This window comes from Nothoprocta perdicaria, unplaced genomic scaffold (genome assembly GCF_003342845.1).
Source record: "Nothoprocta perdicaria isolate Ctin4 unplaced genomic scaffold, notPer1 scaffold_221, whole genome shotgun sequence".
Classification (NCBI taxonomy): Eukaryota; Metazoa; Chordata; class Aves; order Tinamiformes; family Tinamidae; genus Nothoprocta; species Nothoprocta perdicaria.
The window spans coordinates 677,965-822,143 of NW_020455423.1; the positions used below are offsets into that span (position 1 = coordinate 677,965).

The 144,179-nt window shown below is 42.9% G+C and overlaps 1 protein-coding gene across 3 annotated transcripts; it reads right to left on the reverse strand.

Annotated features, from left to right (window-relative positions):
• Nucleotides 1–14,601: 14,601 nt before the first annotated feature.
• HIVEP2 (human immunodeficiency virus type I enhancer binding protein 2) lies at nt 14,602–117,917 on the reverse strand. 3 transcript variants are annotated; one of them, XM_026039183.1, is made up of 10 exons: nt 117,827–117,917; nt 90,744–90,805; nt 67,720–67,817; nt 39,140–39,184; nt 32,403–38,031; nt 31,506–31,660; nt 26,187–26,362; nt 23,456–23,557; nt 21,977–22,887; nt 14,602–16,203 (listed from the first exon to the last, which is right to left on the reverse strand). In XM_026039183.1, the coding sequence occupies exons 5-10, from the start codon at nt 37,824–37,826 to the stop codon at nt 15,388–15,390; spliced, it is 7,584 nt and encodes a 2,527-aa protein (XP_025894968.1). In that variant the 5' UTR covers nt 37,827–38,031; nt 39,140–39,184; nt 67,720–67,817; nt 90,744–90,805; nt 117,827–117,917; the 3' UTR covers nt 14,602–15,387. The 3 variants fall into 3 exon arrangements, with proteins under 3 accessions (XP_025894968.1, XP_025894969.1, XP_025894970.1); XM_026039184.1 differs by lacking the exon at nt 90,744–90,805 and having other exon boundaries at nt 15,388–16,203; XM_026039185.1 differs by lacking the exons at nt 67,720–67,817; nt 90,744–90,805; nt 117,827–117,917 and adding an exon at nt 43,859–43,892 and having other exon boundaries at nt 15,388–16,203.
• Between the last annotated feature and the right edge of the window lie 26,262 nt (nt 117,918–144,179).

Genomic DNA, 144,179 nt, shown 5'->3' on the forward strand with positions numbered 1-144,179 from the left:
GACTACACAGAGATTATTGTTCAAGTCTCAAAAGTCCATTTTCCAGATTTCCACAGTTTCCCCAGATTAGAACAGTTGCACAGCTCTGTGCTACTTTCTTCCCTTGAGACTAGTAGGAGACTTCTTTTGGACATTGTTCTGCATTTCTGAACTCTTTCCAGTCATGTCATGTTTGAGCCAKCATTGGCTATTCATACAGTTCCCAGGTGTTACCGCATTTCAGTTCTCAGACTCTTGTTCTCATTTTAGTGTGCCTTGTGTCTCCCTCTTTTGCCCATTGTACTGGGGTGCATTTCCCTAAAGCAGGAGAGTGTGGCCTTCATTAAGCTTTGGGATTTTCTGCAGCAAACAGCCTCAACCTCACAAAACCTTACAAAAGTCTTTTCATGATCATTTTTTTTCACAGCAGCTAATTGTTCCATTTGCCTCAAGTTTCTGTATCGCTGCCAATTTCCATGAGTTTACCAAGCAAATTTAGTGCTTTTCCAAACCCTTCAAAATATCACATCCCAGATGTACATCTTCCTTTCCCTCATGTTTATTCAGCAGAAAGTTGCATTTGTCAAGCTCTTGAGGATCGGCTACCTCCTACCAGCTGGTGGTTTCTTTCATTGCCACTGGGCTGTTACAGCGGTACTCACCAGTGATACTGTATGCATTCCTAATGCCTACCCTCACCCTCTTCTCACTAGCTTTGCTCTTCCAAGTCTACGCCAGTATCTAATAGCTGGTCTAATATCCATTTATCCTGGAAATCCTTGCTAATACAAAGATGAGCTTTCTTGCTCTCTCTCTGAAGATAGGAAGGGTTAGATAAGGTCTAGCACTTTATTTGGATTTCCCATGATATCAACTATCTCAGTCCCTGGAGGAGATCAGGAGCGTCTTAGGCTTGTTTTTAATTGAGCATATCTAGTGTACACATCAGTCTCACAGTATCTGGAACTGCTGTTACAACATCTGGCTCATCACACCTTGTCAGCCACACAACAGATTGAATCAACTGCAATGTTGAGTCCCTAAGTGTATTCAGGCTTTGGAAATTGAGCAAGAGTCCAGACACTGAACCTGTATTGAAGTCAGTAAACAAATTCTTGGGGACCAAATCCTCCATCTAGTAGTGGCTTCTAAGGACGGAAGCCCTCAGTGCTTCTTCCTGCTGCCTCTTCCTGGGGTCTAGAAAGACTTTCAATTTCACTTTTCCAGAGCTTTAGGGTAGAAACAAACTTTTTGGTTTAAATATTAACTTTAAATATTAAATATATGCAAAAATGAGTACATGTATGCAGGTAAATTTTATCGGTTTGGACTTTTTTTGTGTGTCTGTTTTTGTTGTTGTTACTTTGAGGGTTTTTTGTTTGTTGATATTTTTAACTTTAATTGCAGTCCAAGAGCAAGAATCTCCACTGAACTGTCCCTGTCTCTAGCGCCCTGAGTCATTCCCCTCTTGGGCATCCTTAGTAATTGATATGTATTCAGCAGTACTGGGATTTCCCTGTCTTAAGGATTTCCTCCTGCAGGCTGTTCCTCAGCAGTATAAGCTGATTGAGGTTTAACATGATTCAAGAGGGTACATTCTCAGCCATCTGTCAGGTCAGTTTCTGATTCACCCAATCTGTTGACGGCAGTGCCCTTGCCAGGTGACAGCATTGCCAAAGTAACTTGTGAACCGGTTTGACTTGATGGGAGGCAGCTTATTGTTCAGAATGACTGCATTGCAATGGTATCACTAATTATCATTCCTGCCCCATGCCATATCCTCCTAGGAACGTTAGTTCAAGTCAGAGGGTGAAAGGTAGTAGGAATGCAAAGATCAGCCCTAAGATAAAATGGGATGTTCAGTCTAACACAAATATAGAGAATCCATAACCCAGAAACGATGGTTCTGTCTTAGACAGACACTCCAAATCATCACACAAGCCAGCTCCAGGAAGATGAAATATTACCCTGCTTACTCTCTTGTACATTCTAAGTGATAACCCCACTAGCTATGTGGTGCACTGCATATTAATACAAATTAATGCAGATGTATTACATTACATGCATGTAATGCAAATACAATGCGGAAAAGGATCCAACAAAATAAACATTCAGTGTCATGGAAGCAACTTATCTTCCTATTATATAAAGAAGCATTTGGTAAGGGAGGAATGAATTATTTCTGTTACTCATGACTGTGCTACTAAGGATATTATTTTAAATGTATGCATCTTCTTATCCAGAACAGAAAACCAGAACTTTCTAGTTAGTTGCAATTCATATGATATGTAAAATTTGAATTCTTTCCCTAGTTGACTGGAGTCTTAAACAAAATATTTTAAACAGAGACTTGGTTGTTCTCTTTGAGCAGTGGACTTCTCTGCCCATCCAGAACACCCAAAAATTATTTTACTCCAAATTAGGGGCTTTTGTTTAAATATTTGGGTCCCCTTCTTAGCAGCAGACAACCCCTCACCTAAGGCTCTTTATTGGCTTCCTCTTTAGGAATTGGTATTTGAGCCAGGATTTACCTTGGTCTCACCTACAGACCTGCTGTGATTTCATTGATTCCTCCTATGAAGGACTGCTATATGAATGGGAACTTGACTGGGTATAAGAAGATTTCCTTCCAGCATTTCTATTTTTTTGKTGTCTTGATTATCTTCCCCTTTTTGCTTGCACGTTAATGAGGCTAGAATCAGGCCTCTCAAAAAGTCATGAGCTTTGTTCTTTATTCAGAACCTTCTGCTGGTCTTGGTGTTTGCAGCTTGGAGTCTAGTTCCCCTGGGCCTCACTGAACCACCTGGCAGATTTGTGTGCTTGATGCGAGCAAACACTCCAGAGCTTGCAACTTCTCTTGTGCTTTACTCTCAGCTGTCAGTARACAGTCATTAAGATAGTGATGAAGGGAAAACCATGAAAAATTACACCACTGAGACAACAGGAAAGTGCTTCATGAATTTCCTTCCATTGACTTTAGCTAACCCAGCTTTCAGCCTACCAGCTTACAATAACTCGGGGAAAATGCTTTTTAACGCAAACAATAAAACCCAAGTCTGTCTAGTCAGGTAGCCAGAGATCTGTAAGCTTGTGCAGTTGCACTCTTCTTTCTCGTCTCTCAGCACTTAATTCATTTTTCAGTGTGGGTACTGAATTTTTCTAGTCTGTATAAGGCAGCAGATACTTTATGAGATTAGTTTTGCATCACTTTTCACCATTTTGGACTGTTCGTATATTGTTAGAAATTTTAAGTTCATTGTGGTACTGTGAGTTTTCAACAACAAGTGTTGCAGTAATAACCATCATAATTTTATATTTGGTGAGGTGAACACAAGTAGATTTTAAATGACCCTCTGAACATGAAGGGTCCTCTATATAAAGTAACACTATAAATAATAGTCTTGTTGAAGACTATATGGGATAGGCACACGTATGGGTTATGATCACTAAGTATGAACATATTTCATTCACAGAGGTACAAATCTAGTTTTCATTGTCAATAGCATTCTTTATACCCACTCGGGAACCTCAGAAAGTCAAAGCAAAATTCATTTCAAGGCAGCTTGTTTGATCTGGCTGCTAATCAAAACCATACAAAATTAAGAGCCAACTACAGTGTTGGCTTAAATCAGGATAGCTCTGTCAAAGGAATGAGAGTGACAACAGTTCGCACTAGCCAAGATGAGGAGAGCTCTGCAGGGCTGCACAGGAGCCAAGCCCTCCCAAGGCAGGGACATGCTCATGTCTCCTTCACGGGCCAGGAAGCCCAAGCAGCAAAGAAATTAGTCCTTTAACATAATGAAGAGGAATATCAAAGCAGGGAGCACAGACACGACCACTGGGTTTCCTGTGCTATAGAAATAGGGTTACCCATTACACTGCCACAAGTGTTGTGTTTGGAAGGATGCACTGTCTGAATCAAAATCTTGGCCAAAGAGGCAGACAAAATCTGTGACTAAAAGAGCTTGCAAGTTAAGGCATAGACCATACAAAGATTTAAAATATGTTTAATCAATGGGGCCAGTCTGGGTGTATAAAGTTAAGCACATTCTTCCAGCTTTGGAGGTCTAGATCCCCTGAAATTTCTCTCCGTGGGAGTTTTGTGCAGAGACATATTTTTTCCTTCCTCTCTGTCCTTTCTTCTTATGGAGCATTTGCACATACATGAAACCTCCCACAGCTCTTCCTGAGGTAAGAAACCTTCAGAAATTATGCTGCAGGACTCGGGTTTTTTTTTTTTTGCATGAGCAAGGCAAGCATGGTTAATGCACAAGGAGTAAGTCCTTTCCCTGCCAGAAACTGSAAGCTCCTTTTCTGACACTCCCAACTCTTTTTAGCAAGCACCAAGCATTAGTCACGAACATGAACTCCTTAACCCCCAGCCCAACTACAGCAGATTTAATACTGCATAGTTCAGCCCTTATTCATGTTAATAAGCACCTGCTAACTTGAGTAATCCCATTGATGTCACTGGAGTGAGCAAGTATTGCAAAAGCTAGCTGGTTTTGAGTAGCATTGTGTGTAACAGGATGGTTTTTTTTATATTTTTATATATATATATACAGGTGTAAATTTTACCCTTACAGACTACAGCACCCATCTAATCATCTGGCTGGGCTCTGTGTTCACAGTGTCTTATTCATTGCAGAGGCCTTGCAGTCCCGTAATTTCTGTCTGCCTTCCCAGGTGATTTCTGTGAATGCACAGCAGTAACCTTAATAATAGCTCTCTCCTTAGCTTCAGCTGGGCTTGACTTGTATTGCCTCTGAAATTACTAACAGACAATAGTTCTCTACTATTACAATCCCAGACCCCACCAGAAACCAGGTGTGAAAGAAGGAAATAACATTTCCAGACCAGATATAAAAACTGCATTCCCAAAACGCGGAGGATCACGTATGTGCAGCAGCAATGCAGAGCCCGGGAGGGCAATGTTTGCCCGTCGTTTGGCTTTTCACTGAGTCTACTCGGTGTAAGCACACCTCTGAGCCTGGAGCCAAACCAGTTCCCCCCTTCCGCAGAGCCAGGCTGCCCGTATGTGAGGATAGCGTTCAGCTGGGCAGTGGCCTAACCSCTGTAAGAGAGGCTGATGTGACTCCACGGCTGCACATTTTGGGTGGGCCAAGGCCCCACACCCTGAATACTGCTGCAATGCTCCCGAGGGAGGCATGTGGCTTGCGGAGCTACCACAGCTCTCCCATTCAGGCACAGCGCGAGGCTGCCTGATCAGGTAATCTCTTGGCTAACAGCCTTTTTCTAACTACAARCAAAGCGCAGCAAGAAAAGGGCAGCAGTTCAAGCTGTGCTCTAAACACAGAGCTTCCCAGACTCCGGGAAGCTGYGGTGCAGCCTCTGGAGCCAGGCATGGAGTAAAGCAAGAGATGGACGAGCTCTCAGAGGGCCTTTGCCTCCACCAAGCGGAGCTCCACCTCCAAGGAGATCTGCAATGGTGCCGCCACCTGACAGCCATTGCCTGCCCAAAGCTGCCCGCTGAAGAGGCCTGGCCACCTGGGTCACGGCACAGGCGGGGCCGGGGCCGAGGCTCGCAGCAGGTCACCCCGTTCCCCTTGCCGTGTGGGCTCACTGATGCTTGTTGTCTGGTATTCACAGCTACATGAAAGCCACTGATTTGTAGCGTGGCCCTTGGTTTGTGTTTGTGCCTACCTTGCTTGTGCGGGACAGACTGCATCACTCTTCAGGGATACGTGACCCTTTCTCTCTSCAGGCAGGGATATGTATAGAGTGGTCGCATGACTTACTATCTCCCTGGAGACAAGGGCTACCCAGCCTTTGTCCAGCAGGGAAACAGGGACACCCAGGGAATCTGTCCTGTCATAGTAAGAAGAGATTGTATGCAGGAGGAAGGGAGAGGGTCTTGCACACTTCATCACAGAATCACAGAATGGTTAAGGCTGGAAAGGACCCTAGAGATCATCTAGTCCAACCCCCCTGCTCAAGCAGAGACCCCCTAGAGCATGGGGCACAGGGCGGCATCCAGGCAGCTTTTGAAGACCTCCAGAGAAGGAGACTCGACAACCTCCCTGGGCAGTCTGTGCCAGTGCTCTGACACCCTCACTGTAAAGAAGTTCTTCCTCATATGAAGACAGAATTCATCTCTGATATCTTTATCTCATACCTCATGAGAGCTGGTTGGAGGAGCTAGGTGAGAGACTCAAAAGGAGTAAGGTAAAACATGGGCTCTGGCAGAGAGAAAATGAAGTGTAAGACTCAGCAGCCAAACTTAGAAATTTACGGGCCTCCATGTAAGCGCATGCATGTGCTTTGGGCACATAGCACAGCCATGGTTGCACAGGTACATAGTTATTTATGTGGTTGCAAGGAGCCCTTTGCATACAGGAACATGTGAGCCTGCAGGCAGAGAGCTGGCAGCCTTGCTAATGGTGCAGAAATGCCCCCAGCCTGCCCACACCCTGTGCGGTTCACCGCTTAGGTCCTCTCCTGTTTACTGGTTGCTTTGTTACCAGCAATCGAAGCTCTTGGCAGAGGGCAGTCCCAAATTGCTTTTCTCTCAGTGCCAGCCGTCATTTTCTTGGCATTTGGGTTGGCTTGAGTATACACCGGTGTAAGTATGCATGGAGGGTGTGGCTGTGAAGCATCCATAGGATTTCTTTCTATGCAAGGACACGGTGTTAACAGCCTGGTTTTATACAGGACCTTGAGAAGGTAAAAAAAAAAAGTCACTTGGTATAGCAGAAGTAGTCCCATAGTGTACACCTTTTACTCCAGTATGAATTTATGGAAGGCAACTTCATGGAGAATCATCAGACCTGGAATTCAAAGGTCATATAGATGCAGGTTGAGAAACCCCCTGGAACAAAAGGAGGAACAAGCTCAAAATTGTGTTTTAATGGGTCAAAAGAATGAAATAGCTTTTGTAAGGTATTAATTAGCTATATAAATAGAGAGACTGAGTGGACCTGTGCCATCTAAGGGCTTTGAAGCAGACAGTCCCTCCTGGAAAAAAATGTTCACTTATATGCACATGTAAATTTTTCACAATGAAGTGGAAACATCAGAAATAACAATGTCAGCATCTGCCTGAGGACAGTTGCTACCTTCTTATAAAATTTTTTTTTTTTTTTTTTTTTTTTTGCATCTGGTTCCATTTATGACTCATACTTCCCAAACAAGCCATATGTTGCTGCAGAAGGCCCTTAACTTTGCTTGATTTGTATTGAGCTGTACCCCTGGCAGTCAGCCAAGTAAATGTAATAAAACCACTTTTTCCATCAAAAATAAAAATGAAATCCCATTTGCAGTGAGATTTAATTAGCAGCCAGTAAGTCATTTAGGTGTTGAAAGCATGCACACTCATGTTTTGTTATAGCCTGATTTGCACCTTCAAACTCCATTGTAACAATTCATTCGTTATAATGCGGAAAGATTTCCTCTCTCCCCACATTCATTTCACTGCAGATTCTGTAGCATTTGAATTATGGTAAATTTTTGGAAAACGCTACACGCTCTGATCTTTTCTCTTTGGATGTCACATTTTGCATCACCTACTTAGAACATCGTGACATTGATGATTTTAACACCCTGAATATGAAGCTGACAACAGTAATTTCTGCTGAAATAGGCAATCTATCAAGAAACTTGTGTATAAAATCAGGAGTTGGCATTCCATTAAAACATGCAGAATACAGATGACTAAATCATTGTCACAGCTGACATTTCTGAAACTAAGGGGCCAAAGGAAAAAAAAAAAAGGAATCTACCAATTCCTACCTATTTAAAATAGTCATAGACTGTTTAATTTAATGAACTTCTCAGATAATGTGCATCTTCCCAGCACAGGTATGGCTCCCATCTCATAATCCGTGGGGAAGGGGTAGCATTTGGCACTGTCAATATTACTTTTCAGAAAAAAAAAAAAAAAACCAGCAAAGCCAGTCAACAGAGGATTTAGATTGTCCCCTTTCCTGGAAAATGAAGTTGCAGGAGCCAGGAAATTTTGCAGGCTCCAGGATCCTGAATTTCCAAATATTTCTCGGCAGTGTGTGGGGGCTGGTCCCCAGCCTTTCCTGGCCCTGGCTGGCCAAGTGCTGTGGTCCCTCTGCCCTGCTCTGCACCCCAGGCTACCCTGGGCAGCAGTCAGAGGAGCTCTGATAGTGCCAGCCAAGGCATCGCCACGCGGTAGTGGCTAGAGAGCAAACCCAGCCAAAGTGAAGGCTGCTTGAGGCAGCATTAAGGCTCCCTTGGATCTCTGCATGGAAATGCAGCGGGTTAGCACAGGGCAATGCTCTAGACAGCGGTTGATCCTTTGCTCTCGCAGTCTGGCAGCTGTCCAGCTCCGCAGAGAGCCAGCAAAACGGGTTCCAGGGATCCTGCRGAGCAGGGGCAGCACCAGAGGAGCATTATTCTCCTCTGCTTCTTCACAGTGCTGTAATAACTGATGGGGAGGGTGGTGGGRCTCAATTTACAGCCTTGCTCGACCCCCTCTGCTTCCCACCTCTGGCTCTCCATCATCTGGATCTGAACCCCTTCTGCTCACAGTAGGGCCATACAAAATACAGATGGAAAAARCTATTGGTTTTTTAGCTCATCTTCTGCCACAGGATAACTGCTCTCTGCCTCACACTGTGCCTTTCCCCTCACCCGAGCCGTCTCCTCCAGTGTTAAAAGCCTCYTCTCTACTGAGTGCCCAAACAAAATCTCTGAAAGATTTAAGATGATTCCAAGATATCTCTGTGTACCAGTCCCATATAACTGTGAAAATGTCATGAAGAAATGGAAAGGAAAAACTCTGACACAAAAATACTCAAAGTCTCCACTTTATCACTTTCCTTTTTCCTGGCAGTAAAGTGGAACAGGCCGTGAGCGTCTGACCCGTCTTTCATTCATGTGTTTTTTCTGGGTAAATATGGGTATTGTGGAGGGAAGAAAGGCTGTGGGAACAAATGGAAAGGAAGTGCCAGATGTCATTAAGTTAGTCATTAAACAAGTTTTAAGGGCCAGATTTTCAAATGTGTTTAGCATCCAGCAGTTTCCGTGGGGAACAATAGTCCTCTGAGCACTTCATCTAAGTCACTAATTGAAGCAGGTCAAGTCTTCCGAAAAACTGGAGTTTAAAATATTCACCATTTTGAACCAATCTTTTGGAGGTGATAAGTATCTACATACATGCTATGAAAAATAGTGTGGATTCTCCCCTAAGCCTTCATGCTTTGCTGTCTAGAAAATGCCACAGTTGAATGTATCCAGAGTATTCAGGACTATATCCTAAGCTTCGAGGGCATTTGAGGAGGATGCTCCTTCCTCAGCCAGGAGCTGAGCTCCTCCCCCAGTCCTCCCCTGCCCCGAGGAACATGGCAAAATGCCCATGGACATCAGTGTAAAGCAGCAAAGACCTCTGTGTCTCAGGGAGCAGATGGGAAGAAAAGAGGTTGAAACGGTTAAGTGCCAAGCATGGTGACATCCCTGTAACTTTAGCAGCAAGATTTCTCATCACCTCGTGGATACAAGCCTTCAGAGACTGAATCTCCTGCTGCTAAAATGAATGTGGAAACTCCATTAGTTTCTACGGCATGGTGTCAGCCTCTTCCCATATGCTGGCAGTAAAGAGGGAACGGAAATGCTTGTCTCCAGTACGGAGTCTGATTCGCCTTCAGTGGCTTTCTCCACCTTGCTGGGTGTTCGTGGCGCTGTGCGTGCGGCTGAGGATATTCACACTGTGCTTGGGAATAGCCCTGCCAGTTAATAGATGTCACTCAGCAGAAAAGAATGTGAAAAGGCAGTTTATGGAGGATTGATGTTTTTGATTAAGCCTGCTGCTGACCAAGCTCCTCTTATCAGCTTCAGAATGAATATTGATATAATGCAGAAAAACAGTGAAATTCAGTGGAGCAGAAATTTGTACTCTTTTTTGAAATATGTTTATTTTTTAATGCCAATGCAGCCTGCAGCCCAGGCTGTAAACAGCCAGTTTTATGCAGGTTATTTTTACATTTGCAGAGACCTCTGCAAGTGGTAACCGGTTCACTAAGTTCCCTGGCTACTTTAAAGCAGCAGTGCCCTGGTGTCACCGGTATTACCTTAAYGGTGGCTGGGCCACCTCTCTTTCTTAAAGCCTCTGGGCAAATGACCCCAAGGTGTTGTGTGGAGTTGATTGCGAGCCCAGAGAAGCAACAACCTTTAAACCTCCATTTGTCCTGTATGTGGATTTCCTTGGTTCATGGTCACTGTGGTTATCTGCTCCAAATTATAATCCAGCTGTGCCCTCACAGTAGTTCAGTTCAAGATTATTTTATGTAACAGGATAGAGGGTTTTCTTGTTGCTTAAATTCAGTCATGTCAAATGTACATCTATGAAGTCCTACACATATGAACAGTGTTTATAGGACATTTCTGTACTTGTGAATGAAAGAAACTCTTAAGAGGAATTTTCCTATTCAAGCACAATTATTTGGAAAAAAGCTTACAACAAATCATCTTATTATATCTCATGTAGGCATCACATGGAGCAAAAGCCAAGTATTCCACAGTGAAAGCTGTTTCCCACATTCCTGGCACTATCAGTGATTCCTGATCCAGTTAAAAGCAAGTATATTAAAGACTGTGCAAACACATGTGATGGATGCAACATACGCAAAGCCTCCAAGAATGATCTGAGAAGAAGTCAAACTATCCAACACTTTTAATCTTGATTTGAGCCTACAGTAAGCATATGTTCAGAACTCATATTTAGTGTATGTGATCTGTATACGGAAAAAGGGTACAGAGGCAGTAATAAACTCAATTAGTAAATATGATGCTGATTTTTTTCATGCAGGCAATTTAACTCAAAATCAGAGAGAAAGGTGGCTAGACTAAAATATATGGAGGGCTGCGCAAGTTTTGCATTGAATATCCTAGATTTACTTTAAGGGCATTCTTTAGAGAGTATTGATTGGGTTTTTCAGAAGAGTCTAAATGACTTAAAATGATAAATCCCATTGACTTGTTCCACTGTGCAACTGAATAAATGAATTGTGCTTGTTCTGCCTGAGTTATTTAGGGTAAAAAGGCAATAAAATATTTGGGAATTGCAGCACCTAACTTTGGGGGGCTTGATCCTCATTGCAAAGTCCCAAACTGTAATTCTGCCAGGCAGCCTCCCTCCACTGCACACAGGGTGCCTTGGTTATCCCAGAAAGGAGCTGAATACTAAGCGAGAAGCATATTTAAAATCTTGTCCTCCCAGTTAGACAGAAGGCTACATGAGCTGCATGAGCTCAGTATCTGTCCTCCAAAGCTGCTGTCACACTGATCTACTGACGGCGTTCCTGATGACAATCCACCTGCCAGGCAAGGCAAATCTCCATATACAACCTAAACAACCAGTTTTCTGGCAGAGAGCAGGTGACAGCCTTGCTGTGCAGGGATTTCTTGCATCACAAGAGCAGAACTTCAGCAGAAGTGACGAGACGCTTCTGCTCCTGGTAGGTGTGTGTGACACTGTCCTAGGAGGTTGGAGCTGCGGGTCTAGCAAGGGGAGGTTTTGATCACACTGGCTTTTAATAGCCAGGGAGAAGGTGATCTATGAGTTGGTGACAGCGCTATCCATGAGAACAATTCAGTACTAAGCCCTATTTCATGGTATGTTGGATATTTTCAAATACCAGCTCAGTGGGACAGGCACTCAGTGGGACAGGCACACAGAGGGGTAAGGCCAAGAAATGCGTAGTTTCTGTCTGGTTTTTTTTTTTTTTGTTTGTTTGTTTGTTTTATTTTGTTTTGTTTTTGTCCTGAGAAGGAAGCATATGAGGTTTGGAGTAGAGAAGTTCAGTGCATGCACAAATGCAAAATTTAAGGAAACAACATTGAATGAGGAGCTACCTTGTAAGTTTAGTTGCCCTGGGATTCATGGATTGAGATTTCTGGCGTTAAGGAGCTTGACTTCATCTTGGTCATGGCTTCTAATTATGTCTTTTACTGGTGCTGACTCTAACTCACTGCTGGCAATGTGTCCTACATAGGAAAAGTCCACAAAAAGGTATTTTATGTGCTGTGTAGTTGTTACCCTTAGTCAGAATCCAAAGCTTCGTAGCAGGATTGTGCAGGCAGTTATGTGAGACCAATATGTTCTTTATTTTGCTGATGCAAATAAATCCTGAAGTGGCTCTTGTGACAGTATTCTGTGGGGATGGAATAAAGCRAGCTTGCCAGAGCATCTCTATTTCCCTTGTGCTTTACAGAAAMGGCAAATAGATCTTCACTGAAAAATTACAATCTCCTGAACACGGTAATTATATTCCTGACTTAGATTGTCTATAGGATATTGCATATGAAAATCCTCATTAGGTTCTGAAGTTTTCTGGCATGCCCCATTGAATCTCTTATTTTCACTCCTTTGAATGAACCTTTACAGAAGGAATCTCAGCAATTGCTCTTCCTGGTTCCACCCCCCTGCCATGTCCCAAGGATGGAATGTGACAAAACTCCGTGGCCAACAGGGACAAGAGGCTGGCGCAGGGAACAGGCAGCCTGTCATTGCTGCCTGCAGCGGCGCCAGCCGTGCTTGTGAGCTTGGCCTTGGGGAACAAAGAGCCAAATTGCCACAGCCCCCTGAAATGCCCCTTAGACCTACACACACCCACAGTACCAGGTTGTTTTTGAGGAGCTCCCACGTCAGCATCCTGGGAAGCCCCTTGGTGTGAACGGGGCAGCCATTTTGCGTGGACACAGGCTGCCCAGCTGCACCACTGCAAACCTGCCTGTGCAGGGGAGAGCTCAGTGCTGCAGTGCCCTGTGGCAGCCTGGTGCTCTGTGTCAGGCCTAGAGCGCGTGCGTGCTTGTGAAGATGTTGTCTGAAGGGGTTGCCTTCCTGCTCTGCACCCGCCTTTAAAGAATGGAAAGATGGCTGTAATCAATGCCTAGGGCTTGAATGAGAGTGTGTCCTTTTTCTATTTTTTTTTAAGTAATATGTAAACATTAACTCATTTAAAAAAATACAATTAAAATTGTAAGTACCTGAAACTTCTTTAGGGTTGCTGCACTGTAACCCAAAAATATCACATGTAATTTCAGTGATACTTGCTCAATGATTATAAAAAAAAACCTGCCCCAGGGCTGAAAAGGTGGATGGTAAATTGCAGCTGCAAATTAATTAAAAAAAGCAAACAAGCCAGCAGTGACTCCCACAGTAAGGGGGCTGCTTACAAAGGGAATGTTAATAGAACATTTACCATTGGGGGTTTGCCTGGTTCTATTTTAATAAAATATCTGTGATTACCTGATTAGCTGATCACTGTGCAGAACATTGTGTTCTTAATACAGCCATGAAGCTGAGGAGGAGAAGTGAGAGGTTTTTATCAGATAGGGCTTATTTATTTTAAATATATAATTGACTCCTTTTTRTGGATGCAAGATCCAACAAGCCACTTGCCTCCAACTACATATACTGCTTCTCCTCTCTTCAGCCTCCGATGAGCCAGCTTTCTGGCATGTGTTATCTTGGCAAAGTTGCCATAATGATCTGGAATAAAGGTAAGAACACTGCAATGGAGATGAGAAACTAATGTTTAAGGCCAGTGAGTGGTCACAGTTCACCATGGTGTGATACTGGTCATATGCCACAGTGCCAGGATTATGACAACACACCAGCTGTGGTTCTGCCCCCACGTAGCATTATTGGAGAAATAAACCGGTTCATTTCAATAATATCTGATGAGGCCAAAATATGATCCCCATTTTAAGCTGCTGCTCACATTCCTAAGTGCACTAAAGCAGCACTTGGGAATAAAAGGTTCCACTGGTGTACAGGGATGCCAATAAACCTGGAAAATTCAAAGAACACATGGAAACTAAACACCTGATGCATGTAACTGTTTCTTTTTTATTATTTCTTTTTAAAGAACACTCCTTAAATGTACTGTAAGTCAATATACAAACTTGGTTTCACAGAATTATAATCCACTAAATAGCACAAAATATAATCCAGCTGGTCGGTTTCTTTCCTCTGCATGCGCGTGCGGGCGCGGGCAGGGCGGGCCCGCGGCGGGCGCTGGCGCCGCGCGCGCCGGCTGCTCCTGGCCGCGCTGCCGCGGAGCAGGCCCAGCGCCCCAGTCCCGTCCGGAGCCTCCGGAGCCRCGGCTCCTGCTCCGCCGGGACGGCCACGGCCACGGCTGGGAAGCCGCCCGGCCGCCAGGGTCGATCCGCCCGCCCCGCGGGGCAGGCGGCCTCCCTGGCAGGCCTCGCGGCGGCAGGGCCTGGCCGGTGGGGCAGGAGTGCCGGGAAACGTCCCGCTTCCCTGCAGGCCCCCGCGCCGGGCGCCGCTGCGTGGGCCCCGTGGCCGCTCGTGGGGCGCTGCGCGTCCAGCCCCATGTGCTGCCGTCCCGGTGTGGGGCTCGCGGCTTCCCAGCCTGGCTCCCGGAGAGCCCTGGCTCCGGAGCAGGCCGGCCTGCTCGCCTCGYGGTCAGGGCACAGCGCGGCTCGGCAGCACCAGCTCCCGGCTCCAAAYGGGCTGCACACAACGGTACCAGTGATGCACATATTTACACGGGGTGGAATGTCTTCCCATAGCTTTTAAAAGGAGTATATAGATCAACATGTTCACATATGACCAAATACTTTTAATATATTTATAACTGTTTTATAAAGCTTTGAAAAAACTCACAATAGCACATTGTCTTTAATGCTTTACGGTACTATCAGTTTAAAATCACAATCAGCACTTAAGTTATAGTCAATCCAGCAAACAAGAGACAAAAAAAATTACAAGAGTTAAGAACTGACTGATACATCCTTTATCTTTTTTTTTAACTAATGCATAAGTGCAGAATAAGATAAGATACTCTAGTTTAAATATCCTGTTTTACAATATACATTTTGTTCTAATTACGCAACAGTAAATCCCATGCTTCACATAGAAAAGCAATCCACAACATTAAGAAAAAAATTTACAATTTATGAAACAAAGTAAATAAATATTAGTATTACAGAATCAGAGCTGTACATAAAAGCTGTTCAGTTTTAATCATATAAAAATATGTTTTAGTGCAACCTCACATATATTGATGCTGTTTTGCTTTACATCATTTAGATCCAAGTGTCCAAAAAAGGAAAGAAATTACATTTATTACAAAGCAGATACACAAATTCTAAAATATGTACAAATTACTGCTAAAAAAATGCTTATAAGAATATAAGCAAAGTAAAGAAAAGGCACAAACATCTGTACAATTTAAAAGTACCAGACCCAATAAGAATTTCAAATTTAGTTTTGGTCAGGCTCATGATGACTTGTATTTTATCTAATTCTTTTGATATAACAAAAGTATATATAATAGCAAACTACTGTAACTTAGAACGGGCATGCTGTAAAGTTGAATACTTCTTCTATGTCTAGAAAAAAAAAAAAAAAAAAAGGGGGGAAATGTATGGGTAAAAGTCTCCATGCATCTCAGATCAATGTGGCTTGCTCTTCTCAGGTGCCGAATCGGTTCTTTCCTGTGTGCTGGATGGGCCTTCGTTCCTGCTGTGAAAGCCCACCGGCCTGACCTCGCCGAAGCTCTTGCTGTAAAAGGTGGAATGGGCTAACACAGTCTGTGATGTACCAAAACTGTCCTGTTCGCCACCGGGCAAGTCAGGATGGGTGGCTGAGGCGCAGGTCTGCCCTGGCTCAGATCCACTAAAGTGTTTCATGCTAAAATGTGCACTTTCTACAGGGGTCTGCTGAGGCTCGGGAGGCCTCTGTGGCGGCTCCGCGCCGTGCAGAACGGCTTCCTCTGTGGCGATGCGCAGGGAGGCTATGGCTTTTGTGCAAGTCTGAATGTTCTCCTCCTGCTCCCTCTCGGTGGCTATGACAGTGTCCTCTGAAGTGCTCTGTTTCAGCAGCAGCGGAGAGGAGGGGATGCTGGATGGGGCAGCGGGGTGCAAGCTGTGCGCAGAGGTACGTTTCTCGGGGTGCTTCGAAATACTGTACGACTCTTTTGTCAGGGCTTCTGCAGTTCCTCTTTGCTTCTCCTCGGAGCCCTCCCTCTGCAGGGCCAGAGTGGACGGAGAGTGTAAACCTGAAAGGGCCACAGGTACTGAATGGACCATCTGGATGCCTCCAATGGGCATCATGGGGATGGGCGCTCGGATCTGCTGCTGGGAGTGTAGTGGAAGATGGCTGAAGACGTAGTCGTTTGCACCTTCAGGGAACAGGCTAGACCCATGATGGTCCATAGCTCCTTTTTCTCCATACAGGTTGAAGTAAGGCCCCTGAGACAACCCCCTTCTCTGTAAGCAGAAAAACAAAAGAAATATCAGCCGTGCTACTCGGGAAAATTCTTGTGAAGCGTCCAAACCACCTATCTGCTTTCAAGCTATATGTGTAAAAAAACTTCTATTCATACAGCACCTATCAACCAGACAGATCCCAAAGCGTTTGGAAAACTCCACTAATTACTTCTCCAAACAACATCGGAGGTTTTGCTTAGCTCAGCCCTACAGGGCTCACRCCTCTGAGGAGAAATGCAGTAACTATTTAAGAGTGTTCAGCAACACAACGCAGCAATTTAGGTCAGGAAGTGAAGAATATTGTATTTCAACTGAAATGACAGAGGGAGTTTTTGGTAGATGGAGTTTCATTCCCCGGGAGAAATTTGGCCAGGATATCCATCTTTTGGCAAATGATGCAAACTGTGCTGGTATTGTCAGCCCGCACCGGGCATCGAGTCTTTCTTGCTGGGAAATACACATCTTAATGCTCCCTTTCTGCCACCACTGGTTGGCAATACACGAAAATCTGTATATATTTCCTACCTGTTGAAAGATCCCACTGTGACGCCCCAGAGAAGGCACCTCCTCTTCTTGTCCCCCACGAGCTTTGCCTATCCACTCATTGACAAAACAGAACTAGCAGTTCCATGCAAGCTCAAAAGCCTTTGTGCAAAGAGGTCTCTGATTGTTACAGTCATTAAAAGAATGGAGTACCAGGACAGAGCACCACTCTGGCCTGTCTGTAGTGTCAACAACAAATAATAGCAAAAATACAGGCATTAACTGTGAGTGACAATGATGATCCTGTATTAGGGACACACGTCAACTCAGAAAGGCATTAAGAAAAATTAGAAATTTTATAACAGCTAATATGAAACAATCTATCTCACAATATTGACTTTTTCAGTGTCTTCCTGATAGTTCCTGCCCTGGAAGAATGAATAGCTCCATCTCTGCTRTTTTAAATATGCCTTTCACTTTGGGATTTCTCCTTTTTTTCATTCTTAACTTTTTAAAAATTTGTTTTCCATCTGATGAATAAGAATCACTTATTGCTGGCCAGAGATTTAACAATGATAGMAGTGCAGGATGACATTTTCATAATGGTGTGTGGGATTTGGCCACACAAATCTCTGGGGCTCCCACAGCAGAGCAAATGAACAAAGACGCTCAACTCTGCTCTGAAAACCGACCAGGCACCTACGAATTGCTCAAGACCTGCACTGCTGCCCACAGTGTCGGTGTGGCAGCCCCAGGACTGTGCTGCTAAATGCCAAGGCATTAAAGCAGCAGCATTTTATTGCTGAGAAGTCCTTGCTCTCAAGGCATTAACTGACCTCTTGATCCCATACTGGGGAATTGGTTTAGGGGCAATTAAAGACTCAGTTTCTGTGCTACCCAGGGGCTGAATTTCATAGTGTTCAGAYACTTTGTCCTGTTCAATATAAATCAATGTTAAGACAGGAAGGGTGACCTGTAATCATCAGACACAGAGAGATGAGATGTTATAAAAGAGGCTACGTTCAGAGAACAGCCTATGTTGGGATTTTTTCCTATGCAGAAGGTGAGACACTTAAGTTTCATAAAAGAGAAGCCACCAGGAGAAAGCACAGCGACAGCACATTATCTTGCTGAATGGGTAAAAGCTAATGAAATAACGGAGGTTGCCAAGGCTCAAGGCATCATTCACCGACCCTGCAGTCCTTGCTGCTGCTAACCTCACCTCAGCACAGTTGCTTGCTCCTCTTTTTTTTTTTTATATATAATTTTTTTCATCTTTGGTCTGTCAAGCTCTTTCTCAGTCCCCTTGTCCTCTTGACTGTTTCCTAACCCACGATGCATCTTATGGGTATCTTTGCGCCACTACTGCACCCACTGTGAACTTGGGCTCAGCAAATACAGCAAAGGCAAACAAAAATAAAAGGAGGAAAACGTAGAAGAATGAATGTAGTCACACACGAAGAATGAATGTAGTCACACACAAATCTATTTGAGAAAGATGCTGGCTTCATATTGTACCCCACCTCAGTTTCAGAAGGGAATAGGGCACAGAGGTGGCTGACACGATGGAAACTGCTGCACACGTGAAGATCGTCATGAGCATCAAACATATTTCATGAGCATATCTGTATTCCTATTAGGAATGCACTATGGCAGACCACATGTACACCCATGGATCTATTTACAGTTTACCTGAACATTACATGGGTTGGACATGCTGGATATGCTCCATACAGAAATGTATTTCATTCAAGATGCCAAAACATTAAATATTTGTGGAGATATTTCATATGAGTATGTCAAAGGACGTTAGGTCCTTTCAAGTGGATTTAGCGGTGCCTACTTCAGTATTTTGTAATATATTGAGACACTCTGGACCTCAAAATAAAGGAGGTACAGTAAAATAGCATCATAAGCAGGTTCTAGGCAAACTCTACATTGATGAAGTGTTTTTCCTGTTTCCTGTTCCCTCTTCCCTAGGGAGTTAGTCACTAGTCTCAGTAATTGCTTATGAAAACTCTGTCAGAGAGCTTGGGTCACAGTCCATGAGGGAGAGACCCAAACAAAACAAAACAACAAAAAACCAAACCTCTCTTTCCCCTAGAAATTAAAAGAGCTGCAGGGACAAATCTATACTACCAACAGCAATATATGTTCTCAATGTACTTGTAAGTAGTCCTGGGAAGTAAAGAAGAGGCAAACATCCTGATGCCCATTAGGAAGCAAAAGGCATTAGGAGTGGAAAAGAGCAGGGACAGAGTGAATTGGTTGATGCTGGATTTGATGTCCCCAATATATGTGTTGTGGGGTGGGGATGGCTACTTCAGACTAACCCTGTAGTCCCTCCTCATTGACTTTAATGCTGACTCCAGTAGTGCACTCCTGAAGCATGTTTTCTGGTTCACTTTCATCTGAAAGCAACCCAGGCCATTTACTCCAAAGCTGCTGCAATGTGAATTTGACAGCAACGACTTTCACTTACCAAGCACATTCCTCATCCAAACTAATGCTAATGCAGACGCACCCAGGCAGAACAAAACAGCGTTCCTGTCTCCCTTCTTTCAGGTGCAAAATGATAGGGGAGAAGAAGCAAAGCTCTTTGATAATGACACCTGTTCCTCAGCAAGGAAAGAAACCCATGGCACTGGCAGCAGAGAGGATCACGAATGTATTTATAGAGCACCAGAGGGATGTCTTTAAATTTAAAAACTTAAAAAGCCAAATGTGCACCAGTATCTACCAGAGCGTGGGTCTGCTTTGGAGACAGTATCTTGTTTCTTGCAAGCATGTACCTTGTTATCAACAGCCAAAGGAAAAAAAAAAAACATTTTTTCTTTGTCTTCATACAGATTTTAGATCTTAGATTTTTTTTTTCCGTGGTCTTTTCCAGTTCTTAAAGAAACAATTTATACTCTCTATATGGTGCTTTCGATGCTAGAGCACTTCACAAGCTGTCTGCACAGTACCAGCAAAGTGCATAGATATTCAAGGCCAAGAAACAAAAAGAGGAACCTGATCAACGTTGGCCAAAGAGGCTACAGCAAATATATCAACTTCAGTGGAGACCAACGGTGACTCTCCTCTTCTTTTGGTGCTTTCGGGCACCAGAAGCACAATACTCTTTTTCCTCCAAGGACTGGGAACCCAATGTGGGTCTCAAAGAGAAGCAAGATTGTAAACTGGCATCTGCATTCCAGATGTAGTTGCTACTTACATTGTGATTTGCTAGATTGCCTTTTCTGAAAGCGAAAAAAGAGTCTTCATTCCCTTTCCTTTTCTAACAGTTTTCATTTATAGCAAACTCAGGTGTTCCTTGTCATTCTACACACTGAATGTAACAATTTGTATGTAATTGAAACTTCTGTTTGGCTAAAGCATGTTTTCCAGAAAAGCATGATGAGGTGCAGGATCTATCCTTCCCTCCTTGCAGAAGTTTGTTGTGATCCTCCTCACTTTTTATTCCCTCATTTAGATTTGCCTGGGTGGTGCTTCCGTTGATGCTTGGGATCAGGTCCCGGTGACTGCCCAGTTGCAATGATGCCTACGCTTCTATCTAAAAACACGCAAGATGCCACTGATTTACTGACGTCCTTCATGGGACAAATGATCTTTTACATTGGGTTTTTAACTGCATGAAGCTTGATCCTACCTCTAAAATAAGCTAAGTGTTACAAGTCCATCTGGCAAGGTGGAGAGCACTTTCCAAAAGAAGGAACTAAGGGTGCTAAAAGAGCCCTTATAATGTGCTAAATGCTTTGCTGGAAGGTGTTCCTAACACAAGACAAATCTTACAGCAAGAACTGTCAGATGGCCAAGAGTGACTCTTACATAGCCTTTTGCCAGTAGCATCACTCATCCAAAATCTCAGTTAGAGGAGGCCAGTGGACATGTCTCACTTTGGGTGGTGGGGACAGGGCTTCTCTCTACAACGCCAGCTGTGGTRTCTCATAAAACTGATAGAAAGATGTTGTGACGGCTAAACTAGTGACTTTTTCCTTTCCTTGTGCTTCTTTTCTTTTTCAGTACAACTAGTACTGGATTTTTACCCTCTTTGCTAGGTAGGGATCATGTCATTTCCAGGAGCTCTCTGGTAAGGTGCCTTCCCAAGCCTCCCTCCCCCTGCCCAGTTGCTCAAATTCACCGAYAGCTCTGGAAATGCTACTTTTACCAACTCAGAGTTCAATTCTCCTCCTCTACAGAGAAGCACCACAATTATACGAAGAGCAAAAAAGACTGGAGATGGAAAAGAGGGCAGGAAGAGGGGAGGACAGCCCTCTCAGCGGGAAGGAAGGAAGGTAAGAGCCCTGTCAGGGTATTCTGTCTGAGAGGAAATCTGCTGGAACTCGCCCAGATTAGATCAAGAAACATGGGTTAATGAGGATGGCAGTGAGACAGCAGCAGCACTGAATGTAGCTAGGAGAGGCACACAAAATAAATAAATAAATAAATAAATAAATAAATAAATAAATAAATAAATAAATAAATGCATTAATTGCGAGGCAATTCCTTACTCTAAAGACTAAATTTATTTGAGGAGAGAGTGCTTTGTGAATGCTAGGGCTCGTGCAAAGTGCCAAGTCGGCAGTTTCTGGAAGCTTATTTGCAGACAGCAGCTGTGCAAGTTTTGCATATTTCCCCTTYCACTCAGACGGTTGTGTCCCTGCCCAAACAGCCAGTTTGATGGTGCTTTCTGTGGGGCAGACAGCTGTCTATTCCCATCACATGATAACATGATCCTTTATGCTCCAGTTGCAGATCCTGATCTAGATGGGCACCCTGCTTTTCAAAGGGGTTCTGTTTATTTTATTTTAGTGTTTTTATTCCATTAATGAGTACTTTGGTGATGCACTCTGTCCTGCAGGATCCGGGTCTTATGCTCTTCTCTGGGCTCGATCCACATCTGACAGGCTGGGAGGTAAAAGGTTTTACAGTGCAATAACAAGCCCACATGCCACACAAGCTTCCTGGGCCATTTCAAAATAAAGACAGGGGCAGTTAATGTAGAACAGCTTAATTTCATTGAAGATAATAGAGATTCTCTGATTTTCACCAAGTGAAGATTTGACCTTTATATTACATCTAACTGAATCAAAGTCCTGATCTGCTCCATATATATTCTAAATTTCGTGTATTCTTTCCAAGACGTCTTGCTGAGCTTCAAAACTTATGCGTTATTCTACAATGCTGTAAAGTCTTTATTTTTTTCTTAGGTAAAAAAAAAATACTACATGCAGATAAGGTAAGAGCAATAGCTTTGGTAACAGGAATGAAAATATTCTTTCATACTTACTGAATGCCCCAATGGAATAGGTTCTGACTGCAAATATTGACTCATGGACAATGCTGGATTGTGGTATAAGCCCCTCCTGGGAGAGGCTGCTCTGACTGAGGCCATGTATCTCCTCTCCCGCCTAGGAGACAAATCTCTTCTAACGGACGCATCTTTCCCTGGTGACATTGGTCTCCTCGGGGACAGGTGACGTCTTGGTGAAACGTCCCGCCTTGGTGATAACTCTCTCCTCAGAACAGCCTCCTTCCGCGGGGAAAGGTGTCGCATGGGTGAAATATCTCTTCGGGGTGACAGATGCCTTCTTGGTGACAAATCTCCTTTTGGCATTAAATACCTCTTTGGTGAATTATCTCTGTATGGTGAAGAATCGTAACTGGGTGACGACTGTCGACTGGAAGGTGAAAGATCCCTAGGAGACGAACTGGGGTCTAATGAAAGCGTGTAATCCTCATCCATGCTGCTAGGTATGTCTAACCTGTCCTTATCGGGCTCTGAATCAGTACTCTTATTCTGGAAAAACCTCTGATATTCTGTCATCTGTGAGTCTTCACATGAGTCGCTCGGTGTTACAAGCTGAGTAACCTGAATGCTAGGTAAGGTGACCAAGTAACTGATCAGGGAGGAGTGTCCCATGGAGAGAGAGCCTTCAGAGGAAGGCCCCTGCGATGCCCCAGCCGAGTTCACCGAGAGCGAGGAGAACCGTGGGGGCTGCGGGCTGGTGCTTCTTGATCTTGTTTTTGGTGTTGAGTCTCCCTGAGTATCATCAAAATCATCCTCATCTTCATCATCGTCATCATTATCATCGCCATCCTCACCATCTGACTCCTCCGCATCAGAAAACTGGTGCTCTGCTGACATGCCTGCCAAGTTGTTACTCTTCTCTGCCTCCTGATGCATGTCTTCCATGTTTTCTGAAATAACAACAGCAAGTCAACATGGTGAGCAAACAGAACATCTCTTAGGCCTCCTGCCCCATCCATTCTCTACCCAGAACATCTGTTGCTATCACTGGATGCTCTTCATGGCAAATGGCTGCATAAAGTCATTCTTGCACAGCCTGAAACTCTACTTTTTCAGAGCAATACTCTCAAGCCCTAAACTCAAATTCATTCCCGTGGGAAAGATAGTATACAATGCAAATTCACCCTACCCCACAATGGCCTTTAAACTTCTCTGAATGATGTCAACTTTAACATTTAAACAAAAGATTTGGAACTTTGTATGAGGCAGATGACAAATGATAGGTCATACTTTTATTTCTAGCTCCTACTCATGTATCGTAATAAAAACTGTGTAACTCAGACAAATGGATCTAATCTATTTTTTATATTTCCTGTTTGTTAAGAAGATGCTTCTTAATTAAAAAATGCCCTAAATATTCCTATTATATTATCCCATGCCAGACACTGTGCTAAAGTGCAGTGAGTCATTTGCGTACTCCAGGGGCCATTCCAACTAAATTAAATCATTCTGACATACCTGCTTCTTCAGTTTCAGCATCCTCTACAGATGTCATTGATACTCCAAGCTCCAGGCATTTTTTCATGTGTGCTTTAGACTTCATATGTTTTGTCAGATTTCCTATGGATCAGAGATGAATCTCATTAACTGACAACAGCAAAAAGCACTTTCCAAGCCAGATTTTGTATATCTTTACTCTCTTATCCTGCAGATGTTTTTGAGTTAAAAACAAACAAACAAACAAAACAGACAGGACTGACTCATCCAGTCCATTGCCCTTAGAACCTGTTTTAATGAGAGTGGGATTTCATATCTTCAAAAAAATGTCCAAATAAATTTAAATTAAGGATCTGAGAGGCATATAGGCATCTCTCCAGTTTTCCAATGACATTTAGGTGCCCCAGCAAGCTCAGAAACTTGCAGTTGAACATTGTCTGTCCTTGGGCTCAGCGTTCATCTGTGACACGTACAAGCAGCCTGGGCATTGAAGTAATTCCAGTGCACACCAACTGTTCAGAGCTCGCAGCCCCATATTCATGGTGCCCCTCTCAAGCTAAGTTGTTTCCCGTCGCTGCACATGTAAGCTCCAACAGTCAGTGATTTGAACCATTTTGAAGCAAATGTAACCCATAAAGAAGGCACTTAGAGGAGATTCCTCCATGCAAGTTTGCTGTCTAGCTGTAATCTCTGAGCTGAGAGTAACTGTATTTACAGCACTCACCTGGGATGTGGGAACCCCAGGTTCAGCTCCCTGCTCTGGAGTACGGGTGTGGTCCAGACACACCAGGGATTTGAAATCAGATCTCCATCTCTGAGGGAGCAATTTAACACTAGACTATTGACTTTCTGGAGTCTCGCTTATGGTCTGGTTTTTCACAGATAGAAAACGGAGTTGAGACTAGCCCCAAGAGACAATTCATGGCAAAGAATCTCAAGCACAAAGAGCACAAGCCAGAGAAACAAGAGTGTCACTCTAAGCCATTAGGCACTTGAGTCACATCTGCAGCACCCAGYGAGAAATGCCCGTTACAGGCAAGCTCAGCCTACTGCTTTGCGGCAGCTCCAGAACAGTGCTGTGTGGATGCACCTCGGCTGCTCTCAGGACTCAAATCAGTGTCTCCAGATTGCACATGTGCTACGTGCAGCCTGGGTGCAGGGACACTCTGCTGCTCTGCTAGGCAGTGCAGTTTGGCCTAGAAGCCCTCAAGGCTCCTGTCTTCGTAGCTGCTTCAGAGAACTCTTTTCTCAATCTCAGAAGAGGTCCTTACTAGGTGTGCCTGTGTCTTGTTCCATGCACTGCATGGAAAGTCTAACTCAGACACTGATGCCTCTGGATGGTTAAATGTTCAAGGTGAATGATGAAACCCAAGTACCTTTGAAGATCTGGCCCCTGCTGTCCTCAGCAAAACAGCAACCATAGTTATGAGGCTGACAACTGCCCATGAACAGTAACAGTAACACATCAGTTAAACTGTTCTTGGTACTTTGAAGGCCGTCTTAGCTCCTTCCTACTCATCGTCCTCTTGTGCAACAGCACACCACCGCCTCCCTGTTCCTTCTTCTCTGCCAGAAATGCCAGCCCAAGCTAGCTATTTCCCATTTATTTGCATGCCATTTCTTCTGCCCAGAATGACCTCTCTGAACACAGCTGCAAAACCACAACCTTCCTTTAAGTCTTCCTTCAAGTCCCATTTCTCCTGCAATGTCAAACGTAGACAGTGATCTGAGAACTGCTCACCAGATGGCCCTTTGGGATTACAACGAGCAACTCCTTGTCTTTGTCTCTACACCCCCATGACAATTCTCATCTTAAATTAGGTTGATGGGTCTACTACCATCCATCAGCTATTCCCATCTTTGGCAGATGATGCAGCGCTGGAGTCATGGAAACTATTACAATTCTCAATCCTCAAAACAGCCATGAAGCTGCACTGAGATCTCAGGAAAGATGTCCTCCAGCTTCCACCTTCCCCCTTCAAGCAAATTCACAGCACCGGGACTAGAATTCATTTCTCTTCTCTGTTAAAGGCAAGCTAATAAACTGAGAAGATAAGGCCCATCTGAGTTATACAGCAAAAAAAGTGCTACCAAAGAAAAGGATTTATTTTTCTTTTAAGGAAACAGTTGCAAGGCAAATCCTAATTCCACAGAATATCATTAACTGTGGCCTCAGGGTGACAAATGGAGGCTTTTTTCAGCGCTGGTAAATACATGTGAACACAAGCTATCAGATCTCTATTCATAATTAATGCCACAGTGGATGGAGTGGCCCTTCTGGGAGCCATCCATTATTTATAAACTTGAAACTGACCCACTGCAAAGCCCATGAAGACAAGCTTTCCTCTGCAGCTGATGCTCTGCCTCCACATTATGTCCTAAGAAGTGTGCTCTCCCTGTAGCATTTGAGTATTGTGGCAATTAAAGTTTGCACTATGAAACAATTTTAGCAGAAACTATTATTTGTGAGCGTGATTCTTATGCTATTACATGTTCTCTGCAGACAGACAGACCAGCCAAGAGCCTATAGTTCGTAATGAAGCTTTCCAAGGAGACTCAGTCTCATATGATCTCCAGATCAATTATATTTAAGAAAAAGAAATATCTCTCCGGGCGTCCTGCATCCATAAAAACAATTCTGCTTTGAGGATTTTATTCTCTCCATCATTGAAAAGAATGGTTAGGTTTTAGATGGCAAAATAGCTCTAGATTTGTTTGGGAAGGTCAAGAGTTTACAAAAAGAGTCAAGTACCTTTAGTTTTGAAGGCAAAATTGCACAACTTGCATACATAAGGCCGGACGTCGGTGTGAGTGCGGATATGTTTTTTGAGCATGCTTGGCTTTTTGCAACGAATTCCACATTCTTCACAAATGTACTTTCCTCGGCCCCGGCCTCTGACATAGACATAATCCTCATTTGATTTATACCTGTTGGAAGAGAGCAATCATGTAAATCATATGGCCAATAAATCAAACAGATGCATAAAGAACATTTCTAAATATCTCCTCATAATCCAGATCTTGTATATATCTCATCACAAAACTTCCACCGAAGTCCAGGGAAACTACTGAATTTTCAGGCTGAAGCTCACAAAATATTTACCTTTTAGGGAATGTAGTGTTTTGAATGTAGTTGCAAATGTTAGTTATTTTTTTACATTAGACCAAAGGGCTGGCTGCAATTTTGTCAAGATAAATAATCTGTCAAGAAACGGATTAGCTACTACTCACATAGACAAGTACAACTCCAAATATGATTCTGCAGGTTGGATTAATTTCATCTAACTGTAGACGTGCATGTCACTGAAAACAGAGGCTGTTTTGTGGCATGATTCATTCGACCTATTTTAGCATACTTATCCCTTGAGATCAGATAAATCATATCGTGGAAATGCCCATTTCTTCCCCATTAACACAAAGGGAATGCAGATGACTAGCAAGGATGTACACTTGGACACTACAAGTGCCTCAAGTTCCTTAAGATGGATTCATCCCCAAGGAATCATGTTGAGTTCACTTAGGTACACGCTGCTCTAGAAATTAAATAGGAAACTTCCTACTGCACACTTAGCAGAACACACTTAGAGGATTTTCTTTTTATTACAAGCGTAAGCGTTCCATGCTAATTTTGCTGATTACACAGTCTGTCGTTAGATAATAAATGAGACATGCAAATCCATGTAAAGCTGTGCATTTTCCTAATTGTCACAATAAAGTGTTAATATTAAAAMCTAAAAAACAGTAAGGGTCCAGAGGTTCTGACGTTTGAAGAGTATGGGGCATCCGAGACAAAGATGGATTTCAGCTTGAGTCACAGGAAATTAAACTGAGAGAGTGCAAGGACTGGGGAAGAATGCTCTCTCTGTCCTCTTTCCTCCACTGCCCTCTGCCACAGGGGCATGTATTACTTTTGGTGACCCTGAAGATGCACTTTGTGCGCTCACAAAGTATCATTAGCACTAACAGTCAGCACTTTAAATAAACATGGGTTGTCTGAAAGATCCTCTTCATCTCTGCAATGATAACTCTATAAGAAGCAAGTGGCAATTTGGGGGTTACAAAGATGAAATGTTTTTTCAATTTTTTATTTTTTTAATGATCACTTCTTCCATATGTTCAGCAATATCACTAGCTATTTAAATGCTGAGGCTAATATCTAAATAATATCTTGCAAATACTTAAAATACTGTCTCCTTCTCATGTCCAGCTCATTATCCACTAAAAAATTGGCTCCTTCTTTCAAATGCGAATGTCAAAATACATGTTTTTTTTTTTTTTTTTTTTTTTTTTTTTTTTTTTTTTTTTTTTTTGTTTTTTTTTTTTTTTTTTTTTTTTTTTTTAATCTCATTTCCAACGATGCTGGCCCTTTCCCCTTTCCTTCACTGTTCTGGCACTGTGGGCAAAACTGGTCCAGTCTGGTGTCATTTAGTACTCAGTCCTCCCTCCTGCAGTTTAGCTTACATAACATTAATACATTTAAGGAATTCTAATTTTTGTGTCTGCCCCAGTCCCAGGTTCTCCTCCAGTGTTCATCTTCTCATGTCAATGACTCCGAGCCGTCTCTCTCTCCACTGCTTCCTCAACCATCTCCAGGCTTTCTCCCACAGAGGAAAAAAAGTCCACTATCGCTTGACAGTCTGCCTTCTTATCTTCTATTCCTCCTCCTTCCAGCCTGACTTTGATGGGATGAAGCCTGTCAAATCACTCCTGATTGATACTGGTGAGATAAACACTGTGTTACAACATCTACTTTTCTGTTGTTTCATCTTTGATGTTCTTCTGACAGACCTCCTAATTCCATCTGCTTCTACCACCTTTTAAAGTTTATTGGGCAAAAAACAATTAGACAAGAACTGTCTCTTCACACTGTGAATGTCTTTGTCATTCACATACTCAGTTCTTTTTTGAAACAACTGATCATGACTCTCTAAGTACATTCCACCATGATAACTGTAAAAGAAATGACACATACTCATTTGACATTTAAGGAAGGCATGGCCCGAACACTGAAGTATTAAAAGATTGGCCCTAATAGCGAAGATCTTTCCTAGCCCCCAGGAATATTACGTCTTACTTGTGCCTCTCTTAGAGCTTTCAGGAATTTCACTTTTCCCACTATCCAACTTTCATAAAATGACTATGGTCACAGCTGCTCTGCGCTCAATTTGAACCAGCATTCTGGAGTTTAGAAGGCATTAACAAGCCTCAGAGTCATGCAATTTCTATCCAAAATGTTATTTTATTGAGGATTTTCAATTAGAGTCCATTACTGGCTGATATAAACAGCATAAGCTGCAAACTCTCGTTGTAAGCTGATAATGTCATTAAGCAAGAGGTCCGATGAGCTGGAATGTTTGCCCTCCGCTTTCCTTCCTTTCAGCTCACGTGAACAGTAACTAACTGCCCTGCCAGTAGTACTGTACTTAAAAGCACTACTTTTCTTTGAGGGATACTGCTTCATATCTCGCTGGGGCTCTGCAGTGGCGGGTGAAGGAAGGCAGGTTTTGTGATTCCAATCGTTGCATTCGAACCGAGGCGCCTGCCAGAGGTAACGACGTGGCTGCCAGTGTCCTCCTTGAGAGCCCCTTGTGCTGTGACGCCCACAAACTGCTCTTGGCRGGCTGTGGCCAGCAAGGCCTGGGGAGGTGTGCTGGGGCATCTGCCTTTCTGCTGAGCTCCATTCACTCTTGTACTGCACTTCCCACCGCCTCCCAGCCCTCTCTCCCTGCCTTCTGCCTCCTGCTGTGTGAGGCCTCCACTCCCTTGCCACAAAGGGGCTCTGCACAACTACAGAGACCCTTGCCCGTGGGGCTGACAGGCTTTCCCACCAGATGAAAAGCCCCCAAGGGCCCAATGGAGGATCATAAACCTTTCACAACTGCCATTTTTGAATTGYTTTCTCTGCGCTTACAAAACAAAAGTAATCAAGAGCCCTGAGCAAACCCACTCCTCAAGCCAAACAAAAACTAAATGAAAACACCCTGCTGAACCAAGGTCACTGCCACGCATGCTTGTCTGTCTAGGAAAGCATATGTGGAACAGGCACATGATAGACATTTCTTAGGTAGCTGAATGCACTACTTGAGTGTCTTCAGATGACAGGAAGATGAGATTGACAAGAACAGAACAGAATGATTCTGCATACAGCAAGGAGTAAACAAGCAAGAAAAACACATTAAAAAGTAGCTTCTAGAAATCATAAACCAAAACCTGAACAGAAGGACAAACTCAGTCAACATACATGAAGAACTTGGCTGTAGCACGAAAAAAATATCAGATCCACTTAAAAAAAACTGGTACACTATACTATGATTTTCTGACATTGTTCTGAAATACATCTATAAATAAATAGTGGACACATTAACACTGCATCATCCCATTCATTATAGCTTTGCAAGTTAGAAAGTCCTACTGGGAAATATGTTATTTAGAGACTCAGTTGTAAGATAGGAAAAGATTATTCATCTTCCCTTAATCCAGCAACTAATGTTCACATCAAGGTTCCTTAATTTTCGTTCTACACTAAGAATATCCAGATATAGATAAACATTACCAGGAGTCTTTTCTAGGTGACACATGAGCTATAACCTGTACACAAATAATTTCACTGACCTTATTAGTGTAAAGAGTATCTGCAGAGGGTGTAATTTGCACAGACTTTTTTTTTAAAGAAGGTGTTAGATGGTAGAGGCATTTTGCAGGGTGATCTATTACAGTTCACAGTGCTCTGAATCCTCCTTTGAGTTGCTTCTCAACACAGTTTTACTCTTCAGACCTCTCATCACACAGCTKACATCAGTGCAAACTATTTCAGCTRGGTGATCCAAATTCAGAAAGGATACACAGTGGGAGGCAGGCAAATTTCATACTTCAGAGTGTGAATGTGAGCAGGAACACCTAGAATTTTTTGTACATTTAGAGTCCTCCCTGACTCTGGGTCACTCTTGTAGCCAGATTGCTGGCTTGGGTACAAGGACGATGAACAACTATAGAGATCCTAAACCCAGGATCAAGGTGCCTGGGCTAGCAGACCTGCACCAATTGCCTAAATAACATCTTCAGTCTTTCAAGCAAGATGTAGGCTATGTCCTTTTATTGGTGCTGATTACAGAGAAATGCCAGTGTTAGCCTCATGGAAACTATYCAAGGGGAGGCAAAATACATAATGTTAATGAGGGATAATTAAGATGAGGGCAGAAGGAAAGGGCTGTATGAATTTACCACATCTCCCTCCTAACCCATTTAGTTCTCCTAAGAAAATATGGTTGTGAGAGCATTTGTGTTTGGTAACTCTGAAAAAAAGCATCTTGTTCAGCCACCTGAGTATTCCCTACTACCAACTGGMAAAATTAATCATATCACTCAGAATTCTGTAAATAAATAAAAGAATATCTTGTACTTTCGAGTGTACTGCAAGGAGCAATCAACTCTGCTTTCCATAACAGGCTCCATAAGCCTCAAAACAATGCTAATGGACATTTAGCATTGTTCTTTAGCATTGTTCCTTCTCTTTTCTCTTTGTCTTTTTTTTTTACCACATCAGTGATGGATGGCTACAGTAATATTAAACATTAGTTTATCAATCTTACATAGCAAATAGTTTTAAATACCACAAATTTCATTGCCATCTTACATTTTATCTAAAAATCCTATAATATAATATTGTAAGAGCAATATTCTATTCAAGTGAGTGGAGGTACACAGTCTAGAAAAGGGAATATGTCTTTATAGAAATCATTAACTACATGGAAATTATATAGAAAATATCAAAATGTCAACCATCTATCTTTTCTTTATGACCTAAATAAGGAAAGGAGCAATTTAGAGTGTAGGTTTCACACACACAGAAAATATAACTGTCCTAATAGCAAAGTAGAGTCACAAGTCAGTACACAGCTACCTGTTTGCTTGTTTTAAGATTGACATATACACAAAAAAAARARGAGGTCTGGGTGCTACAATGCATGGCAAGAAGGCAGGACATTGTTTACATTCTCACTCATTCATGTCCATTTTCAAATCTCTTCCAAATGACAGACTGAGCTTGGAATTTGCAGTTGCATTTTCTTACCCTCCTTCAAAGATTTTAATTCGGATCGGCTCAGTTTGTTTCGATGTAATGTCTTTATCTCCATGAATGTCTCCTTTTACTCTTTCTTTTATAATATTCCCCACAACYTTCTTTTCAAGCTTGCTGCCAAACAAGAAGAACGGCTCATGTTTCATCTATAGAACAAAGACAAGGAATGGTGTTACTGCTGGAACACACAATAAATGCACACTTCATTTCAAGTATTTGTAACAATCCAGGTCAAAGCAAACTTTCATTTTGGTGCAGTTCTACAAGATGAATTAATTTGTCCCATACAGTTTGATGGAGAATACGAAAGAGGGCAGCTTGGACATTTTTTATGAGAGTACTGATAGAACAGACAGCACTATATCTTTCCTCAGGAAAAAAAAATCATGGAAAATAGAGATGGAAAAGCCTTAGAAGGTCATTTGTTGCCATTATAGAATTTTCCCTGTCCTCATTATCTAATGCTGAGTCCACAAGGAAGATTTGCTGTGTAAAAGACATTAAAGGGCTCTGAGATCCTTATCCAATTTCAACTTAATCTTTACTTAGGAAACTCATGGATGTTTGTTTAAACTACTTGAACCAGGACATAGCAAAACAAAAGACAAAATAAAAGGAGATTATATATCAGCCTCTGACTGATTAGGCTCTGACTGATTCCTCTGATTCTGCGAATGTAAAGACAGAAAGAGCAGAAATATCAGAGTTTGCAGAAGGGCAAAATGATGCTCAAAATTGGCCACCAGAAGATATCAATGTCTTATTTCACAATGGAGCTTTTTAAAAAACAAACAGAAACAAACAAAGAAAAAATTTAGCTTCTGTTTCAAAACACTTTTTCAGTGAAAAACTGTATTACTTTTAKTATATTTAAAACCTCTTATTTACCTGAGCAAACTGCTTCCATGCACTTGATGATGTCAGTTTACCAGTTCCAGGTCTGTGCATAGCAGCCAGAGTGTAGATTTCTGTGGTGTTTTTTTGCTTGGACCTTAAAAGTGCTAAAGTTGTCTTTGTACTTAGCCCAGATGGGTTTGGATTGCAGGAACTAATACACCAAGAAGCATAAACAGAAGATTTGAGGGTTGGTTGCTGAATGTAATTGGGTTTTGTATAGTTTAAGAAACACCAGCTCACAGTAGTAGTAGTGCGCAGGCTTGGGAACTGAAGGATCTGCTGAAAATCTGCTACATTGGTTAAGAGAATGGTCGAGCCTGTTACTTTCCCACTGGTATGGGATGCCATCTGGACTAGCATCCCAAGAGGCAATTTTTGATGTTTCACCTGGTCTTCTGTCTGAATTTCTCCTGGTAGCAATGAAGACCTCTGTGGACTCATGCTCATATCTGAGGCTGTTTCATCCACATCCAATTCTTCTGGTGAGTCTCTTCCCTCAGAAGGCCCACTGGACTTTTGTCCCGGTGACGCAGAATCAAAACTGGAAAGCTTTTCCCTGCTCTGTGGGAAAGCATCAGCTGTTGGCATGCTGACAGGGGGGAAATCTTGAGATGATGAGGATGACAGCGGTGAAGAGGATGACACGGATGGCAAACTTTCCTTTGGCTCAGTAGCACAGCTCTGTCGTACTAGTTGAGGTTTTTGCATTCTTGGAAAATCTTTCTTTATATCCGAGTTAGTTAACTCAACTGCACTTAGCTCTTCAACTATCTGCCCATACATTTTTTCCTCCTTGACGCGTTTCTGCTGCTTGGTCTCCATGAAGAGCTCCAAGCTGCTGGCAGGGGAAAGCATTCGTTTGCTTCCTCCCAAAGTAGAAGCTGTGTCAGAACTGGAAGTCAAACACAAGGGAATTGAGGGTTCCAGTCCAAGCGGCAGTGTCTGMGGCACTTTCCACAATGGATATTTTTCCAGGCCTCCATGCTGACCTAACATCTGCGCTATGTTAAATCCAATTCCTTGCATGGTTGCATTTGTCACTAATGTTCTCTGAGAAACAGTTTCATCGACTTTACAAATGACAATTGCAGGACTGTTACTCTGGCCAAGGATCTGGGAAATGCTTGTGTACATGACACTACCATAAGATGGCACATGGGTTTGAATCCTGACAGGAACAACTGTTCCTGGCAAAGGCTGTATGGATCCGTCACTTTGGGAGTCAAAACCTGCCTGAAGATGCTGCTCAGAGGAGGTATCTGTTGCTTTAATGCTATGGTCAGGCTGGTACTTAGCAAGAGCATTTTTTGGATACTGCCCAGATGTTCCTGAGTAATGCTGGTACGCTTGCTCTTTCACCTGCACATAATCAGCTGGTTTCTTCCCGATATGCTCTGTAGCATGTTCCAGGTGGTAACTTGGAGGAATGTCTGTTTGGAAAGGTTGCTTGACATAAGATTTCTGCAGCTGCTGCATAAAATGATGCTGGAAGTGTCTCTGTAGAGGCTCTGTGCATGACTGCCACAAGATAGGCTGCTGAGATGGTGGTAACTGAACCATGCAGACAGCTGGATATGGGAACTGAAACAAGGTGTTATGAATAGGGGGAAATGGGACTTTTTCCTGATGTGCAAAAAGCTGCTGCTGCTCTGGTGGGTGCTTGTTAGGAATATAAGGTGCTTGCTGGATTAAGGGTGTCCTTAACATTTCCTGATTGTCTGCAAGAATAGCCTGTTGCTGGGCAAGGTGGGATGAGCTACTACTAAGCTGAGCACAAGAACCAACAACCTGTTTTCCAGAATCATCAGGAACAGGCTGCAGTACAGAGGAGGGGGAGTGATGCCAGGCAACTTGGGAGGACCGAAGCCCAGCTTGCACATGTTCCATCTGCTCCTGCTTGATACTTTGCTCTGTGCTCTGGTCACCCTGGGAAATCTCTGGAAAGCCACTAAAGGAAGCCTGGCGAACCAAGAAGCATTTCTTCCTTTCTCGTGATGGGGACAGTGCAGTAGAAGGTGTCCCAGCTGAAGAGGCGTGAGACAGGTTCCCGTAATCAAAGGATTTACTTCGTATCTCTGGGACTTCAGCAGCATGAGGACAGGGCATCTGCTCAGAAGAGCAGCGTCTCATTTCCCTCTGATGGTGGTGCCCAGGGACGGAAAGGGAGTAAGCACCAGCTGGAACAGTCAGAAACTCAGACTGTTTTCCAAACTCATCTTGTTTGGGAGGTGTGATGAACTTTATATTTTCTTCTCTTTCAAAGGACATTGAAAAACTTGAACTGTGTGACAAATTACTCTCTTGGCTAGGGCTGCGAGAGAGGCTGGTTCCTGTGGACTCAAAGCTGGATTCTCCGGAGGAGTGTTCCATGTCAGCAAGTCGTAAGCGCTTCTTTTTGGGTGGGAGCTTTTCAGCTGGCAGTTGAGAAAGCGTTTCACTTCTCTGGGGCCACTGGAATTCTTCAGTGGGTCTCTCCTGCTCTTTACTTTGCACTTCTTTATCTTTCTCAGGCTTATCCGGCTCCTCTGTAACACGAATTTCAGGTACCTGTATGTTGTGCTGGCGAACCAGCCTGGGCTGCATGTGATATGGCTGAGGTTGCTGGGATGGAGATGGCTTACTAATATTGTCAGCATTTTCTGCTTGTGGGGCTCGGTCTGGGCTCATTGGGGACTCACAAATCTCACTCTCACATGCTTCAGAGGGTGAATAGATCTTATCCTGTTGGCATGCAATATGTTCTGTAGATTCTGACCTTTCAAATGAGTTTGGCCTGCTCAAGGAATTTGTATGCTGAATGACAGAGATGACATTTCCAGGGGGCTTTCTGGTCAGTGGTTCTGCAGTCTTTTCTTGCTCAGCAGTTAAGGGTGAATCTTCCAAAGAGGCTGCGGGGCTGCCAGACTGCAGGTAGGGCCTACATATTTCAAAACGCTCCGCATGGCAATGGGCAGCAGCGTCCATGCCTTGAAGGGCAAACCCACTTCTTGGCACGTCCTGAATTTGGGATTTGGTATCAAAGTCCAAAGGCTGAATTCCCCCAGTGGTGCTCGTGGTACTGCTGCAAAGCATGGGACTGTCCTCCTCGTCTCCAACACTCTTTTCTTTCCTGCGCTTCCTGTTTTCGAAGGTTGTTCCGTAAATGGATGGCACTGCCTGTGACTGCCCGAGGGGATCAACAAAATACTCTCCCCCCTTGCTTACTCCCCCCAGGCCTGGCGAGTCCCTGTAGTTCTGCTTCTGAGCTTCAAATTCTTCCCATTTTCTGTAGTGCTTTCCACTGGCATCATATTCATAAAAGGCCTTGTCTCCTGCTTTCTTCTCTTTTAAGGACAGTCCTTTGTCACTGGCTGTTTGTCTGCTGGAAGAAACAATAATATTTTTCCCTGGTCTTCCGTGATAGTCTGAATCTGAGTGCCCCTCCTGCACAGAGGGCAGTTCAAAGGCAGCCTGTCTTCTCAACATCCGTTGGTGAGATATTCCCACTGTCCCAGGATAAAACACATCATCTGAGCCAGTCATCTTCTCATCAAATGAATGGCTTCCTCTCAGGGATGGGGGAATATTTAAGTTGTTTGCAGAGGAGGTTGGCATAGAGTTGCTTCTAATAAGAGGAGAAGAATCAACTGGGGGCTCTAGAAGGACGGGCACATCACCCTGCTGACTGCCTGGGTAAAGACTGGCTTCACTTTTGATGGACGAAGTGGTAGTCTGGGACTGTCTGGACTCTGTATTGCTGCCTGTATAGATTTGTGGCGATTTAATAGTGCTCAAATTGCTGGGGTCAGTGAGTTCTTCTTTATTTGGAGTCAGTTGAGAAATATGCTCCTCAAGCATCTTCATATCTAATCTGGTATTTAAAAGAGGTAGTGGCTCCGCTTTGCCCTTTCTACCCATTAAACTGTGTTCCTGATTTGTTGTGGCTACTGTTAGTGCTGTCCTTTGATTAATTCTATAGAACTTCCCAAAGATGATTTCTTCATAAGACTTTGCATTGGTATTTGGAGGGCTTATTTGCTGCTCAGCACTTTCTGAGCGGGAAAAGTAACCAGAATCAGTGCTGCCTTTACTGTGGGGGCTCAGAAGGTTTAAGGACTGCTCAGAATCTTGCCCTTTCTTCTCTGACAGTCTTAGTGCAAGTCGCTGTTTAACTGTATGAGAGTCATCAGACTTAGTACTTAGAGAAGGGGTTTGCAACATGTCAGAGCCAATATATGGCGAACTCTCACTGGGTAACTGAATTCCGCTTTTAGGGATAATCAGTATGGGTACTTTCATTGGCCCCACCAAGGATTCTTCCATGGAGGAGTGAAAACTGCTTCTGCTAGCAATGTCCAAGGGAAACTGTGGGACAGGGCTCAGTTTGTCAGTCCCTTCCACTAGGAGTGAGGTCTCCTCATCAGTGTCCGTGCTCTGTTCGCCATCCGAGTGTATTTCAGCTTCCACRTCAATGTAACTGGCATCCAGGTCCAATTTAGAGACTGCTGACTCTGTGAAAGGTACCAATCCTGCTTTAATCGCATGGGCATGTGACTTCCTGTGCTTGTAAAGGTTGCTCTTCGTCTTGAAAGAGAAACCACAAGGAACACAAGGGTACGGTCGCTCTCCAGTATGAGATCTAATATGCTTTTTAAGTACACTAGGTTTGGCACAAGCCCGATTACAGTAAGGACAAATGTACTTGCCAGGCTTTTTGGGTTTGTGCTCTTTTTTGTGAGCGTCTTCTGACTGTTCTAAAGATTTCTGTGAATATTGGCTGAATGCAGGGTTCAAACTTGAAATCTTCTTCCTAGAGAAACTTGAACTATGGCTATGCATATGAAAAGGAAATAAGTCCTCTGAGGCAACTGATTGCAAGTGGCTACTAAATTGCCATGGAGGGCCTTCCAAGCTCTGGTGTGGCTTTATGTTGTGCAAGAAGCCTTGTGGCAATGAATGCTGTGGGAAAGAAAGTGAATGTTGACATGAGTAAGGACTTGGACGATGCTGTGGATATTGCTTCTCCGTGACTTGCTGTGCAGCTTCATTTGATGATACTAGTTTCCCAGAACTAAAAAGTTGTGCTGATCCTGTGTTTCCAATTTGCTCGTGATCTATTTGTGGTTGCCTCTGTACTTCTTGATTGCCAAAAGTGCTCATCTTAATAACAGCCGAATGTTCTTGCCTCCATCTACTTGGTACTTTAGCAGTTTCTCCAGACCTTGAGGTAGCTTTTTGCCCTATAGCTGTGTCTCCAGAGTCCATTTTGTTACACAAGGTCTTAAGTGCTAGTTCACTTGAAAGCTGTGCAGACACATGGAGTGTGTCCAAAGCTGTGCTTTTTAAAGTATTGTTGCTCCCATTTTTCCAGAGCAGTTGCAAGTTCACAGACTTCTCTTTCTCTTTGGAACTGTCCACGCAGTAGTCTATAGGCATTAGATTTATGTCTATACATTAACGTGATTATTACACAGTTCTGTTCATGGCAGAAACTTTCCTAAACAGTTTATTATACATTTGCAAAGATTTATTAGAGCTTTCGAACATTTTTCATTGTTGTCTGAGATGCAGAATGACCCAGAGAGATTTGTGATCTACTAGAGCAAAGTTCTTTTCATCTCTTCCATGGTGACACAGCTATCTGTAAGAATAAAAAAAAGAACCCCCACACCAATTAATACAACTACGTGACATAGTATCAATGCAATCAGTTGCACTTTTATTAAAGTTTTTACTTAGAAAATAAAACATTGAGGTACCTCATGGAAGGTAGCCTCTACACTTCATGAAAGGCCATTTTGTGGAGACACTCAGGTTGGCTCTGGAGATTGCATACAAGTGTAATCACTGCTCCGCAGTAACAGAACTAAACATCAACCAGGATCTACAGTATCCAAAGTGAATAGTAATTGTGTAAGGCTTGCTGGGGACGGTTTAATGATAATTACCTCATCCAGTATTGCAAATCCACCATTCAGACATCGACCCTTGTCACCTGGGCTTCCTCTAAAGTCAGAGAAGGGTGATCACCACTTTCAGAGGAGAAATCTTTTCATATCATAGCGGATCCTTGAGACATCTGGAATGTCCAGGCACAGGATTCTGTGCACAGGGTTATCCGCTCTGGAGATGCCTCCTTCTCACTACTGGCTAGGCAGAAATCCCAGATAATTACCTTTCAATGGTGAGTTTCTACCCTAGAGCTTCTTACTGGTTTTACAAGACTATGTGAATCTTTTAGATTGCTTTTAAACAGACAAAAAGAAGACATTTAGAAAGCATTCTAAATGCAGTTACTGTTGGCACCTTTTCACACCTCCAACTACCAACCTCTACATTAAATTTTAGAGAAAATGCTTCACAAGAGTTACTACATATAGTAGAAATGAGCTGTAACTGTATTTACATAAAACAAGCATTTTAGATTTTAAACTGTGCTGAAACATATCCACTTTACAAGCTTAAGTGCAACAGGTTTCCACAATTCTATTTATTAAAAGGGAAAGCTCAGTGGTATGTTTTTTACAGTGAAATACAGTATTTGAATTCTGGATGAAACAGTGTGAATTTTAAAGACAGTCGTGATTTTACAACAACAAGGAAAAAGGTAAAAAACAGTGTTAGAGAGAGTGGGATATTTTACATTCCCAGGGTGGAAAGACTAACTTTGGTTTCACAAAACATCAGTAATATGCAGAAGAGGACAAAAGGAATATGAATATATTCCTTTTTTTCAGTAAAATACTTACCTGTATCTTCTAGACATCTAATAGGCATGTCTATCTTCAAATTTCCTGTAAGGAAAAAAAAAGTCATAAGAACATCTTGATATCAAGAAGACATGATGCCGAAGAGGGAGGGTTTTCTGTACTTCACAGTAGAGACCTGAAAATTTCATTTATCCATCCACTGGAAACAGCTCGTGCTGTGTCTTCGAGGTCAGAGCGGTCACATTTTGAAGAATATGAGCAGACATCTTTCAAAAGCCCTTAGGTTTCTGGTGTACAGACAGGTAACTGTAAGTCTAAACAAATGCAGTCTGGCCCTCCTGACTGTGTTTAAGTCAGCTGCCCAATGTCCCTCAGTGTTCCTACACCATTTCTAAACCTGGATCATCCCTGAATCTCATTGGCAAATCCCCTTTCAATACTTCTTTCCAGCTTTAAGCCTTTCAGGCCTCTTATTAAAGATTTCAAGGACCAGAATGAAATCGTGGTCAGAATACAGTTCACTACAAGAAGACGTAGTGAAAAGTAAGTTTCCAAAGCAGCAAACAACACTGGGACGTTGCTGAAGAACAAGAATGCTGAAGAATAAATGTCTCGCTTCTCAAATAAGAAGCCTACATCAAATAGGTATTTCAAAGACTTCTATACCTCCACTATTATTCAGAGCCATAACTTGCCACCTGTTTGACAATCCTCAGATTACATTAAAGATGGGTGTGAAGAACATATCTTAATAAGAGAGACTAAACAGATATCTAAAAAGTATCTTATTGGCAAAAATGGCAGCTTCTGACATTACCTCTTTTTAAAATGAGATTTTTTTTTCATTTTAAAAAGAAGGATCCTTCTTCAACTGGGGTAATAAGAACAGATTTATGACTTTTCTTAGGAGCGTTTATTTAGGACAAGGTTCAGAGCGCTTCCATTTCTATTTAAAAACAGATCTTTAGAAATATCTAAATAATCAGCTTCAGAATATGGGGCATAGGTTACCACAACAACTCTCAAATAGCAACTGCTAAAAACCCTTAGGCCTTCTCCACTAAATAAAACTACTAGATGATAAAAACACTTGTATGATACTAAAAAAGAGGAAAATTTATATAAAAAAAAGAAAAATAAATTCAATTCTTTATAATCACTTATTGGGATGTGTTACAAATACCTTTAATGAATAACACTTTCAGAAAACCAACGGACATCAGAAAGTCCTCATGACTTAACTAAAGCAGAATCACTATGACACCTGTTATCAACTATTTATTTAACAACACAAAAATGGGCAATGTTAGGACTACAATAGCTATTGAAGTGCTGATTCAGTCAGATATGGATAATGCTTTTTAAAAATTGTAACTAGAGAGAATTCCCACATAGTACAAAATAACAGCAAGCTATTATTTCTTTTTTTTCAAGCTTTCAAGGCTTTTCAAGCTAGAAAGAAAGGCATATTTTAGGCCTTTTATGTCATTCAGCTCTGATGGATTTCTAAATAATTCTCCTATCAGAGTCTCTAAAAGGAGAGAAAACCCAAGCAATCCAAGCAAAACTTTTCTTATCTTTTCCTAATTTGTTTTCTCAAATAAAATGTATTGCTATGAAAGTAAAAAGAAATGAAAGCATCATCTTCAGTAATTCATCATATATCGGAATAGGTTACTGTGGAGCAAACCTGCAATTCCTTATTAGGAAAGGGAAGGGGCAAACCATTGTTGGCAGCTGGGCTAAACTGAATCCCAGGTCATTCATGATGCTAATATACAAGCACTGAAGTATAGGAAAATGCACAGTTTTTGAGATGGAAACTGGGAGGGAAGAGAATGTTCCCAAATGAGAGAGCATAAAGTTACTAGTTTTCTGCAGAGGCAGTATTGAGAATAGTGAAGAAGAAACTTCTGGAAATAGGAGTATCCCTTCTGTATTCATTCTGCAGAGAACATCTAAAAAGGAAATCACATTGCCACATTGCTAGAAAGGAAATCTGTCAGTCAGGGAAATGCAGCTGAACTAGCTTTGTTTGAACAAAAGAGGATATTAATAAACTTTCAACAGTTTTCAGCTCTAAGATCTCTGAGATCTCTGTGCTCCAGAGTTCGAGTCTTTCTGTGGTCCTGCTATTTTGAGAACATTCTATATAATTTTTCACTCTACACTATGAAATAGGTATAGACTAATTACAGGGATTAGTGATGACTTAACTTTGGTCAGTGTCATTCTCCCAGAGTAAATAAATCTCTTTCCTGAATCAACATAATTATTTGTTTGGTTTGACCTGTCATCCATCCTGTCAAAGATGGCTTTAATATTATTTCCTTACATTTGCTTTTCCTAGTCCTAAGTATTACTTACCTAACTAGAGAAATCTAACGCTCTGCAAAGATAACTTGAATTCCTTTTTTTTTTCAGTCAAGTCTTCATTTCATCTTCCTGTACCCACAGACTAATTTAAACCAAGACTTACACTTTTCAACTGATGAATACTTCCCCTTTAGAAAACACCCTAACTATACTTTCATTGATGCTCTTCTTTAAAATATACTCCTCCATAGACAGAAACTACCTACACTTCAAGCACTACATATTTCAAACTAAGGAACAGATGATAAAAACACACTTTTTCTTTCAAATGTTTCACATAGGTCTGCTTCCTTAGAGTGATTGAGATGGGCCCACCTACACAGATGAGGAGCTGCCCAGCGAGTTAAACTGAGCACATCCCTCGACACCAGCTGCAAAGCCCTCTCTTGGACGTGGACCAAGCCAGGCTTCCCTGCAGCAGGGTCAACCCCTCGCCACATCCTCCAGCCACACTAGCTGCACCATCTTCTCATTCCCACCCGGTACATTTTCCTTCCGTGAAAACTTTGAACATGAGAAGATTACTGGGAAGCTGGGAACTGCACTTATGTCAGATGCACCTAGTAAATCACGACTTTAAAAACTTTCTAGAAAGGAGCATTATTCTTTCACTCTTTTTTTCCTAAGGTACCTTCATGAGCTGCAAGCAAGAGAACATATATCTGGTTGACTACAGAGCTCCAAGATCCTTCCTTCCCTTTTTCTTATTTTTCCAGATCATTAAAATGGTTACACTCAACAGCTTTAAAATAAAATTTGGCAAAATACATTTTTTACTACTTCTCAATTTGTAGCTCACATTACAGCTCTTCTAAGTGAACAAATTTGAAGCTTATGTCTTCCAGGCTATATCCTTTATTCAGAATAAATATTGACTCTAGAGTAAAGACTAAAGGTCAGATGGAGCCCTGCTTTAAATCTTTTCTGTTCAGCTTTGCCAGCACAAAGCTGGCCTAAAACCACAGTAAGTGGCCCCTGGAGAATTCTTATTCTATAGGGCAATCGTTAGTACAGACAAACGGTAGAGGCTTCTATAAAATCCTTAGGTTGACGCGCAGATCTCTGCCAAGATCCTTATTAGACAAGTCTAGTTTATGTCTGGGATAAGCCCAGCAGCCAATGAGCCTGAGAAGAGAGAGAAAGGCCACCTCTGAGCTCTGTCCCACCTGCAGCTGAGAATAAATCTGAGTTCCAGACTTGGCCTTTCAGGAAGAAGGATAGCACACCTTCGGCTCACACTCCCGTCCCACATTTTCCTTTAACCTTGCTAACGATGCTCCTCAAAAGAGCACCTTCCTTGACAGACTGACAGCCAACAGCAACAGACACGCAAATGCACGTGGACTTACAGCTTTTCCTGCTTAGGCAAAGCAAAGTTGAGCTACGTTTGCAGAAGAGTCTTCAGCTGGCACTAAGGGCCAGTTCTGAACTGAAGGATACAACCGGCATGAAGACAGACAAGCGTTTGCACATGGTGCTCTATGAGGCTGCACGTTCAGCCAAGGGCTGAGGATGCTTGTGGGCTGAGACAAGATGACAAAAGAGATTTGGTCTCCGGGGTGGACGATTTGGGCATTTTACACAAATGAAAGAAAAGGCACCCAACTGCAAGCTCCCTTGAGCTACTTGATCCCACCCTCGATAACCCCGTCTGGAGGTAAACCACTTTCCTTCTGTCTTTGATCTGAATTTATTGAAAAGGTAGGGAAGAAGAAACACTTCTCAATTCTCCTATATTTGTACTAAGGTTTCCCATTGTTGACCAAGGAGATTCTCTTCATATTTCCAACCATCTTGAGTTAGGGGTCCCTTCTGACTGTGGTTTTGTAGTTGGCTTTCTACCTGTCTATCTGAACACCTCTGGGAATGACTGCAAATTCCTGTGTCAACCACTGACACTTGGCAAAGTCTTGAGTTACTGCAGAACGCAAAGATGCCTGGGCCTTTGCTACAGTTCTGCAGGAGTTGTGAGCAATTCTTTTCCACGTGAAATCCTACAAAAAAGCAGCCTGTTTAAATCAAGTTAGTTATATTCATTTTTAATCTACCTCTTTCTGTCTTGTAATTTGAAGAAGCTGCTTCATATTTGAAGACACTACTACAACTTTTTATTTAATTCCAGCCCAGATGTTCCACCTGCCATCTGGATTTCAGTGTTTTATTGAATGGATTGCCATTCTCCAAAACTAGCCAGCGAATTACTGTTTTGAAAATACACTGAAAGGCTTAGAATATAAATTTGGGCAGCTGAACTAACCAGATATTTAATAAAAAGGTCATTTAAAAGTCCCTGCAAATATAAAAAAGAAATACTGCTCAGCAAGTATATATAGTACACTTGAGTTTACTTTTAAATTATCAAACAAATTGTACTAAACTTACTTGAGGAGAAACTACAGGCAGAATCTTTGTTCTTTACATGTTGGGTAAATGCTTGTGTTCACATGCTCCTTCCCTTCTCTGAATGCATTCCTGCTCATCTCTCTGTGCCAAAGATTAGGCATGCTGATACAGCAAGCTGGAAAATCTATATCCTTTTGGTGATGACTTTAAAGAAAATCCAGGTGTGAAACAGGAATCTTGCATTTGACTGCAGGGAGCTTTGAACAGATACAAAGTTTGATTTAAAAACACTGGAAGGAGATAGATTATTTCAACAACAAGTCAAGGCAAGGGCCAGATTCTGCCCTAAATTATCCTGGTACAAATCCAAAGCAATGAGTGGTAAATCCAAGAACATAATCCCAGACATATACCTCATAGTTGCAAACAAATCAGACCTTATTTAGCTCTAGGCTCTCACATCCTACATACTAAATATTTGAGGTTAACTATTATGAACTGGAAATAAACTAATCCAGCACCTCTAGGATGTCTACAGAGAAAATTCGAACACATACTGCAATAAATTTTCAATAATGTAGTTGTCACAAAACACAGATGCTTTTCTTTAAGAGAGGCTGGCTTGCATCAGACATACTCAGAGTAAGGCTACAGCAAAACATTCATATTTTGTTAAGTAATTTAGGACAATTTTAAATTTCCACTCTTTATAGAGGCATACCACCACCAACCTCCAAAAAAAAAATCCCTTAAAATCAAGTTGGGTATGTTTTAAGAAACCATACAAGAAGCCCACAGCAGAAAGGCTTTAACACTGACCTTTTCACTGGAATGACAAGTATTGCTCACTTAATGTACATCACTGTTTCCTGTTTCAGCATCATGCATAATGTACACATTACTACCGGATGGAAAAAATGTATAAAAAAAGCTTTTGCATTGCCTAAGTCCAACTAAACACAGACTTATTTCCACAGGATGACTATTAAAAAAAAAAAAAAGGGAGAGGGAGAAGCTACATAGCTGCATAGGAGCCAAATTCATTTTAAACACTTCCTTCATTGGTAAAAGTTCCCAAACTAACCACAGATCTCCTTGAACTGAACAAACAACTGCTATCAAAGAGATGCCAAAACAGCCTAGAGTGCGAACAATCTTGTCAGTCAATTAACAGCTAATTGATCTCTCTGATGGCACTGCTTTCCTTAAGAGAGCAGGTAAATATTGTGTTTGGGGTTGCCTAACCTTGCTGTGCAGCACACACCGGGTAAGGGCTCAGCCCCCCGGGTGCTATTAAAAATTCTGAAGAAAAAAAAAAATGCAGGCATTTTGCTCTATTTTTCTGTTTGCTTTTGCAACGTAGTCTGCAGTGAGGGACAGGTGTGAGAGGTGCTCCCATGCAGAGAACAGGCAGAAACGCACGCACATTGCTTAGGTCCTACTTAAACATTATTTTGATGGCTGAAGGGAGGTTTATATGCTGCATAATCTCACTGGTCCTGACCAGCATAAGAATGAAGTTCACTCAAGGGTGAATTCAGTAGTAACTAAACCATAGCTACCAAATGCTCTACAACAATATATAATAGCACCAGAATGGGTGCCGAGGTACAAACGGGCTCTTAACTCCTGGGCTGCTCTCTTCATCAGCAGAAACTCAACCCTGTCTCATTTACTTCTAAGCCAAGGTAATTAAAAACATTGGTCCTCTGCCAAACTGGGAAAGTGTGAAACAGCTTCTGACTACAATTTATATGATTTTTTTTTCACATCTGCAATATGGAAATGTAGCTGTAAGCCCTACAGTTAGTCCCACGCTACTGTCACGTGAAGGAAAGGGCATTACGTGAAAGACTAAATACCTGAAATGTCTGCAAAGCAAAGGCTCAAACACTATCCAATGATGCTGTGTGGTGCTGCATGATGACTGGGATCGCAATGAAGCTTTTGCACTTGCAGTAACAATTCAAAGAAGAGATTTAAGATTATTTTCTTACTTTCATATAATGAAATATGCCAATCAGAAAGGGAAATGTCACACATACATAGCACATATGAACTAAAATACCCATGAACTAAGTCATGAATTTAGTTGTAGCTGTGAAAGATAAATGTATGCAAACAGCCAAATGCCAGCCAGTGTGGACTTGGTAATTTTTAGAGTTGTAAAATAGTAAATACAATAAAAAGGGTAAAAAAGGTGTCATTATAGCACTTAAACCAATGCATTTATTAGCTGTAACATTTTTTTCTATCTGAAATGACATTTAAATTCTAAAATTTGTCTTTGTTTTTAATCAATAAATGCAAACTTGGGCAGCAATTGAAAAAAAAATGTATTCTGGTTGATGCTTCCTAAGTTACTATAAAGTTTAGTTTTCCTAAGTTTTCCCTGGAATAGTTTCAAAATTTGTATAAAAATAACATCATTTTTACGGAGAAAATAATTGTTACTCTGTTGAAAAATCTTAGGCAAAAACTACGCAAAGTACTAACATTTTCATTTTAGAGGGAAAATATTGCTATATTTTCTGAGAAGTGAGGCTTTTTCAGTTAAAAGTTATGCAATACCAATTATGCAACCACAGCATAATTTGAAAACAGCTATTCCTCCTTTCATACTATGTGTCAGAAGAAGCAACTTCTATTTCACACAAAAATAGCAGTGTAATTTGGATACTTTCTTGAATGAACAAATGCACTTTAAATCTGCCAGGATGTAGCTGGGGCAGATACACTTGCCCCAGTAAGAATGGCATAAGAGCACATTTACAAAATCTGATCCTGCATTTGTTTCTCATGCAAACCAATTATTGTACAACCTTAATTTGAAACCTGTTATTGTTTATGAAACTCCATGGTCATCACATATCAAACTAAAACCAGATGTATATCAAACACCCATAGGATTCCTATCAATTTTGTCCATTTTTTGTACCAAAAGTAAAATGAGTCTTTGTAGAACTTGTATTTCAGTCAATTCCGAATTCTTTGTTAAAGTGAGGGTGCCAGAGCCCTGGCACAGGCTGCCCAGGGAGGCTGTGGAGTCTCCTTCTCTGGAGATCTTCCAAACCCGCCCGGATGCTGCCCTGTGCCCCGTGCTCTGGGTGTCCCTGCTGGAGCAGGGGGTTGGACTAGGTGACCTCTGCGGTCCCTTCCAACCTCAACCATTCTGTGATTCTATGAAGTTCTGCTGAGATCAACTGTTGAGTCCCAAATTCCACTCATCACATGCATGTCATGACAGCCACTACTACACAGTCAAAATTTTGGCTTGACTGTAGACTTAATACAGGCATTTTACTGCAGCAAATCTAGGCCCTTAGCATTGCCTGAAGGTTATGCTGAGAGTGCCAACATAAGATCCATTATTTAGACTGCGCATTTAATGATGCTGCTTTGGTAATGGCCCTCAGGATGCTTAAGAAAAGAATAAATAACAACTGCTCAGTGCTTAAAAATAATAACTGCTTTTAAAATTCCTCTGGCAGTATTTGACAATACTTCCTTCTACTGTATGAAGTATTGGAAGTTAGTATGTACAATATCCAGTTGCATCTGAACACCTCATTAAAAAAACAAGTAAAACATGCATATACATTCTGCTATATATATAGTAATACATAATACTTATTCTTTGTGGTTAGATTTATTTCTACAAAACACAACTCAACTCTTTTTATTAATAAGAGCTTCACTTCCCTAAGCAAATATTGTTGAGAAGATGATGTTCCAACAAAAATGTTTACATCTGCAACATGTAGAACCTCCGTTACTCCATGATCATATTTGAGGGACAATCCAAGCTGCAGCTGAGTTACAGGCTCTCAACCACAGCAACACAAAAAGAAACAAAACTTTTATTGGGAAAGATGCTATTCAGGTTTCATAAGAACTTTATATCAGACAAGATTAGACAAGTGTGCCGCATTGCACGGTATTCTTAGAACAAACAGCACCTTAGTGTTTTATATAAGTATCCTTCATCACAATGACTGTTGAAAGTACTTCAAGGAAAACTGCAATACAAAAATATTAACTTGTACTTAATAAGTGGTATAACTGAATCCCAAATCTCTTACCTAGGAAATGTTTAAGTAAGAACAGCAAAAAAAAATTAATTTCTGCTGGCAGATGAGACCTCAACAGCATACAGATTTGGAGAGGGGACTTCCAGGACTGGTGGATTATCGAAAGAGAAAGCAACCATTCCTCAGCCCTAGGAGCCCCCCAGACAAAACTCCTACTGTGTTCTCCTTTCCCTGAATCACTCATGGGCCTTTCCACCAAAGTTATCTCTTCTCAACAGCCACAAGGAGAAGTGAAATGAGGAGCTTAAGGCTGGTCTGAAGGTCTCCTGGTGCTTACTCACCACACTTGGCTGTTACAAACAAAAGCAAATTTGGTCAACATCCCCTTTGCAGACAGGGAAGCTAAGACACAAGGCACATCACCTAAAGCAGTTACCCCACTTGCCAGTTCAGTTGAACTCTTCCCCCTACTCCTTTCTTCCTATCCCACTCACAGCACTTGAGGACACCCTGTTCACTAGGAGATGGTGAATCACTTCAAGCCGGCAGGCCCACACGGTTCCTCAAAAGACACAAAAGGTGTAAAAATAGCTGGTACTAATGAAGCAAGTACAGCGTCAGCAGCCAGATGAGCGTGGGTGATCAGATAAGGGTCTGTTGTTGCAAAGGGCAAATTATTAAGAGCATGCTTCTCTGCCTCCTTCTTTTGCTCTCGGCTTCTTTTCTGCTAAGCTTTGTTCTTCCCTCACCGAAATCAGCCCTCTGCAACACATGATAAATGACACGTGACAAGATTGACTTCCCCTGTAATTATAAGTTTCGTACCGGCTCAGGAAGTGGTGCCTAGCAAGGAGCAGAGGGTACAGTGGAGGTGTCATTGAAAAGAAATAAATAAATAAAGGCAGGCAAAAATAAAGCCTAAAAATAGCCAGGACTACCCACTGAGTATGACTCCCTGGGTATATTTAGCCAGGCAAACACCAACTTCATTTGTCTAAAACACAGACCTACCTTTATGCAAAGCAGCTTCCTGTTTCTCAGCCTAACTTGAGAACATAAGGGGGGAAAATTCAGATCTCCAAATCATTCCCTTTTCACTCAGATCATGCTAAATGTGAAAAGATAATGTAGAACTTACATGTGGGACATCTCCCAACCAAGAGATCGCTATGAAGACATCCTAATGCAGTCAGTCAAATGAGGAACATGGTTAAGAAACAAGAACACTTTTGAGCACTTTAAAACCTTGGAAACTATTTATTTTTGCTCCCTTCTAGCAGAGGGGCATTTCACACGGCTGCATGGTCCTAGTAAGCACACTCACTATGCAGCCTCCACAGGAGAGCTCGTGTCCTGGTCCTCTAGCAGCAAGGCCAAGGTATTCCCAGCTGCAGGAGTTCTGCAGCCTGGAGCATAGGGTTTCCTGACACCTGGGATTTGGCAGCGTCGCTGCGTTGCACAAGGGCTGGTCTCCGCTTCAGCCCCAGCTGCGCAGTCTGCTCCACTACTGCTGAGCAACTTTCAGCACGGCCAATACGTTTGGGGGGCCCTGTGGCATGCTGGAGTGCTGCAGGAAAAATTACTGGAGGAAAAATTATCTTTCAAGAGCAGAGGAAGGGGAAGACTGTTTTTTTTCTCATGTGGAACATTTTACTGACTAGTTTACACCACCCTACCAGCAAAAAGGAGCTTTAGGAAGGACATAAGTATAAACTACTCCCATTTCATTACACCTCCGCGGCTTAGTCAGCATAACGCAGCATGAGTACTGATGACCATGTGCCCAAGCGGTGCCATTTGGTGCCCTAGGAGCAATATTCAGCAGCGCTTCTAACTGCGGTATTTGAATTCCTAATTTCCAAAGGCCTGGTCTCACTGGAGTGAGTTAGTGTACGACCAACGTAGTTGGGGCCCCTCGGCCCCACAGCTGCTCGGGGGAGCGGAGATGAGAGGTTCCAGGGCCGCAGCACAGGCCGCTCGCCCGACGCCGGGAGCACGAGGGCATGAGGGCCTGCTGCGAGGCCCGGCTCCGCCGCGCACTGAGGGCCGGCCTGCCTGTCGTGGGGCTGCCTCCTTCACCCATCCCCTCCCTCCCGGTCCTGAAACCCTCACAGGTCCAACTGCAACAGATCTGCACAGGGAGGCAGCGCCCACAATCAGCAACCTCCTCTCCAGGGCATCTCTGCCCTGCCGAGCCGGGTGCGTTTGCCACCATCCAGCTGAAAGCTGTGAGAATTCGCTGAAGAATTTCTGCAAAAAATTCCCCATGACTGGAGGGTTATCCCTGGAAGTGACACCCGTGCCAGGTTTCTGGTATTCCATATGAGCTGTGCAAGGAAATGATCTTTTCCACAATTATGCCTTTTTTTTTTTTTTTTTTTTTTTTTTTTTTTTTTTTTAATAGTGTGACTCTTTTGGCTGATGCTTGCATGAGGATTTTGTTTCGTTATTATGCAGCCTTCCTGTGTGGCTCCAAATACCTCAGATCTGTCCTTCGGGAGCTGGGGTTGAACAAAAATGCTCAGGTTTATACCAAACCTTTCCTTTCATTTGCAGCAGGAAAAAAAGGCCCAGTAGAAAAACACTGCCAACCTCACATGCAAACTTCAATGAAAATGATTATTCTGGCTCTACATTTGTATTTTGTCCTTGTTTTAAAATTAAAAAAACTCTAATTCAAGTTAATAAGATTATATTTTTAACATAAGTCAAATAGAAAATTGAGAACCTTTTTTTTTCCCTTGATATTCTATGATTAATTCCAATGGATAAGACCACTCTTCGTTCAGCATCGTTTTTTTTCTTTTCATCCTATGCCTTAGCAGAAAATTTAATAGTAACTGATTTTTTATCAAAATAGATAAACATTGCAAAGCAAGATAAATCAGCTGATGTTGTTATTCTTCAGACAATTAAATTTTGATCTGAAATTAAGAGCAAATATTATATTAGAGGAAGTATGAATGCAAAAATAATTATGAATGTAAAAATAATTGTTAGTGTGCTTAAATAGTAAAGATCATACACCAGCAGTACATTTAGATAAAGTGAATATGAGACAGGGCCACATACCTAAAACCGCTGTGGGGCTCTTAACTTATAAGGCTAAAAGCACAGAACCTGATCCTGTCCCTCAACTGAGATTTGGAGCAAGTATTCTGTTTAAATAATAGTAATTTCTAGTCTTTTCAAGGCTTTACTGTGACAAGTCTGCTCCTTCCCCAGCTCAGCCTGACTTTTCACACATAGCCCTATTCAGGTGTTAACCGCCACATTATCTGATCCTGGTGGTTCCCTCCCTCACTTCTTCCCCCACTCAGACATTAACCATCAATAACAGTCCTGGTGGCTGCATCCTGACAGGGAGATAAGGCTAATAGCGCAGACACCAGCCAACAATCATTTCTGAAGTGAAAGAATGATTTTAAGTCAGTTATCTTATGCCATAAATACAGGGTCAGCCCCAGAGCCCCTTGAGCTCTCCTTGCATGGCAGCGGGCTGCACGCCAGGATATCCCCTTCAGCAGGGACGCCTCTCAAGGATACTCCTCAGGGCTGAGAGACCCCTTTCCACAACACACTTGTGCTAAATGACTAGTGCACTCGCTCTTTTTGAACTTGCAAACTTTACTGACATAACTGCATAAAATCCCTTAGCCATAAGCCATTGACCAGGTCTGGGACTAGGACTGTATCCAGTCGCACCCAGACTCCTCTCAGAAGGAGTCTGGAAAACAAGGGGGTCCAATCCGAACCCTATGAATCAATGGGAGGGTGTCCTTGATAATTCTGTGTATAACCTGTATCCCATGCTGTAAATAATATGTGACCTTGCCATAGAATCTCGTGAAACAATCATCCATATCAATAAAACCTATTATTGTTTCTTTCACACGTGGGAAGTGCATTGTGTCACTCACCCCAACCACCACTTGTTCCATGCTATTTACCTATTTGAAACTCAGGAAGTGAAAAATGTAGGAAAGAGAAAATGACCAAAAATAGCAGGAATAGATACTAGAAAAATATAGAATGACCCAGTTGCATTACCAGTAGTTCCCTGCTTGCAAAGGTGAAGGTTGGGCTCTGCACACCAGCCCCAGTGAAGGTAACGCATTCCGATTTTCAGGCCCCTCTTTAACCTCCGCTGCACCTCTACAGTGCTTTGACCTCAAGGCTTTCATTTCTTCTGCAAGAGACAGTTTCAACAGGGGCACAAATTCAATTTAGAACTAAGAAATTGCCTAATTTGAAAATAACTACTGGAAAAGAAACGCTGAATTTTCACTCAGATCAGCTCTCTGCTCTATTTGCTGTACATTAGCATGCAAGTGAGGAGACATGATCAAGTAGCCATGGATTAGGGATGAAAGAGGGAAATGGATTGTCACTTTTGACAGCAGTCTGGGCTTAATTTGAATTTATGAGATTGTGCAACCACATCCAGTGGAGTCCTAATGAAAGCCGTCTCTTTCCTATCAACCGGGGCTACCCAAAGCACCAGGAGGATCTGCTGGACTGGTACAGTCCCACTCGTATCAATTTCAAGTTTATGAAACTGTTTCAAGATAACATACAACGCTCAGTCAAGATACAGACAGAGAAATAATAAGCAGAAGTAAAATGAAACAGAGTGGATTTTTTTTTCTTTTCTGATAAGCTTCTCCTTGAGGCTTTCTTCATTAGCCAATGTTTGAACAAGGGGTGTTGGAAAGTTATTTTCTCTGAGAGCAAATAAGTCCCTAACTTTCGCCTACGCAAGCACGTGGTGTGGATGGGGTAGCAGACCAGACTCAATCACGACTTGAGCCGCAGGCCATTCCACGGTGGCAATTTCTATAAAATAAAAGGTTCTATAAATAATTTCTATAAAATTAAAGTGCACCACGTGTCAGCATACATGATTTCATACCTTGGGTAGGTGCACGTCGCCGAGGGCAAATGAAGGCAGTTGGCACAACTGACCCCAGCAGGGGGAGGCTGCAACTGGAGCCATCAGGAGGCAGTAAGAAGATATGATGTTAAGTAATAAGGGGCTCCTCTACCTTACATCTTCCTACATGCTGCCGCAGGTCGCTTTTCCTGCCACAGGCTTTTCCCTCCCACCCGCTGTGGTGTCACTTTCAGCAGCTCACGCTCCCCTCCCACCCACCAAGGGGTAACGCACACCATGGCGTGTGTCACCTCTCCAATCTGGCTCAGCATCTCTGAGGTACACGCACTAGGTGCAGTCTACAAAAGGTAAGGATTGATGTTTTATTGGCAATTACAGGAGGTAAGCAGCTTGGCTCCAAATGCTATTTATTTATTTATTTATTTATTTATTTGTTTGTTTGTTTGTTTGTTTATTTATTTATTTATTCTAAGGTCTTGTAGGATGTGGGAAGCCCATTGCCACAGGCCAGGCCTGTCCTGCGCACTGACATGCGTCCTCAGCGCTTGGTGAAAGGGCAGCCCCAATTAGGTGTCTTGTATTATTTACATTCTGCTTTTTCAACTGTTCATGACATATCCTGTTCTCAGTCCCTGTTTTCTCCAGCTTGTGTAACTCAGTACTGTCTGTGGAGATCTTGCTGTACCTGGGAAAGCTGAAGTGCCTGGAAATCTGGCTAAGAAAATGGAACGGCTTTCCGTTTTCAGACCTGAATACAGGGTGCAACGGTTAAGAAGTTAAACAGATCAATTTGAGTAGGATCCTCAAGTTAAAAGATGAGAAATATGAGATATCTGCCCTGCCTGCAGTAATAATTACAATGTATTATTAACAAAACTCAGGTTTCATCATTAACTTGAGTCGGATTTCAAGGCTGATCTCACCCTAATCATCCTCCAAATGGCATTCAGTGTTACCCCCTTCACTTACAGCTGAGCCAGTGTCAGAAAGGTAATGATTACACTGAAAATGGCACAGGTGAAAATGAGCTATAAATACCATGATGAAAAATGTGGAAAAAAATTACAGTCAGATTCTAAGCTTGCCTGGACCTGGAGCAATCTCACCGCTCAGATTTGATCCTGCCAGAAAGATGGAATATATGATTTCAAAACAGTTGAGAGAAAAAGGGCTTGCTGTCCGTGCTGTATAAATGTATGTCTGACTAAATCCTGGATGTATAAAGGATTGGTTCTCCTCCTCTCAAAGGTGTCAGTAAAGTCATGGCTCCTCTGTTGGATGTTAAAAGAGGAGAAAGGCCTCCTACATGTTTGCTATAATGAAGTAGCCAACTGTCTCAGCCATGACCCAAGTGCTGTAACAATAGATCTGTGTTTGATTTTGTTCCTCTACCAAGATCATCATCACAGCAAATCAAATCTTCAAAAGCATTTTCTCAGCCTCTAAGCGTGAGGTGAAAATGCCATTTTAAATTTATATTAGTGAGATCGGCTTGAGTAAAACAACCCCAATCACTTGGATGCAACTGTGCAATAAACACCTCTCTCACACCGGGGAGCCTAATTGCTTTGCTAGCACCAACAAAGAGCTGCTGCATTGTTAGAGCAGCTAAAGGAGGTGCTGGTTGTATCTTCCCAAGCTGGGAGTGTTGATTGCAAGACTGCTGTGGATGTTTGATCCAAAATTCAGCCTCTGATTTCTGATCTGCAGAACTTAAAGCAAAGAAGTCATCAGTCTGATTTTTCTTTCATTGCTTTCTTTGCAGCAGGCTGAGTCACGTTTCAGGATAACAATTTATTTTTCTCCCTGATCTGTTCAAGGATGCCAAGCAGTTAATTTTAAGATAGGATCTGGACGTGTATATTCTATATTAGCCTGCTTAGTAAAAACAGTGGCAAGGAGAGAACCGATCTGAACTGGTCTGTTTCAGATGACATCTAGAAGAGGCAACCCTGTAGCTTGATTGCACCATGACTTGGTAAGAAAGTGCAAAGGGCAATGGAGGGCCAGGAAAAGGCCACAGAGGGAAGGCCACGGCAAGGTCAAGGGCACCCACTGTTCCTGCTGGCTTCTCAAACTAGGTCTGGAGGGGAGAGAACAGGCAGGTCATGGAGGAAGCAGGTTCTGTCCTGTCAACCTGGGCACGATTGTGAATCACAGCGATGGGACCGTGGCAGCACTTCTCGATGAGACGTCCTGGGGCTCCCTGTGCCAGTTCCACCAGCTTCCAGGGCAGGGTCTGGCACTCCTTGCAGGCTGCACATGGGAAGCTCTTCCCCTTCTACTTGTATCAAATCACGGGGATAAAAAATCACCTTATCTTACATTGAAAAAACCCCATATATATCTGTGTTCTTTCACAACTGTCTTTAGACTGAATAAAATCTGAATGAAAAAAATCCAGTTTCATGCACATGCCTACCTCAGTAAGCCTATGAAGAGCTTATTCCCTTAAACTCCATGCATGAACACATCCACATACGTGCTCAGACGTGTCCAGTAAAGGACACTCTGCTTGAATGCCTGCCAGTGATGTTTGGCAGTCAGAGGGGCACCTCACTAGGTGTCTTCCATTCATCATTGAAAAGGTTCATTTACACCAATACATAAAAGACATTGTTTCAGAAGCTCATAAAATATAAACATGCATTCAAAAAATCAGACCTTTCCATCGACATGAAATATGTAAAGAAGAGCAACTTTTTTTTTTTTTTCAATGAAATCAGCTTGTGGGAAAGTCAATAGAAACATTCCACTGGTGAAATGAAAAGTGGATCAAACCAGGATAACATAATCCCCCAGGACAGTAGAAAACTCCACATGGGATACACTCAGGCAACCTCTCAAACACAGTGCTACTAAATGCTCGGAGGGTTAGGGGAGGTCAGCTCGTTGCATGGCCAGGCTCAAGCTCTGCTTTTAAATGAAGACTGTCATCGGTACTTGAAACCAAAACCTACTTTTCTGGCTGGACATGAATTAAATAACTACAGCTGGCTTCCAGAATCTCTTCCTTCTGCTAGCAATCTGATATAGTTTATATAATAAAACTACTAAAACTGTAAATTATTTTTAGATTCCATTTAAATTCCTAAAGCCATCTTCTCAGGCATTAAAGGAAGAATATGTCAAAAACTACAGGTCCCTATTGCTAAAATGCTGCCAGTTACAGGAATTTCATCTATGTTTCACCCTCAGCTTTGTTTTCTATTGCTGGAACAGCCCAGGTAATAGCAGCAATGACAAACAGCAAGGAAAGCCATATAGAAGCACAAATACAATTGGGACAGCATTGTTTAGGGACCTTCTGAGCCTCATTAGTGTTGAACCACCCAGGAACAGGTTTGGATTCATAGCAAATGAAACAGTAAGCCCATGGCTCCACTATAGAAAGCTTGTTCTCATCTCATAAAGAATCTGTATTGGCTGAAAATGAAGAACACAGAGTTGAAATGCCCACCATTCCAACACCTTCTATTTAATTCCTGGCTTTCTTCTCTCTTGTTCTACAGCGAACTGAGCTCATCTAAGACTACTTTTTTTTGTGTGATTTTCAGAAAGAGCTGTGGATGAGGACTGAGGACATCAACTCACAAGAAATTCAGGCTTTGTCTTCCCTGAGAGATGGTTACCTTGCCCGCTGGAGTGAATTCTGCATCCTAGTTTTAACTGGAGAGAAGGTGAAATCAGAGGAACCTACCTCTTGCTTACAACTACTCTTTCCTCTGTATCCCTCTGTTTTCCAGAAAAACGTTCTTCTCCCTGCTGGCGACCATTTATGCAGGCACAGGATCCACACTCTTTTCCACCGTGGCCCCAACATCTGCACGTTGCCTACCTCTGTATTGACAGCTTCCAATAAAAGTTTCCTTTAATAGTTGTCCTGACTCACAGGTGTGGGGGGAGGGAAGCTGCCCTCGTGCAGCATCAAGAGTCTGTGACGCATTTTGGGAGGCTGTGGTTTCAGGTCTGACAGAATTCAGTCTTGTTTTGCACTGAAAAAGTTGCAAGCTTCAACTTCCAAAATACCACCCTAGAGCTCCAGGGCGGTTGGAAGCCCGCTTTTTTATTTCTTTTTTAGTTGATCAACTTAGCAGTGTTCAGGACTTCAGCCGTGTCCTTAGCGAAGCGGCGACGCTCAAAAGCAGGGAAGAGTTTCTCAGAAACAGAGGCGCCCCGGCTCCCGGCTGGCTCCACCTCTCATCCACCCACTCCCAGTTTCAGACATTTCACATTCCAAAACTGGAAGTGTCTCTGCAACGTAAGGTCACGGTATTGCACAAGGCACTCAGCTCCTTCTAAGAGCTGCCGCGTCTTCAAAAGTACAGCCAGTGGAACAGCAAGAGAGTTGTTTACAGTGAATTTCTATCCGAGTGGGAGTGTTTTCTCCAAGACTCTTCTAACAAGGACGTGAAGTGTGTGACTCTTCCCTACACTGGGTAAAACTCTTACCGAGACAGCATTTATTTAATCCTTCCACATTAGCATTCCTTCCTCTTTAAGCTGTCTTTTTAAAAATTGAGAATTAATACTTATACTTCCCCTTATTATTTTGGTACTGGATAATTATAGGACATACTAAAGAGAACGATTTTTGACTGTCTTAAATTTAGAATTACTAAAGTTATTTGCAGTTCTTACATTGAAACAGTGAAACACAATCGATTGGTACCTATGTGGATTATATGAATTTTCTTTTGTTAATAAAGGGTCTGTTTATGATTACTCTTTCACTTTAAATGGTCTTTAAATTCCAAATGATATATATTTTTGATTGTAACCGAAGGAAACTTTATCTTTCAGTGTAACAAACTGAAAGAAAGACAAGCTTTATTTCTTTCCCCAAAAGGACAGTACACAAAGGTGTACACAGTACACAAGGGTGCTGGCATTTCATTGATATTATGCTCAGTTTTTCACCTATGATTAAACCTTACCTGTTTTCATGTGTATTTGGCCTCCCCTTGAGATATATTGATACTCTCTATAAACTATTGCTGACGTATTTAAATAAAGGATAAATGACCAGTCCATATGTGAGATCCATTAGTTTCTTTAATATATTCTGATGAGAGAGAACTTGAGCTAAAAGAATTCAGCTTTTACCTACAAATCAATACTGATGGAAGTCAAGATATTTGCTCTTTAATACTATCCTAAACAAATTTTTAAATTGGCTCCTTTTCAACAGAAAAAAATACTGTGCAATAAATTTTTCTTTTTAATCTGTTTTCTGTCACATGTGCCACTATACCCTGGGAAAAGAGCACCATATAGTGTAGATAAGAAAGCATAAATTTATCTTTATATACATTTTTGAAAGTGTATGATACCTCACTTTTTAAAGAGAACATTTGTTTTTCCATACATAATACTATTTCTTAAAGGACATCAATACAATACTGCTCTGTTTGCTTCTGTTTGCAAACCCTGTATCCCTTAAAACAGCCATTCAATTGAATAAGTGTTCCACCTTCAACTTGCTTCCACCAGCAAGCTGAATCAGTTCCACCTTTTTCTTGTTTTCTTTATACACCATTGACATGAAACTCTTACAATTCCAACATCTTTGCTGAAAAAGTATAGGCATTAGTCAACAAAACTTCACAGAGCCAATGCTTTGCGTTCACCCTGCCCAATGTGCTTGAGGGCCGAACACCTTTCTGAAGCTTCTTTAATTCCACTGATAACTGATTTCTGGAGAGACTCCTGGGCTTCAGATTTTATCATTTCCCTCCTTCTAAGGACAGAATGCAAATCACAACACCTCTCTCTGAGGACTGTTTTAAAAACAAGAGCAGACAAGGTTTATCAGCATCCAGACCATGCATCTCCAAAGCTGCCTGATGAGCCTGTTCTCCCCAGATAAACCTGCCTCTTCTCTTTGGGTTTTCTCAGGCCCTACTCCTACACTTCACACTACCAATCCATTTACATTACTGAACCTGCTATGAAAAATAACCATCAGTTCCATGGGAAGGATTTGCACAGAGACTAGATCATGCCAAGATACCTTGTAGAGACATTTACTAAATCTGCAGCAAGCAAATAATGGTTTTAGTGGTAGTTAAAAGAGATTGGCCTATCATCAGCCCTGCTGTTTCTCCCCATTTGTCCACCACAGAATTATACAGGGTAGTTCAGGACAAACATTGATCTATTAAACTTTCTACAGTGCTACTGAACCTTGTAGAGGCTCCTAAAAGAAATCCAAATAAAAAATCTCAGTGAATTACTAAGCTGTAATAAATGTGGGTATTTCAAAGAGAACTATGCCTTGGTATTTTCATCTAAGCACACCTCACTGCACCTATGCAAATACATTTCTTTTAGGATGTACAAACTATACGCTGTTTTTTTCCAGTACTGAAAAATCTCATTCAGATTATTTCAGGAGAAACAGAAAGTTGTATACTGAAAATGGGCAAACTGAGGATTAGAAAACATTAATTTAGTTCTCGTCAATAAAACTATACCTTGCATTCAAAGAAAAGCAGAATCTGAACAAAAAGTGATGCAGAATTACTTGCAAAGGGAAGGGGCACTGCAATTCCAATCAAGAGGAAAATCAGCAACGAAGTTGGAATCCCAGGGCCCCATCTTTTTCCATTTGAGATCTCCTGTCTCTATGTTCACCTGTTCGGGCAGCTAAGGAGCGCAGGAAACGCGGGTGTGAGGGAGCGCGGAACAGCACCCTCTGGTGAGAGCTGAGCCCTTTCCTGGCAGGGCCTCTCCCGGAGAGCAGCAACTTCCGAGCCCCGCAAAGGCTGCGGTTCCCTTCCTTGGGGAGGGAAAAGGGTCAGAGCAGCAGGGGACGTGCAGCAGGCTGAACCAGGACACGCACTTCACATGACGGTGCCAGCAACGAAGCAGTGACGGAGGCAGAGGGACAGGGAAACAGAATCCTATGAAAGGATCCAGGATACACGAGGGCTTTTGTCCTTAACCGTTTATTTAGACACTCTGGCACCTCAGTCTGCTGTATACAAGGGTAACCTATGGCTCTCACTACGAGCCATTCATTTGGAAGACATAAGTTGGTTTTGAATCAACAACGCTTCATCCCACGGCAGAGACGCTTAAAATGGAACTAATGTTTTAAAGCCATTTAGCTCCTGTTTGGTCTCTGAGCAAGTTGGGCTGTAGCACTTGACCGCAGCTCCAGTGGCTTTCAGAGAAGCATAGAGGGAAAAGCGGACACCAGCCAAGAGGCTTCCTGTGTGCATGAGGTGAGCGCCTCTGCCCCAGCCAGGTAGGATTTGCAGCAGAACTGGCTCATGGCTAAATGAAAACAGGATGAAGAACCAGGGAGGGATAACTAGGGAAGCATTAAACTAAAGTCTAGAGAAAAAGACATYGGTGAACTATCAGACTGCTACTTTAAGGAGTGAAAGTAGCATTTATGATATATGCATTCCTTCTTAATACTCATCCCTGCAAGGCCACCATGTGAGATGTTGTGATTCAAAGAACACCCTAACGCCAGCAGCATTCATCTCCCTTCCCGTATGCTCAGCACCAGGTGTTCAGCCATCTCCAGCAACTCCAGGAGCTATTGTCCTAGCTAAGGCAGTAAAGCAGGAAATACACAGCAGTCCTTCGAGCACTTTAATCATGCGACCTTAGCCAAACACACTGCCACTTACATGTACTTACTTTTCATTCCACATTAATCTCCAATGTAATCAAAGGCTTTTACAATCATGGTAGAATTTTTACATAACCAGGAAAAAAAAATGGAAAACTGAGAATAGCAAAGATACAAGCTCACAGGGAGCCTATGATCCCCTTTTTTCCAAGTGGCTGTGACTTCTGTTTTAGAGCGTTTCACTTTGACCGCATTCTGTTAGTAGCACAGGGTAAGACATTTTTCCCCATTTTTCCCCAGGGAGACCACAACATTCTATGGAACATGTCAGCCAGCCAGGGAACCTCTCAAGCACCAAGTTTTGGCACTGCCATTTGCCATGATACATGAGGGGAAAAATAGGTAGATGCAGCTTAATGTCAACTGAAAATATTTCAGCTCAGTGCAACTAATCAAAGATTTTCTTTATGGAATAAGGTGACTTAAAAGAAGTATTTCCTTTGGGGATTTCCATGGGAAAAAAAATCAAAACCAAAAATAGGCAGTACTGAAATTTTCCAGTGGAAAAATTGTTCTTGTGGAAATTCTGCTTTCAATTGACAAATTGCTTTTATGGGACATTCCTAAGCAGCTTTAGACATAGGCCTCATGCTGAGAAGTTTAAAAGCAGTTGATACCTGACCCAGTGCCCTCAGAGTTCCCTTGTCAGATAACCTGCAAGGGCCCTGATCTTGCACTTCCATGGATATTGGGAAACACACAGGCTGGGGGCAGGACAACGCGTTGGCTGCGGTGACAGTACTCACAGGGTTACACACCAGACAGTGGAGCAAGGCTTGAAGGATTAATCTTTTAATTTCCCAAATCAAGATTAATTACAAGCTCTTATAAATAAGCTGTCCCTAATGCTCTGATACCAGTAAAGCTGTCATTGACTTCAGCAATTCTTTTTTTTTTACCTGCATTAGGGATTAGAGGCTTGGGAGAGTCTTAAGTGAAACTGCTCAGAGCAGGCTGGGAGCATGTGCTTGATTTTATGGGATCATGTGAACGGATATAAATCAGAGGTGTAGCTCCATTCTTATTAATTGTTTTATGCTGGTTTAACCAGTCAGTGAGAACTACACACACCACAGCTAATGTTACATAGAGTAAGATAAACGTGTTTGAAGAGCTTGCTAAGGGTCTTCTAAATTTGAAGCAGGAACACTAAGTGGCTCCTTTACAGAGTGACATTAAAAAAAAAGAGCATAAACCATTCATTATAATGTATTTTCTTTCTGTCAACCTCTTTAGCATGAATCACATACRGTGTAAACAGGCTAGAAATCATACTTACGGCAGTGCTCAAAGTATCTTTGGAAAGCCAGTGGAAGGAAAAGCCTATTAGGGCAGACAGGGCTGTACAGCCCCTCCAATGCAGAAGGAGGTTCAGAGCATCCAAACCAGTCACCTACACAATTACAGTCATTTACAGCAATTTTGCACCAGCCTTGTTAACAGAGCACACCAGTGCTCCTTTAACACAAAATAAAACACAGATTCCGGGAGGAAAATAAGTGAATTTTACTGACAATGCGGGACACGTGGTTATTTGCTCCGGACAAYGTAGCTCGCCTCTTTCCCAGCTGCCGTCATTCCCGCGCAGCTTGAGCACGAGCAGGATGTAGCCGGCATCCCGCCTGTGCGCCAGGCAGGAGGAGGCCGAATGTGGCCCTGCCGCCCCAGCAGCGGGACCCTGAGGGGCTCCAGAGCAGCCCCAAGGGCCCGGAGCAGCCCCAAGGGCCCGGAGCAGCCTCGAGGGGCTCGAGAGCAGCCCCAAGGGCCCGGAGCAGCCTCGAGGGTCCCAGAGCAGCCCCAAGGGCCCCAGAGCAGTCCCAAGGGGCCTGAGCAGCCCCAAGAGGCCTGGAGCAGCCCTGAGGGCCTGGAGCAGGCCCAAGGGCCCCAGAGCAGCCCCACGGGGCCCGGAGCAGCCCCACRGGCCCCAGAGCAGCCCCGAGGGCCCCAGAGCAGCCCTGTGGAGCCCAGAGCAGCCCCGCGTGGCTGGCTGGTGGTGGCCTCGGGCCCTGCCGCCCCAGCAGTGCTGAGCTCTGCGCACTGCGTGCTTTCCCGGCGCAGTGCTCTGCACCCACAGGTGATGGGGAGGTCGGCCCATACGCAGCACGCGCCCGTATTGCACGGGAGGTCCTCACCAAAGGCCTCCACAGGCACCTGCTCGCACCGGGATTCCTGCGGCTCGGCACACGTGGAGCGCAGCGACCAGCTCAACCTGCTCGGCTGCAAAAACCATGTATCCTAAAATCTAGTTATAAGCAGCAGGAATTCCAGAGCTCAGGTCCAAAAAAAAACCCTGGGTCTTCCCTGAAAGGAGTTACTCCCTTGGGACATCATATCATAAAATACAATCACAAGGAAAATCTGACTGATGTGCCCTTTTTTATTAAGTGACATGAAAGAAATTTATTTTCAGTGCTGGATGCTCAGGGAAATGCCCCACATGCTAAGCAGTGTCGCCCCGTGTTGTAAGACCGAGTTGCCTTCCCCAATATGCACAGAGACAGCTCTCCTCTGCTGAAGCACGTGTGATAAAAGGGCCTAGGCTTGTCCCCATGCCCTCTGCATACCTGCTACTACCTCACAGCTGCTCTCATGTCTACAGTTTCCTGTGCAGTACAAACTGCATACCACTTCCCCTGCATAAAAAAAAAATAAGCCTTGCTTGTTCTTAATTGACGATGGAAATACTGTCATATTTTCCACTAGCCAAGTTTGAAACCATTGCCGAACGAACCTTCATTAATTTTTCCACAACATTTTGCAGAAAYGTCAGGAAACAGCTGCACCAGAAATGATTAACTGTCCTTATCACCAGGGCTTCATTGGCCAACTTTAAATTATATAGTTTTTCTTCTTTCAAAACTGTACATTCAGTGTTGTTTTTGTTATTCTTTAGTTGAACGTCCCAATACACTACTTTTTCTGCAGGAATATCCGATTACACCAATTTAGTGGTGCACAGACATTTTATGATCAGTGGAAGAATTTGTACAGTTTGGAACTGCATACTTCTAGGAAAAGATTGCTTCCTGCAGATTGCTCAGCTGTGTCTTTCTTGGATCAAATTCAATGAGATTCACAACTTGAAGTCAAATTATATTTGCCAGTCAGACAGAATTCATTACACAGACATAAACCCTTGTTGCTGCATTTTCTTAGGTTTCTCCTTTCTTTTCCTGCACTTTTCCCCTTTCGTCTCCCCCATTTTCTCTCCCACCTCTTCTTTGAGCCATACCACGTGTCGAGACTTACCGAACAACGTGCTGTATATTTTCTGGCAAAAACAAGTGGAATAGTATACTTCATAATTCCAAACATGCAACCACGGAGATGCTAAAAAGCTTGGTACAAAACAGAGTGCAGCCATCTGGAGGTAACTGCTAACATGGATCTGAGATTCCCAACCAGCTAAAACTTTGCAACCTTAAAACTTTTCAGTAAAGTATCAACAAGCTCCAAGAATTCTACAGCACAGATTTGCATCGTGCTGGGAATATTACGTAAGGTTTCAAAGAAGCAAATGCTTCAGGGTTTCGATAAGAACACTGCAACAGAAACAAGAATCACAGGGGTGCTTTTAAAGAGCTACATAAAACTACAGTTTCTTCCTTATAGTTGCAACATTTGATTTATCATTTCTACATACAGAATCACATAGACTTGTGGCGTGTGACAAGTTACAATAAGTCTGCATATATGTCCCTAGCAGATCTAAAATTACAATTGCTTCCTCTATGTGTGCCTTGAAGCTGTGAGTTTTGAATGTGTAACTTTAGGCTATTTTTTCACAGAGGGTTAATACATATGTGAATAGGYACAGACATGTATTAGAGGTTAGATAAAATTAATCCTATCACTAGGTGTTAGGTGTGGTTGCAGGTTAATAGCTTTATCACACCCTATCACTAATAAAATAAAAGGTAGATTATTTGCAGAAATGATACAGCTACGTAAGTAGATTTATCTAGGAATTATAGAGGAAGAATCCTGCAAGCTATCTGTGCCTCAAAGCGAGCTGCATTTCTTGGGTTTTTCTTTTAATGAGCCGCTTGCCCAGAGCCCTGACTCACGAGTGAGCTCCTGCCTGTCCACATGGAGCCGGAGCCGGCACTGCTGAGCTCAGCCCCTGAAGCTCTCCAGTGTCTTGCCCAGGTACGAAGCTACCAGAAATTGCCTCGCAGCTTCAAGCACGGGCCAATTTACTACTTAATTGGTGCACTGTTGGCAGCAAGGAAAAAAAAAAAAAAAAACGATTTCTTCTTAAATTACTTAACCAAGCTATTTGCTTAGATAGCAGAAACTGCAGCACACTACATTCTAACGAAAATGCGTATGAATATATTTGCCTTCTACTTAGAATATATGAAATACTGCCAGAAGATGGCAATTTTATTTTAAGGATTTGATTTTAAAACACACTAGGCTGAGTTTCACCTTCACAATATCCTTATCTGTCTCATATCTAGTTTGAAAGCACTAACTCACAGTTGCCAGGGGATTTCAAGGACTGTGTCCATCCAATATTGGGCATATTAATGCACTGCCAGCTATCGTAGAGCCCTCTGTGGCTGCACGGGGATTAAAAAGTGAAGCACACACTGTGTATAGGCAAAATGGAAACATTCATTAAGCAAGTCTTGATTTTTTGGGGTCTCTGAAATAAACAGAAGAAGAATATAAAGAAAAATGACGTCAAACACACACTGTTGTGTGGGTGTGCAGCGTCCCCACTGGGACCAGCAGCTTGACTCCACTGTAAGGAGCAACCAAGTTGTGCTGGACCACACCATTTCATGTCAASGGATGTCTCCCTGTGCTTGTTTCTGTCTCCTCCTAATGCTTTCCTTCCTCCTACCTTAGACTGTCAGAAAATTAGCCAAAGACATTGCTCCCCTGCTCAGCCACGCTCTGAAGATGAAAGGAGAAAAGTGCTTCGCTTGCTCTGACTAATAGCGGGACGCGAAATGAGTGCCCTAAGTCTGCATGTTTTGACTCAAACCGCTGCAAAGACAGGGSAGCACAGCTTCCTTCTGTTCACACCAGCTGCAACGAGCAGCAGCACCTAGGGGCAACCTCACCACAAAAAGAGAGACCTTGAACTTCCTTCACCTTTTGCACAGCCATTTATATTGGGCAAAGTGGATAACAGCTCCTCCAGCACTAGGGTAGTGGCATTTTAGACTTGCACGGCACTCACTTTAGCCAGGTATAAATAGCAAAAGGTTTTGGGTGGTGGAGAATCGGGACCAGTATCTTCAAAGGATTCTCAGCCCAAAAGCAGCAGCTCGTCCTCTGCGCCGCAGCTTGTGCAAGCTCCTTGTGCTGCAAGAATCATCCCCTGCAGGGCGTCTGGGGCTGCTGGTTTGGCAGCATTGCCTGCTCCTGTCTTCAGGGAAAAGCTGCCTTCCTATCGCCCCACATCTAGCACCGGAATCACACTGCAAGCTTTCACCTGCAAAGCAGGCTGTATAGGGCGCAGTTTGTTAATAGGAGGCTTTTATTAGTTCACACAGCATATTTACTACCTTACCAGCATTAAATGCTCGCTTTAATATCCTTAGCACACAAGGCAGCAGAACATATTATCAAAGCTCCAGCAACACTGCTCTGAACTGCGCTAATTGAGAGCATCTATTCTGAAATCCAGTTGTTCTGAACACAAAAGTAAAGTGAGCCATTACTAGGCTGACATATTATCAGGGAGAGTTCTCAGCATATAAGAGAGCCAGAGCAATATGGGCCCAATTCACAGAAGTACCATTAGGTTACATGCTAATGAAACCTGAAAAATTTATGTTAAAACCCCATTTCAGAGGATGGCTGCCATGCTCTTGTGTACCAAAGTTCTCAGTTTTCCACTTAAATCCTGCCTCGTGACTCAGGACATGACTAGGTTTTGCACTTCAGAAGTATTCCATTACTCCTGCTTATAAATTTCACACGCTGTTARTGCTTCCCAAAGTGGGAACACAGCTCAAGGAGCATGAGGACAGTTTGTTTTCCTGCTGAACTTTCTACATAAATTCCATAGGACCTCTGGCAGAGATGATGTGTTGTTTTTTTTACCATGTTCCCTGGTAACATCCCTGCTGACAAGCCTCAATTTGCACCTCTCTCACCCAGTTCTCATCTCCCAGGCAGCACGTAAAGATCTGTTAGCTCCTAGAAACTGCAAAGAAGAAATAGCGCAAAGCAGTCAGAGAGAACTGCTACTGCACGGGTATGGAAAGGGATCTATAAGAAGGGATATTCTATATAGCACAACTCAGGACCGCAGAATATTTGGGATCAGTTCCAGSTTTGAGCAAAGGTTCAAGAGACAGCCCATCTTAATTTAACTCTGTCATTTCCTTCCTTCAACTCTTTCATAGGATGAAACATATTTTCAATCCCATTTATCCAATCTATCCCATCCAATATTTCTGAAAAGTCTGGCAGTTTATCTCCATAAATGTTTTGCCTCTTCTCTGATCATTTTCTCCTAGGGCCAGGCTATTACATGTCAGCCTCTGGTTTCTCCCTTGAGTGCTTAGCCCTCATGTTGATGTTGAGTTATACAAACAGAGAAGGCCAGTGAGAAAGATCCATCATTTTCTTAGCTCTTTTCTATCTTAAGCCAATTCACAAAATTTTGAGTGCTGACTTAATTCTCTGAACATCAAGGATGCTATTACTGAGAATAATAGAAAATTGGAGAGTCTCAATGTCTCAGTCTCTTAGAGCAGAAGAAGCAATTGGGTCTGTACTGCGGGCAGGCCCAGGTTTTACAGAAAGTCAACGTGAAGCCTGCCCAGCCTGTGACTACCATACCAAATAAATAGAGACCTGCAGTCAGAAAATGAAAACAGACCTCTTTTTGACRAGATAAACTGGCCTAAGCTACAGATAAATTGCTATTAGGTGTCCACTTATTTTAAGTTAGCTTATGTACTTAGACACTGTACTAAAGTGTCATTATTTTTGTAACTGCAGCTTGTATGTGCCCAAGCATTCAAGAGCTAGAAAAATCTAACAGTCTTCTACTTCTTTGTTCCAAAAAGCATGCTCCCTGGATTCTGGATGCAAGGATTGCACAGGACAGGGAAAGTGGCAAACCAAGTATGTGGGCAAAGCAAGGAGAATACTTCAAAATTCACAAAAGCATAACCTGCACCAAAAGGAAAAAAATTCCTATGTTGCCAAGGAATGATTTTGCCTATAACAAAAGTACATGCAAATAGTTAATATATAAATGTGAGTGAGTTCCACTTGAAGCCCTCTGCAAATGAAAAAAAATATTTACTCTGCTACCTCAGCTCATTCACAACCCGTTTTTCTTCTCTTCCCCTACCTGGCTGCTGCGGTCAAGGGTGCAAGTGAACAATGGTTCCAGTCAAGGCAGTTTGGTTCACTACTCCAGTGAATACGGCTGCTCACACGCTCCTCCACCTATTTGAAACATAAATACAGAAGATATTTCAGAATTGTAGTCAAGTTAGCCTGATACTACTTTATAACTGACATTATCACACTGGCTACAGAAATACATGTTAGAAATTCAACAATTCAATCCCAATCTATCTTGCATCTTCCTTGCTATTTTTCCCTCAGAGTTATGTGGCACAAAAAATCAGGTCTCTCCTGGAATTTAAAACTTGCAGCGGGCTAAATAGCCATGTAAAGAAAAATATTCTGAGGCGAAGACAATAGGCATGAAAAGACCAGAAGCTTGGCGCTAAAACTCCTGCCCTGTTCACACGAGGCGGCCTCTCTTGGGTGACCTTGTAGCGACYGCACGCTCAGATAGGCCGGGCTTTTCCCAGCTTGTTGAAGACCAATGTGACCAGAGGCTGAGGGAGAGGAGTGTGAGGGGACTCCGATCTAAGAAAACCTCGGCCTTTGCTCACTGGATGTATATACAGAATAACTGCCCTCCCAGAGAAGTCAGTGGCAGATCTCCCACCATTTACAAAGAGTCTGATGCAAAGCCTGACCCTAAGCGGGTGGGAGAAGGCAGGATTTCCACTGTCAGCAGAAGGCAGATGTGATCCAAAAGCAACAGAGCACCAAAATCCAAAGTGTAAAGTGGGCCTGGAACCAGTTAATAATAAAAGGCACATGTTTATGTTTTCTTTTTCTGTAAAGTTTGCTATCATCAGCAACGAAAACAAACAACAAATGATAATGTGTTACTAACTAGCAATGTCAACAGTGGTCTATATAGGCCTTTAAGTGTATAAAATAACATATGTTCTGGCTCCGGACCCTGACGCTTTATCACATCAATATACAAGTTTCTAGGAAATGAGTCCGGGTGTGCAGCCAGCAGCCACTTCTGAGCCTTTGAGCAAACAGGGCCCTATGAGGCTTCAATCCGTAGGTGAAACCGCAGCAAGGTTGGAGTCAAGGGCAAAACTCTGTTTTTAGCAGGGTATCTCACTCTATTTTTACAACCAGCTTGAGAAAAGTTCTAGGCAAAACGCAAAGCGCAGCATTAGCGTCATGAGTCCTTCCTCGGGAGTCACGGACCCGTGTAACCCTGCAGCAAAGCCTGGGGCTGCTCCCACCTCTGAGGCGTGTCRGACGGGCACCTTCCCGCCCCAACAYGGGGGCGCAGGACCCCTGTCCTCCGCTCTCTGGGACCAGGCCTAGCCGGCTTGCGGAGGATGGCTCCACGAGCACAAAGTTGGTTTTAATTCATGTGTGCTGTAAACCTGTTTATCTCGTCCCCAATCTGAAGACAAGGGGCTTTACTCTCATTTACACTAAATCCTCTCTACGGCACCCTGGCAGGAGCAAAGGAGACTTCTGTTGAAGGAGAATGAAGTGAAAGATGTCATTTATGAAACAAAACAAAACCCCAAAACGCATTGCTTCTCCAGCTTCAAAAAGAGTATTTAAACTGAAATCCCTACGGAATTCTACATTCTGTTTTCACTAATTCCATTTTTACCTCTTAGCTGATGGTAACCCCCACACCGTGGGGGTTACTGGAGTTCTTCTCTGACAGTACTTATGATGCAAGGATGAAAAACTCCTGATCTCAGGGAGGCTTGCATCAGTTTCTGAGTCTTTACCTTAAGAAGCTTAATCTATACTTCTAATTAGGAAAAATATTATCCAAAGCAAGATCTGATTAAGGACAATGAGATTTACACAGTACTACTGTGTTTCCTTACAAACTTACTAACTTACAGCAGCACTGGAGCTAGCAAAAAAGCCCACAGCCTAAGGAAAGAGACAACCTACAGAGTCTTTAACAACCCCAAATAATACATGTGTCATCAAATGGAACTTTACTGCCCAGTTAAAGTTCCCACAGGCATTGCTGTGATACTAAAAATGGGAACTTTTAATTTGTTTTTATCTCTGCATTAATAAAAACTTGTGCAATCATTAGTTCTTTGGCTGAAGAGCAAACAAGCGTTCCTTTCACAGCTCCTCACCAAAGAGGCACAGCAGTGCCGCAAACAGCGCTGATCATTTGCTAATATTTGGTCAAATCTGCTCAGGGCTTTTTAATCTCCTAGCGCGGTTTGCCAGCCATGGAGCCTGAGCTGAAACAAGAACATCAGAAGTGAGAGCATGAGGACCACGGCTTATTGCTTGGAAAACTTTTTTCATTTTGAACTTTGTATCTCATACACTCAGCCCCTTACATGGGACCTGGAAAGACATGGGCAGAAGTTCACTGATAATGACTATTATCATTCGCTTTCAAAAGATTCTCCCCCGGCAACTCCAGCAATTATTTTTAACCATAAACCTGCACCTCCAGCAGTAAAATAAAAATGCACCAGGGGCACTGGTAACACCTGACCATAAAAAATAATTCCTCTCATGGATCAACACAAACAAGGACTTTGTTTTATATTGCCTCCTCCATATCTTTTAGACTGTCACCGTAAGTTCAGATAGCAAGGCAATGAGATTCCTGTGGACATATAAAGTAAAAGCAGAAATTTCCTGTGCATTTTAATGAAAAACTAAGGACAACAACTGACAAATATTTATTTTACTGCTAATTATTTTAAGGTTTTGAAACAGCACAGTAAATGGGTGAAATTGCCTCAGAAGTACAAAGGGCAAATAAAGCCTTTCCTGTGTTTCTTTTGTCTTGCAACAGATACAGATCAATCCCAGGCTGTATCTTATCATGCTTTGGGAAGCCACCTAAAAACTCAGTCTGACCAGGAAAGCCGGGTGCCRTGTGCAAAGCAATAACATTCCAGGGTTGTATAAGATAATTTGTATCTAAGGAAATCAATACAATGTGTTGTATCAAAATTTGCACAACTCTGTAGCTTACAACCCCAGGGCTTGAATTCGTGGCTGGATAATTCAAAGGCACTGCTGTGAGAGGCCAACTTCTTGCTTTGTCATGGCTTCAAACCACCCTTCCGAGATGCAAAGCAGTTGTCCTACTAAATGTCCATGAAAGCTTCTCTGCTGTGTTACGCATGGACCATGGACTCAGTCTGTGCGGATTTTCTAATGCTCTCTTTGCCCTCTTTCTCCTTTTCAAATGCATGAAGTCCAGAGAACTCTGTGAATCACACTCTGTAATGGGAAAGGCAAGAAATCTAAAATTTGCTTGATTGCTGCCATGATACATTAAGCTCCAGGCATCAATCTCAATCTCATTTTTTCTCTGAATGGGCAATATTTTACAGTTAGCACTCTCTAAACAAAGCACAATTTATTATACACACAATTTGATATAGCAGCTAGGAGCAGAAGCAAAAATGTCTTCCTACTTGAGGAAGGTAAAAGCAATGTCATAACTTTAAATTGACTTCATATGATCAATGGCAGAACACAATCATCTGAGAAATGATGCTCAAGCCCTGATCAAATACAATCACGGCATATGTAATTGAATTTGGAAGAAGTGGAAGACATTTATTCTCATTTGTATACTTGTGTTCTTACTTGTTTGTACAATTCATCTACAAATAGATGGATTGAAACACTAACAGTGTCTTTACCGTGGTCCTCTTAATTCCAGGTCATTCTAACAGCTCTTGATATTGCAAAAATACGTTTCTGTGACCAAAAGGTGGGTGAAATGAACAGTTCAAACCTTGAACTACCTCCAAAGCCAAAGAAACAGAACTTCTTTTTGAAACCAATGTCTCTATGCCGTGAATGTTTTCATCTTCATTACTAAAACAGAAAGAAATTTGAAGCCTAATTTCATTTTCAGTATTTATGCTTCTTCCTTTTCCACATTTTTCTTGATAGGAGTTTAAGAGCCCATTTAAATTTTATTTACTCACAGCTTTTCATCATTTTTGGGACTTGGGTTCCTGCATGCTAACACCATGTTACAGATCTGAAGGCAAAGAACTCCACGAATCTTTGTAAGCTTTTTTCATTTTGTTGGCATTTATGTATGAATATATTTTGTGCATATCCTTAGATGCCCATATGCATGTATATACACATGTGTGTATATATAGGTATCATAAAAATAAGAATAGCTATTCATACAAAGACATGTATGTGTTAGTGCAAATGTTTCTACTGGCTCTTGAGCTCTGCAGGAAATAAGCAATCAAGCCAAAAAGTTACCCAGAAGGTTTGTTGTGCCAAATGACTTTTGGAACATCACCTATGAACTTTGGTTAATTTAGACATAAGTGGTTCACTTCATTAAAAAAAAATCTTCTTTGGCAGCACCAAATAAAGCATTTGATCCTCTACACATTCTTTTGCTTATCCCCAGGACCCACGAGGCACAGGATCCTATTTTGCTGCTACCACTGGAACTATGATTTTGGGTTACAGTTTTCACTTCAGCCAAGAGCTAAATTAGCAAGAGCAACGTCCCCCTCAGTATAGGTGCATAACCTCCCTGCAAATAGCAGCGTGGACGCTGCCAGCTGCGATCAGTGCCCTCGCCAAGCAGGCCCAGTGCTTCCAGACAATGGTCACGCTGACAATTGACACCGTGTCCGTACACACACATTGCTCAACCCATTTGTGTAGCCTGCTCTTGCCAAGAAAACAGGGCTGTTTGTGCAGGCAGCTGGCACAGAGATGCTGGTACCTCTGGCGAGCATCTGAGAGTGGGCAGAGGAAGCTAAAACATCAGGGAATCAGCAGAGCCCTGGGCAGCATTCCAGGTAAAGTTCACGCTCTGAAGGATCCAAACGGGTATCGTCAAAACCCACTCAAATCACGAGGAGAAACCTCCTCCCTCAAGTGCCTTTGCATTCGCTCCCTCCTTTGAACGGTCACCCTGCTACCGCGCCATTAGAAAGGGAAGAAAACAAGGGCCATGCACACGGTGAGGAAACAGAGACACCTGCCAAGCACGCGGGCTGCAAGGCAAGAGGTGTCCCACGAACCTGTGGGAGCCACTTGAGGTGCCCAAACCAGAAAGGCCATCCCTGCAGGCACCCCCTGCAAGCTCCAGCTCCCGCAGAGCCAGGCAGCACGACGGGAAGCCTCGGCAGCGGGGAGAGCTCCCCTGAGAAGCTGGCGACAGCCAGGGGTGCAGGACGCCTGGCAGTGGTAGAAAGGTATCAGCAGGGAAAAACATGAATTCTAAGGAATGAGGGTTTTGGCCATCGCCACACAGAAAATCTAACCCGTTTGTCTCCGTAAAATATTAAGGCCTTGGTGAGTCTGGTGGTAAGTCAAAGCATAGATCTCCTCCGAGGTACTCTGGATCTGTATCAAAGAAACCGAGACTGGTCCCAGACACAAAGTTTCTGCTTGCAAAGAAAGCTTGTACAGGAGGCATAGTCTTTTCAAGTATGCAGCCACAAGGAAGTACCATCGCTGGCAACCGAATACTTGGCTTAAAAATCTTAAAAATCTGAATGGACCATTAATACTTCTTTGACCACGGTTTTCTCCAGCACTTTTGCTAGATGCCATGTGGCTTCTTTACAAGGAAAGGAGCACTCTGCTTCTCTTTGCCTTGTTATTTTGGTGTCTAGAAAGGGAACGTTTGAAGTGTCCTCATTCCCATTCTGTTCACACTCTTCCTCCACGCCTAAAGAAACCGAGGAGGACGATGGCAGCGGGGTCTTTGGTCCTTCCCGTGAGGCTGCTCCATGCTCAGCATGGATCGCACTGATGTCACCGCGCTCTTGGTGTGTGCTCAGTAAGTCAGTAATTTGTCACGAGCGTGGGTCCTACCCATACATGGCAGGCTGGAGGAGGAATGACCTCAAACTCCGTTTCTAATCCAGGGGGCGTTGCCAAAGCGCCGTGTTTGAGTTTGATGCATGAAGCGCAGAGATATTTTCAGCTCCTGAATCACACTTCTGGCTCCCCAGCTAACTTGAACTTCTCTTTAATTTTGTTAGCAATTTTTCACCTTCTGTAATCATCACTGACCCGCAGAAAAAGAAAATAAGCTGGTACGCTTAAAAAAAAAAAAAAAAAAAGCCATAAATATGAAGAATGTTTTTAATCACTTTTATTTTAATCACTTTTATTTTATTCTCCTGTACATGTGGGGGAGTGGAGCTAAACAAATTACTAATAGATTAGTGGTGCATCACAAATGTCTGGTTTCTTTATTTCACATTCTAAATATACGCTATTAAATGCCACCAGTGAATGTTTGCTAATGATTTTGGTGTCCAACACAAGAATAAAACAGCCTGAAAGCACAAGAGCAGTTAGCTTGGCTACATCTATGGGACAGCCTTGTGGGAGATCTCATTTGTAGTCTAGGACAAAAATGTATCTCTACGCTTTTCCCATGAAACAATATTGACCAGATCACAAGTCAAGAGCATAATTTACATCTGGTAATAAAGAGAAAGCAGTACCTCATTTTAAAATGGAGAAGTTACCAGCGTACCCTGCCAATTGCAACTGCATCCCCTCTTTGTTGCTGTGGTCTGATTCTGCTCTCACCAAATTCAACAGAAAAACTCCAGCAAAACGACAGGGCATTTCAGGGCAGGCAGACAAACTGTGCAGCCTCACTGGCAGCTGAGCAGGCCATTTAAGCATGTGCTCAATTCCTTTCCTAATCAGTAAAGCAAACGCAGCAAAGCAAAGCGTGTGCTCAAGTCCAAGGTGAGCAGGTAGCATGGGCCACATTCAGCAGAACATGGGCCTGTCCCTGTCTCTGGCCACTGCACTGCCTGCCTTTCCAGCTCAGCATAGCAGAGGAACTCAGACGTTCTCTAAATTGTCACTTAGGCATCTAAAGCACCAATCTTCTTTACTCTTCCATATATTGGTTAAGCAAAAACAAACAAACAAGAATGGGACATAGCCTTGGACTGGACTGGATATTTGTATGTACTACCCATGTATTGCAAGGGAACCACTGAGGTAAAAGGAGGTAAAGCAGAAAAGATGAGGCAAGAAGCTCCCATGAGAAAATCCCCAGCATTCAGGAATTGCTGACGAATTTCCCTGAGCATTTTCACAGAAGGAACTGGGAGCCTTCTCAGCCACTGGAAGAACAGGGAAAAATGATGGGTGTTTCAGCCTCCACAGCTGCACTTTCTTCTCATGAAAAACACAGAAGACAGGAAGGATGAACATGCTATTTTGATAGGGAACATGACTCTTTCCTTGGTGCACTAAAATAACTGGTTAGAGTCCAAACTCTTCTGCAACCTTTCCTTTTCCTTTCAATTTCCTTTAGTCTTGGCAAGAAACACTAATCTAATGCAGACAACTCCCGGGCAAGCACTGCTCCCCAGGAGCATTCCTAGACTGCAGACAACTGGGAAAGGAAAAACAAAGGCTATTGCAAGCAGCAGGCCTATAACACTTCGCTGGGAATTTACCTTCAGCGGGAGGCTGCAGCGTTCGCCTCCATCTGCCTCTCTTCTCAGACGAGGGGGCCTTATCTACCTTTGTGTTCAGGCCCATCTCAGAGATCAGGAATAAATTACGGACGCCTCGGGGCTGCTCTGAACGCTGCTCAGCTGCCCTGGTGGCCGCTGGCTGCAGGGGGCCGCGCGAGGGGGAACCTGAGCGCCAGCCCCTACCTGCTCTTGGCCCTTCAGGCCACCAAGGACCTGGAGCGGGGTCAAGGAGCTCATTCATTTTCTCTCTGCGATCGCTATCTGCCCTTGCCCCGAAGGCACAGGGAGCTGGATGGTATAAATGTTTGCAGAAATTTAAACGATTGCAGCAAAATACACATTATGCAAACATCTTTTCTCTTTCAAGACGATGCAACATGGAGCACCAAGCACAAACAAAACCCCAGCAAACAAAGCACAGAAGCATTGGGGAGGGGGAAAAAAACATTTAGCAAAGAGCTTCTCTGCTCTTCTTACAGCCATTAGGGCAGCTGAAATGACTGGCCGGCCCTGGAAATTGGATAAACTGAGACACAGAAGAGACAATTGAAAGTAAGGAGACAGACTGAAAAAATAAGTGAGACACCAGATGGAAAGCAGAAAGGCAATGTCTAAACTGCAGCTGTAATTCTGCTTGTAGCAACCATGTTTAAGGGTCGTTCAGCTTGCTTCCCTATTTCTGAAAGGCCAGAAGTTTTCTTTTAAAGGAAACACGTTAGCCAAACTGCTCCGGGCTCTCCCCAGACAGCCTGTGGGACAGGCAGATTGCTGCTCTCCACACGCAGGAGTAAAAGGAGGCTTCTCAGCGAGGGCAGGACTGGGGCACCCTCCAGCTCCCTGCCACACAGCTGTCCTTGGCGCCTCACTAGAGCTGCTGGGGCACGCGGCACCATTAAAAGGCGCATCCTGAGCTGCGGCAGATGTGCTTTAGTTGCTACCAGACCAGGGTCAGTCAAAGAAACCCCAAGAGCTCTCCCTTGGCAACACAGCGCTCTCAGCTTTTCTCCCTTACTAGTACGATTATGACAATTAGACAGAGAGAGTGTAATTAGTATTCTAGCAACATTTGATACACTGATTTGGCAGCTTTTACTGCATGGTTTTAGTACGGTTTTGAGAGCATSCTAGTAAGGAAAGAAGGATTTCCACATTGGCCAGAGAAACAGCTGTGGCAAGACTACCTATTTTTAACACAGTTTGTTCTTAGCACTATTTCAGACACAGCATTTTCTCTCCCATCTGTTAACACAGTTGTTTTGTTTCTTTAAAGACACAGTTGTCTGTCTCTTAAAAAAAAAAAGGAAGAAAAAGAAAAAAAAAACAACTTAAATAGCTGCAAAGAAATACATGAGAGTAAACCCCAATCAAACAGTGAGCTGGTCAAAAAGTAACACTGGCAAAGTTATATGAGTGAAAAAATATACAATAATTCTCGCAAAAATTACATCACATTTTGGCCACTGTGGTGTTGTGAGACTGTGGATTTTTAAAATTCAAATATGATATTCTCAACAAACAACTAAGATGATGCATTGATCTAAGGAATCTAACTGTGATCCTGCCATCAGAGTGACAGGTCAATCTGCTCAGGAGCAATGCAGACACAAAATCACAGATCAGGATAAAAACACTTTCTTTAGAAAAGCTAAGGAAGATTTAATGCTAGCAGCAGGGGAAAAAAAAACAGTCCAACAAAAATTAAATTGGGAGATACAACAAGAAAAAATTATTATGCAATCCTGACACTTAGGTTGCTGGGTTGTTTATTCTAATTTTTGAAGATAGAAGGTTTTTTCTCTCCATGGTTCACTGGAGATTACAGTTATGACCTCCTAGGCAATCTGAAAACCTCATCTTCTCTCACAATCATTTCAGGCAACTTGGGATCTGATAGGAAATCAGTCTGAAGCATGGCTGGGATGGGACTTCTGCAGACCAGTAGGGCAAAGTTARTTCTTGCAGAATTGCTTGGAAAGTTGCAGTATGAAAGCCTGATATACTAAATGCCAACACTCCCAATAYAGGGCAAACTCATATCTGTATGGAGTTTTTATTTCTTTTTCTGYTGGGAGGTGTCCACAGATCTGAAGAGGTGACAAATATAAACCATGCATGAAAAACTGGAAAAGAAGGCAAGAACGTGTCTAGAACAGGATGGTTTTGCTGGTGCAGTTCTCTTAGCAAGCTGTACTCACAGCGTGCCTCCAGCACAAACATCATCCGTATCAGCAAAATCGCATTGTTTTCTGGCACAACATTTTCCTGGGGTCCTTCTTCCCTCATCCAGTAAGTGAAAGAAATTACATCAGTAAACACAGAGGCTTGTCACAGTAAACACAGGCAGAGCTTCTGTGCCAGCCAGGGACCAAGCTGCTGGTTAAACCTCTCTACACCATTAGCCAAGGCAGCTATGCCAGCAAAAATCAGTGCTACAGCCATCCTTGTCCTTTGACCAGAGCAAATTGCCCTGTTTAAAGACTCCAATATGGCCCTGCACCACTAACTAGAATCTTGCCCTCTTACTCGCCATTGCAAAAATGTGGAGATCTCACTATGTCTACCCTACATAGGAAAGGCTACAGTAGTGCCAGAATTAAAAAAAAAAAAAGGTAAAAAACAAACAAAAACAATCTTAGCACTAAGGCTAAGACTGACTCAAGCTGCTTCACTACCAGCCTTTCGGAAGAGGAGAGCCTGGATGGGCCCGGCTGGCTCCCTCTCCCCGACCAGGCCCGCACAGAGCGGCGAAGGCCGCACCCAGGTCCCCTTCCCTGGAGCCAAGAGGGAATGGAAGCTTAGGCCGAGCTGGAGCTGCTGCCTGAGTGGAAGCTTAGGTCGAGCTGGAGCTGCCGCCTTCTGCAGGCACAGCCTCCAGACAGAAAATAGCAGGCCAGCCTGAGTCCCCCGCTTCCCATCTGTGCTGTGTACAAGTACATGGAAATAATTACACCAAATCAACTGCCTGGGATTAGGCAGGCAGTTTTAAGAAACAAAACCAAATTCACTAAGGCAATGAAAACGTCAGCTAATTTGAGATGCATTTTAAAGAGATTATCGTGTAGATCTGCTCACAAGAACTGTGTAAAGATATTTTCTGTGTGTGCTAATGTTACGTCCTCCTGTTCACAAACACCCGAGTAACATAAGATTTTAACACTGCTTATGATTTTCAAAAAAGACAGTGACTTTAACATGCCCTTGAGGAAATTAAGATCAGTGAGGGATCTGGCAGTAGATTCCCCTGGCATTAGATTGCAGCCTGGTAGAAAGTCTAACCTGCCTTTGGTTTGGCAATGTCTAGAGCTACAGTCCTTGGCCACCCAGTATCATCTAATTTCTTTACAAGGCATGCAGTACATATTTCTGGAAGGCTGGACCTAATCCAGGCTACTATGGTTTCCATGGACAGGAAGCTTGAAGGTTTGGGATTAAAACGGCAGGAGGCTGAAAAGAAAATTGAGGACCTGGAAATAACAACTGATGGGCCTGACGCAATCATCACCGTGAACACTGCAGTTCTGAAAAATGTMATGAACAGCCTGGAGAATAATTTCAGACAAACGGGTAGGCTGCAGAGGGCAGTGGGAAGCTCCTGCAAGCACAGTTACGAGGCAGGTTCTTGTATGCTTTCGCATATGAATTTCAATCATTTCTCTACCGCACAATGTAGGAAAACATTCGATTCAAAAGCCTGTAACTGTGCTGTCTGATTGGTAGACACGTGTCATTTAAAGGAAAACTGTTATAGAGTAAGACCTGCCACGCAAGTCCCTCCTTCCTCTGGCCATGGAGGCTGAAGGATCTCCTGTCCCTGCTTGCTCCTCGCTCGCTGGAGGGTCACATTTCTGCACCCTCTGTGAGGGCTCCAGTGACCTTCAACAGGCCCTGGAGCCGCCCCAGCTGGCTTTGCAGAGAGTAGGAAACAGAGCCTTGCACAGCTCCTTCCACCAGTAGGATAGTGGAGGAGTAACTTCCCCCAASCAAGCAATAATGGTCCATGGACAGCAGGGCCATCTTCAACCTCTGCAGCCCTTTGCAAAAGGAGCAGTTGTGTGCCCTCTCACAGCTACAGCAGGTAGTTACACAGCATAGTTACAGAAATGTAAAACAAACAAACAAACAAAAAAAAGCAGTTTCCATAGCTCATCAACACTATCTGAAGAAACAGGCTTACCAGGAGCCCTGCTGAAGGTAAGAGCCCCTAACTAACAATTTGCAGTATGTTGCAGTATATGACAASGGGCACATCACTTCAATGGCATTTTAGAGATGACATAGAGGCCTTCACCTGAATTTTCAGAACTTGTGAATTCTGTTGCAGCCAAAGTGCCACCCTTTATCCTTCTGTATCCTTCTGGTGTCCTTCTGTAATAGCCAAGACAACAGGACCTGAATAAAACTGAAGAACATAAACAACTGTGTACTAAAAAGATCCCTCTCTGACTACACTTATTTAGTATCTTGAGAAACATCACTAACAGGAAGTATGTTTTAAAGAAGAAAATTAATAATTTTTAAAACATAAATGGCAACACAAGCSAGTAGAGCCTCTTCTCAATTCATGCCTGTCAGTGTGCAAAAGGCAAGTGCCAGCTCGCACTGATATCCTAGCAGTAAATGCCAGAAAGAGGCCTTATAGCTACTTTAAAGAGCCTGCCAAGGAGCAAAACCTGAATTCTGAGGCTCTTTCCCATTATAGTGGAGTATCTTGAAGCCACGGTTGCCCCAGGAACTAGGCAGACAGGCTGGTTTTAAGCCATTTAATGCTGCTTTAGTACTGCTTCAGGTAAAATTTGGGCCCTTGAAACCTTTAGATTTGATTCTTCATTAGGGCTTCTGCTTAAAAAGCTAATAAAACCAGGAAAGTAGTAATAGGCCACACTAACATTAGAAAGTCCAACTGAGGAAAAACTGCCCTAGGATAGAAGCCAAGAAAGAGCATGTGACCTAAAAACACTTTTAGATAACACAGTCAACATGCTAGACAGCAAAAATGTTTCTGTCAGGAAAACATAATGTCACTGCTAAGGAAAAAGAAAAGGCACAACAAACAACAGTGGTCATTCTGAAACTCAGATACAAYTAAAGTAGTAGAAAGGACATAACTTAGCAAAAAGAGAGGAAAATAAAATACCCTACASAATTCTGTATCTCCAAAGAAATATTCAAATTCCCGCTTCAGTGTTTGTAGAGATTAATATTACAGATTCAAATTGACATTACAGATTCTAATTCAAGAAGTTAGAAGAGATGTATTAACATTCAATTATATACCAAATTGTTTCATACTGTTTCAGAACCTTTGTGATCTCTAGAAACCATTTAAATGATAAAAGAACAAGTATTTCAAGAAAACAAACGATTATTTTATCACGATAAGAACAAAAAGCAATCAACTAAACTCACAAAAAGAATAAAAGAATTTGGAACATGGTCGGTGAGGTGGATTATAAACTGGCTGAACTGCCAAGCTCAGAGAGTTGTGATCAGTGGCACAAATTTTATCTCAGAGCAAGTCACTAGCAGGTCACAGAATCACAGAATCACAGAATATTTAAGGTTGGAAGGGACCTCTACAGATCATCTAGTCCAACCTTCCTGCTCAAGCAGGCACACCTWSAGCATGTGGCACAGGGTGGCATCCAGGCGGGTTTTGAAGACCTCCAGAGGAGGAGACTCCACAACCTTCCTGGGCAGYGTGTTCCACTGCTCTGTCACCCATGCTGGGGCCAACACACCTTTGCTAATGAAGCTTAATAGAGATTAMCATCTTCATTGATGATGACTGACATCTTTGTTAAAGACCTGGATAGGGCCAAATGCACATTGAGCAGGTTTGCAAACAACACGAAACCAGGAGGAGCGGCTGATGTACTACATGGTTACGCTGCCATTCAGAGGGACTATGACAGGCAAAGAAATGGGCAGAGAGGAACTTACTGAGGGTAAAAAAAAGGGGAAGTGAAGAGTCTGTCACCTCGGGAAGAACAGCCCCCTACACTATAGGGTTGGAAGAGCCCCCTACACCATAGGGTTGTAGGCCCTAACCGACGAGGGGGCCACCTGCTGGAGAGCAGTTTGTCAGGGGAGGCCTGGGAGATCCTGGTGGACAAGGTGACCATGAGCTACAAGCCCTTGCAACAACGAAGGCCAGTGGTATCCGGGTCTGCATTGAGCAGAGTGCTGCCAGCAGGTTGAGGGAGCTGATCCTTCCCCGCTGCTCAGCCCTGGTGAGACCTCTGAAGTCCTAGGCAAGAAAGTCATGGACCTAACGCAGCAAGTCCAGTGGAGAGCTGCAAAGATGATTATGGGACTGAAGCATGTCACAGGAAAAAGTTACAGAATTTGAGTTCTAAGTGAAAATATTTTCCAGTTATGGGTGGTTTGCGATACATTAGGCTTCTTTTATAACAGTGACTCTTCCCTCACCCTTCAATTGCACTTATTTTAAAAGACAGCTTATTTTTGTACAATAACCTATCATGAAAGAAATCATAGCCACACATATCCAGTGCCTTGGGACACTAAAAATTTCCACTGGCTCCAGTAACAGCTGAGTAAGTTTATCGCACTGTTACATAGTAGTGTATGCATACAGGCATACACACACATAGCATACACATGCATTGCCTTAATGCTCTCTAGGTTCTCCAAACACTTCCCTGAGACTATCTCTGTGACCTATGGTTTTAGAGAGAAATATGTAGTTGGCACAGTCACAGGGAYACAGAATATTTCTCATTTTTCTTATTTGCTGTGAGACATAAGCCACTAAAATGTTATGGATTTTCCAAGAAAACAAACTGCTTTAAGAATAGCCAAAATATTTCCGTTTTAATGCAGATTAGAAAGGATTATTTGTAAGTACTTTTGAATTTTTTAATAATTCTCTGCTATTTTCTATCTGCTATAACACAGAAAGTTAAATTGATAGTATTTATAATTTATATGTCCTTCTACTTAGTGCAGGTAGCTTTTTAGTCAATAGGACTGTAATAACTCACATGCTGTCTGAAAGAATGAGTCAACTTGACAAGAGTCGTACTGGAAGAGAACAAAATTTAGAGAAACATTTGGGTTGGAAGCAGGCTCTAAATGGGTCATCCTAAATCATCTACAATAGATGTGTATCTAATCTAGCCATGACTAACTCCACACCCTCCCATAGCAGTTTGCTCCACTGACCTAAATGTTGTGTAGTAGTAACCCCTTTCCAATATCAAATGGGTTAGCAAAATATTCCCCACTGCAGCCTAACTGCAGTATTTCCCCCACACAACATGAGAAAATTCTTGCCCTGTTCCATCCAACTCTTCTGCATGTATATGCACAGTTAGACCTCTAAGTTACTCTTCCTCCAGACTAAGTCTACCTAGAATTCTTACCTCAGGTATTCTTTCATCCTGCAGTTGGGCCTTTTCATCTCGTCAACGAGCCATGTGAATTGGGGCTACCTTTTGGCTCTTGCTCTAGTGAGGTGAAGAGGATTGGAAATGTTTACATCAGCTCTCAGTGGAATTTATCTAAGGGTCTTCAAATTGCAAATATGTCATTACATATCTCTGCTTTACAGTGGCATCTGTTCTCTCAGATTTAATACTGATCTCCCAAGATACTCCTTTAGAAAATTACACATACAAAATCAATACACATACTAATGAGACACCTGCAATTTAATATTACTCTTCTTCAGGATGTACTCCTGTAATTCCAGGGAACATCAACCCAGCTTGAATACAGAGTTTCATCTCCTTAGCTAAACGTATGTCTGCAATGCAGCCATCATCTAGATAGGTTTTACTAGAAGTGAAGCCACATCAGCCTAAATTCTCTGAAGGTTGTCGAGTCCACACTAAGTTCCAGGTTGCCTCAGCTACATCAGTAGCAGGCCTAAAGTTACCTAATTGAAAAGCTACTTCTGAGAAGGCTAATTGGGCTGCCACCACTGCAGGGGCACTGACACACACACACATACCTTGATTGTTAAATAACGTCCTTTGCCTCATACATATTAATGACTAGGACACCCCTGTGAGGCTGACAAATGTTCTGCTCCTGCAGCAAATGAGGGAGAGAGGCACAGAGAAAATCAGTAGCCTGCTCAGCCTTCCCAAGAGAGTCGCTGACTATCCTGTCTGGAGCCACACGCTGTGATTGTGTGTGCAGGGCTCGTGCTACAAAACACTCATCGATTAAACTCTGCCAAGGTGCAACTCAGRCCTCTGCCAGGCTCCCCTGCTCTGAGAGCTTTCTGAGCAACCTATAAATACAGATTCCAGTGTTCAAAACCCACATCCGCGACACAGCACCTGTCACAGCTGGAATGCACGAAGATTAGCAATTCTTTTTCACAGGAATGGGTTAAAATATTGTATTTTTTCAGTGCAATTAAGTAGAATTTGGGACTGCAAATCAATTCTTTACCTTTCTACACAAAAGAAAGATCCATTTTAACAATGAACATACACACAGCTAACGAAACAGATGAAGAAGGTCCTGTCATAAAAGAAGATTTTTTGCTGTTGTGACAAAGAAACTGGCAGAGGTATCCACATGGCTCACTCCACAGTTGCTTCAAATATCTGCAACATAGTACTCACCCTGGGTGTTTCCAGACTCAATAAGAGGAATATTTTTTCCTGTTTCAACAAACAGCAAGCTACAGCTTGCACAGGACACCCCTGTTGGGGCTGCCTTGCCTGTTGCGAGCGCAAGAAGCTGAAAACTTGCCTAACAGTGGCACACAGGAGCAATTCCTGTATTAAAGACTGATGCAAACAGACAAGCGTTAAGTCTCCAATATGCAACTCAGAAGACCAGTTTAATGACCATAAAATGAATTATATAACCCAACTTGTATTATGTTGTCTGAGAGAGTACTTGGGCCAAAATCATTTATGTATATTTAATACACATCTTTTTTTCTTTCCAAACAAGTTACATTCCCTATATAATGCTGTTATAGTGTTAACCTGAAGCAGTGATGACAACAATTTTGGTAGTTATGGGATTATTATGAATGCTGAAACCAAGAGTTGTCAATAACATGGTTTACTCCATTTATGGTAAAATATTATCTTTGCTATAAATGGAATCTCAATTACACCTTCTGAAATAGTAGCAAAACTATTGATTTTATTTGATTAAGAGTCCAAATCAGAGGTCTCCCTCCAGCAAGTTATTTAGGCTGAAGTCTAATCAAATGAGTAGAACATTGAGACGGTTTGCTTCAAAATAAACCAATGCTTACATCATTSCTCGAAACAGCAACCCTGAGCAAAACAAGTCATTAATATTATACAGTACCACAGTGCTTGTAGACTAATATATTCAATATATTTGCACTGAATTGTCTTCATTTTTCATGCTATTTTTCTTTTTTCTTTATTTGTTGACAGTTTAGTTCAGCCTGCTCAATACTGTGAGAAGAAACAGCCTYCAGCAGCGATTTACACCCCAATGACACAACCTCCATTTTCTGAAAGAGCCAGTCAACTGGTCCTACAATTTTCAAATAACTTAGGCCTAGCTTTTAGATGTCRCATTAGGTCGTAATTCTGCATTGTTATTTTTTTTTAAAGCAAACTAGCTAAAGAAAAAATTCTAAATTTAAGGCTTCTGCTCCCCATTCTCTTCATCAGATGTAGCAACACACAAACGAAACACAGTAAGATTGCGCTGGTGTTTCACAGGCTCGCTAGTATAATGCACTTCTACTTCTTATTAGTTACAGCATACATCTCAATATCTTTTAAAGCCTCATCTTGCCCTCATTTTGGGTGTAGGAAGTCAGACGGTTGCAAGGCTCAGCTCCTGCTACCCGCTGGCTTTAGCTGCATGACTCTCCTTTATCGGGAGGTGTAAGGATGCAAAAAGYGAGCCAGCATCCAGCCCTCGCCTCCATGCCCCCAGGTGCCCTCCTTTCCCACTGCCKCCCAGAGCCTCCTTCTCGGCTGCTCCTGCCTCTGCTCTGCCCCCTTTGCTGCCCGCAAGCCCCTTTTCCCAGGGCAGCCGCGTGASTTGGACACGCGGCCCACCCCAAACCATAAATCTAAATGTATCTTCCTATTCTGCTCACATATTTATAGGGCCCTGCACAGGGACGTATTATTCTTTTAAAAATATTACAGGAAAATGCTGCAAGTGATCGTCATAAAAAAAAAATCCATCATAATTTCATTAAAAATTAACAAAAAGAAAGCATTAGTGTTGTATTACTAACTAGGGGTGGTGTCTCATATTATTAAATTGAGAAGGGCAGCAATGGAAAGCCTTTTTAGATTGGTGTTTCCACTCTTTCCTCTTCTGCTTGGTTCAAAAGCCCTGCATAATTAATACTGCAGTACTTAATAAATGCTTATGAACCCGCTACCTCTCTGCTCTTTCCGTTTAATTAGGTGATTGACTTCAGGCATACTATAAATTATAATGACAATTTAATTACTTTTTTAATGTGCACACTTAAAAGATTTATAAACAGCAGCAGAATGCTACAGCACACTGAAAACTAGGAAAACTGTGAAATGAAGCACAGCACAAAGTAATGCAACCTGAGGTACCTTCCTAGCACCCGAGCACCTACAGGGATTGAGTCACGCGCAATGTCCAATGCCTCGTGCAATCACACACAATTCTGTAGTGCTCACCTCATCATGACTAAACATTCCTTTTAATTTTTTTCTTCCAGCACTCAAGCAATCACCAGGTTTCATGGCAATAACCTAGAAATGTTTCCAAGGAAAAGTCAGGCAAACGGACTTTAAGTATAAGTGTTTGTAAAAATAAAATGTGCTTTCCCTTCTTTTCATTAAATCCTAAGACTTCATCATAATACGGTCAACACTGGAATTTGCAAGGGGGGATATCTGCAATATTCCATGTGGCACAGACAAACTGTCAAAGACCACAGATTTCACGATCTCATGCACAGACTTTTCCTGATTATGAGGCAGAAATGTGTATGTACCTCATATCTCAAATACTGCAGCAATCACTTTTATGATATTGTTCCTATGTAATCTAGGCCTCAAACCCTGTCGCGTACATGAATTAGAACTAAATCCACAAAGCTATTACGATTAAATGCATATAAAGATATAGCAAATCAAATAAGAATCAGAGTCATTTCTTCACTTCAAATCAGTGTTTAGAAAAGTAGCAACGATAAACTAAAAATGAACTTTTTACATTTTAGATCATTCAAAATACTGAGTTAAACTATCCAAAAGTTCATATGTTTCCTATGCCCAGTTGGTCACTGAAAAGAAGGAAAACTATCGATATTTCCTGCAAATTACCTGTCACCAACATTGGGCGGGGGGGGGAAAAAAAAGGATGACAGCATTTGTTTTAAATCACACCGTATGATATATTGGTGAAACTTTCTCATGTAAAAAAGTCATTAAAATTTGGGCTAGAGGAGACACTTTCCCATCTGGGAGCTGAATCTGGTTTGGTGTGACTATTCCTGTCTGTTAATTTAGCAGTACAAAGTATAACTGTGCATTCTTGGCATACTTACTGGAGATGCTGAAATCTCTATAAGCAGAACTGCTTTAAGAAGAAGAATTAAAGGGGGAAAAAAAAAAGACTGGTCAACTCACAGTGTGGTGGAAAAAGAAAATGATGGGCAAACCAGTGTTTTAAGGACCTTTGGTAAAAAGTATAAAATGGTCAAAAGGGGAATAAAACTAAATACACATCCAAGGCACAGGGTTATGATAATTCTCCGGTTTTCTTTTCTAAAACAGGAAAACAAAAATACCCAAGTGTCTCATTCATCCTCGGGGAAGCTGTGCAGAAGGAAGCAGCTCCCGGCCGCTTCCCAGCGCCACTGTCCGCCCAGCTGGCAGAGCTCCGGGCCGGGAAAGGTCCCTGGAAAAGAGCGGCTGCCCCCTGAGCGCGGCCCGCCGCGCGGCACCAGAAGCCGCTTTGTCTGCGGCTTCCGCTTCCCGAGCGGCGCACGAGGGAAGGCTGCACAACGGGGCCGCTCCGGAGCCAGCGCCGCATCCAGCCTCCCGCGCTGCCGCTCACGGATGATGGGTCAAGAGGGCACCAGACTTTGGGTGCACAGCCCTTAAATACTTCATCACGGATGGCGGGAGGCCACGCACTGCAATAGCACGGCGAGCGCTTCCTTTCGCTGGAGCGCGGGCGGATTCCTTCCTCCCGGCCGGCTAAATCTGAAGCCTGCGGTTCGCGACTCTGGGCATGTGCGAGCCCCATATTCATAAAAGATTCGCTGGGTTTCTATTCCTGAGACCGGCCCACTGTAAACATTCTCACAGGAATGGAAACCCATCGCTATCTGGGCCCAAATCATAGCACTCGCAAATAGACAGGCCTAGGGAGTAATCATTTTTAAGGACAGTAGAAGAATACAAATTTCACTTCTTCTCTGAATTTGAAACTAAATGATAAGAATTGCCACAYTTTTTAGAATATGTAAAACTGATCAAAACTTTACACATTGAAGGGCTTCTTGAAAAAAACTAAAGATTTGACAGAAAAGTTCCACAATACCATAAATTCTGTCCACACTTTTGATAAAAGCTTAAAAAGATTTCATCTGAAAAAGCAAGATACTTGAATACTAACATTTTAATCGTTTTGATGTACTACCCAATGACTTTTAATATGAGACATGAGATGTGTTGAAATACTTTGACACTATCAAAATATCTTTATGTAAATGAAATAACATTTAAAATGTTCTGAAACATGTCTTATTGAAGGGGAATTTTGAAGGCTTATTTCCAATTTAGAACAAAACCCAAGTATTTCAGAATCTTCTGCGGTTTCTTACTATGAACATTTGTTTTCTTTTCCTCTCCAGCTGTTTCTCTGTATTGTTTATCCACCTAAATATGTTTAAAAAATTATCTAAATGCTCTGAGTTCAACAATAAAACTTAATGCTCTGACCGGACAGAAGACRGCGGCCCCATATTTTGTTTCTAAAGGCGCAGGAAACCAGAACGGATCTCCACAGAAACTCCCAACTTAACCGTGACAATTTCAGCTCTCCTTACCAGCCGGTGAGAGTTTTGGAAAACCACAAAGCTGCTGAAAAACCCCTGAACTAATGACAATCACACCTCTAATCAGGGAGCAACGGCTTAACAGCATCTCATACCAGAGCTTAACTTTCCAGCTGTGGAGACTTTACCAGTTTGGAAGCACAGCGAAGCGTTCAATGCTATAAATGAAAGAGACTGGTCCATTTGTGGGAGACAAGCTTAAACAGTGAGTTTATTTCCTTTTGATGCAGCACTTCTAGAGACAATTGGATCACCGATGTCTCGGTGAACACATGGAGCAGGAGCTCATTTTCTCCTCGGCGCAGGCCCTATGGGAGCTGCCGTGGTGCCAGAGGGCCCCGGGGCACCGCGGCGGGGAGCATCGCTGGCACTGCCGCATGCCCCATCAACCCTCTCCCCCGGGGGCCCAGGGATGTGTCATGTTCAGGCTGTGTCTGAGGCAGGAAGGGATGAGGTTTGCAATGGTCTTCCACTCCGGAGCCAAATGCTCTCGACAGCTTGGGACCGGCCGCGCCAAGATCCTGCTGCCCTCTCCTCCCTCTGTAAAAGCATCTCTTCACATSAAGGAGTTGACCTGGGTTTTCTGCTAACGCCATAAACACAGCAAGGCAAAGAGCTGTGCTGTTACACCGAGCTTTGGAAGCAACATGGAAAATGTGCACCCTTCATCCAGCACTCTTACAGGTGCTCTGGGTGCTTCTGGCTGTCCCATTGGGAAGATGAGACAAATAAGTAGTTTCCTTCCAAAAGCCCTCACAGCACGTTACACTGCAGCACGGGTTCCACAAAATTTCAGTCAATGACACATTAAAAATTCCAACATAGATTGGGTTAAAGCAGAACTTAAATGTTTCAAAAGTGAGCAAACTAAATAGAGTGAACTAAACATATTTGGAAGATGGAGATCTCAGGGTGAAGGTATCTCATATTAGTCATAGCTGAATCTAACAGACTACAAGCAGGCTTGTCAATCTGTATTTCCAATTCAACAAAGTGTAAGTTCCAGAAAAATAAATTACCATATTAYCAATTAATGCTATTAATGGGTCTAATGTCATAATGTGCCTACTAAATAGTGTCTTAAGTAGTAAAAGCCTTTGTGCAGGTTGTATTACCCAGAAATCAAACCTGCAAATAAGTAACTTCCCCAATGGGGACTTTCATTCCCTTTCAAGAGTATGAAGCCAAGGCTAGAAGTAAATAGTGTCATATTTTTAATTTTCCATTTCCTTATGAACTGAGAAATGCTTGAGAAGCCACAGAGGAGCCACATTTTGCATCTCATGTTCCTGCTGGAGCCCCCGGCAGCTCGCGGCCCCGCGCTCCCTTCCCATAGCTTCACGCGGGTCGGCTGAAGCTGACGGCCGGGCGAGGCAGACCCCGGGAGCCACATGGGACTGCAGTCTATTTCTACTACGTATTTCTGAATAGACACAAAATAGGTAGGTGCTGGCACGCATAAATTCATGTTTTATTGATATATGCTGGTGCCTACAGAGAGGGTAATTTATTCAAAATGTCTTTTAAGGGAAAACACCAGTTTAAAGTAAAAGAAAAAACCTCAAAGGGAGAAATTGCAGTCCTGACGTTTCTTGCCACAGCAAACGCAGGATGATGATGGGGAGAAGCAGAAGGCAGAAGTCCGCTGGGTTTATCTCACAAAGCCAAAAGGAAAATCACTGTAAATAACAGCAGAGCCTGAGGGTCAGCATTTCCAACCCACTACCAGAAATGGATCCCAGGAGTGGGACCTCGGAGCAGGAGTCAGCAAGAAACGCGGAGCACGGAAACCCTGCAGAGCCACCACCGAGTTACACTTGCGCAGGGCAAGCACAGCCGCGTACAAGGGGCCCAGTTTCTCATGGAGCAGCTTGTAATGACAAAGGCTATCAAAATTACAAGGATTACAAGCTGCAAGTTACAAAATTACAAGCTTTGCTACTTGCAGTTCATGTGCCTACAAATGTTCGGTTTCACTTCTCACGGTTATTCAAATCAGCGCGGCCTCCTGGGCCTGCAAACATGGGCWACAAGTCCCACTCAGAGGAGGATTTATTAAAAGACTGCTGCTGCATCCGCCCATGACRAAATGCTGAAATAAAAAAGTAATGAAACATACTAAACGCTTCTGAACCCCATATGATATTTGGCCTGGATGTATTTGACTTCCACTGTATACAGTGGGTGTATTTGACTTCCACTGACTCCCCTATCACATGTGACTACCTGTCAAAAACGGTATCTATAAAACTGCACAAGAGGATAGGGAGGGTTGCAGAGAAAAAGTCTCCATGAGAGTCACCTATTCCATTAACCAGATGCTGAAAATTAAAAGAACCACTCCAAATGATAACTGCATGCAAAAAAAWACCGCTTGCTTCAACAGAAGGGCAAAAGAACATATTTTTAAGTATTGATCAGTTAGAGTATGTGTTGTAGAATATTTCTCAATCTGTCCACAGCTCTTAAATAACCCTGTGTATGAGCTCAGGCGAATGGTTTGCATTTTCTATGGTTTTGCAGAATAACAATAATAATACTCACCTCCCAGAATAGAGGCTTCATCAATGTTTCTAACTCACTCTGAGCTTCTTAAGTAGACAGTCCTGCAAAAGTGCAGAGCATCATTATTTAGATTTAATTTCCTTTTTTTTTTCTTTTTTTTTTAATAATCTTTTCTATTTCTTGGTGGTTACCACTTAAGGCTAGCTGCAGATCCAAAACCAATGTGTCTACCTGGGGGCTACTCTCAAGCTCCTGCCCTTGCACATGCGTTCATACATATTCAGACATATTCCAAAACACAAACCACACGTCTATGAATAGGCCAGCAAAAAACAGGCGCGGAAAGCCAAGCGACACGCATCTAAATTTGAACCCAGAACAAACAAAAAAGCGGGTATTTTTAAGGAGCTCATCTGTTCCCAGCCACCCGGGCTCACTGCAACATGCAGCACGTGGCTCTCGGAGGCACGGCGGGATCTTCCGGCTCCCTGCCATTACCCGGGAGAACCCCGGGAAGCGGCTGGGAGGCGAAACAGGACCGGCCTCGCGCAGCTCCTGGACGAGGGCACAGCGCACACGGCACCCGTGGGCAGCAGCGCGGGTGCTGGAAGCCGGAATAACCTTCTCCTAGCGCCAGCAGCTGGGGAAATCATTCCTAACCCGGYGACTGCAGAGCTTAGGGACAAGTCAAATGGTTAATTATTCACCGTGCGCTCAGCAATTAATCTCTGTTTCAGGCCAAATCCTTGCACGCCCGTAATAACATGGAGACCTCCAGCGAAGGAAACAACAGCATGAGCTTTGGATCTACTTCTGCAAAGCRATTCATTTTTCCATAAACAGTTACTATTAAGCAAGGACAAAGCAACAAACCAGGCAGCCATCTGTGTAAACCAATTTAATAGGACGGTGATCTCATAAAACATTTCAAACTCAGGCTCTTCGTTTAACTTGTGCCACCCCTTCCTGGCCYGGCAGGTTCCGGGTCCCAGCGGATAACGCGGTGCTTCCACTTTAGGGCAAGATGGGACTTGAAGGCCCCAGTGATTTTCAACCTGTGAGAAGAATGTGTCAATGAAAATACCTCGGCATATATGGAAGCAGGACATGCTCCCGGCAGCCCGCACACCGCGGAGGGAGTCGCCACAAGGTCTGCGCTGCCGCGGCCGCCTTACGGCGGATCTCACAAGAGGCACGAGGTCAAGCGAGAGCAGAGATCCGGGCCACGGCCCGCAAGTCGCTGCGGCTGAGAGGAAGGTTCCTCCCCACGAGCCGGGGAGAAGCCAGGACAGCCCGGCCTGCAGCCGCTCCGTGAGGGAAGGCAGGCCTGGCATCCCCGCAGGCCGCACGGAGCACAGCCGGCCTACGCACACGCGGGACAGCAGCGCTGGCCACGGAGCCTCCTGCCTCCTCGGGCCTGAGTCTAGGGAAGCTTCAGGCAAAGCACAGGAAAAAATGCAAGAAAAACACCTGCCAACAGGGGCAGACAATAAACACTCAAGGCCGTGTCCTGCAGCACATCCCTGGCAAAACTGCCATTTATTCCAGTTATTGAAGTCACRGAGAATGCTACAGAAAAATCAAGAGCAACATATAGCCATAGCAATGTTAATAATACAAAGACACAAAATGACAAAACTGGAATATATGAACTAGCTTGCACGACACATGGACTACAAGCATTTCAGCAGGAAAGTAACTCCAAAAATTGTATATTCACTTTAAACTTCCAAGCACCAGAACAACACAACAGCATACTACTATATTTAAGTTTATTTATAGGAGGAAGGGCTTACTTCTTGGTTATATAAAGATGACATTTCTAATCTGTGCAGTGCAAAGACAGGGTAAAAATTACCTCCCACAACACCCAGCCTTGTTACATTGGTTCTTTATCTCTCCAGTGTGCATTTCCCAACACTCATTGCTTTAGTTTCCCTTCCTAAATGCCTGATATATGTGTGCCTAATAGCTGAGCATATTTGCGTTAAAATAATAAGGTAAGGAGGAGCAGGTAAGCTGTCCTTTTGACTCACCRTGTAATTGTGCGAGTGTTTGTGCAGCAGCAACCCATCATACACATAAAGTGGCATTTCTCTAATTGGCATTTGCTGAATGTAATAGCTGTCTTTGCAAACACAGTGGCTCTTTTATTGGCAACCTCTTTAATTATCTCACTGTTGTTAACACGGAATCTCCTTCTATCATTAGAGAAGAACCAACTGCTCTTCACCATAGCTGCAGTAATACTCTGTATTTCACATCATTATGTGGCAGTGAATATGCTTAAGGATTAGCCTTAGAAGACAGAATAGTGTTAACAGCTTCCTTGGGAATCTTTTTTTTTCCTTTTTTACAGAAAAGGGAACAATATTGACCTTTGAGTCAATGTTTCAGTGCCTTTTTGATGTGTTCCAGAACGAAAGTTCAAGTTGTATCTCATTTCAGTTTGTCACATTTGGTTGTGTGCAAAACTGAGCAAAGAAACTTGAAAGCAAAAGGGATGGTGATGCTTTCCTTTGACTTCAGTTTTGCTGTGTCGACTGATGTTGACACTTGCACTGTAATTTTTTTGTTTTTCTTCTGTTTTTCTCTGTACTTGGTCACTGCTCTAAGGGCCCCAAAGGCATCAGGTTCCTCCCAGCTATCTCTAGCAGCTCTGCAAGTAGTTAAAAGCAAATGCAACTTAACAATGAAGTGCCCACATTTTCAGACCAGGCATGGAGATTGTGTGCAAGGAATGCACACTACTTTATATCATACCTCTGACTTTCCATTCCTATTTCATAAGCATCTTTCTATCAGTTTTTATAAGGAGGGAAAATGGAAAAGGAAATTCCTGGAAGAGATTAGAATTGTCAAACAAGCTTTTGATATCTTTTAAACAGCTGAAGCAGTATTTTTTTGGCGACACTGTCAAAAGTCTATGAGAGCTTCCTGGCTGCAGTGGAAGAAACAGCACATTTAGTTCAACTACAAGCTGTACCTTTTAAGTAATCCATATTAAAACAGACTTATTATCCATTTTGCTGTTAATATATGTTTTTGACTTGCAATTTCAGTGATACTTTTTGTTAGACCTTGCATTCTCAAGAAAGAACCACCACTTAAAGCTAACGTTTTAATAAACTCTCGTTTATATTACAGTCAGACGAGAGCAAACAAAATAAAGTAACAAATGACATTTTTATAGGACGTCAAGAAAAAGATTCATGTGTCTGCATATTTTAGTTACAGTATGGTAGGCATGATTATTATTTCCTGTATGCTAAATTTGTAGCTTTAAAGAACTGGAAGAAAGCTACTCTGGGAATAGTGCATGGATATCAATCAGGCCTCTGAAGAGCGCATAGATAAAAATACCATACAATTTTAATGCAAAACTCCCATTAAGTACTATGGGAATTTTAGAATGCAACAATGGAGAGATTTCACCATGGTTGGGAAAACTTTGGGAAAAAAAAAGATGTCTGGATTCTTTAAAATACTTTCACGTTGCATTTCTGTAAAGGCATCGCTTTGTAGCGGTAAGTTGCAAAAATTTTCAGGGAGTGGATAGAAGGTTTGCAACAGGACAGATATATGGAGCATATTCTAGAGTTTTCTCAAGATCGCTTTTGAGTTACCCAAAATCATCAGCTCATTTGGTTTCACTCAAGAGATCAAACCTTTATCACAATGTTTTTTGGGTTTTTTTTTTTTTTGTTTGTTTGTTTGACTGTTTTTCCCTGGTATTTAAACTAATGTTCCCTTTTCTCATTTCTCCCTTTTTATTCATACCTCTTTGAGACCCCTTTTGGGTGATCATGGCTTTCCACACTGTGATACCTAATCTAATAGCCATCAAGGTAGGAAAGGCTAAATTGAACAGACCAACTGTTTCAGGGGGAGCCTCGCTCCCTCTGTAGTCGGTGACAAAACTGCAGCAGAATCCGAATTGAGTTCTTGGTCAAGACTCAAAGGTCTGACAAAAACACCAATGTGCTCATTGAAGGAAAGGGTATTTTCCATGAGCATGTCACCCTGGGCTTTATAGAGGATAGAGATCTCCTCAGAAATCTACTCAACGATTCCTGTTTTCTTTACCTAACATGAAGCTCTGATCAGATCATTTGATAAGGGTTCACACTTCATGGTATGGAGCTCTGTGCTGCCAGGCATCCTGACGTTTTCAAGGCCTCCCTGCAAGGCCACTTCTCTCTTGCCTCTTCTACATCTTGTCTCCAAGCCAATCTGATTTCCTCTCAAAGGGCTGTGACCTGCCTCTAGATTTCTAACTGGATTGGAGGAAAATCTCTTCCCTGACTCTCCTTGGGATTCTTTTAACCTGAAATAACCCTGTCTCTTACAGACTCCTCTCTCAGGATTCACATACTGCTTGGATCTGAAAATAGGCATCTTGTAGGAACTGCTTATGGCTGTTACCAGATGGACAGAGATTCTGTTCTGAATCACTGGCAGTACACAATTTGTGGAGCTATTTGAGATCCTACATGAAAAAATGCTCACTTTGTGGCACTGAAGAAAAATACAGCCAAGACAAAAATCCCTGCAGGAATGAATTACTGCGCCACATGCATATGGGAAACAAAGCAGGAGAGGAAACGACTGAGCCACAGTTTATAGGAGATGCTGCCAGAAGGGGGGTACCTTTTAGCCTAAGTCACAGTATACAGACTTGACCTGCATTATCTTCATTCCTTCTTCTTCCCTATGTTCATACTAATCGACAGATTGCTTTCAAACTAATTCTATTCCAGGGCCACATTTACATAACTACTAAATTACTGATAGTCTGGGCTCTCTCTTATTGTCTCACACTGTCATCTTTTGCAAGAAGCAGCACTGAGAAGATGAGCAAAGGTCTCTGCACCACAGCCACCATGCACATGGCACACCTATAGACCTATAGTGCACCTGGAGTGGTACCTGAGCCTGTTCGTGTACACTAGCGTACACACCAAACACGAAAAACAACAAAAGGATGGAAAATTCATTCACCTTACCAACTGGACACAAAAGATGAAAATATTGCAGAAATAAAATGGCAGGTAATTCCTTTTTTCATTCTTCCGACTTCTCTTTATGCTGTATTTTCCTAATATTATTTCACTGGATTGCTTTTCTTCCATTTTGCTTATTACACTGATTATTATGTGTTTACAAGTAACTCTATATTTCCCTGTGGCAAAATAATGCCTAAGTGAGGTAACAGCTAACTCGTATTTCCTCCCTGATACCTGAAAAATCGAAGAACCAAAAGCGAAACAAGTCAAGCAAAATACCCAAGCTCCTCCTCAAAGAAGCTGACCAAAACTGGGGTTTCCTGTTACCAAGGAATTGGCTCAGTGATTTCAATGGGACTTTAGGTAGACACAAAGATCATCCCAATTGATCAAGTATGTATGACCATAATAAGAAGATTTTGAACTAAGACCATCAAAAGATACTGTGTTCCTTGAAGCACTGAAATCACAGCTTGGCCACATATTTCAGAATACTTTTACAAGGCACGTCTGGCTCGCTGCAGCAACACATCTCTATTGGAGTTCATATTTTGGTCACAGCACTGTTTGCTCCTTATGGCCCCTCATCACACAAAATAGGGGGTTGGAAGAAAGAGTGATGGCCAAGGTGAGCTTTGTATCATCTTTGCTCCTCTTCTCCTCCTGTGGTACCTGTTTACTCTCAGGAGTATGTAAACACAGTAAATACTTTGCTTGAAACAGTACAAAACTATAAAAGTACTGATTTATTAGTACAAAACTATAAAAGTATAGTAGTAGTTAGTACAAAAGTATAAAAGTACAAAACTATAAAAGTACTGATTTATTAGTACAAAACTATAAAAGTACTGATTTATTGGCAGTGCAGTATGACCATCAAAAACCATCAGATGGTTTTTGACCATCCAACAATCTAGCCATTGTACACAGCATGCAGACCCAGATATAACTAACAGGAGAGATGTGAAAGGTATTTAATCCTCAACTTCCACTAACAGATTCAAAAAGGCTCAGACTGAAGCCCCGATATTAGTGTGTGAGATTCCATCTCTCTTCTCCTCTCCAAAGCCTGGCAATTATAAACCCGTGCCCACAGTGGGCAACAAGTCGCCCACTGAAACACCAACACTTCAGCGAGGCAGGGAGAGGTTTGCCCATGGAGTTACTACAAGGTACAGCAGAACATACTTTGACTTTGCCTGAATCTGCAGTATTGCCTCCTCTGGACAGCTCAGTATTTTATCTGCTGAGACAAAATACCTGGCTAGCTGATATCCAGTGTGACTGAGAAGACTTGGAAAGTGGCTACCGAACTGACAGAGGCTCTGGGAAACGAGGCTCTTGCCTCCACAGTTGCCTTCCCTCAGTTAAAGCCGTGCAGGCAGAGCTTGGGGCCTGCACTTAGTCACTTAAGGCCACAGGGCCCTGGCACAGGGACACGGGCAGCCGCCCGGCCGGGACCAGGACCTCGGTCACCGCTTGTTCCCCAAGGGGCTTGTTCCCCTCTCCACAGCACACGGGGAGCTGCCCACACGCTGCCATGCACCAGCCTGGGCTGCATCCCTGAGCCTTGCCCGGGGCTGCGCACCGCAAACGGAAAGGCCATTTGCTAATACCTTCTCCTAGCAAAGCCCTGTGGAGCCCGCCTGGAAAACTGGTGGTGCTGGGCTTTTGTGCAACCACTGCAAACCAAAGCTACCCTAAAATATTATCACTGCCTTAATACACAATTCCCCTGAAAAGGGGGAGAAAAGGACAATACTGAGTTCAACATTAGCCCAAAGATACTAATGTGTAGCTGACCATGATGATTCCTAGAAAGCTGTGGCAAATAGCATGTATAGCAGCGTCAAGCAATTATCCAGCTTTACATTTTCTAAGCATAGCACCCCAGGAGAATTCAGTGAATTTCACTGCAAATGACTCAAGACTCATCAAGCTTTTTGTGCTTAACCTTTTACAGATTTTGAATTATATAACCAGTTTGTCATGAATCCCAAAGTCCTACTGAAGAGACTGCAAAAAAATTACATAGAAACAAATAAAAAAAAAAAAAAAGGAGTACACTCGTAAATCACACTTCAGTGAAAACCTTTTCAATCCCTGCTTTCAACTGCCACTTCTCTTCTTACTATTTCCACTGAATGCAATGCTTGACCAATACTCAGCTAGTCAGAAAGGAGGTTAGGTAACCCGATTCAGATCAGTGTTTATGTTGTACCAAGCATCTGTCTGCAAGGGATGGAAAGATATATATGCCCTTATTGCCACAGAGTGAGGGCATCCATGCTGCAACAGCACAGGCACCGCTACCGAAGGCAGCTTTATAAACGTGCTGTGCCAGAAAGCACAGACTTCAGTTAACAAACTCCTACAGGAAGTCTGGTTTCATTCATTAATTAAGACCTTTGGGCTAGTACATTTGGAGGAGGAGATGGACCGGGAGGTGAAAACGAAGCCCTTATTTCTCCCCCGAAAGTTTCCAAGTCTCAAAATCCTGCACAAAACCCACCTTGTTTTCACCTGAGTGAAAAGCAGTATCAGGCATTAACACCAGAGTGAGACTTTGAAACCACAGACTATGCAGAGAGAGAGAGAGAGAGAGAGAGAGAGAGAGAGAGGGCCACCTGCCAACAGGAAGAAGTGGTGAGGAGGAATTTTGATCCAGCTGCTGCTCTCCTCCCTCAGCCAAATACTGTTGTGTGATGCACAGCATGGGGGACTTCTCTTCAGTCAGCAACCTGCAAAGTTCTCRTCAAGCCCTTCCTGGGTTCCTTATAGCAGCACTCACCCTGGCATCCACGCCTGGCTCCTTCATTCCCTGGTTGCCAGGAGAAGGACTCGAGAGACTTCCGAGCTTGGGTTCACAAAGAGCTGATCTTGTATTTTCTATCACAGCTGTATCAAAGGGATGGAGCCCRGAAGAGACAGCAAGAACGGAAGAAAAGGAAGAAATGAAAAGGTGCCTCACGGCTGGGCTGACTCAAGGCGCTAAGCTGATCACAGATAACACTCACAAAAATCTCGTATTTGCAGTGCAACCTCATTTCACGTGTCAGATTTGGGCAGAAAGGCAGAGTGGAAGGAGAAAAGGGCATGATCTATTATCTATCTGCATTCCTTATTTGCAAAATAGGCAGTACTTAACTTCAGGAAATGAACTGTGGCCACATGCTCAGTGGGTCACTGTGGCAGGTGCAACTTAACCTTAAGACCACATAGCCTACTGCACCTTCGGATTTAACCCGGATAGCATCTGGATTAAACATTCCAATAAATCCTCTAAATGAGCTCTCCGCTCATGCTTAAGCAAAAAAAGAAGGGTTAAAAAAAACCCCGGCGCGCTGCAAGCTGAAATTCCGCAGCACTTCCCTCGAAACAGCTGCAAACGGCACGTATCCCTGGAGCACAACAAGCCTGATGGAGCGCCGCATGGATCGGCTCGTGGAAGGCACCTGAACGCCGGGGCTGCAGCGAGGCGTGCGCGGGAGCCACACGGAGCAAGCGAGGGAGCGAGCGCATCCCGCCCGGAGCGAGCGCATCCCGCCYGGAGCGAGGGAGCGCATCCCGCACAGCCGCCCGCCTGGCGCCGCGGAAACGCGCCGGATTCACCGCCCCCCGGGAACGAGGAACCCCCCTCTCGGCGCTGCCGACCGCAGCCCCCCACGCGAGCGGCCCGCGGCTACCTGCGTTCATCAGCGCGGCAATCCCGCATCTGCCRTCACGCGGGGGATTCGCCCGCTCGGAAATTCCTCCTGTCCATCGCTGGAGGTCACGGATAAAAGCGACGCGGCGGCCGCGACTCCCATCAATCATAAGTCACTCGCTGGTAGGATGTATGGTAGGAGACCTACTGATGTAAGCTAGTCACCAGAGAAAATACCCACTGATGACGCATATCCAGGCACAAAAATAGTTACAGGGCCCCCAAAGGGATTATTCAACAGCCTACATTTAGATATTCTTGCAAGAGACCCGCAGTCAATTTGCTGCTATTAGATGGCTGGGGAATGCTGGAGTTTAAGTTTCCTCAGCAGACATAACCACAAATAGCTGGTTTAAATAAGCTACTGCAATTACAAGCTGTTTTGTAAATTTTAACACTGCATTATAGGGATTAAGCCTAAACAGAACCACTGGCTATAAAATGCTGTTTACCCTTCGCTTTTACTGTTTACCAGTTCTTCCAGCATATTTACCAATTCATTCAGTGTACTAGCCAGCAATGAAGGAAACAATTCTAAAATAATTCAGAAATATTCAAGTAAGACCTCTTGTGCTACCTAAAAGCAAGATTTCCTTTACATAAAAATATCCATACATGAAGCGGAGTGCAGTTTTTCTCCTGATGCTTCAACATTTTCCGAGTCATATTTGTAAAATATTTCAGCTTAATTTTTCCCCCTCTTTGGTATTTGCCTCTCTTCTGCTCAAAACCAGCTGCATAATTAATCTTGGTCACATAAATCAAAACCTCATATTGGCAAATTATGTACTACTTGCAGAGCTATGTGCCTGCTTTGAGCAGGGGAGCAGAATGACGACCTCCACAGATCCCTTCTACCCTAAACCGTGCTATGATTCAAAGTATCTCAGTACCTGGATGTTTTTATSATTAATACCTAGTTAAAAATGCTCTAAATTAACAAATAAACTGATACCACAGGTTCAATATCCTGCCCTCTTTGATACTTCTTCATACTCTCCCCCTAACTTATTAGGATATAACAGAGCCTACCAAGACTGTTGACAGCAAAATACTGACAACATTTGTGGCTACATTAAAAACTTTATATAATTTTTAAGTGACTTTAACACCCAAGTCACTTTCTCAGAAATCATTTTGATGCTTAGGAATCTAAAAATTAATGACCAATACTGTACATTCAGAATCTAAGTACAGTAAAGTACTCTAGACCAGTCTGACGCCTACTTCATTGACATACTTTTGAAGAGCATTGCTTAGCCAAACAAACACTCAAGTTTTTATACCTTTTACCCTGCAGAGCAGGAGAAAGAAATGTCCCAGACTACTGACTCCCGCCTCACTTTCTTTATCTATGATAAGATTACTAAAAATAGCACTGCAAATTATTTTTAGCAGAGCTGTTTCACAAAGCCCTCATGTTTCTCTCCTGTGCATGCATATGCTGGCAGGCCACATGGCCTAATTTAACAGCCCTAAGAAGAAATCTTCATTGGTGCCCTCTAGCTGATTATCCCAGCCAGTTTGCCACAGAAGCAAAGGGTCTCTCTCCTTTCTCCTCCTGGCATTCCTGTGCCTTGTGTTGGTGCCCCCTCACTGCAACACCCGGGAATAAGGCAATTCACTTCCTACAGAAAACGTGGGAGGCGAAACATTCAAATCCTCTCGTGCTCTCTATTGTGGGAGCTCTCACAATAACAGAAGTGTCATGAAGAATAGGAGGTGCAAATCAGCAAGTTACCACGTCACTAAGAACCTGCCAAACATCTAAATATACCTTTTAGCAAGTTGGCTAATTCGACAGGAAAATGCAACCTGCAATGTTCACACGAAACGCACCAAGTCTCTCACCTGTTAAGAAGTGGTTACTATAATTCTCTCCTTTGTCAAAGGTTTTAAATAGCTTGTATGAGAAACCCATATATTACATTTTGCCATCTATTCTGAAGTTAACCTCAGGTTAATGTCATGGACTAAACAGTTTCAAAACTTATAGTTTAGGATCTCAGTCTTGTTTTTACCCAGCTCTGAGAAACAGGCGCAAGTTTACGGCTTCTTTTACACTGCCATCCATTGAAGAGGCACATCCTCTATTCCTGCATACCGCGTTCCCATCCCCTTTTGCTCCAACCCTTCTCCGAGGACAGTTCATCAGGCTCAGTTCAGGCGCGTGCCCACATCACCCGATCTGGTTATAGTTCCAACAGGGACATTCCTTGGAGCAGTGCTCTGTCTTCTGGTCATGAGCTGGAGGCAGGGACACTAACGTGTCCCAGGCTCCTGTCACATTATGCTAGGGGAAGCAAGCAAGGTCTATGCGCTGAAGCAGAGATTCCCTGGTTATAGGGAAGTCCGGCGTGGTATCTGACCCATATGAAGAGCTGTGACTTCTCAGGACTGCAGGCCCTGCAGGAGAAGCAGCTTCATCCCACCAGTGGCCTCAGGTTGGCAGGGCAGCTCCTTGGCACCTTTGCCAGGTCCAAAGTGATCCATAGGCCACCGGCCATCAGAGGACCGAAGCAGTGGGGAAACTTTGTGGAAAGCAGAGTGGAAGCAGTGTGGAAACTCTGTGTTAAAGGGTCTTCTCTTCCTACTTACTCAAATGTAATGTCAAACTGAGCTGGCGTCAGTTTTCTGTCTCTGCTAAAGCCGCTGTCTAGGTCCATATCAACCATTAAGCCTAGAAAGAAGATCAGGAGCTGAAGTTCAACAAAAATACTGCACAACTGACTAATTTGGGGGGTTATATTCATAACTGTTAAAATGCCTGTTTATACCTGCATAAAGAAAAGGAAAGCTGCAGCAAACATTCTTTTACTTCTGTGTCTGGACAGGAACTTTAACATAATGAACAGTTGAAAGGTTGGGAAACACAAGGTTGCTCCTGCAACATGCAACACTACTTGGAAAGCTGATTTCCCACACGCTTTTTGTCTGCTGAAATAAAGAATGGAATAATCATACTGGCATGTCATTTTGGAAAGATTCAGGCTTCTCTAGCACCTCATTACAACATTACAGCTAACGGCACCTTCATCCCACCAGCAAAAGGACACCACAGATGTGGCCAATAATTGTTAAGAGGAAGCATCTCTGGCATTAAAAGATCAATGGGTTGTTTGAATTAGGAAGAGTCAAAAGAGCTTTTTCTCTTATATTTGAGGTTTTTCTTCTTTTGGAAAATGTAATTTGGAGGTTTTTTTCTTTTTGACAACATGCTTTAATTTCTGTGAGGTCTCAAAGAGCAGATCTAGTACAATGCTGATTTATGCAACACTAACTACTTGTGGAAACCAACAGACTTTTCAAAAGCTTGCATCCTTGAAATGCTAAGAAACCCAACCAACCTTTATACAAAATAGGCAGGAATGTGACAGATGGGCAGTGAAGGTGGTATCTATAGGGTAAGAGGAGACAGAGAAAAACAAGATTTGTCAAAAATTACTTTTACTGCTCTAAGCCATAAAAATGTATTGTTTTTCATCATACAGAAAGAAAAATGTAAAGGAAAGACAGAAAAAGAACCATGATAATATCTGAATGTTCCCCTCCAAATTAGTATAAAACAATGCAGAGATACCCTGTCACAGCATAACTTCATGATTTCTTTAAAATGTTGTATTTGAGGTAGGGAGTAAATGAATGACCTCTTACTATAGAAAACTCTTGTAGAGAACACATGCTAAAACAGAATAGGAATACAGCTTTTATTTTTAATTAAAGCAAAGAAACTCTCAGCTTTCCAAACAGAGAGTAAGGGAAGGCCCCAAGTTAGCAAATAATTTTTGCATAATTTCAACAAGTTTTGAAGCAAGGGGTATTTTGGAGTAGATGTTTGGCTGAGGATGGAATAGTACGGAGCATCTAGCCACTGCATCATACATGCAACATTAGATAAACCATGACACTGATGTCAGAAACATGAAAATAAGTATGATATTCTCATTCTACTGTGTATTGATCTCTTAAGGCTTTTCTTCGGAGCAGCAGATTCTAGCTGTCGCAAAAGAGGAGATATAGATTATAATTTAAAACTGATTTTAAAATATTATTGACGTATAGGCTTATGACACTGGCTAATGAATTGCTTCTATTTATAAGTATGCACTTGGTATTTGCCTTTGTATGCAAACACCACAGGAGAAATCTAAGACAATAAATAAATAACTGTAAGAATACATTGATGATAACATAATTGTAATATTCTCTGGAGTCTGTTGAACTTTTATGTTTACCACTGGGCTGTAAGGAACCAAATGCAGTCAACAATCAAAAAATGGTGGGCTTACACTAGTGCACAGCATAGTGCACTACAGTGTAGCAGCTACTGTAAGGCCTTTTTCTTGGCAAAATATTAAAAAAATACTCCAAACAAAGTATTCTAAAATCATGTGCATTTCTGATTGAAATTTCATGGCAAGTCTCCACAAACTTTGATTTAGATCACAGGGGCTGGCAATAAAAACCTGATCCCTAATACTGAATATGTATGTCCCAAATGTATGTCCTTTCTTAACTCAGCCTGGAAAGGGAGATGCCTAGAGTGACTTGGAGCTGAAGAAAGGGGGAGCAGAAAAGGGGCAGCATCAGAAACACGGTTGATGTTCACACCCCCTGACTATTACAATAATATAATACGTTTGAACCACCTCACATATTAAAAAAATATCTGGTGAGAACACCAACTGTACTCAATATGGCTAAACACTATAATAAAAAGATTGGCATAAATGGGCACAAAATTTTTCAAAAAAAATCAAGGGAACTTTGTTCCAGTCTGGCTGATTCCACTGTCTGCCCTAGAGCAGAAGGGCTCATGTGGCTGCTGGGAGGCCAAGAGAGCAGCACTCGCGCCACTAGGGCAACACCAGCTGCTCCCCTCCRTTTTCTCTATCTTCCTTCCTTTTATTTTTCTCTCTCTCTTGTTTTTCACAAGCAGGCACAAGCTGAAGGACCCAGCTCTGCCTCCTGCTTCCTCCTGCTGGGGTCAAGCCAGGGGTCCAACCCATGGTGCTCACGTGCTCACGTTGCGAGTTAACCACGTGCCTGGTTAACCACGCTGCCCGTGGTGACTGACTGATGGGGCAGAAGGAGCCACGTTCCGTCCTCTCCTGCGCACRCTGCTCTGCTCCTGCGACTACCTGAGCGCCCTGCGAGTCAGGCCCACAGCGGGGACACCGCTCGGGGCTCCTGCCACGGCGCCGCGTTGCTGCTTTGCCCCCTGGTGAGCCAGCTCGGGGTGCTTCCCGCTCGGACACCAGCGGAGCAAACCAGCCCCAGGCGCCCCCACGCTCCCTGCCAGCGGGGCTCGCTAGGCCAGCAGGCCGCGGGCCGGGCCTGGCCGCGGGCCAGCAGGACGCGGTGTGGCCGCGAGCAGCGGGGCATCCCCGGCGGTGCCGCGGAAGCGCTGCGGGGAGGCCGGGGGGACGTCCCGCTGAGCCCCACTCGGGAGCCGGGAGCCTGGACCGCGTGACGGGAGGCTGCGTGTCCGCGTGTCCAGGCAGTGGGGCGCAGCTGGCGACGGCCCTGGCGCGGGAGGGCGGTGCGCTGCAGGCAGCAACCCGCAGGGACAGGACAGGACAGGGGGTGTCCGAGCCGCCCTAGGCAAAGGAGCGGGATGGACCCCAGCTGCTGCGCGCTCAGCGGCCTGCCACAGGGGCTCCGCTGAAAGGGGAACTTGCCCTCCGGCTACGCAAATTTAGCTCTTTTTTTTCCTTTGCCTAGTAGAAGCAGCCAAAACAAATGATGTCTGACATTTCAAAACCATCCACTTAAATTTGTAACAAACTTTGTCTTTTTTTTTTTCCCTTTTTCTTGTCTTCATTCCAAATTGCACAGTTTAAAATCATGGCTTCTTCTAGAACAGATCCATTCTTTTTGTCTTGCAGGATTTTTTCTCCTTACTCTATTACTAAGGGTTACACAAAACCTTGTAGGGACTCTTCATAGACTTCTCCAAAAAGATATTCCCTCTCTTCCCTCTCAGATTCCTTTCCTGCTGGGACCTCAGGTATAACTTTTATCTTTGGAATACATGAAGCTAGAGCAAAATCATTACTTATGATTTGACCTAACTGACCTATTTGACCTTAAAAGGAGGGGAAATTCGCTCTTTCCTGTTATTGGCATCTCTACCAAAATGATTTTTTCTGGGTTGCTCATGCTCACCCATTCATAAATTTGTCTCTTSTCTTACGGATGTATCATTTTTTTTAAGAAAAGTTCAAAAGTTGTTAGCAACAGTTTGATTTCTTATCTTGCTGCCCAACCMTCTGGGTTAGTTAATCAAGAAATTAGAGGAATACACATGCCAGTACATTATACATATTAAGTATTATTAATAGATATTAATAAACTTTAAAAATATCAATATACATTTATGATTTTAACACATAGACACATAGGCAGTCTATCTGTAAGAAATTAGTCCTCCTCATTATTACTTCTTGTTATGTCACCAGCTCAAACCCATCTCCAAAGAGAGCCTGTTACTGCTATAAGATCGTGACCATCATTCACCTTTTGATTTTCACCACATCCACATATCAGCTTTACCAGGCAGCTCAGGTTGCTTCCTCCTCTACCAATATCTCCTCTTATCAGTACCAACAAAACCAGTTTTTAGTGTTTAACATTTCCCATACTGTTTCAGACATTTTCAAAACTATCAGCAACCAAAACCAGGGGGAAAAAAAAGAAGAAAAATTCCCACTTTGCATTTTGATCTAAATCTATTTTAAAATCCACTGCAAGATTCCACAATAAATATTACACTGTGACTCCAGTACCTGCCAGCAGTGTAAACATCAGCAAATTTTCCTGGTCAATCACAGGCATCTCAATTATCTGGATACTGTCTCAGGCATCTAAAGGACAGCCTGACCTACTGCATGGTCARTGTTTTTCTACGCACTAATGATTTTTGAAAAACAAAGTATATAAAAAAAAAAGAAGTCCTTATGTGCACCTTTAGAGAAGCCTTTTGCCTGTAGTTTGCATGTGAAACATAAGGCCTGAGGCTCTCCTCCCATCCAGGGCAGCCGGGATCTTTGGGCACACAGAAGCCGAGGCTGCAGCCRCCGTGCCGGGGCTCCCGGGCTCTCCCGCCGCGCCAAGCGCCCAACCCGAAACCGGAGCTCCAGGTCTCCCAGCCAGGTCCGGTTTCAGGCTGTCACCACAGTGTCATTTCCCAAGGCTCCCAAAGACGTCTCTTTGTCTTGCAAACTTTGGCAAGCAGCACATTAACGCCATGGACGTGAAAACATGCCAACATTTAGAAGGAAAAAGCACCTTTATAGGGCTGCCTTGTTAAGGAAATAATAAAGGWAATATATTCTTCTGCACACGCAATTCACCTTAGATAAACAAGCTCAAATGAAATGGGTATTCCACAGCTCTCAGACCCCTACCCAACCACTTAAATTTTTTTGGCCAACTGACTGACCCAGAAAGCAGAAGAAAAACGATGGCTGCTGCAGGAAGGAAGTCAAGGGAGCAGCTTGTGAACTTGCATTCCTCTGCGTCTGAAGAAGTCACTTGCTGGGCACAAAGAGCATTTGCTGAGACTCGCCCTGGCACTGACAGTGTGACCAGGGTCAGACGCACTGAGGTCACRAGAAGAAAGCAGGGGAGAATGAGCACACGAAGATGAAGAGATTTAGAGGTCTGCTGCAGTTAACTCTCCTAAATTTCATCCCTCTGCTTTGTTGCCCGGTTTCCAAAAATAACCTAAACAAAGGCAAGAGCTGCAGAGGCACGGAGCCTTAAAAGAGCTGCAGCTCCAAAATGCAAAAAGGTGGCAAGGGAATTGGGGTAAAAAGGAAAAAAAAAAGTGTAAAAGATATGTTCTTTTTGGAAAAGAACAGGGACATCTTTTAGCTTTGTGACATACCAGCACGGATGTAGGTCGGCTCCTGAAACCAGGATTTGAGGGATTTGGGGTCCTGGCAGGAGGCTGAAGGAGGGCACAGGAAGATGTACAGAAATGGGACTGCCAGCCCTTCAGCCTCTCACGGATTCCAACAACAGTTTGGGCTTGGGCTTGTCTTGGACATTTGCGTCCTCAAATGTTGCAGCTCAGTGAATGGTTTCTCTTTAGGTAACTGCACATTTCGCATGCTTAATATTGGAAGATGATTAGCATTTTCCTTCAAAACTGAACATGCTTTAATGTGAAAAATATCTCTTAATGACTAAGAAGAGAGTCAGCAGCGAACATTTGCACCCAAAGAATTCAGTTCCTCCCACATTAAAGGAACCTCTTGGAAAAATGATTGCAAACAAAATAACAAACTAGTATCTATCAAAAATAACTATTTTACTGCTAGAAGAGAATTAAAGATTCACAGAGCCAAAAACAAACTGTGGGGGTAAAATGTGATTCCTGCTTTCTGGACTGATCACCAAGATGAGGAATGAGAAAAATTCTTTCTATCGTGTAGAAATGTCTACCCTGTTCAGMTGGCATCTATGAAAAAGGTGATTTTCTGTAACATCTCGGAAGAAAATTCAGCTACCAGATGACAGATTTTCTTTTCYCAAATATGAACCATTATTATTTACACCTTGCTGGCTTTGCTTTCAGGACATTCAATAGTGTATTAAAGTGCCCTAAATCCATCTCCCTCTCCTTTTTTTTTTTTGGCTTCTATTTTTCAGTAATTACCAAAATACATAAGTATTAGCACATCTCTACATAATTAAGAGTGATCCAGTGCTATTCACTTCTCCAGCGACAGTGGGACTGGGTCTAAGGTCTGTTTTCATAAACAGATCTATTTCCCTCCAGCGCTTCTTTGCCACTTGCTTTATCTGCAATAAGAAAGATGAGGTGTCATTGATTCAAGACCCAGGTTCTCAGCATAGAAACACTCATCTCCATCATAAATAAAACCACACACTGCAGAGTATTTTAGGCCCCACTGTTCCATGAGAACCATTCCCTTTCTTGTACAACAACCCTACCACTTGAATGCATATTTCTCTTTAGCATTCCTATCTGCTCTTACATTTTCTCCTCCTCTACACATATTCATTTTTCTTTCCCAGACAAAATAATTCACCTTGTACAAGGTGGAAAGCACAAATACTCTTTCACAGCTTGGCCTCCCTTTGTAGAGTCCTGGATTGCACACAAAAATGGAAAAAAAGATGGAGCTATCCACCAACAATAACGATAAATATTTTATCATGGGTTTTGCAATATTAAGTATTCAACTTGCAACTCCTAAATCCTGAAGTAAGGTCATAAAGAGGCTCACATCCCCTTTTAGCTTGATTTCCTACAGAAGTATGGTACTTAACTATAGCACTGTCTTCTGGTCTCCCCCTTCAGAAAGGCTAAGCCAGTGCTCAGTTTCAAGCACACGTAGAAGTGGGGGCTGAAGTCACCGAGACAATTAAATTCCCACAAGTCTCATGAAAATTGGTTGCTGGTTACAGGGAGGAAGTGCAAACACAAGCTGACACGAAAGGCAGAGCTGAGGGCAAGCGGGGCCCCCGTGTCGCAGCGGCGGCTTGCAGGCCCCACATGCTTGTCCGCAGATGTAGGGCTTCAAACTCCCCATGTAACRTTGGCCTCCCACCTGCTGGCAGTCAGGTACGAGATGTGGGTGGGGAAAAGGCCAAGGGAGAACCGAGATTAGCAGCACTGCTCACAAAACAACCCATTTTAGAACAGGGTATTTTCTCACCTTTGTGGTTTGGGAGGAAATTTGAAAACTATCATGCAAACCAGCTTCAAAGCATAAGAAAACAGGAAGAGGATGGGCAAAACTGATGTGGAGGTTTGGGGCTTTGGGCAGGGTTTAAGTCTCATAATTCTTAATCTTTGTTTCTCTTTTATGCTTAAGCAACCATTTTCAAGCTGGCAGTCCTGATGACTTATTCTGCAGCAATCTTCTATCACCATGAAAGTCAGCACAACCTGAGGAAACAGCCCTCAGCAAGCGATGCCACTAACTGGGCCAGCGCAGGCCTCCTTAAGAGAGGCAGATGAACTGTTGAGAGAGAAGCATTTTTAGGAGCAAAGTTGAGCAGAGTGGGAAGGAGACAGCTCCGCACAGCATTAGCCTCTTTTCCCTGGGGAGCAGAGACTGAGAAGGAAAAACACCACGAGCCTCTCATCTTCCTCTGCTTGCCACAAAAAGAGGGATGTATTTTGCAGCAGGATCTGGGGAGTCTGACACTGAACTTAGCTCAAGTGACATGAAATGTTAATGTTTAGGAACAAAGTAGGTGGGGAGGAGGAGGAAAGAAGACATTTGTTATTTCATGTAGAATTCATTCAAAAGCTTCTTTTCACAGCCAGAACTAAAATTTCCATTCAGCTGTTTATTTCTGGCAACCAAGATATCTCCAACAAGAATAAGGATCTAGAGGGAGCCCTTATTCCTGCCTGCGTATCCATAGCGCTCCCTCAGATAGCCTACAAGAGAGCTATGCGCATTTTTCTGACTACCCCTCTGCATAGTTAAGATGAGTGATTTKCCTGTTTTCTTGCATTTCTGGTAAACATGGGGCGAAAGGGCAGAGGGAAGCAACCCTACTGCCACACCACAGGAACACAAGAAGCCCTCCTTGCTGACCAAAGCATTGCCCACATCGGGCTGTCATGCTTAGCAGCAAACTGGCACAACCCTCTCCAGCACCGGCACTCCACCTCACCAGCTTCCCTTCCGGCAAGATCCAAGCCCTGAGAGGCTTTCCACAGGAACACAGTCAATAAAACACAAACCTTACCCTCACTCTCCCCACCTAAAAGAGACCGGTGGGGCCAAGGAGTAGGGGACCACATGTAGTTGARGCCACGCGGGGCCCACGGCAGAGGGGCTGAGCCCAGCCGGCCAAGGGGCCCTCACCTCCTCATGGAGGCAGGTGCCACCACGGACTGTTCCCAAATGAAGGAAGGGAGCAGTGGCCTAAACGCTGAAGAGACGGTCAGAAGAGGAAAAAACAACAATGCTAACTACAACAAACATTGGAAATTGCTTGGACATTGAAATGGGAGGGCATTTCTCATGCCAGGCCTCCTGGGAGTCCTGGAGGTGCCAAATGGGGAACGTCACGATCTCTTGGCACCACAGCCGCAGCAGCCGCTATTTAAAATGGCATGGACTGAGGGACCAAACTAATCCATAGTTTTCTTTTTTTGTTGTGGTTCTCTTCATCTCAGCCTGAATCATTTTCCTTCATCACTCTGATATACCCTCCCACATGGAGCATTTGAATTTTCTTGCTCTTATTTATTTATGCTACATCTGAAAAACAACTTTTCCCTCACACACACACACACCACACCATCCTTTCTTTCCTGTTTCATGCTCTTCCCAGCCCCCTGTTGTCATCCGCTGGCCCTTCTGCCTTCACTCTGCTTCCTCACGCTTCTCCCTTCCTGTCCTTGCTTTGACTCCCCGTTTTCTCCTGCCTTTGATGTTCCTCCTGGTGGTTTCTCTTCATCCTTCCTGCCAAACCAAATGAGGTGCTCCACTATGAAGATACTTGGAAAAAACAGAGTGGCTGCTCAGTGTTAYGCTTAGTCACAGCACCTGATAGGAATTTTTAGCCTCACTTACTACACAGATTTATTTGAATGCATCCCCCTATACACTGAGGATTTTATGCATGAGTCCGTCCGTGGGGGAAAAAAAAATGCCAGGAAGAGGTGCCGTATAATTGGRCAAGCATCCACTAATTTGAAGTCCATGTATTTAATGAGCTACATCTGCTATGTGTTTTGGGGGGCTGAGCAGAAACTACAAACCACACAGGAACACATTTGGGAGAGTGTCCAACGGAGCACTAGACAAGCGGCTGAGCCTTCCAAGGGCTGCTCTCCCCAGCAAAGTGACTGCTCAGAAATGACACCTTCTTGCTTTGCAGCTCTGCTGCCCCAAGGGCAAAATTCACCCCTTTTTGTACAACTCCAACACAAGGTCATTTCAGTCTTATTTATGCTCTTAGAAAAGATTTACTTGTGTTTTCCTGCTCTCCTGAAYAGCGTCAAATTTCTCCCAGTCTAAACTCAAAGACAGAGTGACCATTTACATGAAAAAAGCGCCTTGTTTTAACAAATATTATTTCTATTGGTTGTAAAAAGAAAAAAGAAATAACAGAGAGATGTCTTTTACTCCTGCTGGCACAGCAGCATGAGAACGATTGACCAAATTCCAAGCGCAGGGCTATATTCTCTCCTCAGTTACACCATGAAACCTTGTTGGAATCTATAGGCCAGATTCACTGATATGTTCTGGCTGCTTTGCATGTTTTAGCAATGCAAAGCAGCTGTAAATCCAGTTTAACTTGCCAGTTTCTGGCAGCTTTACCATGCCAGATTAGCACTGCTGTTAGATTCAAAAATACCAACATCTGGAGGTTCCCCCATCTCCTTCTCTGACTTGAAATCCTGGAAGTTTATAATTTCTTCCACCAACTGGCAGTTTGCACTAGGACCCACCTTAGGCATTTTTTTCACCAAGACCAAGATATACCTGTCACAATTCCCCATACCATATTCACACAGCCAACCGAGCAGATCAAACAGAATTCACTTAATGATCAACTCCAGGTTATTCCCTGGCCAACTGCCCAGCTGTTCCGGGAGAATGGCTCCTGACCCTGCCTAGGCACAGGTGTGTTACGAGTCTGCAAAGTGAAGCTGGCAAAACAAAATATGCTATTTCCTTGTTCTTTTAAATTTCTTTGGATGTCAGGAAACAGTGCTCAGCCTCGTTTCCTGCTCCTCAGCCAGAGGAGGTGTCGGAAACTGGAGGTGGATATAAAGAAAGGCAGAAACAGGTCAATTCAAAAAAAAAAATATATATATATATATATATATAAAATATATATATAAAAATCCCAAACAGTGCTTCACTCTGGGGACAAAACAGTAAAGCAGGGCATCTTGAAAAAAATAATTCCCCTGACTGACCAAGTCTGTCTCCCTCGGGATATATAACAGTGTCAGGAATTAATAGCATTTTCTTGCAACATTCAGCATTCAGCGGCTGCTGCACTATCAGTCTTACCAAAAAAAAAAAAAAAATTTGCTTTTTGCTTGAGAAAAACACAAGCAAAAAATAAACTGAGAGATTTTGGGGGGCGTTGCATRTATTCAAGTCAGTTCCGATTTCCTAAGAACAAAGGCTTTGTTTATAAATAAATAATTAAATGGGAAACGGTTGGCATATTTTATTTATTCCCCACTCCCTCCCAGCCCCTCACTCTGCATGCGCTAATACGCGCACCTTCAGCACAGTTGGGCTCTTGGTGTTGCCATGGAAGTGAAGCCTTTGCAGCTCCGGCGCTGCTGCGCCAGCCCGCACACTGCTCTTACACTTCCAGAGCAGAAGCAAAATCCCTGCCTGGCATTAACTCCCTTCGCATTGAAGGCATTCGGGGGCTGTCTTGTCCGGGCGTCTTCGCAGACTCGGCTTTTCCTGTCTTGCCACAAGTAAATGAAACACGTTTGACATCACAGCTTTCCTTGCCTTTGGGAAGTCAATAGCTCCCATGCTGGGCGCACTGGAGAGGGTCGACAAGACCATGGACTTTCCTTTTTAATACAAAGCTGCCTAAAGGCTCGCGGCAGCCCAGACGAGGGCTGGGAAAAACATGAAATGCATGAGGATATAAAATTGCATTATACAACAAGGTAACATTTTACTAGATTTTTGAAGCCTCGTTAACATATTTATTGCCAACACTCTTGTCACACTTTCTGAATACTCTTTACTGCCCTTTGAATGTTTGTCTAAACACCCAAATTACACTATAAAGCTCTTGGAGCAGTTGCCAGGTCTTTCTATATCTTTGCTTCATAAACTAGGTTGGTGGACTTTGAATGGTAAGCAGAGCTTTGGGCACTTCTGTTATAAAAAGACTTAATCAGTGTGACTGTGTGTCATCTAAAAATTCAGCCTACAATGATTATCTTAAGCAGATCTGAGGTTTATGCCAACGTTTCTGTGCTGCACACCCAAGCGCAAAAGCATCTGTTTTTATGTTCAAGGCAAGGGAACACAGATAACCATGTTTATTATAAAAAGATGGCCGTAATAAATAAATAAATAACTATTCATGCGTATAAATATTGCRTTTGTACCTGGAGAGACAGCTGGAGGCCAGGTCATGGTGTGAAGCCAGTTTGACGCTTTAATGCCCTAACTTAAATATTTGCATAGTATTAAGCTTAAAATTAAAGCGTTTACTTAAGGAACTTGCTGAATTGTATATATGGAAAAAACAAGAGGGAATTCAGCTTCTCTACACGAGGGCAGATTCTTTGGATGCCTTCTCTGTCCCATGAATTCCTGGAGAGCATAAAGACAGACCGACTACCAACCAGGGAATTCCCCTTCCACTTTCCAGAGAATTTTGTGCGTGAGGTGGATAGAAAGGCAAGAACCCAGGCAGGTATTTTATGAAGAAGGCATTTGTTGCTTAGGTTCTTATCCCTCGACCACCTGGTAACACTCCTGCCTTTTAGTATTGTCCCCGGCAAAGAAAAGATCCATTCAGAGAGCACCTCCGATGGAGCAGGTTTTCCGAGCGCGGTGCCACAAGCGACCTCTTTCTTGTCAGCAGTTCCTCGCTGCGGCTGAATCCGCCCGCCCGGGGTTAGTGATTTCCTGCCGTTCCCTGCCCTGGGGGATGTGAGGCTGTGACCGCTCATAATGAGCCTTTCTGCGGCCGCTGTTTGTCCCGGGTGTCCCTCCGTGTGCCAGCAGAAGGTACAAAGGCACCACTGTCTTTCTGTGTCACACCGGAGTCAAAACGGTCACCTGTGCCCGGGTGCCGCGTGTGCCGAGCTCGCCCTGGGGTCTGGGGCACCAGGGCRATCCCGGGGCCCCCGGCTGGCTTGGGGCCCCCCGCACAGCCCGGGGAGGACGTGAGCTTTGTGGCCATCCCAAATGAGTCCCAAATACTCATCCCACCGATGGGAAAAGGACGTGCAAGCAGAGCTGCCAAAGCACAACTCTCTGCTCTCCTTGCAAGGAGTTTCTGATAGCTGCACATCCCTACTGCCGCTTCCATTGCCTCTAGTTTAAGTAACGCTCTCACCATCGGTTTTTTTAGCTACAGGAAAACGTATATTGTGCTACGATGAAAGGCCAGTGCAATGTCAGGAGCATTAAAGGGGCTCTGGGGACTGATTAGAGTCAAAAGGGAAAGGATTTATGATGGTTAATAAAGTTAAATCTCTCACAGTTCTGCTTATTCTTTCCAATTTCAGGTAACCAGATCTTATAGGAAAAGTTATTAAAATGTTGGAAGTTATAACCGTCCCCTTTGAAAGAACTCCCTAATAAGGAGATCCAAATTCTGCAGTGAAGCACCTGGCCAGGAGAGCGTCCAGCTCCCCAAAGCCTCGGAGCTGATCCTGAGAAGGAGCGAGGCAGTTTGTTACGTGCCTGGGCCTTCGCCTAACAGCGAGGACCTTGATGCCAGCAAATCTCTTCAGCGTGTGGCCAAGTTAAATGGTCTCCCGTGGATCTTCAGCCTGACTTCAAATGGAGCTTCTGCTTTCAGGCAACTACTGGAATTTCCACGTGTTTTCAAGTGCCAGACTGTATCTTGGCAGGGRCGACACCGAAGAAAACAGTTTTCTCTCCTCCCTGTCAGCACTGCACGTTTACATGGAGGAAGAGCTAGCTAAAGCAGGAAGGCCTGTGCTTGCTTTTCATCTCCCATTTGTTTTTTTGTATGCACCTTCCACTGAAGAATGCAATGAAGTTGGATTCTCTAGGTCTGAACTCGATTTTGTTTTAAAACAGGATACAATCTACTGTGCCCAAAATGAAAATAATGTTAACATTAACCTTTCTCCAAATTCAGTTAATGACACTGGGAGAGATTAAAGCGAAGAGGAATTTTGTATCAAGATCAAGCAGCTCCATACACTTTCATGGATGTGAAATTTTGATGTTTCTACCATTTAATAGTTTTATTTTATTTATTTATTTTTTACACATTTACCCTTTTCTTTCCCTTCTGTCATTCTTTCACCACCCAGTATGGATTTTAATTTCCTGTGGAAGTTTGCAGTCTTCCAAAGTGTACTGATCGGAGGCTTTTGTGTAAGTGTAGTCCTTCTGAATCTAGTCCTATCTTTTACAGGCTGTGCTCCTGCAGATTAGTTTCCTGAAATGTTTGCAATTCTGCATGAGAATTGGCAAGGAAGAAAACCAAAGTACCTCCAAAAAGCAATCAAAAAAACCCTTCACTTCCTTTTGACTTGTACMGTCAACTATCAAAGGACCGTTCATGTTGACTTGGGTAGAGGACTCTGTATCTGTAAATCTGTAAATCTGTAAAAGTTATTACCACGTATCAAAACAATTTACACAAGGTGCAAAGTAGAGCATCCCCTGCTACACAAGCCCTTACAAGCACGACACAAAGTTGTCTGCCTCTTTTCATTCCCAGCGATCACAGAGACCTGCCGATGGTCTCTGCCATTCAGGTAATCATTTCTTCCTGTGACCCTTTCTGTGGCTCTCTGAGATCTCGCTCCCAGCATCAAAGAAGTGAAAATACCAAACAACAACTGTTCATCCCTACCCAGAAGGTAACTGAGAGCAGGAAACTACACAATCCCGCCTAATTGGTGCTTTCCAGACCTCCGCACCTATAAAATATAAAACTCATTTTCTAGCTAGCTTTCCTTCACAAATACTCCCCCAGAGCAAAAAGACCTTTTTACACAAAAATGAATCAACAAGCAACAATGCTGAATATTTAAAATGAATCAATCTATTTTCCTCGCAAACTCAGGAGGAATGAGCAATAAAGACTGCTATTCCTACTTCCATCCTGAAATGGTTCTTAGATGTGAATGTTATAGGAAGCATCTTTCTGAACAGAAAAGGTCTGCAAATAACAGAGTTAATGATATCGGGAAAGCTGAAATTACCGGTGGTCTTTACAACAGGCAGTCTAGAAGCTCTTCCTAGGTAGGCAGGATCCTCCCTCACTGAAACACGGCAGAGAGTCTCCAGGAGCCTCCTTTTAACAGAACCAGAATCAAGCCAGAAGTGGAAACCTCTTCACTGTGCAGAACACAAGTTACTTCAGCTGTGAATTGTTCTCCCCAAAACTCTAATTTGTTTAACAAAGCACAAGCTTCCCCTGTCGTTGCGGATACGGCTTCATCTTGCTTTCCGTTTCTCRTAGCACTGATTTGCCAGGAAATCATGAACATTTCTGTCAAATATTGTCATCAAAATTATATACAAAAATAGAGCTTTAAGTCCAGATACACCTTTTGGAGCAAACAGACACATCTCCTCATCGCTTCACAACTTTGAAGATAGGCAAGCATTTTTTATAAAATGCTTTATATTTATATCTTTATGTTTATATCTTTAACACTTAATCTCTAATCACTAGCTAATCACTAAACAAAACTTCCCAGCAAGGAACATTACTTAAACAAAGGTCTCAGATACTACATGAAGTGCAGTTCAACTCTCATCCAAGTGAAGGACTATTTTTCCACCAGCTTTAGTACATCAGGGTCATGAGACAGATGAAGACGTTCCATGCTAATGGTTAAGTGGTAGTGCTACAAATTGCTTAAGAGCATAAAATAATGATGTAACTATTCTCAAAAAGCCATTTTGTTCATGGTTTCACACTACCTGGGCATGTGTTAACCACTGCCTGTAAGAACATCAGAAAAGAAATGTGCCAGCTATCACAGATGTTTCCTCAGCCTCACAGGCCATAGGTTAAATACTAGATGTGTGTCTTAGTCTCCAGTTGCTTGTACAAGGTGGGGGAAAAAAGACTTGCTCTATGGATTTAATTCCTACTGAAATCTTGGTCAAGTCAGTGGGTAATGTAAAGCTAAACGTCAAGTGAATAACTGCCATCATCTGGCTGAATTTGGTAAAATGGAGTTAATTTGCACTTCTTTGGGGATTCACCAGTGTGTTTAATTAATCTAATTTAGATTGACCAGAAACTGAAAATGGAATGAAGGATAAAAGCAACTAAAGACTTCTCCTAAGGACAAAAATTCTATTGCCATTACTGCAAATACACAGTTAAAGTACAGAAACCTTTAGGTTAAAGCTTTAGGTTAAAGCTACCACCACTTTCTTTTTAAGAAAGGTAATAAAATATTATGTATCTACATGTCATCATTATGCCAGTATATCCTCACCCAACGGAAACATTTTACTAATATCTGTAAATAAATACATTTTCAAGATCATACTTTGAGTGGTTCATTGCACTGCATATAGATCATGCCTAAGAGAGGCTTACACAGTTGCTGGAATGGCTGTTTTTAGCTGCTTCTACATCTGGCTTAACGTTTACTTCAGTGACTCTTAGCACCTTCATGTTATTGTTATCGCGTTGTTCCAACAAGCAGCAACTAATGCAAGATGCAGAAGTTCACGTACCGTATAATTATGAATAACGAGTTCCCAGAGATGTGGCAGTGATAACATTGTCATCGTATGATTCAGCGTAGCTCGTCGTAGATCACATACTAGCAGAGGGTCCCACCTGAAAGCACAACACATAGGTGCAGTTTATTGTACATTGTAGTTTACATCAAGTTCAGCTGATATCCATGTGTTTTCATGTGTTTCTCCTCTGAATTAGAAGTGTTTCAGCAATGAACTATACAAAGTGAAATACAGCTTAGAGAGTCTAAAGTGTACTCTTGCCTCACAAAAATTATTTGCTGTTCACACTGACAAGCAAAAGATGTTTTGCTGTTTTGTCCCATTACTGCAGATGAGATTTGAGACCCAACCACCAAAGCAATGAGCAAGGAGTTTACACTCTTAATGCAGAGGCTGCAGCTGCCTCATGGGCACCTTTCCCAGTTATCAGGCTCTTGATCAGTGCGTAATTCCTTTGACCTCATATACTACCAGTTTAAAGTATATAAAGTAAAGTGAGTAAAGCTGTAACACACAGCCATTGCTGTAAAAGGCAGCATAGTGCCCTGTCTTTATTCTGAAAATGTGAATTAAAGAAGTAGCAGGATACCCAAACCTGTGCCCGGACACACACACACGCAGTGACGCACCCACAGTGCCGAGAAGTCACAAGGGGGATAAACCTGAAACTCCCTCTCTTTCAACCCAGCCTTCCCAAACAGAAACTGATCTTCCTCCTGGTCTGCAAGCTATGTCTCATCCTCGGCTAAGATGCTTTCAGAAGGAATGTTTGGTAAATAACAAAGATTTTTAAATAAATGTTTTTTGTTAGATGTTAGCCACAGTTTACATTTTTTAAATTATTCTAATGCTTCTTTCCCCATCACATCTCCAGAATGGCTTGGCTCTTGTTTTGTTATGCCTCACTAACTGGTCAACAACATCAACAACTTGCACCATATACTTCTTCATTTTCTGCCACCCCAGTCAAATCCTATACTTTGTATGTGCCCTATGACAGCAAGCAGAAAATTGCGCAAAGACTGAATTTGGGAGAACGTATTCCAAGGTCCTCCCTTCCAAAAACAAAAGGTCCACCCTTTTAAAGGGCTGTACCCACGTCCCCTGGGTCCAACATTAGCAGGCAACATCTCATGTTCACCTGCTCCAGGTTGGCAAAGAGGTCCTGCACGGAAGCGTGCCCATGTGGCTGAGGGTGCTGAGCGGCCGTGATCGACGCGACGCAGCGAGGATGATGACCCCGGTCGCACGTGGCAGCTGGCTGGCAGCAGGGCGCTCAAGCTGTCCCTCGCCAGGATTCCTGCCCCACGTGGTCGGCAGCAGGGTGCTCCGTCTGCCCCTTGCTGGGATTCCTGCCCCACATGGCCGGCAGCAGGGCGCTCTGTCTGCCCCTCGCCGGGATTCCTGCCYCACATGGCCAGCAGCAGGGCGCTCCGGCTGCCCCTTTGCCAGGATTCCTGCCCCACACTGCCGGCAGAAGGTTGCTCCAGCTCCCCCTCGCCGGGATTCCCACCCCACACGGCCGGCAGCAGGGCGCTCCGGCTGCCCCTCGTCAGGATTCCCACAACACTCCCAGCTGCGAGCRCACAGCCTGGCGGCCCTGGCCTGCCTCCAGCTCCCCCTGCTCCATGCCCGCGGACGGGGCTTTCCTCTGAAGCCGCAYGAGAAAAGCCCGGCCCAAAGGCAGCGCGCTGGGGCTGGAGCACCACCTCAGTCACGCTCATGCCGGCTGCAACCGCAGCAGCGACTCCTTCCCTTGTCCTGACGTTCCCATCCTGCTGCCTCAGCCATGGAGACACTGAGAGCCGCATGCAGCTCGGGGCTCCTGGCAGACAAGAGGGCACCTTGGCCGAAACGGAGGGATCCGTGAGCCCACCCTGGCCGGGGTGTCATGTCCAGGACGGACCGAGATCACGGTGCGAGCGGGACCCTGCGGGCCGCGAGCAGCACAGCTTAAAACCTGCTGCACCTGTGACCTAACAAGTGTGGGCTTTGGAACACGAGCTTGTGAGAATCCACTCATCTTTCTGGGGAATTTTGCCAGAAAGTGCATAGGGAGGACTTGCTAGTCCCTGATTTTCAAAAAAACCCCAAATATTACTAAGTATCTGCATTCCTAGAGAGGGAGAGCTAAAAAGTAGGGGAGCATCATTTGGGTTTGGTGGACAGCTTTGACTTATGTAGTAGCCATAGGATTTTAAAGGAATATATCCCTTGATTCTTCACAGTCAGTCTTCACATTATAAAGTCTTTTCCCTAAACAGACATTCTGCTGTGCATTAGCAGATTTACTCTGCTGGACTGTTCACATTTTTCTTCCTAAAACTCTGCTTTACTTATCTAGAAGCATTTACTTCTGAACCCCTTGCACACATCTGAAAAGAATCTTCCCTCCTACAGAAATCTTTATAACATTCTTGCCAAAATTATGCTGCTAGAAATGGCCAGCTGTCCTGAACAAGAAAATACAACAACCTTTGCAACTCATTCTTTTTCTGCTTGCAGATTTCTTTGCAGTTGTTTAATCAACCTTTACCTATTGACTGCACCTATTCATTTAACTTGCATCACTTCATTCACCTTTTAAAAAACTAGCAGATCTTTTCAAGTAAATAGTTTGTTTAAACTATTTTTTCCTTTTTTTTTTTTTTGTTCTTACCCATTAAATGCACTCTTGGAAAACAAATATTCTAAWACAGAAAATCTGCACCAGCACATGAACAGAGAAGAATGGCTGGGAAGTAGCTACGTGTTGAACATAAGTAAATCACAACACATAGAACCCAATGAAACGAAATCTTTCATCCCTAACGAATTAGTTCAAAACTAATTCAGGTTGGTAACAATCAAAAGCGATTAGTACCTTCATACTGTTCAATTTCCTGTATGAAATGAGTTTGCAAGTCTCTATTTAAGAATATCCTTTTTTACTCCTTTGCTCAGATTCCTTTCCTGGATTCTTAATTTTCTTCTTCAGCCATGTCAAAGCCATGATCCAGATTTTCAAGGCTGCAAGTCATATCCCATTTTTATCAGCTGCTGCTGAAACTGAAGCATCTCAGAGGCCATATACGAGCCTAGCAAAAAAACACTCAAAGCCAACCACTTCTGATAGAACAGGAGGAACTAAGGAGCAGCTGATGAGACTGGGCAGATAACTCTCACGATTTTTTACAAAGATCTTCCTGTTAGATACATCCTGAAGTCTTTCTTTCAATGAGAAACAGGAAAGTTCTGAAAAGGCATACAGAAAACCCTTACAGGAGACTTTTTTGAAGCAGAAGCATTTTTCTAGGTAAAGTAGAACTTTGGAAGCCYTCAAGAAATCTCTAAATTACATAGAAGATCTGCAAGTAAGTGGTCCTGGGAACTATGGAAATATCTARTGTAGACAGGAATACACCAGGGACATGACACATAAAGTCTCTCTTTCAGTCTCTGCAGAAAGACAGAATTCTAAGAAAATACACACAGTTCTTTTCCAAGCTATGTGTTTTCTACAGCTAGACAGTCTTATCTCTGATGCCATCAATTAAGAACCTGTCACAAGCAATACGTCTGTAATATCAAGAAAATGCAAACATGATGCACAGTTAAAAAAAAAATGAAGTTGAAACATATTTCTTGCTGCCAGGTTACATTAAGGTTACATGTGTGATCACTTCTTAAAACTAATTGTACTGGTCTTACAACAATGCTAAAACACATATATACATCTAATATCCTACAGAAAACTTGCTCTCTTCCTCCCAAAGAAAAGCTAAACAATAGTCCAAATATATAGATTYGATCAAGAATTTTAAAATATCAGTATCTTATAATTAAAAAAAAAATGCAATGAATATCCTTACAAAAAAAAAAAAATGGAAAAGACATAATAACGATCTGAAAATACATTAATCAAAAAAAAAGCTTTCTTCACAAAGAAGTTAATGAATTAAGAGCAGAATTAGTCTTAAGTTTTACTTTTCTGCCATTTGTCTTTCTGTGTCAGACTGAAATGCTGTTTGGCAAAAGGTGAGACAGCACTTACTTAGTTCTCACATCAGAAGCCCACGAGACACAATAGTACTTACATACTCTACTATGTTAATAAAAAAATGAATGCATCTGCTGCCTAAAAAATATGTCAGATTGACATCTATTCATAATGACAGCCTCTTTTCTGGACAGAACAAGTACAGCGGATGTAGCCACAACACAAGATTCTTCTGAAAACACATTTGCAAATATTCAGCTATATTCTGGAATAAACAAACCCAGGAGTTTCTCAGTAACTGGGAAACATTGCTGCTAACAGCAATTCAGTTCTACATTTGTAATGTCCCAAGGCAAATAAGCAGCATCAACAAGTAGGCCGAAGAGGAAAAGAGAAGAAGGAGGAAAGAAAATTAAAGCTACAAAGACAGAGCAATAGGCTTCAATGTAGAATTATCTTCCCTCCCAAAGCATCAGAGCATTGGATTCATGGGAGATACTCCTAGCACAAAGATGCACAAGAGGAATACGGGGCATATCAGGGCAGTACAAAAAAAAAAAACATGAAAATCCTCAAGAAAACAAGAGGATTTATTGGATTTTAGTTAATAATCTGCACTGAGTCATTTTAAATCAAAAAATACTCATCAGATTGTCTCCAGCAGAATATGCTCCATCCATACTACTTAGTCAATCAAGTTTACTGTTCTTCACACTCTGATGTGTTTTCACTTTTCTTTGTCTTTTTTTTTTTTAATTCTGCACCTCATTTTTTTGAATGTTAGTGATCACAAAATATATTGGGAAGGACACACAGTGAACATTACTGGGGTATTAAGTGAAGGCTGCTACATTCCTGTTCATGTTGTAGATTATCATGTGGTGATGACCAGGCTGCTGTATTAGCTCAGTGTTAGAAGGTCCCTCGTATCCTGCAAAGAGTAACACTTTGGAAAACCTCCCAAATCAACATTTAAGATCAGGAATATTTTAAAATAATTTCTATTCCTAGCTAGCTCACCTGTCAACAACTGTAATCGAACTTCCATTTCAGAGAGTAACAATCATTAAATAGAGCAAGTTGTCAAATGTGACAGTACCTGTTGGAGCTATGAAAATGTGGGAAGAAAATGCGCAGCTCCCTAACATCCCTAGTGAAGGTGAGAGACATGCAGAAGGCGGCAAAGGGTCTGTCTAAAAGGGCACATAGAGATTTGATCACTAATCAGGGACAGAAACTCATCCGAGAGTCTCAACTGTCTCTGCAGGCTCTGGAAGACAAAATTAAATTGGTTTAGTACTATATTCAAAAATGAATCTAATTAGCTGACATTAAGCAGGGTAAGCTTGCAGCACCAGGTTTGCTCTGACAAGCTGTCTCCACGAGGGGAAGGGGAAGGTAAAATCATATTTTTCAGTATGAGATTACTGACGTGCACTTGGACAGAACAACAGCGTGTCTGCTGAGGGCAGCTTAAAGGTAGTTCTGGACATTTCATCTTGCAGCAGGAAAGGATGGTGTGTGATGGATGAACCAGCAGCGCGAGTTCTAGACTCTCCACGTTTATTCAGATGGCTGTGCAGCTTAATAAAGACAGGCCCAGTGGAAACTCTGCCAGGAGCTGCTTCTCTGTCCTCGCAGTCCAAGCCGATTCCCAGGAAGAATGCAGTGCACTACTGCAAGTTATTTATTGCTGTTTGCATGAGAGTACGTTGGCCCTTAGCTGGAAAAAACACCCAAGGTGTCCTCAGGAGGTGCTCATTTGGTGGGCTGCCAGATCTGCTCCCTGTTGCCTGTCGCCTCTGCCCACCTCTGCCTCCCTCCTCGAATCTATCAGGGCTTTTCCTCTTTACACAGCAGGGAAAGGCTCCCAGGCACAGCACAGCCAGGAGCAAAGTGACAACAGCTCATGGAAAATAAAGCAGACAGAAGCTGTGGCCATAATCTCAAGGCAGATAATGACAACTGGAGAAACAACAATAAAATTCATAGGAAATCCATGTTAAGTATTTCCCCAAGGAAGACTTGGAGGAAATGCAATAACAAATTTAAAAGCGAGAGTAGCTTGCCTATAAAACTTAATGAGCTTCATCTTCTCACACTTCCTTCTAGTTAATGACAAATTTAGTTCTTCTGAAAGGACACAGTCCATGCTAGAAATCCTGATGGAAACTATACTCATATGCAAAGCAGGTACATGCATCCCAGGCTCCCATCCCGGAAGCTATTCCTCACATCACTTAGGTCAGTAYCTCAGGTCTGTCGCTCTGGGTCCAGACCAGACCTGTCAGATCTTTGGCAATTCCTTCAATTGCTATCCAGGGAATGTTGCTCCTCCACCATGTCGCACAACTGCACAGCAACCTGAACTCCTGCTTTAGGCTACCAGCGCCCTTCTTCCTCCCCAAACTCCTCTCACCAGCACCATGTTTAGGCTTTGTGACCTTGCGCTCATGGCTTTTAAGATTAAGCTCAACCCACCACATGCTCTTCCTTGTCACTACATTTAATGGCACTGCATTGTCACTCCTCTTATGGTTCTTATTCTGATCAACCATCTGGCATGTCTTACTGCGTATCAGTGGTCCCCAGTGGCCACCTCTAGACCAGTAAATTAAATGTGCCCCTTCCCATACCCTACACCTGTGTGTACCAAACCTCGAGAAGCAGGGACAAAGCCACTGGAAACATCAGCCTAGAGTTAGGGCTAAAAACTGACAGGCATCAAGAGACCCGAGTTTTGCTAACCATTGTATGGGTGACCTTGAATCTCTCTGTTTTACCTGTTTTCTCACACACATGCACATAAGTAATAATTGTATTTCTTTGCAGCTATGCAGAAAACCACAGWTACAAGATATAATTTAATGCTGTTGAGTATACATACCGCCTATTACCATACATAACTAGTGATAAGAACTGCCTTCAACTAAACAAACCTAATTACAAACAGAGAACATATGATATTGTAGTATAAATTCTTAATTATTTCACTTTCTTACAGGAAACTCAAGTCCACAGCTGAGCACAAATAAAGACACAAGATCTTTACGATAAGAAAAGCAAAACAATGGCCTGACATGACCTAACTAAAGCACAGGATACTACCCCGCTAGGGTAGAAATCTCCTTATATCAAAACTTCCTTTCAAGTGTTGTGAATATGTTACCAAGACAAAGAAACAAGAAATGGACTTTTACAAGATGGTAACTTTTTTTTTTTTTTAAATAGCTGCATGTGATATTAGTCCATAAATCTTCAAGAAAAAAATCAATGTATTTATGTCAGGAGACATCTTTAAACTTCAAAAACATACAAATTTAGGACACCAAGATACATATAAATAAAGAAGCAAAGAGTTTCACTGGAAAAAAAAAGCTTGAAGTTTCCTGAATGTTTAGCACGAAGCTTGCAGCCCAGGCAGTACCACAGGAATGGGCCCTGTGGTGCTGGCAGTGCTACCAGTTCACTGGACGTGAGAAAAAGACTGAGCTCTTAACTGCCACAGATGTCCTATCTGACTGAGGAGCCCGTCTCCAAATCTGTCTCTGTGTTTCATCCCTGTGATAACATTTCTTCCCTCTTCACCTATTGGATATTTAGACTCTTTGTAGCATTCACTGTCTCTACAGACTTAAGCATCAGGAAGCCCARATCTTCATAAAAGCCTTCAGACATTACCACAAGGCAAATAATAATCATAGTAATAGACCAGGAGCGCTACACAGTTCCAACATTTCTGCATTTTCACACAGCTTCCTATCCAGGAAGTATTTCCAAAGGAACAAATGCTGCCTTCCTCTCAAGATCTCTTTTGTAGCCTGGTTTCCTAAGTAGAAAAAGACCTGCAGTCTCACCSTGTCAAGTCACGCCTGCGTGTGTCTGTTTTCCCCTAAAACATTCCATAAAGAAATTAAAACAAAGAGGCAGCGATCTCAAAAATAATGATGCTCTGCAAGTTCCTTCAGATTTCTAGTTGTGCCCAAGTAGACAACGGAGAGCAGTGTTCTCATTAGGAAAAAAAAATATAATGTCAGCTCTTAAGAAATCACAGAACACAKAGCAAAAATAGATACAATAGGTGCTAAAAGATGAAGTTCACAACTAATTAAACACCTGCAGATGTGTTTATACTGATAAATAAAAAAGGGAAACAAAATTGAGCACTGGAATAGAGTGTCTGACAGCTTGTTGACTGGCTGTGTTTTGGACTACTSCAACTGGCTCTTCCCAAGACAAACGTGCATCAAAGGAGCTCCAATAGCCACATGGATGCGAGCTCGCCGTGCCACGTGGCCTTCGGATCAAGGACTAGTCCTTGGCCTCCTCCTGCTGAAGAACACAGCACTTCATTCAGAAGACACGCAGCTGGTTATAGCAAACCAGGGTTCGTGATTTCTGCTGCATACAAAAAAGTTGGGGGTGTTTTCTGGAGCATCTGACCCAGATGCAGTGCTGAAGGTCACGAGTTTAGAACATGCCCTATTGCTTTGCTATCACGTCCTGCTGACCTTCTATCCCAGGGCTTTTTCATCTCTGACCTGAATTTTGAATGTAGATGACAAGAAATACTAAAGCACTGACTGTGCTGACATATCCCAGCTATAGTTATTTTTGAAGTTCCTCCCGTCAGCTCTTCTTCCCGGCTTGCTGCTGCTTCAAAGCCATGGAAGGTCAGTACCCATCCCTACATCCATCCCCTCGGATCCCTTGAAGTAGGACATTGCCAAATAGTACCTTCTGAATCTKATACTATTACTGCATAAGACCAAAAATCTGCTATTGCAGTTTATTTTTCACAAAGAGCCTACTCAAAATTTATATATTTAAGAACATTAACCTACCYATTCACACACCAAAACTTTAAAGCCATTATATTCAAGGTACAAATTATCAAAAAACACATTACCGTTTTTTTCTAACAATATATTTCATTATAAAAATTGTGAAAATGCTTTATATTTTGTACTTCTCTACCCACAAATGTTGGGGACTGAAATTCAGCAGCAAAAAAGTCCATGGTGTTTCTAGGATCCCTTGAAAGCATCAGGTAAATATTTCAGACAATATATGAAACTACTGAAACTTCATGGCTTTATTCTAATTATTTATGCACTTTAAGGGTCTGTGGTATGCCTTTTTCATGCACTATTCCCACCAATATTTTTTCCCTATACCTTCCTCCCTTATCTCAGCAGCATCACAAGAGGAGTCTTATCAAATGCTTATCTGAAACTGAAATACTTTCAACTGTGTTTAATGTCCTGATTAACAGAGGAAAGCAGCCTTGTCCTTTGACCTGACCATTTCYATTCAGGAGGGAGTTATTCCCTGGCTGAAGTCTGGAATCTGTCATTCACTTTGTTAGATTTTCCTTGGCCCAAATCTTTTCTTTGAAGTCTTGGTACATTGGAAGGACCCTTCCATACCAAGATGTTCCTCTGCACGACTGACCTCCGTGTCCTAATCCTCAAGAAGTTCAGGAACGTGTCAATGAAAGCAGATCGGGATCATCCCTTGCCGCACACTAACCTATTAAGAAACAGCTTCTGTCAAAAACTCCCAAAGCTTCAATTTTCAGGATGGTTTCATGAGAGGTACCGTAATTGAATGGTACATTCAAGAGAATCCTTGGAAACACTAAATCAATGAAGACAGATTGAGACAAGGCTCAATTATTCAGCAGCAGAAACAGAAGCCTCAGTAAAATGAGCTCATTAGCTCTTCAGGGGTATTTGAAGACTTTTGTGTCCTTCATGTTTGGCAAGAGCTGAACAAGACAGGTCAYCCACTAACACAGGTTCTACTCCAAATCCTTACAGGGATTGAAAATCTGAAATGGTACAATATTGTCTCTCTAGTTCTGGCCAAACTTGGCTGCTGTACCTAAAGAAAAGAATGAAAAAAAAAAAAAAAAATGACTGATTAATTTAATTGCTGTCCTGGAGACACAAAGTTCATCTGTCAAAAATTGTGTGGAGATGGTATTACCACTACTGCCTCACAAAACTGGGATCAGCAGCAGGTGAATTACAATCAGCAGCACTAGAATTATAATGTTGCTTTACTGGAACAATTAGCAAACAACAAAAAATTGGTATTATGAGACTTACAAGATGATATATTTTGTGTTGCAAATAAYGTACTTATATGTCATCAAAATTACATTAAAACATACATAACATGGATGGGATTTCAAAATATTAACACTTTATATAAGTAAAATATTTGCATTAAACATTAATCCAATTTCACTCTGTACGAAAAAGTAGGAAAAAGATACTATATTATAAAGGCTTGTGTTTTTTTCACTTTATAATATCAAAAGCATCTTATTTCAAAAGCAATCGTTTCTTTCCACTCCCAGTTTCTACCACTGTGGTTCCACTTTTGCGGTTTAGGCAAGTTGGAGTTTCCTCCATCGGTGGGAGGAAAATTTTTAAGCAGCCAGAAGTAAGTGCAACTACAAGAAATAACTTGTGGTTGAAAGACAGGTGACAGCAGTGTGGAACGGGTAACCAGAGTATTTTAGAAGTCTGGAATTTTTACTCCTATTGATATAATATGGATAACAGATGGGTTTTTAAATGCAGATCTTGGTACAACTTTGCATGTGAGAAGGAAAATAATTTGGAATTCACAGGAACAGGAGCAGATTGTTCTGTGGCTCCAGTTGGTGTCATTCTGCAACCTTAAACTCTACTGCAAAATACTACAAGCAGAACAGCAGCGGTCCCAAAATTCCCCAGTCTGGCTCTAGTCCAACAATTCATTTCTGTTCACAAAGTACATACGTATGTACTTGATTTCAAGTGCATATGCAGGACCCAGTGATTTCACTACAGCTTAGGAAGATGCCTGAAATATAAAGTTCACTGAGAAGTTTTGCTGAGCAAGCAGAAGACATTTCTGGCCCAATATGGGCTTCTTTTCTCACTAGGGCTGTAGTTTATGCTTTCCACCSATCATAGCAAATGTTCCATTTGTCATGATCTTTCACTTTTTTTTTTTTGTTTTGCTATATTCTCACTTAAATAGGAAGAATGGAAAAAAAAGAAAGAAAAATAAAAACACATACATCTTAAGATGGTCGTTTCAGAACAGTGATCTGAGCAACCCATGAATTTCAAGGTGCCATTTACATTCTCAAAGCTCTAACTCTTTATGTTCCCTAGCAACAATAAACAGACCATTGGTCTCAAAACATACTAAATGAGTCTACAAAAATAAGCAATTAATTTTAAGCATGCCTCCACAAAGGTAACAGTAAAGATACGGCCAAAGAAGCAAGAAAACATAGCTGTGATTCCTTACAGCTGAACATTGATATGCAATAAATGACTATATGTGTCAGTATATTCTATCAGTAAAATATCATCCAACGCTTTATTAAGAAAAAAAAATGTAGAGCAGAATACCTGAAAATCTGTTAACAAGGGTTAGAATTTTGTTCCCAAGATTTAGTTGCACAAGAATTTGCAATTTCATGGAAAGGGTAAATAAAAGAGGGAAACTAGACACAGTTTTCTTGGACTTTTTTGCACTATATTATGAGATACCAGTATTCAGTTAYATCTCTTCGAGTTTATTCTGCCTCTTTCACTGAACTAAATAAGGAGAGGACAAGATTACTGCCCTCTAGYCTGACCCAGCTCAAGGGCCAGCTTGCACAGATGCCTGATTAGACACAGTACGTATTTCAAAGTTGTCATTCTTGCAATTTTAGGCCCCAGATTCTACACTGATCACTGACAATACTTTGGAGTATCTGAAACCCCTGGAGAGTGTCTTAACTCTAAGTACTGGCAATAAACTTAATTTTCTTCTTGTTCAGCCACCATCATTCTGAAGGTCATTATTTCTTTTCACAAACAACAGTTATCTTTTAATGTTCATTATTTTTTTTTTAAATCACATCATCTGAGCATCATTTTAAGTCTACAGATTCTGTGTCACAAGCACAGTTAGCTTTGCCAACATCAGCCTTGCAGCCAACACAGCTACCTGGGACATCTGTAGCTTATAAATGTATTAATCAGGATACAATTATTGTGAGTTTGTCCTAAATCTGAATATAAATACATAAAATGATGCAACTAAATTTAGTAAGCAAGTGTTTTGTAACCCTGGGAGGCTACAGCCAGGCACAGCTGCACAGAAGTGAGTGAGCAATGCGCTCAGCACGGTGCCAGGGGAAGGTAGGTGCAGCCGTGTGAAGGGGGCCCCTTTCATTGAAGGGACCAGAAAGGGCTCCCAACAGGCAGGCCCAAATTCACAACAAGGATGACTGGCAAAACATCCACAAAAAAGGCTCAGCAGTATCAATGGTRGAGCAGATCCTCTTTTTGGAAGGGAGGAAAAATATAAAAACGTCAGAAATAAAAGAGGAAAATTATAGAAGAAAAGATAAAGCCACTTCTGGTCTGACCCCTCTCACCRAGGAGCTCCCAGACTTGATCACTTGGACCTTGGCAGCTGAGAATCACGAAGACCCTGAGGCCTCAGCGCTGACTTACAGGGCACCAGCTCCCGGCCACCATGAACACACAGCTACTTAGAATGTGACTGCTACAGACATATGTGAGGTACCGTGTAAAGGCATATGTATATGCAATGTAATATGTAATTATGATATGTTATTAATATTGTGGAAGAGCTGACCATCAGTTAGAAGTTTGTGTAGAAGTTTTCAAAGGTTAGCTAATAAAAGATTTACAGTTCTGAACTGTAAGCTAAACCCTCCCCTCACAGTTGTCTTTAATTCCCAGTCTGATATTTATAGATTTATAGTCACAACATATAGATTTATAGTCACAACATCCTGAATCAGGATGGAGACCAAAAAAACCATTCTTTCCACACATACAGGGCCAGAACATCACCTGGTTTCAACCAGCAGGGCTTCATGAACACCCATGGAGCTGTGCTGCATCACACCTGCAGCAGATACAGCCATGTGGTSTTCCAGGTGAGGCTTTGAGACAGTCTCTATAGGTACCTTACGGATCTAGGGAGCACTGGTACATGCTGTAAACTTGAAAACATTTGCTAGTGTTCCCAATAGTTGTCTTAAACTTGATTTTGTTCAGATCAGTTAGCCTTTAAATCACCCACATAGTTTTAAAATGCAAGTTTCATCAAAAAAAAAAAAAAAAGGGCTTATCCTGCTTTGCCCACATGCATCCTTTCAACAGGAGAAATATCTTCCCCCTCCACTCCTGAAAGCTGCTGTCCACTCTGACATCCACCATAATTCAATATCTAACATTTCAAATTWTCATCTTGAATTTTCCCAGTTTAATTGGGAGGATGATTTACCCTTCCTTCAGCTGCAGTTTAACATCTGGATTCGGGGCTTGTTGCCACTCTCTGATGTCTTAACTTCTGACTGTATCTCCGTTAGACTGTTCCCACTTCTAAGTAGAGACACTTAAGAGAAACTTAGAGACTCTTAAGTAGAGTTAAAGGGAGACAGAACTGAACTCTGAAACAGGGAGTGCAGCCTGACTTGTAGGATCTTGAACAGCAGCAGTCTGCTCAAAGTAAATAGGGTAATTATTGACCACACAGGGAAGGCTCACTTTTTTTTTTTTTTTTTTTTTAACTTTTTCTGTCAATTTAAGGATAGATTAGGATTCAAATCCTGCAATAAATTTTAGCACAAAATTCCTACTGGCTCTCTGTAGATCAATAGCAGAATACAGCAACTGTCTACATGCAAGGTAAGAAAGTCCTATAATCTATATTTATAGATGGGGAACTGACATAAATATGGCATAAAGGTATTTCTGTGCCCAATTTGTATTTATGAATGTAAGTAAATCACATGAAAATCAGGGTAAAATGTTGTAAATCTTGCCTTAAACTCACAAAGTGTGTAGCAGAATCAGGAATTACCCCTGTAAGTATAAGTCTCTGCCTACTCTGCTAGTCACTAGACCATACTTCCTTAGCTAGATAATTACACTAAATATATCATCACAGCAATATACTGTTGAGCTTGTGTGATCACATATTACGGACAGTAAAACAAGGCAGAATAAAATAAAATAAAATAAAATAAAATAAAATAAAATAAAATAAAATAAAATAAAATAAAATAAAATAAAATAAAATGCATATTCTACGCATATGAGACTGTAATTTCTAGAATAAATGTAAAATGTTCAAAATCCAAGTACAAATCGTATGAATTAAAAACAGTTACTGGTGAAACAAAATATCCCTTTAAATAAGAATGGAATTCTGTTTTTCAGAATCTCTTTAAGAGTGTTTTTTAAAAAATTATCATAACCATTTCATTTTTACAAAAAAACCCAGCTATTTTAGGGGAAAAGAAGTTTCCTTTCCCGCTAATGGAACAAGGCATCCTACTGCAGTGCACTAGCAAAACTGAAMTGCTGAAAAGTGACCTGAATTGGCACAGCCAATTCAGCAAGGGTTTTTGAAGCTACCAGCAGGGCACTGTGGAAAGCAACCGCTCCAGCAAGAGTGGGTCCCACAGAGCAACCAAACCTTGCGTGGTGCACTGGGAAAAACAAATGCCTTTCACCAAGCAAAGTCGAGCTACAAGGATGTCCGCAGTTTGGAAAGGTTCACAGCCAGGGTCAGCTGAGGTAAGCAAAGAGRACAAACATATTTTTGGATGTGAAACAGAGTTCTCTATCATACAGAAACGTGTTGCAGCCGCGTTTCCATGGCCATTTCCCCGCAGGGTTGAACTCACCTTGGTGGGACCCATAGCGCATTTGGCCCATCTACCTCCACGACTGCTCCTGTCTGCCACTGTCCCAAAGCTTTTGCTTCTCTGTCCCAAAAGGAGCAGCACCCTCATAAACSCCGAGCCCTCTCCCTCCCCAAGCAGTGGCAGGTCCACGTGGGATAAGCTGCGGGACTGCACCAGGAATTGCAGGAACTGAACACACCCTTGCCAGACCAATACCCACTCCTGCAACCAGGAGCTAAGCCTGCGTATGTGCCACCCTGGTTACGTGTTACAGGAAACTGAGCATTGCCTTGGCGTGGATTTCACCCATGCACGTTAGCTCTGGAAAGGCAAAATTTCTGTGTTTCAGCCACACAGATTGGACAAAGAGCCCATTACATAGCTGTTAAGTGAGATGTTACCAAAGCCTAAAAGATACAGCTAAGAGAAATGAAGCCTACAATAAGAGACTCTTCTATCTTAATCTTTTCACACTAAAACTTTTCTTTTAATTTATCAGCCTAGCTGTACATTCTTTTTTTTTTTTTCCTGAAAAAAAACTGCTTCAATCTGCTAAGAGAATTTGTCTTACAGATGGACTGGTAATGAAATACAAACAGAACATTAAATTTGGAAAATGTAACAGAAAACGTATTTTTCTCCTTAACTTCCTTAAACTTAATTTGCACCTAGTTATTTCCATGCTGAGCATCTCACATAGTTAAATAACTAGTGTAAATTAAATTTCACCTTTTTTAACTGGCAAAAATAGTGAAATGGCGTTGGTAGTTATTTGAAGTTTTTTGTAATGAATGAACAACTTGATAAAGAAATAGGGTTAATATTTAGAATATTTGGTAGATACTTAAGAGTCTGAATGGGCCAGATGCACTGGCTTTGGCAAGAAGCAGAGCAATGAGACACTGGGATGTGATCGTGCCCCTGTCCTCAGCACTGGTGGGGCTGCACCTCAAATACCATGCTCAGCTTGGGGCCCCTCGCTACCAGAAGGACACTGAGGTGCTGGAGCGTGTCCATAGGGCAAGGAAGCTGGTGAAGGGCCTGGAGCACCGGCCTCGTGAGGAGCGGCTGAGGGAGCCGGGGTTATTCAGTCTGGAGAAGAGGAGGCTCAGGGGAGACCTCATGGCTCTCTACAGCTACCTGAAAGGAGGCTGCTGTACCGCGTGGATTGGTCTCTTCTCCACAATAACAAGAGGAAACGGCCTCCAGTTGAGAAGCCAGGGGAGGTTCAAGCTAGGTATTAGGAAGAATTTCTACAYGGGAAGAGTGGTGAAGCCCTGGAACAGGCTGCCCAGGGAAGTGGTGGAGCCACCGTCCCTGGCAGTGTTCAAGAAACGTGCAGATGAGGCACTTAGGAACACAGTTTAGTAGCCTTGGTGTTGAAGGACTTGYGGTTGGACTCAAAAATCTTGAAGGTCTCTTCCAAYCAAATGATTCTCTGATTTTATGAACTGTGTACAGCAACTTGCAGGGCAAGAAATCTCTCTCTCTGCAGCATGTTATGATCCAGACTATTAACCTCTGAAGATCTACTCAAAGAACTCATATGCAAGAGTTTTCTCCTGATCAAGCCACTGCTGCCCCCCAGCACACAGGTCTCTGTCACTCATGGTAATTACTTTCCTTCATCTAACAACTTGTTCTACTTCGCTCGCTCAGCTRATAGCAGCTGAAATTCCACCAGAAATCAAGGCCAGTCTCTCTTTCGCTACGCGTACCTCCAACAACAGTGGGAGAGCAGCCCTGCTCCCCTTCCTGGGAGCACAGGCCAGCAGCGGTGGTTGCTTTGGCTCGTGTCCATGCCCACACYGTCCGCACGGCTCCCACCCTGTCCGCACTCAGCCCAGGGCTGTTAATCCTCTGCTGAAGGCTGCCAGGCACCAGCTTTAGCAGAAAGGCTTGAGTGAAAGGATAGGCAGCCCACAGCGGGTTGGAAGCAGCAGGTGGGTCAGGCAGCGGCTGCAAAACCAGGCTGACAGCAACGTCCGTTCCTTGGGCTCTGCTCCAAGGTGGGGTGAAAGGGCCCTGCGGGCTTCTTGCCCTCCCGTGCACACACGTCTTGGCTCTTAACAAAACCATGAGACGTTATCATCCAAAACAGCAAGAGAAATCCATGCAAGGGACACTTAAACCCTCGTAGTTAACCACATCAGAAAGCCGTGGCCATGCTACTGTTGACAGAGTCCAAAAAAATTCAACCGTTTCCTATTGATATCCCTGTACAATTAATTGCTGCATTAAGAAAACTATGGGGTTGCACAAAGGATATTACTATTAGTTAACCAAAGAGAACTGTAGAGTTAGAAAGGAAAGMGCGTTGGAGTCAAGAGAAATAGAGAGCACATCACAAAATCACAGAATCTGTGGTTCTTGAGGTTGGAAGGGACCTCTAGAGATCATCTAGTCCAACCCCCTGCTCCAGCAGGGACACCCAGAGCACGGGGCACAGGGCGGCATCCAGGCGGGTTTGGAAGACCTCCAGAGAAGGAGACTCCACAGCCTCCCTGGGCAGCCTGTGCCAGGGCTCTGTATCATCAACCATACTAACTCAGAAAAGGGTCCTTCGCCACCTACAAAATGTAGGCGTCCTTATGTGCCACTACTTATACTCCCAGCAGAATGCCCCTGGTCCTGTAACAGCAACACTCAACTGAAAAAATATCAGCCATTTCAGTATAATAATCATTTCAAAGGCTGAAATTTCTTTTCAGTTTTTCATGAAAAGCAGTTTTCTCCTGAAGGATATTGCACTGAGACTCCTAGAGAGAAGCCCCATTTGTGTGGAGAAAAGGGACAACAGGGAGCAACACTGCCTGCTTTTTTAGAGCTGCCTTTCTGACTTCCCTTGGCCATGACACGGATGGCCTTCTGTGTCAGAAAACACATGTTTTCATCCAGTCTTGCTCATCTTCTCTTCTGCAATGGCACTGCTTAGAGAAGCAGTTTACAGAGGAGGCTATTGCGCATTTTAAGATCCCAGCTATTGCCTGTGCTACATCACTATCAACTACAGTATGAATATGCACATGCAGTAGTAAGYGAGACCATAAACACTAAGATTCATGTTGTTATTAAGAACAATATAATCTCAAAATACAGTAATTAATTGCTTTACTCTGTAATTTACAGCTCTTTCATCTATAAACCGGCAGAAGAAAAAAATACAGAATCATTTGTTCAAAATGAAATGGAGGAAGACAGCCTGAAAAGTAAATGCAAGCGTTCTAAACCACTCGTTCCTAAACAGCTCTTATTCCCATTCCTTTATTTCCTAATGTTTTTTTTCGTATTTGTATCTATGCCGTGAAAGCAAAAGGTCATCCCAGGCTTAGCAACAGCATGGCTTTGAAGAGCAAAACCGCCTCACAGCAAGGAAGGTTGTCAAGGAAAAAATATGAAAGAAATATTTAATGCATTCATATAATCACTTGCATTCCCCTTTCCATGAGCTGGCTGTAAAATTTCCTGAGACAGGAGACCACTGCACTGTATCCATGCCTAATGACAGGAGAATGCCAAAAGGAAGAAAGGTGATTTATGTAATGATTTATAGGGATAATCRCAGCTCAACAAGTTATTTTGTCTTACATGTGAAATCACCCCCATTTAAGACACTTTACAGTCTATACTTTTATTACTGTACTTTCCTAGAGGAAAAATGGGGGTGGKAGGAAAAAGGAGGGGAGAAAGGGATTTGGCAGGCACATATGCAGCACCCTCCATGCRCTGCACATGGCTTCACTGAGTAAATTCACCCTTTTCTGCTAAACACCCCCATCTCAAGGCTCTGTTTCTAGATGCACTGGCATAATGAATAGCTGGAACTTGTCAGTATGGCTGAAGGAACCAATACACCGTATTTGATTTCAAAACCTAGTCATATCCTATTCTGCCAAAGGCTGGATGCAGCTATTTCTTTGCATATCTTACTTTCCCCTGCTTGCAAGCATCTTGCCATGCATGATTCATGTTACATAACTCCAGCTTGTTAAAAACAAACAGTTATTTTGCTAGGTAGTGTGACAGATTAATGAGATAAATTCAGAATTTGCTTATTACAGAACCCAGACAAAAGCTGCTCTTCAAATAGTATGTCTGTGCAACATTAAAGCAATAAATAAGCAACTGCACCAAAGCTGTTTATATTCAAAACTAATTAAATCTTTCAGAATCAGGACACTGCACTCTAGATGATTCAGTGTCTTTTCTCACACCACAACCTGCAAACTCGCTAGGGCATGTGCATTTYTTTCTTTCTGAAACAGTGACTTCTTTCCCCTTTCTCCACCCAGAGAATAACAGCTGAATGCTGAACCAATTAGTTTCACTTGCAAGAACTCTGTATTGCTTTAGTGCTTTGGCTGACTTTGATGAGATAAAATCCTCTTCCCTTAGCTAGCTGCCAAATACTTGTGTTTCTCAATAACCATTCTTAGTCATATCCCTGTTTCTGTCACAAGGTGCAGAAGCAGCAGCTACGAGCGGGTTAAAACACCAGAGTTTCCTYTCAATGCTCTGCAAGAAGCAAGGCTCCCTATCCCATCAAGGCAAAGAAATCTATYTGGGCCCTTCAGACTGAGCAGTATTCAGCGCTGTTTGGACGGACCACCTGTCAGGATCCCTGCAGGCCCACCTGGCAGGGTGTCCTCCATGAGATGTGGGCTCCCCAGGGCAGACTATCACCGGGCCAGCCCGCTCCTTTGAGCTGAGCCTGTCCACAGGCATGCTCTGTGAGGCAGGGCATTGCCACACAACAGGGTGCGCTTCTCAGGCACGGAGGCATCTCCAGCAGGGAAATAAATAAAAATAAATAAATAATGAAAAAAAAAAAAGAGCGAGAAGGGGAGAAAAGATTACCCTAGCTGCCGCACGGGCGCTGGGGCAGGGCAGCAGGGAGGTGACGCCGCGCGGGCAGGGAGAGGCAGCGCGAGGCTGCGCCAGCCCAGGCTGCTGCTGCTGCTGCTGCCGCCGCCGAGCGCAGACCTGAAACTGGGTCTCAGCCCGCGCGGCTGCAGGGGCAGAGGGGGAGAAAAAGGCAGCGCTTTCTCAGCGCAGGAAGACGGGGAGGCCGTGAGCGTTTCCTGTTGTGCAGCTGAAACAAGCAAAGACGTCATTACATTTACACTCCCTCAGGGTGTCAGCAGATTGAGGGCCAAAGTTCAGTCATTTCCAGCGCACCGCAAGGAGGGCGGTTTCGGAGGAGAAACCAGCAGAGGCTTTGCTGCTGGCAGCGCTCCCCGCGCCTGCACAGCCACGCCGTGAAGCCGCGTGTGAGCAGGCTCAGCTGCAGCGCGCCGCGTGTGAGCAGAAACAATATTTGCTCGGGAGCCGTGCTGCGCCGGTTCCCCCTGCAGAGCTCGCCGGAGGAGCGCTGCCCCAGCGCAGGGATGCTTGAAGCTCTCGCTGCTGCCCGAGCTGATGCCTGAGGCGTCTGCAAATGACGCCTTACGCGTTTTTGGATGCCGGGGAATAAAATACGTCTCGCGAATGCATTTCAGGTAAAACTAGAGTGTAAAAACACAGGATTCCCCTGTCAGATATGGCTGACAATGCGGCAAAGCAAAAGCAGATGCTTCTGCTCGGTTTCACCCTCCCTTTCTGAAACAAATAAGGAAAACGGGGAATGCTCGGGAGTTGTGCTGGTGCATGCGCAAGGGAGTTGAGCATTCGGGAACCATGCTGGCTGCCTGACCTGAAGTAAATCGTTTGTATATTTACCTGGCAAGAGCAGGGGAACCTGGACTGCAGTCCTACCTGCCATTACTGCCTTCTGAAGTTAAACATTAAAGAGACATTTTTAATGGTAAGAATTCAAATAAGACTATTTGGGAGGTTTTAGAGCTTCCTTCACAGGAAGCTTTAAAGAAGAGATTAAACACCCATCTGTAAGGAGTGTCTTGGTCACAGCTCATCCTCCCTTGTGGCAGGGGGACGGCCACGCTGAGGCACCTTCTCACGTGCGAGGTAAATCGGAGCCTCCATTTTCATGAGCCGCTCAACTCATCGAAATAGGAAGCTAAAGGCAACCATTCCAATCAGGAACTACCTCCCTGGGCACCAGGGAAGAATTCCTTCCACTGAGGGGAAATGACTTTCAAATAACTGCCTTCACTTACTATACCATGATGAAAATGCCGGATACAAGGTACTGGGATTTTTCTTTTCACACCTCTCATCTCACACCACCACAACTAGCTGAAGAAAAAATGTTTTTGTTGTATTTCTGCAGTAACCACCCTGTGGTCACACCAGGAACTGAAGGTGACCTTTCAGGCCCCTGAAACACTTAGTGCTAAAGCTAAAACTAGAGGAGCACCAGTCTCTATCTTGAAACTGTGATTATTTGTATCTTCCATGGGACATATGCTATGCTTTCTCAATCATCTCCTTTTACTAGATGGTCAAAGACAATATATTTTATAATCAAAGTTTTTAACTAAACATCTTGGATATGCTGTGACAACCATATTCTACAAGAATATGAACTGGTTTGGTTATTTGGTACCCTTTCTTCTTGAGCTTGGTTCAAAGATAGCTCATCTTGAAAAGTCACTGGCCAAATAGCATGAAGAAACCTATACTTCTTTGTTATATTAACCTGAAGATTTAATCCTGAAGGTTGTCAATCTGAGGCAACCATTAGGACCCTTCTCTGTGTAAAAAAAAAGCAGAACAATGAGGCTTGGATATTGGCAGTATCTTGCAGTATCTTGCAGTATGGAGAACACAACCTGAGGAAGAATATCTGATTTCCTTATCAAGTGTGAAGTTTAGCAAAGACAGTTCAGATTAATTCAGTTGAAGCAAAGTGCTGAAATTGTGGCCCATTGTGGCCCATAACAATGTGGGTGACAGATCAGGATCTGGCCCATGTTACACACGGACAGGTGAGTGCATGGCAATGTTCTCCTGAAAGAAGGAGGAAGGGGACAAAACCTTCAGTGTGCTGAAGAAAGAAAGAATATTTCCACTGGGCACAGCATCCTAAACAACATGTAAGAGATCCATTAGATTTTCTGAAATCTGACCATTAAGTACTACAAGTATTCAGGATGAGCTTGGTCAACTATTTTTAACCTTCTATCCAAGAATGAAAGTGCAGCCACTGCTCGTGCTTTTGCCTGTACTGAGGTCATTGCCACATGGCACAACAGCAGCATGAGACTCTGCTGCACAGCAGTTCAGCCCAGATGCACAATATTGCAATTGGCATTTTTCATATATATATATATATATATATATATAAACATACCTACTGCAACACAGTGTCTGTTAAAAAACAGAGAATAAACAAGAAACAGCAATGTTTTCAAACATCCATCCCCATCCTGAAAGTTAATCTTCAGGTAATTATGTCTTACTGCTCTATTACTTGAAGAACTGTATTTACACCATCTTTAGCATGATTTGACATGAGAAAGTGCCATCTGTTCTTTGCAGTATACTTCATATCCAAATATGATCATAAAATCTTAAAAAACAGCTACATCTATTGGGCTTTTTTCATTTAAAGTTTGACGCTTGAAACAAATGGATAGAGGCAAATTGTACACTGGACTCAGTGCTAGTGATACAGAATGCCAATAAAAACACATGCTTTTCCATCCACCCTAAAATAACTCTTGGTTGCATATGGAAAACAACTCACTTTTTAGGTGAGGTTGCTTACCTACAAAATATCTTGCACCTTTACGGAGTCCTACAATCTTAATTATACTTTCAATCTTTAAAACCCATCTGTGTAAGGGAGCCACTATATTGTATCACTAGGGAATCTGAATTAGTTATAAGGTTTTTATAATTCCTTCCTTTCCATTTGAAAGAATGTCTGAGAAGTGCAGATGGAAAAGCCATTATCTTGAGACATTTTGTTAAAATGTCTCACGATTAAAGGAATTCTCCCCAGCAGTCCTATAAACAGATAATTAAAAATATGTTATGCCATTTTTACGAGGAGAACTAGGAAAATAAAGACGACAAGGTCCACACTGCCAAACATTTAATAACAGGTAATTATATGTGAATTCAAAATATATGTGAAAGAAAAATGATACAAGCTTCTCTGTTACGGTTATTGGAGAGGTATGAGCATTTCTAAGGACAGACAACTAATACTGTTAAAAAGGCCTCAAGGAAATTTAAAAAAAAAAAATGAGAATTGTATCATGCTGGTACGTACATGTACAAATATGCACACCTCCACTGAAAYATTTGAGTGCTACTTATTTTCCTTTTTCTGTTGTTTTATAACATCTTAAGTGCTCCAACATCAGAGCCAAAGCCTACTGCAAGATGCTCAAAGAGCAGAAGAAAGAGTAGGAGAAGACAACACACCAAGTTTCTTCTCTCCCACACGCATCCAGCAACACCCCAAGACAGGGCAGCAGTAACCTGTTGTGGAGGGAGCACTACGGCTCGCTGTCAGGAGCCACGGCAAGAGCAGCACATTGCAGAGAGAAAAACACAAAGTCACGCTGTAGTAAGGACTGGTTTTTGGAAGAAAACATAAGCTTTACCTTTCATATGGAATGATATACATTATATATGGCATATATGGATATATGGAATGATTTAACATACATTTAATACATCCCCTACTGTATGCAGACACACAGTGTAAATGTGTCTGTATGTATTTCTCTGTGTGTATTTWTCTATACACACAGGCATATGTGAATATATGGTAATGATTTCATTAAGTGGAACCAAAGCCCTATAATAATAACTATCTTTTATAAATACTAACTTACGATGATTCATACCAGACCAAAGAAATTATGTTCTGAAAGCTCAGCAGGAGAAAAGGCATCAGGCAATATTAGGAATTTGGGGGATCAGGCAATATTAGGAATTTATTTCAAGTGCCTAGCAATGGCAAAGCAGACCTGAATCCTATGTTCAAGAACCTAGACTTTTCAACAATAGGTAATCTAATTTCCAGAAACCAAAAGCAATTGCTAAAATATTTACTGAAATTGCTTTCATGGAAACAATGAGAAAACACTATAAAAATGTTAAAAATATTAAATCAAGTTGACTGCTGCTGTATCTCATGAATTCAACAAGATCCTAGGCAACAATAATATTTATTCTAAATATTTTCTTATGGGAATAGCATTTTCACTCAAATTGACCAGATGATATCAATTAAAAAAAAAACAAAGATTAGATACAGAAAACCCATCTACTGAGTCAAAAATGAAAYTGTACTCCAGCGAGTACAGTGCTTGCTTAGGACTGTTTGTTTACCTTTCAAAGATCTTCTTTTATAGAGTGTTTTCCATTCAAGGATTTTGAATGAATTACAACTCCAAAAACGATGAAAACACATTCACTAACGCTTCAGAAAGCACACACACTGCTTAATTAAAAATACTGCGCACTTACACAAAGACTAGTATTTTAAAACCAAATCTAACATCAATTTCAAACTCGCAAGGCTATATACCCACTAAAAGAAAAAAAAAAGAGACAGGAAGTCAAATAAATAAATAAAAATTAGCGATACAAAAATATAGTAACTTTCTACGTAATATGCCATCTGTTCCGCAGGAGAGCCATGCTGCAGCAAGCCACGGGGGCCATGGCTCTGAAGAGCCCTTGTAGAGGAGCCAAGCGCTGGCACGAGCAGTTTGGGAAGCTGCGGGAGCTCCTTCCAGCCTCCGCAGGGCCCTGCGCGGCCACAAGCTCTGCAGACTTCCCGAGACCTTGAAAGTCCCAGGGCCACCGGCTGGTCCCAGCAGCCAGGGCTCGTTATTCAGAGCAGTGGCGTTCGGCTACGTCCTTCTTGTCCGAAGGCACGCGCAGCCTCCAGACCTACAGACAGGGAACTGGGCTTCCCCAGCTCCTCCGCCGACCACACCTSCACCAGCGCCGCTTCCTGCGCTTTCATGGATCTTCTGTGCTGTGCCAGGTTTCCGTTATACGTAATCCGGTATCTTGTTCACGGAACACAGGGGTGGACATCCTCGGGTGGCGGTTAATCCCAAAGTCTGTGGAGAAGAGGAGCTGCCGTTGCGTGCCGGACACTTGCTCGGCACCGCGTGCCTTGCAGCACGGGCCTTCCAGCCGCTGCGGCAAGCGGTGATCGGGAGCGAGCCGGGTGCGAGCAGCGCGGGCTGCTCTCCCGTCTCACGGGTACGAGGGCAATAACCGTRTGCGTCCCCCCGCTCCGGCACTCGGCATCCGGTAACACTTCTGCCTCTTGTGTTCCTGCCTCCAGGTACGTGGTAGAAAAGGTATCCCGCTTTCCCTGCCGTTGCTTGCAGTAACACACGACACACGGGGTCTAAGGGCACCTTTGAGTTCTTGGACCCGTGTTTGCTAAGGCTGCGCTTTGGCTCTCCGTCACCGTCCCGCGAGCAAACAGCGGAATCGCAGGGCCCTCCGCAGAGAGGAGACCAGAGCTGCTTGCGAGGGAACTCGTGAGCCAAGACATTATCATAGCTCTCATTAATAAAATAATAAACTGTGCAATTACAGTGGGTTGTGCGTGTACCTCAGGGTATGCAGTGAGGCACAAATTTAGAAGTGGAATGTTTCCAACAACCAACAAGCGCCTAAACAGGCAAGGATCCTTATCAAACAATTAGGTTACTCAAGAACCGCTCCAATAACTGGCCCTTTTTGCCCAAGGTTATATGTTTTAAAATCATGTCATAAACTCCCGTTGATCTGAGCTTTTTCCTCTTCATCTCTCTCTTCGAGCTGTAGTACTTAGAAAAGGAAAACTGTAAACAGTTTGACTCTCCTCTGGTCAACCCTTCATGGGCAGGATTCAATTTAAAATTTTGAACTACACTTAAAGTGGAAAAGTGCAAAGAGAAACCCAGGTATCAGAGAGCCGATTCAGTTGGGTGCTGCTCGATCACAGATGGCAGATGATAAATACCTTGCAATCTTATCATAAGCACTGCTTTATTATATTATTTTTTAATGCAGAAGAGCAACTGGAGCTACACAAAGCCTCAATGTGTGTATGTGCACATATATATACGTATGTGTGTATATATATGCATCTCAGAAATAATGCCACTTGAGACAAGGTGGTATGAGACCTCGGTAAAAAATGAAATATCAAAATGAAAGCATGCACATGGTGAAATAAAATCCACGTTTCTCACTTTTTTTATCTTAACAAGCAGCTCCAAAACCAGATGGGTGGATCTCCCTAGTGAAACAAGAGTACAGGATAGGAAGGCACAGTCCAAAGTCCAAGCTCACAAACTCTGTTGGAGCTATGATGCCTTCAAGAAGCCAGTGAGTTTCTTCTTCAAATGAATTATAGCTACAAAAATAAATGCGAAACCGCCGCTCTAAGCYCCTGTCAGTACCAATGCCTGTCTCTAATACTTTGCACATCTTATATTCAAAACACAATGAAAGCACCTTGGGGTAGGGAATGTATCTTTACTCTTTCCTTCCAAATTATCTTATACTATCTGGCAATATAACAATCATTTCTGTTGAGAGTGTCCTTTGTGTTACATCTTCTCGGCCTGAAGTATCCAGAGGCTGTTTCCATGTAGACAGTTTTTCCAGTATTCTCATCTACTGTTATTATATCCACCAAAGAGTAAACCTTGTATGGTGAAGGTTTCCATTTATGCACTGCCACAGTCAAGAGGAACACTATTTTC